Source organism: Manis pentadactyla, chromosome 2 (assembly GCF_030020395.1).
Source record: "Manis pentadactyla isolate mManPen7 chromosome 2, mManPen7.hap1, whole genome shotgun sequence".
NCBI classification, from domain to species: Eukaryota; Metazoa; Chordata; class Mammalia; order Pholidota; family Manidae; genus Manis; species Manis pentadactyla.
Window position 1 is genome coordinate 177,749,088 of NC_080020.1, and position 144,179 is coordinate 177,893,266.

Here is a 144,179-nt window from a genome sequence, read left to right on the forward strand (position 1 = left end):
TTTTTCAAAGATACTGTATTTTGCTTTTCACAAGGTTTACATTTTTATTTAGTGTAATCTGTCGGTCTTTTCCTTTGGGCTCTCTTGGTTTTGGGTATCATGCTTAGAAATGGGTTCTTCATTTCAAAATTATGAAAATGTTTGTTAGCAAAGTACTGTTTGGCCTGGCTAAATGAAAAAGTCAAGGGAAAGGGGAAAGGGAGAGGGGCTAGAGCATTTTCTGTTTCTCATCTAGGACCATCATAAGCCAATTTAACTGGTCCTGGAAGAAGTTTAAAGCTTCACTTTCTCTTTCAAGTTCTTTGAAAACCTCCAATTTCGCAACTGCCTCTCAATGTGTAGTGCCCACGAGCTGGCTGCTTCCTCCTGCTGAACCTGGGGAACTAGGAGGACATTCTTTTGTGCTAATGTCCGTCATGTCCTTAGGCAGTCTTGCTGGATGGTGTTCTTCTTGTCTATCACCGTGTAACAAACTGTCCCCAAACAGCGCCTAGAACAATACCATACACGAAGCTTCCTCACTCACATGTGTGGCATCTGCCAGGGGTTCCTTGAGTCTCTCCCTCTTCTCCCCATGTGTCTCTCCACAGAGCTACCTCAGGTAACTGGACTTCTTATATGGTGGCAGAGGGTTTCCAGAACGTGTATCCCAAGACTGACAGAGAGGCAGAAGCCGTATTGTCTTTGATTATCTGGCCTTGAAAGACACGCCACATCACTTCTGCCGCATTGTACGTGGTAGGAGTCGCTAAGGCCAGCTCATTAGCAACAGGATGGCATTCGGCCTTCATCTTCTGAAGGGAGGCGTATGGACAAATTCTCAGACATCCTTCAAAACCCCCATAAACAGTGTCTAAAACATCTCTAAGTACATCCTCTCTCTTCTGCACACTGCCCATACGGGGTCCGTGGGAAGCACGCGCGCCTTTCTTGCCGGCCTCACCCTGAGAGTGCGAGCTCGCGGCTGCTCAGCAGTGACTTCTGTTCTTGGTTCCTGCACCACAGCAGGCCACCAGCTCATCTCAGGAACTTGGTTGGGCCCCTCCCTCAGGACACAGGAGAAACGCCAAGCTCTGTGAGGGGTACGATGTGAGGCAACTCCTACTACATCGAACTGAAGGGCAGGCATTCCTCCTCCTCCCCTTAATTCCAACAATAAGAGAGAGTCTAAGTCAACGAAGGGACATTCAAAATGAATAGTCACTAAAACCAAGTTCTGAAGAATACTTGTAGACATGGAAAATATTTCCTCAATAGGAAAATATTTGCTCTTTAACTAAATCAAATCATGATAGGTTTTTAAAACTTGGCAACTCAAGATGGCTAAGCAATATGTGTTAGCTAGAGCTATAGGCCTCTTTCAGCTCAGTTGATTATCAAATTTTAAATAATTCTAGTTTGGAATTCATACTGTTTGGACAAAGGAATAACAGAAAAACTAAGTAACTTAACTAAAGTCAATGAATCAATCAGTGGAAGAATTAACCACAAGACCTAATATTGTACTTCTCATACTAAGATTCAACCTCATGCAGCAAGATGGCTTCAGTGAAGTTTTGACCTAAGATTTCCCTCAGTACTTGTTTTCTTCATAAGCAAAAAACAAACAAAAAACTCCAGATCCCAATAGGCTATACTCTTTACTTTCTAAACTGTCATGAATGTATGTAAGCAAAAGCCAGATTGTAACAAATAAATACTGTCAAGCAATATTTTTCAGTAAGTAGGGATCTACATCACATTGAATGCCACTGGCTTGAGGAGTTGCAAAAGGAGAAGAAAAGTGCTTTTGAAACAACCCAGGACATGGTGTTGAAAAGCCACATGTGGAGTTAAGTAAAAGTTGAAGGCAGTGTGGATTCACCCAGCAAGGGAAGTAACCAAGTCTCACAATCCATCACCTTTAGGTTTGTTGTGCTTTGCCATGGCAACTGCTTATCTTCATAGATGTTTTTGGATCCACAGCTGACACTTGAGGAAGTGGCTTTTCTTAACTGGATTGACAAAGGAAGACTAAATGCAATAATTTAGTGACAGGGCAAGAGATTTTCACGTGGAGGACGTTAAAGGGTTTATTGTAACTATAACTGTTCTTCTCATGGTCACACCAGTGACATCAAGAAGGTACTGAGGGGAGAGACTCCTCGGTACTCTGAGCTCTGATATTCACATATGAGATGCAGCTAATCAATCATCCACAGTTAATCTGAGCCTTTAGAGTATTACTAATGCTATTACTAGCACAGTAACTTAGAATCAATGATAGAAAGATCAAACTATTGACCTCTAACCCTTGTGCCCTGCAAATTGGACCACCCTAAAGCCCCATGCCAGATTTCAGACTCTACCCTCCCACTCTGAGCCTGAATAGCCATTCTGTCCACTGGTACAGCCCTAGTCCCTGTCTTCTTAGACCATCAAAGTACCTCACCATTCTCTTTGAACTTTCTGGAGTGATGGCCCCAGGGGACAGGTGAGTGACATAAACAAGCGAGGTGGCCTGGACACTGTGGGGGGCTCAGGCTCCATTTCTTGGAAACAGCAGCTGGCAGTCCCAGGTAATTGTTGCCACAGTAGAGTTTAGCCCATGTGTACCAGAGCTTCCAATTTTTTTTTTCTTTTGAGAGGGCATCTCTCATATTTATTGATCATATGGTTGTTAACAACAATAAAATTCTGTATAGGGGACTCCATGCACAATCATTAATCAACCCCATGCCTAATTCTCAACAGTCTCCAATCTTCTGAAGCATAACGAACAAGTTTTTACATAGTGAACAAGTTCTTACATAGTGAACAAGTTCTTACATGGTGAACAGTACAAGGGCAGTCATCACAGAAGCTTTCGGTTTTGACCATGCATCATGAACTATAAACAATCAGGTCAATTATGATTATTTGTTTGATTTTTATACTTGATTTATATGTGAATCCCACATTTCTCCCTTATTATTATTATTATTATTATTATTTTTAATAAAATGCTGAAGTGGTAGGTAGATGCAAGATAAAGGTAGAAAACAAAGTTTGGTGCTGTAAGAGGGCAAATGTAGATGATCAGGTGTGTGCCTATAGACTAAGTATTAATCCAAGCTAGACAAGGGCAACAAAGCATCCACGGATGCAGACGATTTCTCTCAAAACAGGGGGGGTTGAGGTTCTAAGCCTCACCTCTGTTGATCCCCAATTTCTCTCCTGATGGCCCCCCTGTGACTGTGCCTGTCTTAGGTTGTTCCTCCCTTGAGGAATCTTACCCGTCTCTGGCTAACCAGTCATCTTCTGGGGCCATACAGGGAAATGTAAAGTTGGTAAGTGAGAGAGAAGCAATATTGTTTGAAAAGGTTAGCTTTTTACTTTTTTGCAGATTTATGCCCTGTGGCTTCTATGCTCAGCATTTGTCTTGAGGTATCTTTACCACTTGGAAGAATTATGATACTCAGTAATTTCGATATGAGGCATGAATTCTACTTAGGGGTCAGAGCTTCCAATTTTTAAGACAAACTAGGAATTAAAAAATTTTTTACTTTTTCTGTCTGAATCCAGAACATGGTTATATACTTGGAATTACAAATAATGTTAATTGTGAGCCAGATTTGGCTCACAAGCTACCTCTTTGCCCTCCCTGGCATTGGGGTTATTTGGAACACTCAGAGAACCACCTTCCTCCTGACTAGGGCTAGGCCTTTTCCCACGGAGCCCATAGGTCTGGTAATTGTGTCCAGAACCAGAACCATTCCTCTGGAGGCTCATTCCCTGTTTGACTCTAAGCTGCTCTTGGTAAAGCTGGCTCAGAAGCTGGGTTGGGTGCTTCCTGGTCCCCTCAGGTCTTGGGAGTGGACCTCTGTTCCTTGGTGATGGAGAGTCAGCAGCATCCTTGAAGTCCCCGATAAGCCAATGAAGGCCTGCCCTTGATCCTAGCATTGTTCCCATAGTTCAACATTAGATGGGAACTTTCTTCCACCAAAAAGCAGTCTATTTCAATAGTTATCAGGCTAGTTTATGCATCAGAACCATCCAAAGAATAATTTTTTAAAGGGAGTCTCTGGTTCTGTCCAGGAGAATCAGGTTCAGTCTAAAGGATATGATGTCAGACAGCAATTCCCAAATGTTTCATTCTCAGGACCCCTTTGCATCCTTAAAAATGACTGAAGATCCCAAGAACTTGTGTTTATGTGGGTTATATCTATTGATATTTACTACAGCAGAAATTTACACTAAAAAATTAACATATTTATCAATTCTTGCACATTGATATAATTAACAAAGTTTGTGAATAATAAATATATTTTCCCCCCAAAATTGATGTTATTAAAAAAGTGGCATTGCTTTACAATTTTGCAAATCTCTTCAAAGTCTAGCTTAATAGAAAACACCTAGATTCTTCTGTCTGATTTTGCATTCAATCCATTGCAATATGTTGTTTTGGTTGAAGAGATGAAGAAAATTTCATCTATAAATTTGTAGTTGAAAAAGGGAGACATATTTTAATAGTCTGCCCAGATAACTGTGGATATTCTTTGATATTACACTAAAACTCAGTGAATGTTGGTTTCTTAAATGTTGGCTGTATAGCCTCTGGAAAATTCTATTGTATACTCTGGAGAGAATGATAAAAGCAAGTAATGTTTTAGTATTATTGTGAACATAGTTTTGATCTCTATGGACTTCTCATGTAAATAAAAGAGCCCTTTCCTAGAAATATGTAAGTCTGGATTCTACCTCAGGCTGTGCAATAATTAGATAAGTGACCTTAGGAAAGTTTCCTACCTTCTAAGGCTCATTTTCTCAACTGTGAAGTGGAAGTTTGGAACTGGAGTAGTATTTATCAATGAGGAACTACTGGTGTTTAAGGCAGACTAATTGTTGTGAAGGACTGTCCTTTATGTTGTGGGATATTTTAATATCTCTGGCTCCCCAACTAAATACAAGTTGAGCCAGACCCCAGCTTCAATTCTTGTAACACATCCAGAACCCTTGAAAGAACCCTTTGGAGGGCAATATTGTCTTAAGTTGGGACCAGTTAGATGAAATGAACTTCAAGTTTCCTTTTAATTCTGAAACATATTCTATTAAAAAGTGAGAAAGTGACCTAAAATAATTTAACATATTTTGAACTTCTCCTTTGTTTTGTGTGTGTGTGTCTGCGTGTGTGCTTGCCTGTGCTGAGTGTGCATGTGTACACATGTGTTTAGGTGTTATAGATGTTCTTAAATACATTTGACTTGAACAAATGGTTGTAACTATTTTGGTCTAGTGACACAGAAGGTAACAAAATTAGAAGAGCAGGAGTAGGGGCAGGAAGGGGAAAATAGAGATAGGAAAAAAATCCATGTTCTCTTAGCCACATTTTTACAAACTAAGGACTCTTGAAATCTTTAATAGTAGATAGCCCTTTGCACATTCACTTGGGCAGCTGAGCAGAGGTGTGGGAAGGGAGAGTTGAGCTGTCCCTAGACTACCTACAAAACTTCAGTGAACCTATAGATAGCAAGGCAACCCCCCCTCAGCCGGCTTGGCCTCCTCCCTGCTCCTGAAGGGGCAACAAGGCCTAGCGTCTAACAGACCGAGGGCAGGGGCCCGCTAGCCTTCCTGCCCATTACTTAACCTCTCTGAGAGAGGCATTCCCACATTTGCTGAGAGAGAAGAATAAAAGCACTTATCTTATAGACTTATGTGAGGACTACATGTGTTGATACATACAAAGTATATGTGCCAGTGGATGAGGAAGCAATACATGTCAACCAATAGTAATCCTAAGTGAAGGTAAGAGGCCCACCCCTCCACTGGAAACCCTGGGCCACCTCTGATGTTTTGTTCACCTTTCCCTTTACATTTACTCTGCTCTTTTCCCATAAGGCCAAACCATAAAGCTGACTTAACCATACTCTTACGTGTACCCTTGGGTGGTTATTATAATAGGGGGAAGCCCCTTCTCATAACATGGATGGCTTTAGCAGAGAGCTCTCAATTGCTCTCCTGATGTCCATTCTAAGTGACAGCAAAGAAATTGCCCAAAGCCCTATATAGCTAGCACACCAGAAGTCTGGGGGATTGGCACACACATTTTTAAATGGGACTGATCTTAAACTGTCTCTGTTGGAAATGAAAGCCCCACAGAAACAGACCCAAATGGAATTCCCATGATGTTTAGCTTTGTAGTGACTATGAGAAGAAAATCCCAGATTTAAAAAAGAAACCACCCTTACCAGGGCTTTTCCACAGGAAGCATTTGAACAGGTTTGGAGGTGAATCTTGGAGTGCTGCCTCTTCTAAATATGGCAACTCACAGAAAGGTTGTATCTTCTTATCCTCCTCCACAAAGAAAGAGATTGATTTACATTTGTGCAGTCTATGCAGAGCCTCCCCCTGGGCTCCAGCAAATTTGTACTTACACATCACAAGAGAAATGAGGGTGGGGGGAAGATAAGAAAGCGAAGGAACCTACCTCCTGGGTTAACTGTGGACCTATTTGCAATGTGGCTTCTGGCTGACTCATGGAGTTCTGAGAGAGTTCTGACAGATATGTATATTCCATCGGCATTGCAGAGATAAGGGGAAGGTGACCTCATGGCAAAGCTTCTGTATGTTTGTGTGTCTCTGAATAAACACACTCTAGTTGAGCTTCTTGGTCTGTATTTCTCATTTCTGTTCTTAAGTGGCCCAGACACTTGGCCACTCTTTCCTCAAGATTCTAATGACCAGCTTAAGGACTTGATGAACAAGATGAGTTAGGGTCTCTTCCAACCCTGTACCTGTATAAATTTATAAATTCAAAGTGCTGGAAATGGCTTCAGAATTCATAGTTGAACTCTGTTATTTTTGACGTGGACACTGAAGCCAGATTCTTCCGGGATCAGAAATTGCTTGCATAGAAGGACCGAGGCAAGAGCTCCCAACACCCTTTCTATTATTTACTCCAGGGTTCTTGAAATTGGAGTCTATCTGCTCCCCTGGGGGCCACATGCACAATGTACACAAAAGTGCAGGACACAACTTGGGGCAACTTCCTAGAGCTTCAGTTTTCCCTCAAGGCTGATACTTATGACAGTTTTCCTATCATGTGTATCACATGTCCCCCAGCTCCCAGAATAGTGCCTGACATATTGGGTAATCAATACATATTTGGTGAATGAATGAATAAATGAATGTTAAAAAGAAAATATAATTATGTCATCAGAAATTTTAGCTTGCAATGGCCTTAGAGATGAGACAGTGAAAATATCTGAGAAAACTACAGGGGTGCTAAAACCATGTCTCAAAGAAGCAGCTATGTTGTGACTATATGCCTCATTTGAAAATCTTTTTTATACGTTACCAAAGTTCAGTGTATTTTGAAATCAGATGCATAAGGAAATTGCTTCCTTTGTTCATCTCTACAGGATATAATCCCTCCTCTTTCCACCTGTACAATCTTTTCTTATTATTTTCCCAGGGAAGACTTCCCTGAACCCCTAGACTCGGCTAAATCCTCCAGTTTAAGGATCCACTGGATGCTGCCTTTCTCCTTTGCAACATTCAACACTGTTGATTAATGTCTGCCTCCTCAGCTAGACTGTAGGTTTCGTTTATGAGATATGGCTCACGTTGATCTAATTCATTGCCTAATATCCCTTATGCCCTGACCAGGACCTGGAACATGGTAGATACTCAATAAATAGTGATTAATTGAAACAGAAGTGAATTTCTTGGGCTAATCATTGTAGTGGGGGTGCCTAGCTTATCCTGCTCCAATCCAGAAACAATGGTGCTTGGCCTGCCAGAGTGTCAGCAGCTCAGTTCATACTGGGTACTAGACAGTATTTCCTGATGCCCTGGTTCCAGAAGCTGCAATGGCCTCAGGTCACCAACTCTCCAGGCCCAGCAGCCACTCACGGTGACTCAGGCTACTTGTCCATCTCTTTCCACCAGGGCCACTGGTTCCCAGGGTTGCCCTATATCTTAGCTGAGAGCTAGTGAATGTAGGGAGTTCAGCAAGAAACTCGACTAAAAGGCTTGGTCTGAGGCAGTAGAGGTGCCTGAGGAAGGAAGAGGATGGATTCAAGAGAGATTTTCAGAAAGAAAATTGCCTGAGCTTGGGAAGGGAATAGATATGATGGGAACAGGGGGCAGGGCATGGAGAGCCCCAGATGACTCAGTGTTTCGTAGTTTGGATGATTGCTTAAATGGTGCCACTATTAACTAAGACTGATGGAGGGGAGGAGGCTGTCCAAAGGGAAAAACCAAGGCTCCAGTCTGAGAATACAGAGTGTGAGATGCCCACCCCCGCAGTGGGTGTGCAGACTCCAAGACTGCCTGAAAATCCTTCCAAGTGTCACTGGCCTTCTCTGTCTTCCACTTAGCTAGGGAATGTTCCAGACCCTTAACTCTCTCCATGCTCTGGGCCCCATGTCCTTCCCTTGGATCTCATCTACTGCTTCAGCTTCACCTGGAAAAATTAGGTTGCTTCATCTGCTTCACACAGAACACAGGTGTGCACAGCTAAGAATGAGCGTGAAATGGTTACACATAAGACCCTGGGATGCTCCAGCCAGGGGTGAAGAGACAGGATTAAAAGCAATTAAGATCAAAATGAGACACAATACCTAACATTTACTAAGCACTTACTATGTGCCAGGCAGTGTTTCAAGAATGTCATCTTACCTTATCCTCCTGGCAACATCACGAAGTAGTGGGGAGAAACGGATCCCTTGCTTACTCCTGCCCCTTTGTTAGGAGAACCCCAAGGCAGTGCACACCCATGGCTTGGCTCATCATTGGTCTGAACAAGCCAGGGTGTCCTGCACTGCCCCAACCGTCTTTACAGCAACAGGTGGCCACGTGACCCCATTCTGAGCAGTGGAAAGTTAAGGCAAGTTTTCTGGGGATATTTCTTTTTCCAGATGCAGGACACTGCCTCCAAAGGAGAAAGACATTTGTCCTCTGCTCCTTGACTTTGAATGTGATCAAGTGGCCTGAGCTGAGGTGGCCGTTTTGGAAACATGGGCAACCGTTTTGGAAACATGCGACAAGCCGAAAGGCTGAGGATGCACGTGCTTCTGTTACAGCACTAGTCCTTTTGCTCTGGAAAAGTCTGCTCATCAGGACCGTCTTTTAATAATTTAATCCCATACCTATGAGGGGTGTTGCCTGGGCTGTTTCCCTTGCCAGAATGCCCTTCTTAGTGCTCTTTCTGAAAATCTGTGTATTTTTTAGCAGAGAACCCTATTTAAGTCTTTAAGAGAATTTTAATTTGCTTTCTTGTAGCTGTCTCTCTCTCCTTCTAGAAGGACCCTTATGTGAGGGCAAGGACCTTGTTTCTTGTCTTTTTCACAGAGCTTGGCATTCACTAGGTGCTCCAAAAATATTAGTTAGAATAAATAATAACATGCCTGACATGTGATTATTAAACATAAGTAAAATTCAATCCAGGACTGCTTTACTGCATATTAGCTCTCCAAAGGCTAATTATGTATATATTTTTTGTTGAAGGAAACTTTTATTTCATGCCATTTCATGTGTACATTAATATGACACACATATACACACACCCCGACATGTTTAGATGGAAACCATGCAAAAGGCATTTTTGGTGGGTTGGTGTCCCCGGTAACAAGGATGGCATGCTTCTTTGAGAGAACTGGTTCTGCAGAACTTTGAGCCAAGTAAGCGATCTTTCCTTTTGAAACTATTGGAAGCACCTGTGCGCATTCCATTCTAGGTCTTCGAGCAACAACTGGACCTGCAGGGCCTGCCCTGGAGCCAGTGCTAGGATCTGTGCAATGGTGGCTCCAGCCCGGCACTCTGGTTGCTATAGCTTAGTGTTCCCAACTCAACTTACCTATTCAGGTGGGGATGACGAGTTCTGAAAATATCGTTTGCCAATACTTCTCCAGCAAAGACAAATATTGTCACACAATCTTTTTTTATTCTTATTTTTGGATTGTTTGTCTTGGCATACTGGTCCTTCAGCAGACTGCACAGGTGACTGCAGAAGAAGGTGGGTTGAGGAGGGACACTGAGGGTGCCTGGGCCACAGTCACTTCCCCAAAGTAATTAAGTCTCTACTTAGATTAAGCCCTGGCTCTGGGAGGCCCATGTGCTCCCAGATGACTGTGTAACTCCTTTAAAAAGAGCCATCGACTCTTAAGGGGAGAAATTTGGCTTCCTTTGCCTTCCCATGTCTGGAAACTTCCAGCTCTTTCAGGACTACAGCACACATCGCGTCACTGCACCAAAACACTGCTATTTAGTGAGCCCTACTTCTCTACCCCCTGCTTTTGACACCAGTACCTATTACTTGCCCCTAAGTAATTTCTCTGTCTAGTAACCCAGTTTTTCCTGCAGCTCCTTGTATTTTACCAACACTATTGTCATTGAACACAGTCAGCCTGAATCCAAACCCCGGTGTCACCTATACTAGCTGGACTAGTCACATGGTCTTGCCCAACCTCCTTTATTTATTGTTTACTTATGTATTTATATCCTTTATTTATTGTTATATCTTTTATTTATGGTTTGCTTATATATTTATTATTTAATGAAATAGGAGTCATCACCCTAATAGTACCTACTCCTTAAGACTCTATTATTATTAAATGGAATAATCCATATAAACTTACACAATGTCTGACGTATTGTTAAAACTTAAATTTTGGCAATAGTAATAAAAGTATAAATGGTTAAAATTATAGATAATGATGATAAATTATCAAAAATTTTCATCACCATTCTGATGATCATTAAGAGAACAGGTGTTAGTATAAAGCAAAAAACAGCCTTTGAATCCTCTGTCTACCACTTGCCCTCTTTGGGCTGTTTTCCTCCTATGTAGATATGAGTGATATTCTCCCTTCAAAGATTGCTGGGCTGATTAAGTGAGGTCATTTTAAAAAAATGAATAAATAAAAGCTTAGGGCATGGCTAATAATTAAGTGTTTGATAAGTCATAAGTTGCTCAAAAAGATAGCTCAGTGGCAGAATTCTCTTCCCTGTGTGGAAAAATAGAAACTCAGTGACACATTTTCTCCAAAGAGGCTTTTTGTTCATTTTCCATTACTTTGAAGGTAAAGTGATTAGGTGCAGAATTGTGATCTCAAGTCTCTCAGTCAGTCAGCAAATACTGACTAAACCAGAAGTTTCCAGACCTTCTCAGTTCACGGTGCTCTTAGTTTCTCAGTCAGTGGTTCAGTGGTTCACAGAGTCCCTGGGCCAAAAGAAATATCTAAAACAGCATCTTACATTAAGTAGTGAAGGCCAAATGATTCAGTAAGCATTTATTTATTTATTTAATAATTTAGTAGCTGTTTGAAACAAAAAAACATACATGATAGAAAAATGATACTATTTATTTCATTTTTAAATAATCGTAATCACTAGTGGGATATATGCTCTTGCTAGGTACTGCATAGTTCCTCAAACCCTGGCAGCCGACTGGACACAGCACGCCTGCTTCCTGTTCCACGTTGATTTTTGTGCAACACTTGCATTTTATCACAGCAACAACCAAAGGCCCAACTTGAAAAGATTTGATGTCATTGAAAGGAATGCAGGTGACTTAATGCTGAAGCTGTGAACCATCTGAAGCTTAGTGTGCTCTGGGTCCTGTGGCCATTGAGAATCGCTGTGCTTCCCTTGAAAATGTAAAATATGGTGGTGCCCTTGTGGGTCTGCTGCAGCGCCTGAGTTTGGGAACTACTAGACTAGTCAGTTACCAGGAACTCTCCTGGTCTAATTACTTGGTCTAAAGCAGAAACCAGATGGACACAGTCTGTGTCCCATGAGCCTTTCGGGTTAGTGGATAAGACCAACATCAATTAATCATCTTACCAAAAAGTGCATTATTACAAACCATTCTAAGTGCAATGAAGTATAAACAGCCTGTTGCCAGCTGGGCCTTGTTCTCCTGCCTGAGGTGAGGATCTATCCGCATTTGGTTCTCAGCAGGTGTTTCCTTTGGCAGCTGCAAACCTACAGTTGTGCTCAGCACCATCCTTCCTAAAACAAGGACTTGAATGGAGGAGAAAACTAGTATGTCCAGAATTGGGGATTAAAATGACAATGTCGGGACTCTCTTGTCCCCTCCTGGCGTGAGCCGGGAGCTCTGTCCTTTCACTTTATCTCCAAATAAAAGCTTGTACCTTGCTCTCCTAAAAAAATAAATAAATAAAATTAAATGACAATGTCATTGTTAATGAGATGCATCTGGTGGGGTCAAGGGTGTCCATACCTACCTCAGCATCCTTGTTACCCTGGTTCCCAGGGAAGAGGATCCATGGGGACTCTCCAAGAAAGACCACTTTAATTCAAAGAGCCTTTTTCTACAAATACTAGGTTGGACCAAGATGTATGTCTGGGAGGTTAAGGATGGATGCCTGCTGTCCAGGTTCCTAGGCAGACTGAAGCTTACAACGGAGAAGCCTGCTGTCTGGCCTTCTGGGCCTCCCCCTCACTTCAGGATCCATTGTTTTTCAAACTCACATGTGTAAGGAACTAAAGAGGAGGCAGAAGGCCCCAGGGCTCTCTTGCCAAACTAGCTGTGTAGAGAAGACTCCCAGAAGGTTGCTTAATAAGAGTATGGGCCTCAGCCTCAGCCCTCAGCACCAGGCCCCGTGGCAAGAGCCTCACTGTCTGTTCTTGCCCATCCTCGGGTTGATGGAGAGGCACGAACCTAGAGCTCCCACTAGTGGCAGGAGTGGGCCACAGACACGTCTCACTTTTGTCCCTCCCCTCATTCTCATTGGGTTTAGCAGTGAGGCCTATGGTCTGTAACAAGCATTCAAAAATGCCACCTTCACCTTTCTGGGGACATTTCTCCAACATTGGCAGTTTTCTAGGGACTTACAGGGAACAACGAATGCTTCCAGTCCCTAATGAATGTCTCTTCGTTGTTGATCCCCAAAGCTTCAGCTGCTAGGAGGAAAGTATAAAGTTACCTTATTCTACCACCACCTCTCCCCATCCTGCCACTACCTTCTTTTACTGAGGACTGTTCAGAATCAAGAGATATGAATTTTACACACACACACACACACATGAGCACATGTGTGAAAGTCGGTTATCCCTTTCTCCAGCCGCAGGGAGACAGGTGGGGCTGCAGGGCAGCTTGGAATGAGTGGCTTAGAAAAGCCTACACAGGGGTTAGGAAAAGAACCCTCCTGCCTTCCTTTCCTCAATGATACTTTCCCTACTTCTGCTTTCCTTGGTGTCAGAATGGTGAGACTGGGGCCCAGCAGGAAGGGGCGAGGAGGCTACTCACGCTTTCTGGAATAGGCTGCAGACCTACCTCTAGCCTAGGGAGGAAGGGCCCCCGTGCTGCCACGAGGTCCAGCCCAGCTCAGTGGGGGACTACACTGTAGTTTGGGCCAAAATCTTTATAGTAATAAAGAATGTGCAATTAATTGTTTGGCATATTCCCACAAACCCACCACAAGTGAAAACTGGATAAGTGTAGGTTCAGGCATTCAGGGTTCCTGAGTTGAGCTAAATACTGCCTCATTACACCTAATAAACATATTATTATTAATAATGATTGAATAAATAATCTAATAAAAATTCCACACCATAATTAAAATGCAGGTTTTCTGACCACGCCATCCAACATCATTCTTACAGCTTTCATGGGTCAGTAAGATTTTACAGTTCTGACCCTACTGATTTCCTGTGATAAAAAATTTAAAACAAAACAATAACCCATGGTTTCTATATATGAAGATATTAATAGTTTTACTGATTTGCAGGAGAGATTCTGAAAGATGGGGATCCCTGTGCACTGGAGATCTAAGTGACAATATTGAAAAGGTTACCAAGTGTTACAGGCTAGATTATATCCCTCCCGCAAATTCATATGCTGAATTCCTACTCCCAGTACCTCCGATTGTGACTGTGTTTGGAGATAGGGCCTTCAAAGAGGTAATTAAGGTAAAATGAGGTCATATGGGTGGGCCTTAATCCAGTTGACTGTTGTCCTTATAAAAAGAGGAGATTAGGACACAGACATGCCCAGAGCGACACAGGTAGGAGGCAGCCATCTGAAGCCAAGGAAAGAAGCCTCAGGAGACACCACTGCCGACAGCTCAGCCTCAGACTTGTAGCCTCCAGAACGGTGAAAAAACAAGTTCGTCATGTTGAGCCTCCTATTCTACAGTTATGGCAGCCCCAGAAAGCAAATACACCGAGGCTGGGAGTTTTTCTGACAGTTTTAATGGTGACACAGGAGTCAAAATAATACTGTCGAATAGAGTAGAATGGGAATTCAAATTCAAGTAATTCTCATTCCGGAGACTTTATATATATGGCAAATATCATTAATTGTTCACCACCTTGGGCTGTTTTGAAATAATGGCTTTCAAAACAATGGCTTTTAAAAGCTTAATAAAGAATATTTTGGGGAAAACTGATTTTTTAGAAAGACTGCTTTTTCAATGGTGTGAAGGGGTGAGCAGGGGGCTTCCAGGTGTATTAGGATCATTTCCTCCCTCCGTCCTAGCACAAGAGGCTTCTAGCTGAAGGCCTAAGCCTGGTTCTGCATCACCTCCAGGCATTTGTTCCAGAGCATGGTTGCTGGAAGGCAAGAAGGAGGAGCCAGGTTCCAGGGGCCACCAGAGGATCCTGACCCGGAAGATCCTTGTGCACACATGGGGTCAAGGACTCCATGCTTCCTATAGTGACTTTATGTGGGATAACAGCCCGTTTTCTCAGGCTGCATCAGAAGGCCCAGTTGCCCTGACTGTGGGCATGGACCCTCATCCCCAAGCCACATGTTCTCAGAGCAGCTGGGAAGAATCTGTGCCCTGCTGGGAGAGTACAGCATGCTGGCAGGTCTCACTGGGAGAGCTAGTGCACCGACAGGGAGATGGGGCACAAAGCCTGCTTGCCGGAGAGCTCTTTGTTCTGGGGACATGACGTGCAGAATGCCGTAGCCCTCAGGCAAGTACTCACACCTATAGTCTTTCCCGCATCACCCTATTCAGTTCTCAAGGCCATCTCCTGCAGTTTGGGAGAGTGGGCAGGACAGGTCTCTCACCATGACCTCAGTTCACAGGTGAGAAAAGTAATGCCCCACAAGGTGGCAGTGTAGGTGAGCTCCCAGGGACACCTACGTCGTAGTCAAATGAAAGGAACCACAATGTGTAGAGCGGAGACACCCTTAAGGCAGCTGGGTGCCGGTTCCTGTGGCAGTTGTCCTGGGCCCTGAGGAAGGCAGCTGACTGGTCTCAGGAACGGCAGCTCCCAGGGTAACACGGAGACCAAGGATGCGTGCAGGTGGAGAACGGATGGGCACCGGGCACATGTCTCTAAGCGCACTACTCCAGGTGAAGGGCTTTGAGCTTGTGGTGTCAGCAGGCAGAGGTTTACAAGGCAGGGTGGTGTGACAGTGCTGTTAGAGGTACCATACACCGGGGTGGGTGGCACAGACTAAGTAAGACCTTGGAACAATCCTCCCAAGGTCACCCCGCTGTTTAAAGCTGACCAGTACCACCCACCACCTGGACGAGAGGAAGGCAGTGACCTTAGAATGGGAGTCTGTGCTTCTAACTCTGCAGCCTGTTGGTTCTCTCCATTACTGAATCCTTTTGATATTGATCGACTTCTTTACCTACAAACAGAGCTCACCTGCTGTAAGTAATAACAATTATCATAAAAGTAATAACTTCATTTACTGAAAAGAGCTATCTTAAGAGGGACTTCCTGGAAAATCCCATCTCTGAGTTTATACCTAATTACCCACGGCACGGGTGGCATGCCTGAGCCGCCTCCTTCTCAGTGTGCTGTGCTGCCATTTCAGCCCTACTGAGGCCACCTGTTGGAGAAGGCCTGGCAGCCTAAATGCCCCCCTGGTGTGAGCTGAAAACTGGGCCTTCTGTGGGCAGGTGCTAATCTTAGTGAGCTGACCGTTCCTCTGTATGGAGGAAAAGGGCCCCTTTCCCTGGGCCAGCAGTCCAGGTGCAAGGCTTAGAGGTGCAAGGCTGGGTGGGAGTGGCCACTCGTCCTGTAGCTGCACCGGGCGTCCACAGGCAGGAGGCACCTTCCCCTGGACTTCCAGATGGCGAGCTCCCTCTGCCTTCCGATCCTCTCTGCAGAGTTTTGAACCACTGTCCCACCCCACCCCATCCTGCTCTGGTCTGCAGTCCAGGGGGCCAGGAAGAGGCTCTGCCTTGCCTTGTAGCCCCTGTGACACTTTCTTCCTGCAGGTGCCGACTTCCCTTATGCTGTTGCCTCCCTCTTCACTTCACTATGGTTTCCAGTTGGCCAAGCGTGGCTATTAACACGAAAGCAGACTCATTTGCAGGGACCAATTAGTCAAATGAGCAATTCACCCAATTTCTGGATATTGTCTGCAGTGCTGGCATTGCCCTAAACCTGCCCCAGCTCCATCTCCAACCCCACAAGCTATCAGAAAAATGTTTTCCTCTGGCCATAAGACAGTTAGCAGAGTCACAGTAAAAAGCAAGAGTAAAAGCAGAAGTCAGTTACTTTGCTGTAAGAAGGGGATAGTGCTATTTAGCTCTGGGGGTTGTTGGGATTAGCTCGTTAAACACATAAAGCATTTAGAACTGCCTGGCAATGCTCGGCATCCAATAAATGTTAGAGACTTTACTATTATAATAATTATTATTTTTAAATTCACATATGCATTTAAATTATAGGAATTAAATGATACACTAGATGAAAAATAGAAATAACAGTTTTTATGTTTATAAATGGGAATCCCAGGCAAAGAAGATACAGAGCAATCTGTAGGGCCAACTCAGTAGTCCATACACTTGGGCTCATCATTTACCTGGGGAGGGAAAAGGGGTAGAGATTGAGTCCAGTCATCAATAGCCAATGACTTAATCAACCATGCCTATGAAACGAAGCCTCCATAAAAGCCCAAAAGGACGGAAGGTTCAGAGAGTTTCCAGGTTGATGAATATGTGGAAATGCAGGAAAAGCATGGAAGTTCCACACCCCTTTCCCCATATTTTGCCCTATGCATCTCTTCCATCTGGATGTTCCTGAACTATATCATTTTATAATAAACCAGAAATCTAGTGAGTGAAATGTTTCTCTGAATTCTGTGAGGCTGTTCTAGCAAATTAGTTGAACCCAAGGATGGGGAATAGGGACCCCTGGTCTACTAGTTGTTCAGGCACAGATGACAGCCTGGACTGAGGACTGGCATCTGAAGTGTTTGGTTGGAGTGGGGGCCGACTTGCAGGCTTATAGCCCTTAACCTGTGGGGTCTGATGGTATCTCCAAGCACGTAGTGTCAGAATTGAGTTAATTGCTTGGTGATGGGGGAAAAAAAGTCATGCATTGGATAAAAAATTTTGACACTTTCCTCATCTGTAAATAGAGATGATACTGGCAACTACTTTGTAGTTTTCTGTGAGACTTAATTGAGATATTTCAGGTAAGGCAGAGTGTATCATGCTCAGGGAATAGAAAACACTCAATAAGTGTATTTTTTATGGCCCTAGTCAAATGTAGCTCTTCTAAAACAGTCAACTGCAAGAGAAAGAATCAGTGTTGAAACAGTTTGCTTCTAACTTGGATGCAATTTACTTGTACTACGTAAAAATATCATTGGCAACACAACTACCCAGATGATCTTTGTATAGAGATCAACTATCTCAAGAATGGAGCAGCAGCTGCTGAATGCATATGATTTCCATGTGTTTTATTTCTCCAATAACCCTCAAATTCTTTGGGAGATGGATTCCAATACTCTTAGAAAAGCAAGGAAGACACACAAGAGTGACTGTCAATCACTAAATAAGTAGCATGAATAACATGTCAAATAATTGATGTGCACATAATTGAGTCTAGGACTATGAAATCTTCCATGAGGAATCCTCCATGAAGGTCACAGCTGGGATTCTGAGGGCATGGGTTGTGCATTAATAAATAACCAGCATTTGAAGAACGAGTAAACTCAGCTATCATAGAGCACATAGAGGACAATAGATTACTAACGATGAATACTGTTAGGATGTTGATGATGATGAGGCTGATGAAGGATCTGGAATGATGTCTGGACATGGTAGGCTTAGGAGGACATCAGTCAGCAAAGGAGAGAACAGAGAGCAGAAAAGGGAGTCTGAGAGCCAACTGTGACCTACTGTCAGGTTTGCCTGAGGGCAAGCGGGCTCTCCATCCTGCTACCTGAATTTCCCTTTCCCTTTTCAAGGCCCTGACCCTTCCACTTCTCAGACTGTCTGCCCTGTGCACTCAGTGGCCAGCACCCCCACACTGCACTATTCGTTGGTGACATCCCATGCTCTTCATCTACCCCTCCACGCACAACCCAGCTTACCTGAGCAGCTCTCATTCCCTCATTACACAGCTCTCTGCTAGGAATCAGGTAACTGATATAAAGATGACATTAATGATTAATGGAGGCTTCATGTCTCCCAATAATATCCATTCATGGTTCATAGCCCAAAGGCTCCGTATAGAGATTCCACAATCTGCTCTGCTGTGAATCTGAAAGGGACATGGTTTTAAACAGGGCTGTTCTTGGGACTCTTTATAGACCTCAGGTGCTTACTTCTTTGCCTATGGATAGAGCCAACCCTTAAAGCAAGTTGAGATGTATTGTATGATTATATAATGGCCCTGTTTATTAAGGAAATCTTGAACTCCTTGGATTTGTTCATTATTAAGATACTGTTACATTGAGATTTTTTTTGCCAACATCTTTGGGCTCAGTTTTTCCCATCTAAAAAAAATGTATGTATAACATAAATCATTTTCTCTCTTAGGCATCTCTTATCCTAAATGAATGAGTACATGATAAGCCTGGAATTAGGGAGGACAGAGAGTGTAGTTGTAAGTGATTGGAGCTAGGAGAGCAAGGAGATGTAATATTATGATAGTCATGACTTAAGCAGTTTTACAACCATGCTTAACAATCCAGATTGCATATTAGAATTAACCAGAAAGTCTTTTTAAGGAAAAACAGTTCTTAGGCTCCAACCCCTAAGATTCTGATTTAATTGATCTGGGGTGTGATCTGAGCATTGGAATTTTTCCAAAAGCTTCTTAAGCTGGTTCTATTGTGCAGCCAAGACTGAGAACCATTGTCTTAGAACAGTATCAGTAACATGAGGCCAGTGAAAAATGGCAGCATATCAGGTGGGTCTTAGTGTGACAAATAGATAAGGCCAGACCTATATTCTGGAAGTGAGAGATGTTCAATGGATTTCACATCATGGTCTTGGTCTGGGGGAAAGAACACTTGGACAAGAAGCCAGGAATCATAAAATTCAGTGAAAAGTGGGTTAGAGAAGCCCTCAAAAAATCATCAACTTTAATCCTCCTCTTCATTGCTGTGTGAGCACTGGCAACTCAGCTTATGCCTCTAGACCTCAGTTTCCCTATCCATTAAGTGAGCATAGAGATTAGATAAGCACAAGGGTGTTTCCAATGCTGTGAGTCTATGACTCTTAGGTGGCTGTCAGGCATCACTGGAAAGAGAAGTTGACATGGTACATCTCAGTTGGTATTTTCTGCTCGTTCTGCAGTCTCCCTGGGAAGCCTTCTGAACTGCAAGCCCACCAGCTCCAGCTTCCTGCTACTGGCCAAGTGCAGCCTGGGCTCCTCAAGCAGCAGCTGGATCTCAGCCCTTGGGGATCCCTCCACCAGCCTTCTCCACCAGAGTTAAGGCTTTTGTGCAGTTCTTGTAAAAGCCTGTAAGTGATCTCTCTGCTCCCCCATACACATGGCCTGACCAGTGATGGTATCTGCAGAGGAAGTGGTGGAATATGGAAGTTTACAAGGTGTCAGCCCATGCACGTCCTCCTGTCTTGAGCCCAGGGATCCTAGCCAATGGCTGCTGTGCCATTGTGCTCCTGTCCTCCCCCTCTCAGGAATCCAGGGCTGCCTCAGAGTCTCCTGCTTCATGCTTTTCTAACTGGGCCTCTGAGCAGGCTTAAAGGATTAGTTGAACCAACAATAAAAATATGTATTTGCAGCATGCTCTGTTCTAGAAATGTCGCACTTGATTTTCTAGGTCCCAGACTGACCAAAAGCCAGTGGAAGGGAATTGCTATGGTCTGAGTGCTTATGTCTCCCTCACCTGAACCCCACCCAAGTCATATGTATAAATCCTAACCCCCCAAAACGATGGCCTTTGGAAGTAGGACCTTTTGGGGTGTGTAAGTCGTAAGGGTGGAGTCCTCAATAATGGGATTAGTGACTTACAGAAGAGACCCAGCAGAGATCCCTACCCTTTCTGCCGTGTGAGGATACAATGGGAAGCCCGCAACCCAGAAGAGGGTGCTCCCCAACTGGATCTCAGACTTCCAGCCTCAGAACTGTGAGAAATAAATTTCTGTTGTTTACAAGGCACCCGTCTGTGGTATTTTGTTACAGCAGCCAGAACAGAGAGACAGGAATCATCCCAGCTAATCCCCTAAAAAAAAGTTCTCTCTGAAATGTAAGAGAAAGGGGCCTGATATGACCATGCTTGAGGCCATGAAGGAAATAAAAATTTTGGTCAGAAAGAGAGCCAGAGGCTTTACAGTGCATTCTGCAGACCCTTCTAGGCTCTCAGTATCTGCGCAGGTAGAGCAGGGGTAAGGAGGAGGGGGTGGGTAACTGGGAAAGGCAGATTTAGTAGATCCTGCCCCCTGGAAGTGTTAATGGTGGGAGCTCTCCCTGGGGGGTGCATCTCCCTGAGAAAGGGGCGCCTTTACTAACTCACAAAGGCATTGTATGGAGCATCAACAGCCCTGCATTTTTATTTTGGCTTTATTTGAATACAACTTTCGCATTGATATTGTTTTCATAAATACAGTTTATTGCTTGTTTTAGTCTCAGTCAAATAATAATTTTGAGTTTCCAACCCCTGGAGAGTGTGCATCGTGAACAGGGTGGCAGAATAGGGCTCTGGCTTCTGGCCCCAACAGAATGCCTTCCAGAAATTGGCTTCCCGGCCCAGGTGAGGCCTGGAGCTACTCTGACATCCATCTTACATGAAGCCTGTGGGTCACTGAGGACAGTGGCATCAGACCCAGATCTTCCCTGGCCCTCCTGGATTCACACAGCCTCAGGTCCTGGAAAAACTCATCTTGTTTCCTGTGTTCTCCTCATATGGAAGATGGCACAGGAGCAAGACGTCCAGCTTAAGCAAGCCAGGTTCCCCACTTGATAGTGAAGAGGAACTGACACTCCACCTTCTCAGGCTGGAACGGCTGCTCTGCTATCTCATAGATCTGGTGGAAGGAATAGAATGAGAGGCATCGTCTGATCAGGAAAGGCTTGGTTTTCAAACGCGGCCCTTCCCCTCAGCCAGAGCTCTCACCCCCAGACCCAGCAAGGCCCTATAACATGGACCTCTAAAAAAGCAGACTTCAGGTTCTCCTCTTCAAACAAATGCTCCCTTTAGAATTGCTCATCTGGCTACTTCCACACTCAACTCTGTTTCGGCACCCAAAGAGTCAGTGTGAAGGATCCGTGGGAGAACAGAGGCAGAACTGCAGACACCATCAAAGTAAATCAGGTGTCCGATAAGTGTTTCCATGTTTGTTATTCTGCAATGAAAGAACACGTGAACCATAGGAAATCAAGTATTTAATTATGTTATTTAATAATGTTCCAGATAAGCCCTCTGCCCCATCTCCTGTAAGCAGGCATCTCAGGGAATGTTTTGGTGTTGTCCTTGCTGTCCTCGGCCTGGTCCTTGGGGGCTGTAGGTGGGCAGAGCAGAGCCTGAACGGCAGGACGGAGAAACACTGACCACGTCTGTATCGTTTCACTCTGTGGGTGATACATGATGACCACAGGCTGGGGAGAAATAACCAGAGTGAAGAAAAACAAAGAGAGGAAGAGAAAACAAAGAGAGAAAAAGGCCTAACAGGAAACGCATGTGCTGGGGATGGCTAAACTATCACCACGGTAACCAGATTTCCAATCACACATTTAGCCATGTGGCTTCAAAAGTTCAAGTGAATTTATGGGAGCAGATTAACAGGACAACATGTGTAAAATTAGCACAGGTAATACCTTCTGGGAACCAGGCCAGTGACCTCCCAAACTGAAAGCACTTTGGGGAACTTCTATGTATATGTGTTTTTGTCTTATCATTATTCAATTTCTAGCCTGTGTATGTTTTATGACATACATGATATAACGAGACAGTAGTACCTGTATGAAATTTATAAATACATAAATAAACCTATCTTGGGGGGTGTACGCTCCAATATTTTCTACTGATAGGATACACAGCCAAAAGAGCTCAGAGACCACATAGCCAGAACAATGACGAAACCCATTAAAGACTCCACCATCCCACCTCACCAGGAGCCTCTGCCAGGCCGATTTAATGTAGAAGGAAAAGTCGTTTGTCCACTGGGAATCCCCTCTCCTCTCCCAGCTACTCTCTAGTGCCTCGTGGTTCTTTAAAGGGTGAAATCATTTGCATTTCGGTGAAACAGAAAAAATATCGTTATGACTATTGTTATCTAAACCCCCAAGTGGCCTCTGAGGAAGTCACATCACAGAAGGAAGGCCTTTATTCCCAGGCCAGCCATACACAACTGGGAACTCTCCAAGGAAGGTAGGGACTGAAATCTAGCCCATGTCCTGCTCAGCAAGCTGTGTGCAGGAGAGGGGTGCATCTCCCTGAGGAAGGGTGCCTTTACTAACTCACAAAGGCATTGTATGGAGCACCAACAGCCCTGCATTTTTTTTTGGCTTTATTTTAATATAAGTTTCGCATTGATATTGTTTTCATAAATACAGTTTATTGCTTGTTTTAGTCTCAGTCAAATAATAATTTTGAGTTTCCAACCCCTGGAGAGTGTGCATCGTGGACAGGGTGGCAGAATAGGGCTCTGGTTTCGGTAGGTGCAGCCCCCTGCAACACAGCATGCCATGGGTATGGCCTTGAAAGCTGAGTTCCGCTTTCTGCTCCAGTTTCTCAGAGACACCCTGAGGCCATCTGACTAGGTGAGCTATTCCACAAAGAAAACAAAGAGCTAGTGCCTCAGTCCAGCCTTGGTTGGGACCAGCTTGTCACCTGGGTCCAGAAATGTGACCAGCCTCAAATGTCTCCATTGTGTATCACACAGTCATCCAGCAGGGGAAGGTTCCATTTCACTCAGCCTGAGACCACTGTGGAATAATGCAATCCTTCTGAATATAGCCACAGGGGATCACAGACATCCACACATGTCCCTGCTCACCCTCATCTTCCTGAAAATTCCATTGGTTTATTTACTGGGAAATATGATGTTTCCCCCAAATGTCCTCTCCCACTGAGGGAGTAATTTTGCTTCCCAGTCATCAGGCAGCACCAAGAAAGGGAGCAGTGTTGGGTCTCCACAGGCCGTCTCTGGGGTTCTCCTGGGACCCTCAAGCATCAGCCTTGCGCTCCTTCATGGATCTGACAAATTCCTTGACCTCTTCCTCCAAGGCCCTGTTCCTCTTCTCAACATCCTCACGGGAGCGCTCCACGTTGCGGAGGGTAATTTCCAAGGCTGCAAACTTCTTCTTCTCTTTCTCCAGGTCTTCACTGAGCCTCACCACCTTAGCCCAGACATCATAATTTTCCTTCTCAAGGCTACAAGGAAGGCAAGGACAGAGTGAGAGAACAAGGCATGAGCTCTAGACTCTCCCTCCACCCTTGCTCACGGCCCCCCATCCATTTTCCTTTCCACATCTCAAGACCTGTATCCACCCTGTACCTCACATCTGTGTCCCACCACCGACACGAGCACCTCCCAGTACACCTGAACACCCAGAGCAGGTGGGAGCCCCTCTTTTGTCATGTAGCACTGACTTGTGACATCCCTTTTGTGTCGTTTCTCCCAGGATTTTCATTGTTCCTGGCCCAAATCCTAGTTCCAGGTGCTCCCTGCTAGGCTGTGCTGCCTGAACCCTGAGGCATGAGGGTACATATGCCATTTTGTAAGCCAAGAGAGAGAACTTCAGATCTGCGACGGCAGTGGGTAAATGGGCATTTGCTTCCGGATTTCATTCTGTGAGGTGCTGCCTCCCTGTAGCCCCAATCATTTTGTATGGAGACTTGAGCTCTCATTTGAGTCCATGCCTGGCTTCTATTTTCAAGGGCTTTGGCCCACTCTGTGTGGAGTTGACTACCCCTGCCTGTCTCTTCTTAAAGTCAGACCAGTGTCATTCCTTCTAGCCTGGCCATTACAAATCTAGCTTCCTTCTCCAGGTTCACCACATCCCTCTTGCTTTGGGGGAGATCTCAAATAAGACACTATGTTAGATCTTGGCCACTGATGCCAGTGGAGTCATAAAATCTGAGTGGGCTCAGGGACCTGGATGATTAGGTTCAACTCTCAGCCCCACCAATGATTAGTTGTGCAACCTTTAAAAGTCTCTGCATGCTTCTTGAGCACCCTTTTCTTCCATAAAATGGGGGGTGTTTCCTGTTTCTCAGGATAGCTGTGAGGATTGCACGGGAAGGTGTGCTTAAGCACAAAGCTTAGAACAGGCACAACAGACTTAATTCTGCCCCTTTTAAGGATGGGAGGGCAGGCGGGTTCAGAGGACTTTATTTCATTCAGGAGGAGCGGTGGCCTTCTGGGCAGCTAATTCCTTCCCTTCTCTGTCTATGACGTTCATGCCAAAGTGTGACGGGAGTCTTCTCTGGAGCTGCCTCAGTCGCTGCCAAGGCCTCACACAAGTCTTGTGGTTCTACAAATGATTGATTTCAGGTTCTTAGACAAAAGAGCTCCATTTTGCTTTTAGGTGGAAAACAGAGGTTGGGGGCTCACAAAAGTCTTCCTTTTAGGTACCTGAGTCTTAATGGACTGAAAAGTACCCACAATTTGACATTTCACTACCTCATGATTAGTGTTAATATGGGCTAAGCTGGATGAGGCTTCCTCTCATGAAAAAAATCAGTGGTGTGAAAAAGATTTCAATAGAATAGTTTATGTGCCCAAGAGAGCAAATTGTGTCCAAGCATCTAGGAATGTGCAGGAAATCATGGTAATCGCTGCCTCTCTGGCCTCCCATTTCCATTTGCCTGCTGTGGCCTGAGCTCAGTGGGGAGCCAGTGATCCAGTGAAGCTTCAGTCAGTCAAGCTGTCCAGAAGCTCTGTCTCTCTCAGGCTTTCAGGGGGCTGGCAAGGCCCTGTGTGCTCTGGCCTCCTGCACATCTCTGCCATCTGTCCTATCAGTTACTCCTCTTGTTCCAGCCCACCACCACTCTTCCTGTGCATGAGCACACCAGACCTGCTCCCTTCCCATGGCCTCTGAGTCTTTGTTGCTTGCTGCCTAGCCTGCTCTTCCTCCATATACAGACCTGACTTGTTCCCTCTTCTCCTTCAGGCCTTTCCTTTAATGCTACCTTCTCAGTGAGGCCTTCCTGACCTCCCCATGTAACATTGGAACCCCCTTCTCAAACATGTGCCCCGCCAGCTCCTGCCTGCCTTATTTCTCTCCACAGCATTTTTGACCACCTGGCAGAGCAGGTGCTTTAATTACTTACTTGTCTGTCTGTCTGTCTGTCTGTCTCTACTAGAGGAAAGCTCTATAAGCACAGGAACCTTTGTCTATTTTGTTCCATATTATTCCCCACCAGCTGGGATCGTGCCTGGCACACAGTAGGTGCTCAATAAATATTTTCAGAATGGATGAATGAATTCATCAATATGAAAAAATTTTAAAGTTCCTCTTAATTCATTAAAGCATGTCGATCCTTAACAACTACTCAGAAATAGTTGGTTAAACTACTAGCTATATACTTAACTTTTCAGGAATTTAATCTAAAGCTTAGAGTTTTCACTTATTTAGTCATGTCCTCACTCCCTTTACCCTTTTCCTTATTAGGCCCAGCTGCTACAGATGACTGTATTCTCCAAGCTGAAGGTTTCTAATGTCACTTCTTTGGAAGATGAGAACAATATCTATTGTTTCTAAAATTGGAAGCCGAGTGGCTGCCCAGAGGACCCTGTGTATGTGACTTACTTTTCAATCTGTTCCTCAAACATTTGCTTCTGTGTTTCTATTTCCTTCCTCAGCTCTTGGACCAGCTTCTGCAAAGATTCGAGTTCCTCTTCTCCAGAGTTCTTTTTCCCAGGCCCAGTTTCAGAGTTTGGGCCAGCAGGAGTATCTCTCTTGGAGTCACAGGCATGGGAAGACAGTGAGCTTTCTTCATCCCTGGGAGACCCCGTTGCAGCAGGGACGTTATCGTAGGTGGAAGTCCTCTGGGAATCGGGACTTTGGGGCAAACCCTGAGACATCGTTCTCCTGTGCCCCTCCCCTGCCTTCAGTTCTGAAGAAGATGACCAGAACTCGTTTTTAAAGATCTCCACTTTGCTGCTGTTGGCACCTTGAAAAGCTGATGTTAAGAAGCATTTCCGGTTGGGGAGCGTCTGAGTCCTTTTCCGTGATTGCAGCTTCCAATCTTCTGGCTTTTCCCTAGGGGCTTTACTGTTCTCCACTAGACACCCATCACTCGGCTGCTGTTCAGTGGGGCTGGCTGTGTCCGAGTCGCCGGTCTAGAAAAGAATGGCCACAGTGTTACATTTATTTTTACCATGTGTGTCATGCTCCCAAGATAAGGATTAGAGATTTGAAAGAATGTAGCTCCTTGCTTTAATGAGTAAGGAAGCAATAAGTAACTAAGTAAACCCAGGAAGACCATCTCTTAACTTATCACACTAGTTGATTATCTGCATGGCATTTTTTCAAAAGGATGCTGCATTTAAAGGAACTCAAGCTCTAAAATCAATTGTTTGTGGTAAAAGAGTCCTAAACTAGGACTCTTTTATAACTTCAGAACGGGATGCCTTTCAAACTATGACTCAAAATCCAGAAGCCATAAAATAAAAGTTTGATAAATCCAACCTATGTGAGTTGCCAAGCCCCCGAATTAAAAAGAACAAAAATAAAACAAAGAAATCACCACATACTAAATCCAACATGCAGTGACAAACTAGCAAAAATATTTGCCATGCATATCATGAACAAGTTACTCCCTCCAGGTCATAAAACTTTGCAAGAAAAAGACCAAGAACTAATACAAATGTGGGCAAAGGACAAAATCAGACAGCTCACAGAGGAAAAATGCAACTGACCCTTACATATAAGAAAAGATGTCTAGCCACTCTCATAATAGGAGAAATTCAAATTTAAATTCAAATTACTGAAATATTGGTGCTCACATAGCAGATGAGCAACCTCACCCAAATTTGACAACACTTTGTCAGGTAACAGGCTCTTTTATGCATTGCTGCTGGAAGTACAAAATAGTACAACCTGTACTTAACAATGTTAACCAAAATTACACATTACCGATCTAGTTACCCTGTGACTTGGAATACACTTTTAGGACCTTATCCCAGAAATACATCTGCCTGAGGTCAAGGTTATCCACTGTAGCTTTGTTTGTAGCACAAAGGAATGAAAATGACCTGTTCATCTAAAGGGGCTAGTTAAGAGGTTTATGGTACACTGCCAGGACAGAACACTATACACCCATCAAAAACATAAGATCGTATGAGGTTGCTGTCCATATTTTGACATGAAAGTCTCCAGGACATACTGTTAGGTAGAAAAATGTAAGATACAGAGTAATGTGTGTGTGTGTGTGTGTGTGTGTATACAGTGAGAGAATGTTACATTTTGTAATATTTGCTATAGACTGTTACATTTTGTGTAAAGAAGGAGGCAAAGAGCATTTACATTCACATCTGCTTACATGTGCATACAGGAACATTGGAAGGATATGAAGCAGCTAATGAAGGCAGGATGGAGTGGATGGAGATAGTGGTGGGAGCAGCACTTCTCAATGCATCTTTTTCTATCTTGTTTATTTTTTTAATCATATGGATATTTTATATATTTTTAATTAAGTTAAAAAGAAAAAGAATGAGCCCTTAAATGTCCTCAGGATTAACAGTACTACAGGCATCTTACCATTCCTGGTCAACCAGAAATTTTCAATTCAATTCTTGGTCACAGATAAAGAATCAAGCTGCTCTGTAAAATTCACATTTTTTAAAATTGTCTCTATAAATATGTAAAAATATTTGAGCTTTATAATTATTGCCCTCAAATAGTCTCACTTGCAGAGTCTGCAGAGTTTTTTGACACTGGGAACGTGAGCCCCAACCCTTTAGTACAAATGAGGGGGTTGACATTGCTGGGACAGCTTATCAGGGAATGAGAAATATTACACGAACACATCATAAATTCTGAGAAAAGAATCACGTTTCATGGATTAGCAGGAAAACTCTGGATTTCCACACAGAGTTTTCAACAATTCCCACTAAGACATTTACAGTGCAGTATATAATTTCCCCATTGAACTTTTCTGGACTGTGTTCAAAAGAGTTTCCCTTTTAGAGTGGGTTTCAGTGAGGAGTCCCACTGCTAGTCATTGAGAGATTGGCACACAGGACATGAACCCCCACCTCCAGGATGTCAACATAGACAGGATTTTGAAAGCGGCCACACTTTTGAGCTGTGTGGCCACAGCATATCCCAAACTCCCCAGATTGCCACCTAGAGCAACTCCTACATGGCATGACCTGGACCAAAGGAAGAGTTGGCTGCAAGGAGGAAGGCTCTCTGCTCTTACCGTGTTACTGAAACTGTCTGATCTAGAAATTGCAGGGTCTTCAGTGGCATCCCAGCCCACAGAGCTCCGAGCCACTGGAGGTTTCTTAGGGTCATTACTCTGTGCAGGGGGTGACAGGGGTGCATCCTTGGACTTGGGGAAGAGGACTTCATGGTCTCTGATCATCACGGTCACCACTCTTTGGATTTGAGGAGTCCCTGCAAGAAAGGAGAAAGGGGTTTGTGGTGCTGGACCATGGGATGGGAGGCAGGCAGTCCTCAAGGGCCTCCACCCATGGGCTGACTAAATTGGCTCTAAAACCACAGGACCCAAAAGGACCTCATTTTACTCTTCACAGGACTCTTCTTAATTACATAGGATGGGGGATTATGGTGAAAGGATTGGGATGGAGGAAGGATAAGGGGATGGTGTGAAAGAGGGTTATTCTCAGCCTGCAGTTCTGTGATCAGTCTTTTAGCAGGAAATAGGCGATAGAACAGAGAGAAAGTGAAGACAGCTTTCGTTTCTGATGTGGTCCTCAACATGACATCTGATTTCTTATTGCACAGTAGTGAATGTGTACCAGGCATATTGCCTTCCCAGGTGCATGGCAGACATCAGTTCTCTAAGCCAGGACTTTTATTCATTGACCCAAGATATAGTCTTAGAAGCCTTTTAAATACAGCTTTACAAGTAGCATTTTTGTGATCTGTCTTATACAATCAAATTTATTTGCTCTCTGGCTAAGGTTTATTAATAAAAGACTCAGAAACACTAGCTAACTGTTTTTGTGCTGGCCTATTTTACTGTGTGGCCACTGGATAATTCTATAATTCCTCTGTTCTGCTATGATCTGGAAAACAGACTTAATTCCTACCTTGCTTACTTCACAGGGCTATTTCACAAGGTAGACAAGAAAATCAAGATAAGCAGACAGGATGGCAAGATAATGTTTGTCAAAGTACTCTGCCACTTGGTGGTGATGTGGTCACTTCTGGGCCTGCCTTCACCGCAGGACCAGCCGTACCTCTCATGATCACAGCAGGGTCTTCTACCTTGGACCTGATGAGATTCACACCAATCACAGTAGCCAGATTTTCCACGCTCATCTTGTTAACACTACAGTTCAGCTGGATTTCATGTAGGAACCTGTGGCATCCAGGAAATCCCATAGTAAGAATTAGGAAGTTGCCAGAAGGAAGCACTTCCAGAGTAGACATGAGATCTCAGAGATCAATCCTAACTCCTTCCACCAGGTCTCAGGAACGGGACCAGTCTGCTCTGCCTACCAGAGTTTAGCTTTGCCCTGTAACGATTCAAAATCAGAGAAGAGAAGCTGGGAGGGGCCGCCCAGTGGCTGGTGGTGGCACTGCAGCGAGGCCTGGGGTTGGGAGGGGAGTCTCTCAGGCAGGAGGCGGAATCCAGTTCAGCGTGCTAAAGGGAGAAGAGCAGGACCAGAATGGGTTCTTGACTCTCCCTTGTCCTGGCTTTATAGGCTTGTCTCCAGGCTCTCAGCATCTATCCCACCCAAGTTCCCACAGAGGAAAGCTCTATCATAAGAAGATCCCTGGGACAGGAATCCCTGGGGCCTCCCTGCTCTCATTTTCGGATTCCAGCACCGAGCATTGCAAACACTCAGTAGGTACAAAATTAGCTAACAATGAATTTTTGCTATAATTCCACCCATACAGAGCATAAAGCTCTCGATTCACCATAAAAAACCTTGAAAAGGTCAGCAAAATTTCCAAATACTCTCTAAAAACCATTTAAAAATGGATAGGCTGAAGCAACATAAATTCCAAATACAGAAAAATTATCAAATAAATGGTGGTGTGTCCCAGTGGGGAAATATTATGGAATATTATATTATGGAGTCACTTATAATCCTATTTTATGGTATAAAGAAATGCTCACAATATAACATTAAAGCCCAAAAAAGCAAGATACATCTATATATAGTATCATGTAATTCTGATTCAGAATAACAAATTGATCCCCTATATTTACATGGATGTATGTAAAGATCTATCATACAGAGTAAGACATCCAGAAGGAAACACACCCAAATATTAATACTGATTTTTGCTGGGTAAGGAAATTGTGTGTAATTTTTATTTCTCATTTGCAGTATGTTGTATTTTCCTGGTTCCCAAATCAAGCATGCATCATTTATATAACCTGGAAATAACAACAAATTTTTTTTTTTAAAGACGCATTTCAGTTGTGTCTGGTATGGAAATCCAGGCTCCCACCTCAGGCAGATCTGGGTCAACCCGCATGTTACACGCTGCCATAGAGGTGGCACATAACAAGCCCTCAGGAAGGGAAATGATAAGGGTGGCCTTGAATTAAGGTCTCTGGCCCACTGAGTTATGGCCCAGAGTCAGGAAGATAGGAAATAATTCTAGAACCATGATGAAGATTCTGGGTTCTACTGTGTGCCCCATGGCTCTGGGCAGCGCTGGGACAGGCCTAAGGAGGAAGCATGCTCATTCTGTGTGCTGACCAGATTTTCAAGGGATCCTTTAATTATCTTGTGGACACAGGCAACTACCTGAGTACTATGTGGAAAGACCTTCCAAAGGTCTGGACCAGAGTCGCTGAGTTCCCAGAGACACTTTCTCCTTCTCTAACCAGGGGCTCCTTCTGATGTGCCTGAATACTGTGGGGGTGATCCAGGGGACTCTTACCTGCAGATGTAGCTCAGGAGGCTATAGTTGTCTCGAGGAAGGATGGAGAGCTGCTTCACCAACTCCTGCTGAGCCTGGGAAGAGATTGTTAACACCAGTAAACAAGTCTGCTCACTTGCCCGCAGTGAGACCCTGGAACATAAATGATGTATCTGTGCAGAAACACTTCGGCAGTCACTCCTGTTCCCATAGTTCTCTGTGGTTTTTTAAAAAATGTTTTTATGTTGAAATAACTCTAAATCACAGAAAGTTGCAAAAAAATAGTATGGAGAGGTTGATCATTTTTTGTACAGTGTATTTTTTAATTTGTCTATAATTATGCCCTCCCCCCCGACTCGGAGCTACTCTAAGGCAAGGACTACTTGATAACTCATACTCACAATAATTGTTTGCTTAATGCATGCTTGAGATGTAGCACTCCCATGAGTAAGTGGACCATAACCCAATATCCCCAAGCCATTTTACAAGTATTGAGAGAAGGAGGAAGTGTCTGAGAAGAGTTTCAAACAACGTGGCCTTGCTGAGACCTGCTGGGACATAAGACAGGGTGACCAACCTGGAGAGCAGGTGAGAGGTCAGAATGTTCCAGCTTTGTGATAACCACGAACATCAGAGACAGCCATCCAAGGATTCCATGTGCCAGGCAGAGGACTACAGTCACCAACTGTAACACTGGGATTGTAAAAGTGCACCAGTTCCCATGAGTCATGTAGGCTTTCCTGAAACCTGAGCAGTTCATCCTGGAGAAATGGTTCCCTGTGGCCTGTCAGCCTGCATGCGCTGACTGGTAAGGACGCTCTGCAGCTACAATGCCCACGTCATACAGAAATTCTCTCCTCTTCAGTTTAACCAAGAGAATTCCTCCCAAAGGTTGCTAGAGACTCACCCCTTCCAGCTACTGCCTCTGCTACCTTTGCACCAGTGAGGGAGGCTGTGGCCCCTCTGACCTGTCCAGATGAGCACTGTCACAGATTAGGAACTGCCAGTTATGCTGAGACTGAGAAAAGTTCAGAGAAACAGGTCAAAAGTGAAGAAGTTCAAGGGTGGGGATATTTTGGTCAGACTGCATACATGTACCTCTATTTTCTCGAGGGTTACATTGGGAGATGTCACCAGAAATATTTATCTTGTTAGCCAAATTGTTAGCCATTCCATAAAACCTTACTCCATAAAATTGTACAGCTTTCACAAAGGTGAGTTGATGAAGCTGTATGAATTAAAACTCCCCATATCCTCGGGTGAGGACTTGATAATATGTGTGAATGTTGAAACCGCTTGTTGTTTATGTGAAACCATCATACGATTGTATATCAATGATACTTTAACAACAACAACAAAAACTCTACACACAAAAAAAATCATGCATGATGCACAAAATATCCTATATCATATCATGCAACCTAATTTTGGTGTTGGAAAATAGCTACAATAGGTATAGCATGTTAGCTGCATCATTATCATTCTTTTCTTTTCCTAATGTTGAAATACAGAAGTGCTTTTTTCTTGTGCCAGGATCTACTTAAGTCTCGAGGCTCCTCACTCTCAGTCAGGATGGACATTCCCACCATTGGGCTTTCTTCCAGGGCTAGGGCACAATCTCTCCACTGATTTAAACACACACACACATTTTCTGGGAGCATAGTATGTAATAAATGCTGAAGTAGAGTAGAGAATAAACCTCCTTTTACACTAATGATATTTAAATGCCACTCATTTTTGTCATATCCCTTGGCCTCAAAACAATCCTGAGTATAACAGATGTTATTAAGAAATTTGTCTAAGTTTATGCTGCCTAACACAGCAGCTACATGTATCTTCCAAACCAAGACACTCTAGTGAGATACATGTATCCCCATGTGACTATTTACATTTAAATCAAGTTAAACTAAATTAGGAATTTGGTTCCTCAGTTGCCCTAGCCACATTTCAAGCACCCGAAGGCTATGTGCGATTGGCGGTTACCGTACTGCACAGTACAGGCATGTATCAGCCCCATCATTGTAGACAGTACTATTGGTCTAAGTAAAGAAACTGAGTCTCATAGAAGATGCATAATTTACATAATGACAAAAATCAGTGTTAAATCCAGTTCTTCACTGTAAGTTTTTCTATGCACCATTTGCCAGAGCAAGTTTTTAATATAGTAGTGCTAAAAATGAACCATCCCAAAGTAGGGAAGTGGACCCCTATTATTAGTATCATATGTCAATGCATTCATGGGCCATTTGGTTTTGCAGATCTTGGTTAGAAACCATGAAGATTTTACTATTATTAGTTGGGGGTTTTTTTAGTTTCTTTTGTTGGTTCTTTTGCTTAATTAACATGACACAGGTGTGGGAACTGTTAACTGGAGGGCCTTTCAGGAAACCATATTTATAGGATCAAAATCCCTGCTGGTGAACATTTTAACAAGCATGATGGTGCAGACAGTGGCTGCAGATCCTACGGGTGGCTGTGGCTAAAGGGAACACAGAGAATCTCCTTGCTCTTCCTCTCCTGCACACGCACTCCTTGATGCCGATGCCTGACATTCGCAGGCATCGTGGGGTTGGAACATCCCGGTGCACCACCTGCCCTCCAGGCTGGTCGACCTGTCAGTGTGTTTCAGCAGGTCTCACTAAGGCCACACTTCTCGATAGCCTTGTCTTATTACTTTTAAAGTGACTTGAGGATATTTGATTATAGTCCAGTTCTTTAATGGATCATTATATCCAATGACGGCTGTCAGCATGATTGGCTTCTTTGCTGCTGAGGAAGTTGCAGTTTGATGAACTATCTTACCAAAGATACAGGGCCCCATGTCCACTGCTGCTTGTCCACCAGAATAGTGCTCAGTAACCATCACCTTCTTCCAAACCAAGACACTCTAGTGAGATACAAACCTTTGCCTCATCTGCATTCATGAGCTGCCCACATAGCAGGAACCCCTCATACTGGCTCCAGGGAACCACCGGCTCGGGGAGGTCTCGGAGGTAGAGCTTTAATAGGGAGGCCACCGTGTGCACATCTGTATCTCTGGAAGAAAATTAACGACCCTTTTTGAAAGCAAAACTCCAGAAATCTCCTCACCGCCCCCTTCGTGATCCACTGCTGGGATCCCAGGCTCCAAAGGGGAGATGTGCAGAGTAGAGAATGATAGAGATAATATCCAACCAAAGCATCTTGCTAATTTCCCCTCTGGAATAATAACCCCAACACTTTTTCCTTTATCTCTGCCACCCAACTGCCTCAAAGATAAATTCAAGGTCTACTTTTTCATTAAACCTATTAAACAATTTTAGTCTTCAATGCTTTCTTCTTTCTCCCAGTTTCTCAATAGTACCTCACAGTTTAGCATTCTCTACATAGCTTCTAACATTTCGTGATAATTTTTTTATATCCACCATCCATTGATCTCCTTAATTCCTCAGAGAGCTTAATACAGTTCTGGATTCATTCACATATTCACATTCAATCAATGAGCATTGAGAGAACCTACTAGGTGCAAGAGACTGTCAGGCACTGGGATTCCAGCAGTGAACCCAGAGGCACACAGGACCCCTGGCCTCACTGGGCCACAGAGCCACACAGACCTAAACATGACTGAGTCATTTCAATACTGAATGATTAGTGAGACGACAGGGGAAGTCTGGGACCTGGGACTATATGGAAATATGGAAAAGGACACTCAGTGCAGAGTTGGGAGCCAGAGGAGACTTTGCCCCTAAAGAGTGATGAGGAGGTACAGCAAGGGGCAGGCAGCCTGAAGAGGGCAGAGGAGACCCTGCTGCAGGACCTGAGACCACATTCCCAGAACTACTGCCCGACTCCCTGAAGGACACACAGCTCTTTGCTTCAGCTTCTTGGGTTTGTAGCAGGAGTGGGCAAACCACGACCCAGGAACCAAATCTGACCCACTACCTATATTCCTACAGCCTGTGAGCTCAGAAGGGATCTTTCATTTTTAAGTGGCTGGGAACAAAACTCAAAAGAAGAATATTCCAGAGCCTGTGAAAATATATGAATTTTGAGTCTCAGCATCCATAAGTAAAGTGTTATAGGAACACAACCATGCTTGTTCATTTTTGTATTGTCTTTGATTTCTGCTGTAAGAGCAGAATTGAACAGCTGCAGCTGAGACTAGTCCGCAAAGCTAAATACTTCACATGGGGTCTTTCAAGAAAAGTCTGCAGACCCCTGGTTTATAGAGCTTTTGCATTTATTCTGCAGTGCTGGAAGAGAAAATGAGTCTGAATCTATCATGCCCTTGAAGCTCATTAGTGAAGAAATACTAGAATTCATATCAAGAAAAACTGGTATTGTTAAAAGACAGTCCTGGTAGTATGTTGAAAAGCTGTGATGTGGCAGGAGTTTCAACAATCTCGGTGACTGCTCAGTTTCAGCGATGGGGAATACAGAGTCACCTGGATAGAAATGCCTACTGGAGGAGGAACAGGGGGTGGATTTGGGCAGGAGGAGAAGGGAGGCATGAGGCAGTAGAAACAAGAACACCAGGACTGGACTGTAAAGCTCTGTCTTGACATTTCATGTATTTTTTTGTTTTGTTTTTGACAGCCAGTGTTTGGAGCTATCTTATCAATAGCTTCCCCTTTGCCGCCTGTGAACTCTCCACCTCACAATGAGAATGTGAGCTGGCACAGAGCCCCTTCTATGCTCCTCTGCTGCCCTTGGGAAATCAGGGGTAGGAACCATTCACTTAACATGGGGATTCTGGAAAAACCTCCCCTGCTGAGTCACTGACTAAAAATAACCCTGCGCAAAGTCCTCTTGTCAAAAGATATGAGAGATTCCCATGAAAATGGGAGAACGACTGACACTTCGCAGGAGTGGTTTTCTCCTGAAGTCCTACAGTGGACTCTCCTAATGTCCCTGCATCACTGTCCACCTTGTGGTCTTAGTCAGAACGCAGGGCCTCTGGTTTGATTGGAGCTTCTCTCTCACTCTACATCCAATCAGTCTCCCAAATCTGAATCTCACTACCCAAATGTCGGGTGAATTCCTCTAAACCCCTCCCCTTCACTGCCCTATTGCCAAAGGCTATCTTTTATTCCGGGGACTCTGCGCCAGCCTCCTATCTGGCCGCCTCCCTCAGCTCCATCTGCTGGCGGCATCCCTGACCCACAGTGATGTCCGCGGCCTGGCACAGGCCTGACACTCAAAATACACCCATGGAATGGATGCAGAAAACAAAGAATTCGAAATGAGAAAAACAGTGTAGATGATACTTCAAAAACCAGAATCTTTTGAAAAGAAAGCACGACAATAAAAAACAGAAACTACTAGATAGTTGAAGCAGCAGAAGTTTCTGACATCAGGAAAAAGAAAGGGTTATAATGCTGATGTAGTAGAGATACCTTAAAGTTACAATCACAGAACACAATTAGCTACATAAAGCCCCTTAGAACCCTGAAGACCAGACAGCTTCCCGATTGATTTCCCCGGGGGCGCAGAACGCTGCCGGCTTGTTTATCAGTCTCAGCTTAAATGTCATTTTCCTGGGGACCTCCTAAATTCATGAGGCCATACCAAAAGCCACCTACTCTAAGTGGTGGTCTAGTTTTCATTTGTAGCACTTAACACCATAGAAATTATACAGTTATTTCTGTAAATGTTTGATGTAACGTCGGTGTCCCACTGTACCAAGGCAGACCCGACTGTCATTGGTATAGTCTCAATTGCGTGAGTTTGCTATTTCTCCAACCCAGTGCAACACCCATAAGTGAATATTTTAAATCAAGGACTAAAAGCAAACCAGCAGCCAGGCATCTTCTGAATTCAACATCTGGTCCACCAGAGATTAGGCAAGGCCCCTCGGTGGCTCTGCTGACACTTCCCTTGTAGTGCTGATCTTACAATGTGGCACATCTGTATATCTGTAGTCCACAGAAATACAGGTATCAGAAGGGTACTGGCTTTGTGGCCAGACAGTATCCAGCCCAGGAGAAACTCAGCAAAGAGATTTTTAAATTCATTTGCATATGCTTAATGAAAACCAGATACCCTTGCACTTGAATCTACCAAATAAGAGCTCCTGTGTACCTCTTCACTCCGGTGAGACAGTTTGGGGGATCTCATGGTGGAACCGCATGTATGACCAATATACAAGATCTAGATGGTATCCCCGAGGCTCATGTGGACCCATGAGCTGGCTCTGGGAGGACCCTAAAGGGCCCCAGTTGGCCCTTCCTATTTCTGGGTGTATAAACTCTACCCCTCAGTTCTCGGAGTGGAGATGTCATGACAAGATGTGGTAACTTTCCTCTTTCCAGCTCCAGATAGTCCATGAGAATCAAAAGCTCCGACTCCACCACCCAGGCTGACGTTGTAGGTGCATAAGCTCAAGCCGAGGGCAAGTACTGGGAAAACCCCAGCAGCCACCTGTATTCCTCCTGGCTGACTGTTCACATGGCTTTAGCAAAACCCACCTGTAGCTTTTGATCAACTCCAAGTTAATTAAAAACATAAGAAGAAAACTGACTATAAAGGTGGTGCGCTTAACTGAACAAGTGCCTGATAATGAAGTGCAATTTTGGTGCTTCTGTAAGATCCATAAATGTGATGTCCACAACCTGCTATAGTTTTAGCAACACCTCCGCCCAGTGCTTTCCTATTAAAATAAAGCACAGCAAGGGCAGCAAGGTGGAGATATGGTGGTCCAAAGGAAGGTGGTGGCTGTGAGAATGGAGAGGAACAGATGGAGCTCAGAGAAGCTTCAGAGCAGGAATGGGCAACATTGGTGACTGGAGGGGGAGGTCAGGGTTGGGGAGTAATGAGACTGTCCACACAGGGTGGCACTTAGCTGCTCATGAGTCTCCTAGGATCAACCCTATTCCTGGGGACCTAAATAAGCTCTGGGGGCATTTCAACCTTTGGAAACTGGATAATGTTCAAGCCTGTCTCACCACATGTTGGTTTCCGGGCTGCTGATTTGGAAAGAACAATGGCTCTTTCTTTGCCAGCAAGACAAGAATGCACAGGCAATGGGAGCAAATGTTGCACAACAGGCAGAGAGTGTACAATGTTGGGTGGGTGTTGTACTAGCTGAGCACAGCAGAAAAGAACACCTTGGCTGGGTAGCTGGTGGAGATGGGACCGGAGGGGCTTGGCGGAAAGACTCCAAGATGACACCATGTACTTCTTCTGAAAGGCCTTAGAACTAAGTACAGAATTGCACAGTACTGTGGTCTCCCAAACTAACACCAAGTTCTGGTTCTGGTCACTTCTGGAAAGCTAAGAAGACCATCAGAGCTCTGGGATATAAATATGGTGCATTCTTCGCCACCCCAAGTCAGTTTGCACAGCCAGCTCAGTTCCTCCAGTCCTCATCTGCCTTGAGCTTGGTGCCATTTTTCTTACCTGCTCTGCACTTTCCCATATCCTACATTCTATGTCTCATGACTGCTCAGCAAGGCTCTAATTCAACTTTGATACAACTATGTATCTCCCATAAATGGTCCGCATACTCTCCAAACTGTGCTCTAGGATCCCAAATTCTAAATCATGAGCAAAACAGAAGGCTCCTTCTGCTGCAAGCCAGAGTTTCTTACAGCGTCTGTGCAAGTCCCACAGCTCAATGGTACAGAGAGGTTCCCCCACCCAAGAAAGGCAGCAGGGAGGGTGAGGTGAGGACAGCATACTTGTCAAAGGAGGGCCTCTCCCCAGCATCAAAAGCATCTCTCAGCTGCTTCACGAGGTTGTCCTGCCCAGGTAGTCTGAAGATGCCCTCTTCGTTCCGGCCATGCTGGAGGATGAACTCTGCACACTTCTCCACCAGGATGGGCACCGGGTGGGGGCCAAATTTCTGTTCATAGGCCACGGTCTCATCCAAACGCTGGCCAAACACCACTGGGAAGAGAAAAACAGGACTGCCTATCACTCTGACTGCTTTGGGTGAATGGATAGGTCAAAGTGCTTTGCTTATTCCTTGATTTTCTCTGTTGCCTATGAGCTCAAAGGTTTTAATGCAATGATACTAAACAAAACATAGGAAACAAATTGCCCATACTTCCTGGGGCTATAGATGTGGGGCAGTTTCTGTTAGTCTTTTTCTTTTGACCCACATTCTTACATATTAAAAATAACAACTTGCTTTTACTGAGTACTTGTGTGCTAAAATTGTGCTAAGCACCTCACACACCTGTTCTCATTTAATCTTGACGGCAACCCCATGAGGCGGCAGTACTATTATACCCGCCTTACTGTTAAAACAGGGAGCCTTGAGGCACCAGTGAGCCTTGCTAAGGTCCTCTGCCAGGGCACGGCAGTCAGACTTCAAACCCAGGCAGGCCACTCGCAAGAATGTGCTCTTCACCATAGCAGCAAGTAGGTTGTTTTGAATTCTGCTTGTGTCAGATAGCATTAAAGCATACAGCTGTCTCATAATGTATTAAACCATTGCAGCATTTTTTAGTAATTTGGGTCATTTACTATGCTTTACTATTATTAACATTGCCACAGTGAACATGTTTACTCACCTGGCAGACTTCCCAGAATGTATGTAGTGCAATGCATCATTCCTAATTAATTGCTTAATTAATTAATTAACATTTGGGTGGATGAACAGAGGCTTTTCATTCTTTTTGAACTATTTCCTTAGGGCAATTCCCACATGTAGAATTACTCGTCAAGTGGTTTGAACATTTTACGACTTGATGGTATGCAAATTGCTATCCAAAAAATATTTTTCCAAATTACACGGCCTCCAGCAAAGCGTGTGTGGACCAGCTCCACCCCATCCCTGCCAGCTCTTGGTTCTACAATTTCCCCACCGAGGCAAGGTAACAAGGTTAGTTTTTAAATCAGGATGATCATTGGCTACCCATTCTCCCACCAGGCCCCCATGACCTTTGTGTCCCGGAGGTTCAAAAGACTGCTTGTCTCCAGCTCTGTCCAGCCGGATTTTCTGTCTGTTATAATTAGGGCTCTGCTACACTGACCACTTCAATCCCTAGGACACCAGTTCTTCAAAGTCCTTAGGTTTTCCCCAGGATTCCCTCTCTCACTGGTTGGCCCCCTCTACCAGTCTCTGATCAGTGTGGATTTCGAGGGCTGCGGGAAGCTACTGTGTCCTCTCCACTCCACCCACTGCCCCAGGCCAGGCTGGACTCTTCTCACCCACAGCTGCTGTGGTTTCTTCTCTTCTAATATGTTCAAAGCCCTCCTGCCACTTACCTTTCTAAACCACTGATATACCTGAGCACACTCCCCCTGGTTTTAGTAGTCATCTGCTTCTTCCCCAATTGCCACAGCAGCATTTTTCAAGGTGCCCCTCCAAGACTTCAGGGGTTCCTGTGGCCTCCCTCATCACACTGGGTGCTAGGAGGGGAGGGAGTTGGGTCTGGAAGGAGCTGAGCAGTGGGTCTTTGCACTCCCTGCTCCCAACCAGATCTTCCAGGCTGTTGTCTGTTCTACTTACTGCATTTCAGTGAGACTGTTTAGTTAAATATTTCTGTGGCTACAATTTGAAAGCTGGGCTGGCCCTCTTTAGGCTAGCATGCCCTTCATACCTTTCTAGCCGGACTCCTGGCCATGCCCCCCAAAGCCACCTTCCAGTGATGTCCCAAAGCCAACAGCACCTCCAGTCTTTGTGCCCTTGGACTGTCAGTCTTGCTGCCCAGCCTGTGCATCTCTTCCTTCCCTGTTTGCTAGAATTCTGTCTTTCTGCTCCCTACTCAAATACTGTCACGTCTGCCCAGCCTTTCCTGACCCCAGCCTGAGAGATTCTAGCCCTACTCTGTGTACCCTTATGCCTTCTTGAACAGCCCAATCCCTTCCCATACTGTGATGTGATTATCTGTATGCACCCATCCTTCTGCCTGACTGTAAGCCCCTGGTGCTGGGAATACAGGGAGCCAGGGTTAGCTAGGCACAAGGTAGACAGTCAACGAGTTTTGCTGAATTACTTAATGTATTATTTCATCTTTAAACAAATGTTTTCTATGATTAAGATAATCTTGGCATTTCTTTAGTTTAAACACTAGTTGAGCTCTCCTCAGTAGATGAGCTCAGATTCATTCTAACATTCACTGCCAGCAGCCGGCCATGCATAATGGGCCATTACAGATAAGAGAATGTATAGTTCTTGCAGTCAATTAACTTACTATCGAGTAGGAAAATGAACTGGCTGCATGCAAAGTAATGAGAAACAATTAGAGATTGTCAATAATGATATAGAATTAGGTTCTTATTTCTCTGTGAAAGGAGCTGGACAGATATTTTCACCAAATTGGAAGGAAGTGATTGAAATGATCTCACTCAAAACATAAGACCACGTGGCATTTGTAAAATTCCCTCTGAGGGGTCCAGAGAGGGGCACTTTAAAGGGAGAGGCAGATGTGTCTCAGAGCAGTTGAAACATGGGCTCAGGGGGACCACTGAACCCCGACAGGGAAAGACACCCCAACACAGCATTAGGATGTGCACATGCATATCAGAGCTGTCAAACATGAGCTCAGTTTCTGAGGTCCCGAGGCAGACCCCCAACTTTGCAGATCCAGAATCGAGCTCTGCGTAGCCAGTCCTCTCACTTTTATTCACATCTGGGTCACTCAGCCTTGTCGTGTGTTAGTCCCATGCTTACCCCATGCCCCACATCAGTCATTTCCATGTCACTCTCAACAGGACACTCATTTCCCAGCATTCCCTGTCCTCCATTACTCCACGCTGCCGATTCCCACCACCCTTTCCACACTTCCATCAGGCCACCGAGAGCCAGGAGGGAACAGAGCGTCCCATGTCACGGAAATTTACATTTGCATCTCCGTAGGACCACTCCGCTTGGGCTCACTGCCCATTGCCCCCTTCCCCGTCTCCCTAGGTGGAGGACAGCATGAGCGAAGCCCCTCACCTCCAGCCCCTGCCTCTCCTGTCCTTCCTCCTCTTTCTGTCTGTATGTCTGTCTGCCTCTCCACTCTCAGAGCAAACAAGCCTGCCCTTTCCTCTCAGGGGATGCTTTCTTGAACTTTGGGTTCCTTCCCTTTCCACATCTTCCAGGACTTCACTCCTGTTTTGTATCTTAAATTTTCCTCTTTCAATTGAAAGAGCCCACGTGAGATTTATTAAAGAATAACCTCCTGCCCCAGCTCTCAACCAACTAGTACTTGCCTTTCTTCTCTTCTCTGGTGCATTCATGGAACACACGTGTCTGCTGAGAAAAGGTCCTCTACCCCTTACCACCCTGCCTCAGTTATCATTCACATCTCAGCCTCTCAACTCATCCTGATCTGGTTTCCTTAGCCTGCGTCTGTCCACCCAGTCTGGTCAGTAAAACTTCTAGTGCCCTCCTAACAGTCAAATCTGACCTATGTTCATTCCATACTTCACTGATTTTCACTGAAGACTCTGATGGTGTTAATTCTCCTTCCTTCTCAAGACTTTCCCCCCAACATGATTACAAAACCACCCACTCCGATTTTGCTCCCACCTTCCTGCTGGCTTCTCTGCCCTCTCCTTCACTCTGCTCCTTCCTCCACCTGTTCCTTTCGTGTGTCTGTCCTGGCACTCCAATTTGGGAACGGTCCTCCAATTCCAGACACTGCATATCACTTACAAAGGAACTCATGAATCTACATATCTGGTCCAGATCTCTCTCTCTCATCAATATCTCCACCATTTCTTTCCCTTCTTATCTCTCACCCCTCTACTCCATAGTCCAACCTCCAAAGGCAGTTCTCCCAGCGTCTTCTCCAGTCTCATCCTACTGCCAACATTCCCAAACCACTGCATCTGTTGCCTTCCTCCCGGGCAATAGCTTCAGGCAAGCAGTCAAACACCAGGCACTTTCCTAGGCACTGAGAACACAAGGCCATTAGCACGAGGGACCGGCACTCAACTAACCCAATCAGCAAAAGTGTGAATTACCTGCAACACCCCTTTTCCCCTCTGAAGAGACCAATACATTCTGACACCTTTTAAACCATCTTTCTTCACTATTCTCTCTGCTGCTGTCAAATTATTGTAATGATTTCTTCTGTAACTCTGCTTCTTGCAAATTCTTTCTATTGGAACTCACAAAATCATTCAGCAAATACAGATTGTGGGCCAGACTCTTTAGTAGCTGGAAATGAGAAAGAATGAAAAATGGTCTTTGCTTTTGAAAACTCTGGAGCTGATGCCATTCCCCCTGTCTCCCCAAGTGGAAACCTGATCTTCTTGCAGCCTGAGTTCAAATGCCTTCTCCTCAGAGGGAATTGGTCACCCCCTCCCCCGGGCTCACAGAGCTCCCTGTGTATACCTCTGTCCTTTCACTTCTCATGTAGTTTCACGATGATTTATTTACACATCTCTCTGTGCCACTGGACTGTGGGCTCCTCAAAGCCAGACAGCCTGTCTGGCTCACCATCTATTTTTATTTCCTGGCACAGAGCCTGCACATGATGGTCTGGCCCTCACAGAGCTGCTACCTGCTGTCTCCCATCCCTGCCCCTTCTCTCCTGAATGAACTCTGATTAGCACTTCTCCAAACTTGCTCTTGTCAAGATCAGTGGCCTTTCCATTTTAAAAATCCAGGGGCCAAACTGTCAGTCTTCATCTGACTGTTCTGTACCATATGACAGAAGAAATCACTCCCTCCTTCTGGAGACCCTTTGCAGGGCCTTGGTACTCCCGCCTGGCTCTTCATTTCTCTCGCGGGCCACATCTTCTCAGCCCTCTTGGGTGACCCCTCCTTTTCTGCCTGTCCTCTCAATACTGGATTGTCCCAAGCCTTCCTTTCCTCATCTGCATGTACTTCTTCATAATCTATGACTTTAAATAGTGCCCATATGCTGAAGACTCTGCAACCAGTCAGACATCAGTCTCTAGCCTAGAAATCCTTCAAAGCTAGTCTCTCCAACAGCAACGAAAAACAGCCACCATGTGCTCTAGAGACATCAGGACCAACAGGTCCCTTCCTCCGTGAAAGGAAGAGTGCCCTGGTTTTCCTCAGTTCGTCCGGTCAGGCCTTGTTCATTTCAGATCATGTATAAGGAGTCTGGAATCCACAGTATCCCTGGAAGCCCAGAGACCCAGGCCTGAGTCAGTCCTACCTATCTCTGACCTCTGGGTCCTGGCCACCACCCTCTGATCCTGGGTGGACATGAAGTAGCCTAGATGTGGGCAAACAGATGAACTGAGAAATCCCAAGGACACTAGGGAAGGAGGCAGACAGCAGACAGTGGTGTGGGAGGTGCTCTAAGACCATTCTTGGCCCCAAGGACCCCAAGGGGTGAAACCCAGTCTCCCCTCTGTGCCAGGCCTTGCTGGGGTGCACACACTCCTCCAGGGCACTCATGCCCTACTGCTCTTTCTCCCCCCTGCCCACCAGTCACTCACTCAGAACTGCTCATCACTTTGAACCAGTAGCCATTAACAAAGACAGTTTCATTTTAGGTACAAATGTTAATTAATCAATTAGGATATTTACTATAATAATTATAATAATTAATACATTCAATTAATTAGGCTAATTTTATGATAGAAGTACCCTAGAAGCTTTCATGTATGCCTGCAGTTAGTCTCATAAGAACCCTCCAAAATAGATATTATTGTTCCATTTTACAGATGAGACAACAGAGGCTCAGATTGGGAATTTGGGTCATGGTCATATTTGACCCATGATTCTAAATTCAGTACTTTAATCCTCTTGTTTAAAGCCAGTGTAATAAAATACTCTAGGTGAAGTTTCAGACATCATCAAGTCTCAGGGGGAAGAAGAAAGGGGTGGGGACTGTGTGTCTGCTCACAGGCCATCCTCCATCCTTACTTCTCAAGCCTCTCCCCAGATTTACTAGGAAACCCAGGGACACTGGGTTGGTCTGGGGAAATGAAAATGGAAGATTAGCTGTCACCTCCTCCCTAACCTCACCTCTCCTTATCATCACTAGATTCAGGACGAGAGCCCCTCCCCAGCTGCCTCCGGCCCAGCCCAGGTCACCAGGAGGGCCTGCCCTGCCCCTTTCCTCCCTGCCCCACCCTGGCCCTGTTGGCCCAGCACTGGGGACCTGCTCCCCAGGGGCTCAGCTCCAGGGACCCCATCCCTGCAGGAGGGGAAGGGTGACTGAGCAAGGTGTCTTCTAGTAGAAGATTCGAATCATAAAATAGGGAAGAAATACCTTTCTTTCGGAGCTTGGGGGTTTTCCTCCTGAAATTCCAGCAAAAGAGCAGTGCCAGGGCAGGAAAGCCACAGCCCAGTTCCCACCGTGACATCCTGGGAATATGAGGCATAGCGGGGACCAAGGAATTGCAGCCTCTGCGCAGCCAGCCTCAGGCCTTCTCTCCTTCCCAAGCTGGAAAGGCCATCCTCTCTCCCTTCCAGGTCAGCACATGCTTGTAAACACCGCTCAAGTTCTGACTCCAGCACCAAAGCCGTAGGATCTGTCGGCACCTGCCTCTGGCCCTCCCTTCCTCCTTCCCCCACCACTTCCCCTCCCCACTCACCTTTATACACATGACTCTGAGCTTTTAAAGAGTGAGCATAAAGATGTCAGGGCCCTCAATAAAAATAAGTACCTCCTTTTACTTAGCAGCTTATTGTCAACTGCCATTCAAGGGATACCATGGAGGTGGGTTAAAAAAAATAAAAAATAAATAAATCCCCCACACAAGCCCTTACCAGCATTGCTCCATATATCAAAGCATTTGGCAGGAACACAGGATTTCACTTAGCATTGATGAAGCCAGCCCCCACTTCCCTGAAAATGCTTTCAGAGTTGCATGTGGCTCAGTCAAGCCTTCAGAGAAAACTATCTTGGAGGTGGGTTGTTGCATAAACCGAGATGATTTCGCCCCTCCTATTGAAATGATTTTGCAAATAGTGCAGCAACCCAACCAGACATGCCTAGGAGACTTGAAATGGACTCTTAGCATCACAGGGGGCAGGCAGAAGCAGGGAAGAGTTGCCTGGAGGGGCCCTGAGCAGTGTGATGCTGCCAGTGTCCATCCCTCCCTTCACTCACAGGCCAGAAATTGAGGACTCAGCTTTGATATCGAATTCACCCCCATGTCCCAGCAATGTTACCTCTGAGACACTGTGCAAATCTCTTAATATCTCTCCACCTCCACCTCCACCACCTGGTCCAAGACACCATTGGATGAAGGGTAATATCTTTAACAAGGCTATAGTTTTCACCTTCCTCTCACTCCAGAGCCTGATATCCTTTCTGTCCCAGGACCTTTGCACATGTGATTCCTCTGACTGAGATGTTTTTCCTCTTCTACTTTCTCTGCCTAGTGAACCTCCCACGGCCCTTCAGATTTAAGTTTAATCACCACTAGTTGAGCCTTCCCTGATCTTCTCGGCAAAGATTTTTTCCCCCACATGGTAGCACAGGTTTTTCCTTGTTGGTACTTTTCAGTTGTAACTTTACGGTCTTACTCGGGGTTTTGATTCCTTTGTGTCTTCTACTAGTCTGTGAGTTCCTTGAGAGAGGAGACTTTGTCTTTTATTCTCTTCTCTCTTTCTCTCTCACTTTTGTATCCCCAGTGCTAGCATAGGGTCTGGTGTGGGACATAAGCTCAAGAAATATTGTTAGTAAATGAATAAAAATAAGTATCTGTCTGGTACCAGTCAGGATCTGGGAGGAAGGGGAAATGATGGAATTAATGAAAGTATGTAAAAATCATTCCTCTTAATGTCCAGTTAGCTAGAGAAAGAACTAGCATGTGTAGAATAACAATGAATCACAGAGACAGCACACCCCCATAGGTTAAATGATGCTGTGGATGAAGGGCGCAGAACTCTTAAGAAATGAGGGGAGTAAAAGGAACCCAGGGCATATAACAATTTGATATTTATGTATCCTGTGCCTAGTGCTGGCAGACACACAAAGACACTTAAAACATGGGACCTGCCCCAGGGTCTTAACAATTTGGTTGTGTGGAGCTGAACTATACACAATTCAGTGCTCTGCTTATGTACTCACTAATGGCCTGAGAGCAACCTCAGAGGACAGCCTCCAGGATGAGGAAAGAGCAGGTCCCAGACTGAGCAACAATTTGCAAGGTGGATGCTTGCTCCCTGGGGACTGGACAGAGACCAAGTGTCCATGTGGGGACCCGGGGGAGGCAAAGCCCTCTTCCTGGAAGGGAGAATGATTTAGAGACAACAGGCTGCTGCGAGCCTGAAACAAGTCCCCAGAAGTGGGGATGTGATTGCCTCTCTCCCCTTTCTTCTACTTAAATTGGGAAGACCTGGAACTGCCTTCAAACTTCTGGGGAAAAACTAACCAGCTAGGCCCTTAGAAGGTAGCAGAAAAAAGTGATAAATTGGCTGGCTAGGAAGGAAAGGGCTAGACCACCGTGGTGCTGCTCTCCAAGGTGCAATGCTGTGATTTATAATAAATATTTTTTGGTCTTCCACCCATTTCCTGGTACAGAGCTCCTAAAACTCTTGGCATTTCCTGTGATGATGATGATCAAGGTGCCTTTTGTTATGTTAATGGAGTGACCTGTGAAAACCCTGATAGAGGCTGGTTGCCTGTGGAACCACCTTGTGATTAGAGGGCTGGAATTTCCAGTCCCACCCCTAGACCTCTGGGGAGGAGAAGTGAGAGGCACTGGAGAGTGATTTCAATCACCAATGGCCAAGGATTCAATCAGCCATGGCTATGTAATGAAGCCTCCATAGACACCCAAAAGGACAGGGCCCTGGGAGTTTCTGGGTCGGCGTGCACTGGGAGATGTGGTGAGAGCAGTGTGCCTGGGGAAACCCGGAAGCCCAGTGCCTCTTCCCCAGACCTTGCTGTATGCACCTCCTCCAGCTGGCTTTACCTGATTTATATCCTTTTATAATACACCAGTAATCCAGTAATTCAAACTGATATCCTCAGTTCTGGGAGCCACTTTAGCAAATTAAAAGAGGAGAGCTTTCGGACCTCCAATGTGTAGGGGTCAGTCAGAGGCATAGGTGATAATCAGGACTTGGAATTGGCATCTGAAACGTGTACATGCATGAGAGGGGGCAGTCTTGTAGCACTGAGCCCTTAACCTGTGGAATCTGATCTATCAGAGTTAAATCGCAGGGCACCCAGCTAGTGTCCAAGAATTTCTTGGACATGTGGGGAAATGCTCCTCCCACCCCAACACATACTGGAGTTGGTCCCAGAATCAGACAAGGTGAGAGGAATGTTCAGAGGCAGCTGTGAGGCAGGAGGAGCCACGGGGAGGAAGTCAGGTGTGCCCTGGGAACAATGTGGGCCATCTCTCCCGTCAAGGGAAAAAGGGAGCCAGGAAAAGGACTGGGGCAGGAAGAGGCCTTAGTTCTGCTAAACTGTCACTAGAGTAACTTCTAAAATTTACAGTTGTGTTTCATTACCAGGGGCATATAGATGGATTACAGGGGCCTGCAGTTGACTGCAACTGAACACAAAACTGTTTTGTCTGGACATTTTTCTGGCAAGAGTTTCCATAGTTCTTACCAGATTCTCTAAGGGGTCTACAGATTGTAAGAACTTCCCCAAAGCTCACCATTAACATGCTTGGAGGAAGATTATTCTAGAGGGAACAACCCATTTACTGAATAATTTCCCAGGTAAGCTGACTGTCATTTACCAGAGGAGAGCCTAGGGGAGTAGAATATAGTAACTCAATGGGAAGAAAAGACCATTCCTTTGAACCTACTATGTCAGGCATTGTTCAGATTCTGGGATACAACACTGAACAAAACAGAGAAAGAAATTCCTGCCAAGTAGATTGAAGCTTTCCTTCTAGTAAGGGAAGACCAGCTATGAACAAATGAGTAAAATACATAGCATGTTAGAAGGGGGTAAGTGCTAAGGAGAAAAATAAAGCAGAAGAAAGGGATAGGGAGGGTGGGAGGAGGTGTGAGTATGGGGGGCAGTTCACTGTTAGATGGGATGATCACAGAAAGGCTTATTGAGGTGACATTTGAACAAAGATCTGCAGAAAGCAAGGGACTGAGCCATGCAGCTAACTGGGGAAAGAAGATTCCAGATGAAGGAAACAAGTGCAAGGGCCCTGAGGCAGGAATGTGTGAGGCTGTTTGGGGGGGGTAGAGCAAGGAGGCTGGAGAAGCTGGAGTGACATGAGCATGGGAGGGAGTTTGGGAAAACAAGGTCAGAGAGATAATGGGGGGCCGGAGGGGCAGATTATGCAGTAGAAGCCATTATAAGCTTTTGATTTTTTCCTCTGAGAAAGAAAGGAAGCTATTGGACCTGTCAGGCTTAACAGGCTCACCCTGGCTGCTCTGTTGAAAACAGACTATGAGAAGCAAGGATGAAAATGTGCAGATAACTTTAGAGACCATCACTCTAATTCAAACAAGATAGTGTGGCTCCTCAACCAGGCTGACAGTAGCAAAGGTGGTGAGGACCAGGCAGGTTCTAGAAGGAAAAAGTCATAGAAAGTTTCACGAAGGGCTGGAAAGAGGCATCAGCTACATACCATCGTGATTTCCAGTGTTTGAGGGGGCATGCTCTGCAGGTCTGTTAGACCCAGATTAGAGGCACTTTACAGGCGGGATCATGCTGTGGCAAAAGGGAACCACCTACAGAGCAGAAGCCCTGGCGCTGCCCCTGGACAGCTGGGCCCCTTGAGCTGATCATTTACTTCCTCAGGACTGAAGCTTGCTGACTTACAAACAGGAAGAACAAATGTCTGATTTGTCCTGTGGCTTCAGACTGGACACTGCTGTCTTAAGTGCCTTGTCATCCTGAGATCTATGATTTTGGTTCAATGAGAGGCTTTAGAAACATGTGAAATGCCACATCAGAGCCCAACCCTGTTCTCTGAATAAATACATAGTGCTGCACTCTTATTTCACCTACCTTGGACTTTCCCCTGTCTACAGGATTTAAGCTTGGCTTGCTTCTCAGTTGGTGGCTTTGAGGTGGGGTGAGGGAGAAATCCCCAAGTGGATTACGACAGCGTGCAGCCGTGCAGCATGGGGAGGCTCAGCCAAGAGCCATATAAGGCACAGGTGCTGTTCACAGTGCACTGGCTGCATGAGTCAGAATGGGTGCATAATTAGGCAATGTCCACTACCCTTGACAGTGCAGATGGTCAAAAGCACCAGAGTTGGGGCGGAGGAGGGAGGGAAGCAGGAAATGTCAAGGAGGCTCCCAATCTCATAATCCAGTGCAACATGGAAGGTCTCGGTTAAGAGCATCCATGTTGAATGGCACATAATAGAGTTTTAATAAATAAAACCCTCACCTCAGGTTGATTAACACAGTCAAAAAATTTGCGTTTAGGAACTGGGAAATGGTTAATGAAACCCTGCTACTCTTTTTGTAAGAGGATGCAGCTGCTTAGAATGACTGCGGCAGGCGTTCTGAGCCTGGCTGTCCCCTCCACATCACTTCTTTTCTTGCAAGTCCCACTGGGCAGGTTACAAGCTATACAACTCCCTCCCTGTCCAAGATCCTGTGTCTGCAGGTAGACTCCTGACCCAGCTGAGCGAGATCCTCTTCCTCAGGAGTTTAGAATGGGGCAATAGGGACTGAGCTCAGCCCCTGCTCGTGCTCAAGGGGTAAGTACAGGAAAGCTGGGGCTGGTGCAGGAGCATACAGGGCAGGAGTAAGTATAAGAGGTCTGCTAACCAGAGAAAAATAGACAGGCATGCAGAAGGAAGCAGAGAGAGGAGCTGCATGGCCCCAGAGACACAGATGGGGGAAGCTCAGTGCTGATCCTTCAGTTCTTGGGCCCAGAACCTTGGGTCTTTTTGACTGTTGTACTCTTGGTTCTTCTGAGTGGCTACTGTACCTACCCAGTAAATCCCTTTGTTGCTTAATATCATTGGAGGCAATTTCCATTCCTTATAACCAAACAACCCCTGAAACGTGCCAAGTAAGATTATATAGCAACATGGAGAAATGCTTAAGCCATAAAATGAAAGGCATTAAATTGTATATAGTCTGTGTTTCATTCTGAGACATTACACTCACTTTATATTAATTGTATTCTGAGAAATTATATATTTATTCTGAGAAAAAAGGAATGTCTATATAAACATTGGCTGGAAAGAAAACATAAAAATACCTCTGGTGGTTTTAGGGGTGATTATCTTTCTATATTTTTTCAAGTATCTATAAAATTATTATGGTGCTCATAATTTTTAAAGAAAATATTGCACAAATAAACAGATATATAACATTTGACCTATAAAGGCCCCCTTGGGTGACTTCCAAAACAACAGGTAGTACAGTTGATAAATAATCCTATATTATGCGGTTATCTTGGATTTGGGACAAATAAATGTGTTCCTAAAAAGTTGAAGGAAAATGGTCACTTTTGAGATCTTATCCATATCCGTTCTTTTGCATTTTTATGAAAGAAAAAATACATCTGGATTCACTTATTTGTTAATTTCAGATGTTTCTTCCCATCAGTTTTTCACAGGCAAGGCCTACCCTGGTCTGGAATTTAACCAGTTTCCCAGAGAGCTCAGGCACTTGAGTCGTGTCACCCAGAAAAGTGCTTATCCTGAATTCACCAAGTACCTGCAAAACTCCCAACACAATTCCTGAACCTCTCCCGAGTCTGACAGCAGCTTTACTCTCCTGTGCTGATCAGCCTCATTTAGCTTCCAGCATAGCTCTTGCATTGAACCCTCTCAGGTCCCACAAGCCCCATAACCCCACGGACAGCCGCCGGTGCTGCCGAATGTTAATGCTGCCAGGAGTGAGAGCACACCCGCCCAGAGATGAGGCAGGACTGCCTCAGGGCATCACATGCATTTGCTGATGAGTGCAAAGGGCTTGCAGTCCTTCTAGCTAAACTAGAGTTTGCCACTATCACCCAGGGAGGGAAGTAGAGGCTTGGCAATGAGTATGACCTTGGAGTTGTCCTGTGGTGGTCTCCCCTGAACTCTGTTCAAGGAAGCATCACATCTGGAGCTACTTCCTTCCCATGCTTAAGATGTCAGACGCCTGCCCAGGAAAGTCTGCAGGGGTCCTTACCTCCAGAGGGCACGCCAGCGACTCTCCTAAGGAATTTAACCCACTCCTCCATCTCAGCCTGGGAGCTGGCCATGAGGACATAGGAGTCCTGTCCTGTGCGATTCTGGTCCCATGAGGCTGGAGGAAGAAGGAACACTGATGAAGATTCAGAGTGGTAATGGGCTGGAGGGAGGGCAAGAGAAGGAAAGCCAAACCTGAATTGTTTCTTGGTTCCGTCAACAACCAGTCAAACAACACAAAAGCATTATCTGTTTACCCTCAGTGAAGCTAAATATCTATGCACCCTATTGTTTTTGCTGAAGCCCTAATTCTATTGATAAACCACATACACAATGGTTGGCAATTGGGATGACTTGGGCTGAGATCTGCTCCTGTGGAAGACAAAAGCCTACCAAAAAGGAAGAGAAAGTTCAAGGGGGGGTGAAACAGGATCATCCCGCGCAAGTCTGAAGACTTCAGTGCATGGCAGCAATCCTGGGTACTTTCCTAAGCTACCCCTGAGCTCAGTTGTGGGGATGGGGAAAGGAATGGCAGGCGTAACTCAGGAGGGAGAGACAATAAGCACATAGGTGCCTCCCAGAGATCACGGCTCTCCTGACTGCATAAAGGCATTGCAAGTGGTAGGTTCTCAACGCACAGTTGATGGGCAAATGAAGTTTGTTAGGACTTTGTTTACTGTTTTCACTTTAAGCCCATGATTATAGACAGACATAAGCAGTGTTTCCTGGGATGGTCTTAGCAAGTGGACAAAAGGGTGGGGGAAATGACAAGGAGACCAAGAGAAAGAAAGAGAGAAAATGGTTAAAAGAGAAAAATAGGGAGCAAGAAGGAGAAGAAGAGGGAGAAGGAGCCCATCAAACACAAGTTTTAGGAAGGACAAGAAAATAACAGACATCGCTTTCAATCACAGGATACTGTTAAGTTTCAAAGTGTCTTTGTCAGCATCAACCATTCTTCTCACAATGTCAGGCCATTTCCCTCAAAAAGAGCCTGTTCTAGTGCTCCAATTATGCCCAAACCTGTATTTTATTGCATGGCAACAAAAGACTTCCAAATTCCCTTTGGTTATGGTCTCTTAAATCTACCTTAATTATCAGCGAGCCCAACTTCTTTTATGCTTTGGGATGACCTGATTCTGCATCTGCTTTATCACCTGGTCATTAGCTCTTCTGACAGAAGGGTCAGTCCATGGAAGCCCTGGCCATTCAGGAACATCCTGATAGCTGAGTGTTTCCAGAAGTAAAATGGGAAGTAAAAAGTGCACAGGGAAGGACTTAAGAATCCTGTAGGACTCACAATATCCCTTTGAAATAGAATAGGGCTCTAGTGTCATTTCCATTCTATAGATAATGGAACTGAAGCCCAGAGATGAACAGGGACCTGCCCATTGGTAGTAAGTTACTGCCAAACACAGGGCAAGGCCACTGGTCTTTCTCCCAATAGTTTCCAAATTGCTTCCAATTTGACCTTGGTCAAAATTTATCTGGTGTACTTCCCCACCATGCTAACACATGGTCTACTATGTTATCAAGAACATGCCTTTTCAGTTTATCCTGATTCCTAGGAGCTCCTTTAGTTTCACCATGGCTATCCCATTGAGAAATGTTCAGCTCTCAAAATATTCCTGAATGGCCAGATGACTCAGGTCAGAACTGATGACCCCTTGGCAAGATGGATTCAGAGTCATGTCATCCCAAAGGGTAAAGAAGGTGAGACTCAATGATATTAAGATAGGCTCAAGAAACTAGAACCAAAGGGAATTGTAAAAACTATTGCTGCCCTACAAAAAAATTGTCTGGGCACATTGGGGTGATAGGATTGGCTGTCTTTGAGGATAATTGCCTGATATGCATAAAAGCCCATGAACTGCAACTCTGCCCTCAGGCACATGCTTTCTGAGATTTAAACAGTCTCTTTAACATGTGTCACCCAATGGCTATTTCCATTTTAGAAAGGAACCTCCCTTCTTTTCTTCCCAGTCTAAGGAACTCCTATCCATCCTTCAAAACCTACCTCAAACGTCATCTTCCCTAGGGGCCCTTTGTTAACATGTCCTTCTCCTGCTGCAAATTCAGTGGGGGAGACCCTATTCTAAATCCTTAACATCCTGTCCTTAACTTCTATCATGGCAGTAGGGAAATTATCCTGAATATTGGTCTCCTCATCATTTCAGTTGAGGTAGTTATTTAATATGTCCAAAACTAAAATCCTGATCTTCTACCCAAACCTTGCTACAAGCACGGATCTCAGCAAATCCATCTTTCCCATTGTTTAGGTGAAAATCTTGGAGTCAATCTTGACTTCTCTTTCCCACATCCAATCCACCAGTAAAGGAAGTCCTCTCTACATTCAAAATAAATACGTCCAGAAATCAGTTATTTCTCACCCCCTTCATTGTTACTATTTCTGTCTCGGATAATTGTAATAGTCTCAGTCAGCTCTCTGCTCTGGCCTCCCCTTTTTGTTCTCAACTCAAAAGAGTTTTAGGACATGTCATTTTACTGCTGTATTCCATACCTCCCAATGGATTCCCATTCTTCTAGCACAAAAACTGAACTTAGAATTGCCTACAAGTGTCTGTAAATCTGACCAAATCTCCTGTTCTTCTTCCCCATCATCACTCTACTGTAACCACATTAACCTCCTCCATGTTTCCTGAACATATGGAATAGGCTCAGAGACTTTCTTTTTCTGTTCCCCTGCCTGGAATGCTCTTCTTTCAGCTGTGCCCTTGGCTTACTCCTTCAGCTCCCTCAGATCTTTGCTCACAGTTCACCATCTCAGTGATGCCTACTCTGCCCCCTCTACTTAAAATGACAAGCCAACCTCCATCATCTCCACTTCAACCAGCACTTTCTCCCTCTTTCTTTGCTTTAATTTTTTTCCCTAGCACCTATACACTTTATTCATTTATTCGGCTTGTTGCCAGTCTCCCCCATCAGACTGTAAGCTGCATACAGGATGTTTCATTCTTTGCTGGATTCCCAGTTCCCACAGTAGTGCCCAGCTCCTAGCATGTGCTCAGTAAATTTGTTATAACATCTCAAAAGGCAGTATAAGAATTAAATACAACATATGCAACAGAAGGAATAACCCCCCTATTCTTAATGATTCCCTTTGTAGAGGAGAACAAAGAGTTCCATTAGAGGTAAGTAGAGAAAGGGAAACTTGCCCTAAATTTTCACCTGCCCCAAATAAGAAAAACAGCATAACTAGAATGAAAGTTTTCTCTTGGCCTTTGTGTAACTGACACTGGGGATCACAGGGAGAGGGAGTTGATTAGGAAGGCCGTTTTCTATGCCAGCATTGGCCCTGGGAATAATCTTGCACAAGAGGATGACAAAAAGAGGAACTGAAAATTCTCTAAATCATAACATAAAAGGTCATCTCACTAGGTTGGGTGAAGCCTTGGGAGATGATGGCAACTTTAAGAAAATGGTTCTCTACCTTACTATGCTTTAGAATTGTCTATCTTTATGAGATGTGTGTGTGCATACACACATGTGAATCTGTCTAAGAATTCCCAGTGGCCCAGAATCCTCACTGTCATCACCATTGTCTCACTCCATAGATAAAGAAACAGAGGCAGGGGGAAATTAAATAACTTGGTCACAGTTATATCAATAGCAAGTGGCCAGGTTAGGATTTGGACCTGGGCAGGCTAGCTCCGGACTGGGCACATCTAAGCTCTCTGCTACGCTGCCTTCTCCACCAAGCGTCTTACGCCCACAGCTGTCCTGCGTAAGGAGGGAGTTCAGGGAAGTGGTGCTCAGGGCACTTGTGCCTCCTGCTGTGTCGGCACTCAGCAGCTGCCTGGCTGCACAGGCGACCAGCAGTCCTGGGGTTCCTGGTAGTGCTGGGGCTGGTGAAGGGAGGCAGGCAGAAGCAGCTGCAGTGCGGTAGAGTCACACGAATACAAACTTCCCTCGAGACAAAGTGAGGCAAACACCCTGGCCCCAAATTTGTTCAAAGAGGGTAACTCCAGTTAGGAAGAGGTACCCTCCAGCATGCTGCTAATATGTGCGATAGGCATATCACAGCCCTGGACATGGCTAAGTGCTCTGTAAATTATAGCCATCATTTCTTCTTAGACAATGTTGAACCATGTGAGACTGTTGACCGTTGACCATTTTCGAGCTACCAAAGCGGCAATTTCATGTGGCTCCATTTATATTTTAACTGTCCATCTTAATGTCCTGTTCACCTTCAAAACTGAGCGCCTTTGAGTGAGCAGGGATGATGTATGTCCCAGGTCTGTGTCCCCATGCCTAGCAGAATACCTGGCTCCAAGCAGGCGCTGGTGAAATGCTCACAGAGTTGAACAGAATAAGCACCCACTTAGTTCACCTGCTGGTTAAATGAACTAGTGTAGTTTCATTAACTATATACAGAACTACTGGGCATTCTTACAAGGTTGCTTGGTTGGTTAGTTGACAGACTCACTGAATATAGCCTGCCCTCTGGGAAATGTAAATGCACCTGTGTCCCACCTTTTGTTGCCTACCTGGGATGACTTCAAAGACAAACTTCCCCCCTTCTTCTGGGTTTGTGGCGATCTCCTTGATCGTACTTCCTGGTAGATACATGCAACCCTGAAAGATCAAAAGCCAGCCCTTTAAGATAAGCAGCAATTTTTATCACCTGTGAACTAAAATTAAGTTGAAGGGCAGATAGGATAATGATGGGATGGGGGAGGGGAAGGGCCATGGACACCGTTTAAGTGGCAGCTATCCAACAGTAAACTAGGTGCCCAGAGAGAAAAAGATAAGGCCCTGAGAGGAGAATGAGCTAAGAGGGTGCCATCACTAGTACTTGCCTCTTCCTGCTTTCCAAGCACCCGACTTCCTGGCCAAACTGGACACCTGATCTTTGTGAAGGCAAAGCTGAGCCTGGGGGGACCATACTACCTGCCAGGCTGCCAGAGGGGCACTGAGGACTGAACCATAGGTAGACATTCAAGGGATTGGGGTTCTCAGTAGCTGCAAGAGCCACTGAGCAGCACACTCCAGGGGTCTGCCCCTTTGCTAAGCACTGTGAATACATTATTCATTTAGTCCTTCCAGCAATCGCCAAGAGAGGTATCATTATGCACATTTCCCAGTGAGGAAACTGGGGATCAGAAAAGCTGTGTAATTTGCCCAGGGTCACAGAGTTAGTAAGTGGCAGAACGGCACTTCATCTCAGAAGTGAGCTCAGAACCTGTGATCTTCACTCTCACAGCTGGGGGTGGGTGGGCACCTGTCAGCTGAATGTCCTCGGGAAGCAGGGACGAGGATCTCGGATCCATTTTGGGGAGTGAGGATACAGTAGGATATGTGACCTCCTGTGCATGAATATGTCATCCGAAAAACAAGGGGCTTCCACCATGTGTGTGCTGACACCTTACCATCTACAGTGAACTGTCACTAGGTCTCATTAGCTCTCCACAACGGCTCCATATCAAGAGCATGGCAAGATTTACCACTTCCGCTTCACAGATGAGGAAACCAACACCTGAAAGTCTAGGTGACTGTACAAAGGGACACAGTTCATTTCTACTAGAATTAGTTACTCATAATTTACATCTCCCTGGCTGTCGGAAGTAGCATGTCTGATTCTGAGCTGGTAAACATTTGTGTCCGATTATTTCTAGAACAAAGTGTGGACGAAGAGGATTGGCAACAGAGAAGCTGTAAAGGCAAAAGGCTCAAGGATCCACTTAGGAGCATGAAATGTCTAAGACTGAGTGTGAAAAAGAGGAAGAAGAGGAAGAGGAGGAGAAAGGGGAGGAGAAAAAAATATCTGTCTACAGAAGAGAATTCTGCTTTTTTTTCCTACATTTTTCTAACTTTACTACTTAAAAATAATGTCCATCTACATGGTCCTCACCATCTTTAAATAAAATCAATGGCTTCAGAAAAAACGCCCCTGAAATTATGCCACTGGGCTACTTTGCATGAGCTATGGCGCCAGAGTGAAAGGCCATGGTATTTTTCGGCAGGGGGAGCACTGCTTGGTAGGAAGGGGAAGAAGTGTAATTTCAGAGGTAGCTACCTCTCCTAAGTACCTCTCTAAACTATTATCTGATATCCCAAATCATTTCATCTGAAAATAATAAAAATAAAGTACAAACCATGCAAATATCATCTGCTGAGCAGTTACAGGTCCCCTGCTTTCCGAAAATTCACATTACATCACTTTGCTTTTACAAAAGACCTACATGAGTACTTTTCTCCCTAATCAAAAGCCGAAGAGAATGCTCACTCTTATGGAAAACAGCAAAAAGCAAAAATAGCATTTTCAGCGTTTGTGTTGCAGCGAGCCATTGGAGAGGCAGTGCATGTCCCAGCTGTGAGAGTGGCACCTCCAAGCTCCTTCCCCGGGAACCACACTCAGCAGCTGGGCGTTAGGCTGCCAAAGCTTTGATCTGTGTCTGTGACTATCTGTGCTTTATCTCTATTTATCTTGTGTATCCGTTAGTAAGATGTGTCCTAAGGTATCAGGAAAGCCTAAGAAAGGTTACTTTTGGGGTCTGGGAATGCTGAAAATGTTTTCCACATAAATTAACGATAGTTACTTCTTTGCTTTATGCCATTTTGGCTAATAAGTTTCATAGGAACGCTGTACTTTTGGACAGTGGGAGAAACATGTACAGGTGCCAGGTGCTCAATGCCCTGAATACACTATTACATCTAATCTTCGTAAGAACTCTAGGAGGGATGGACTGTTACTTTCCTCACTGGAGAAATGAGGAAGAAAGGCATAGAGAAGTTACTTAGCAGATCCAGGACCACAAGGCTAGGTACTACAAAAGCTATGATTCAAACCTCCAGCACTGAGATTCCAGAATTAACGATTTTACTTATAAGTCTCACAGGGTTTGACTTACACCAAGGCATAAATGGCAAATTGCAAGTTTTTCTTCATTTTTTGCATGAGAGCCTTGAGCATCACAAGTGAAGAGAGGAGTGCAGGGAGGGGAGGGGAGAGTAGTAAAAGAGACACTGGTGGGAGAGGGTGTGGGAGTAGGGGCAGGCACACTGATGGGGAAGGAGGGATTGTCCCCATAGGAAAGGGCCCAAGGCCACTTTCACCTGCTTCACAAGTTGTTTAGGGTGGACTCTGTACAAAGGCAGAGATGGTGGGGTGGGGGGAGGTTCATGCTGGAGGCTCAGTCTCTGGCACAGGAGCAGGGCAGACAGCTGGGGCGACGGTGTACTGGGACTCACACCAGCTCGTGAGAGGGAACTGTTATATTTTTAGGAACTCTGTGAACCAGCTGTTAAACACAGTCATTCTTAAAAGTTAAATTATATAAACTGACAGTGAAATATTTTATATTAAAAATTTAGGTAATTATATTCAGAATTCATCACTTCCTAAGTATTTACTATGTAAATAATTTACAATTATTTCTGTTTTGTGGTCATTAACATCTATCTGCATGGCAGAACTAATATACGACATTGTGCTTACTGCCCATCCCAGGTCTGCGCTCAGTGATGTTGCCTTGGTGGCTTGAATCAGCCACGCTGGTGGTATTCACACCACAGAACTTGGCAAATGCTGCATCCAAATCCGCCCTCACCACAGACAGCCATCTGTTAGACCTTTACAGGCACACCACTGAGAGACAACCACCCGTGATAACTTCCAGAAGGCGCGGAGATGAGACATGAGACAGTTAAGCTAGGATTGTCTAAAGCCATCATCACTGTAGCAGGGACTTGAAGGCAATTTGCTGAGGTTCTGTTTTAAACAACTTCTCTGACCAGGAACCTTTTGGATTGAGTTACATAAAGGTAGGTCATGGACTTACAAAGCATTATGCTGTTAGAGCTGGACAAACCTTTCTGAGAACCTAGAGAAAAAAATGCCTGGGCTGCCTTCTCTCGAACCCCAGGGTTCCCGGAAAGTATACACAGAAGTGCATCCTGAAGGGTTCCATAATTTATTTAATCATTCTCCTCTGTTGGATGCTAGGTCCAATGTTCCTCATTGTCTTATTTCTTCATATGTCTAGTTTTTGGATAGCTTCTTAAAACCAGAATGACTGGGTGCAAGGTATGATCATTTTTGGCCCTTGGATATCTGGTCAGTGCCTTTCCAGAAAGTTTGCACCAACTTAGACACACATCACCAGTGTACAGTGATTTTTTAAATCTGATTGTTCTAAGATTATTGGAATGTTTCAGATCTTTGGGTTTTTAAGGATAAGATGTATGTGTGTTCTTTTTAAATTTATAATTTATACTTCAGTTGTAGAAAAATTAGAAAGTAAAACAAAAAAGAGGAGAATTTTTAAGTTGTGCATGAATGCAATACTCGGAGGTAACAACTCTTAACACATCTGTGTATTTATTTCCCAGCCTTTTTCCATAAATAGAAATTCATCATTTTTTCCTTCAGCAATGGGATTAGTGCGCATATCATCTTCTGCTGTGAACAGCATTTTTTTGGTTTTGTTTTTCAAAACAGTAATATTAAGGATCTCTTTACACATCAAAAAGTACTAATTTAGGGCATCAACAGGTGAATTATTTTCTATTGCATAGATCTGTGATAACTTATCCCCTACCATCGGGCACTGTTTTCAACATCACTATTATAAACACCACCATGGTGACAAGCTGTACAGATAAATTCAATTATCTACATCCATCTCAAGCCTCCACTTAGGTTGAATTCCTAGAATTAGAAATGTAGGGCCAAAGAGTTTGCATTTTTTTTAAAGGCACATGTTACCCTCCAGAATGGCTGCACGGATTTTCATTTCCACCAGTGGTGTTCTATTCCCTAGTCTTTACCAACACTGAAAGTTTCTAGAAAGTCTTTGCTAATTTGATAAGGGGACAGTAGTGTCTCATTAGCTTACAATTATTACCAAGATTGAACTTTTTTACATGTGCTGACTGGTCATTCGTTTCTTTGGTAAATTGTCTGTTTGTATCATTTGTTCATTTTCTATTGAGGGGTTTAAAATTTTCTTATAGATTAGATAGAATATTTTATTAGAATATTTGCTTACCATATGCATATACACAATTTTTCCTGTTTATTTGCCTTTTTACATTATTATGTTGGTTTCTTAAGGTACATTTCTATTTATGCAATTAAATTAGTCTTTCTCTTGTGCTGTCTTTGTTGCTATGCTTAAGAAACATACCTGCCTTCCAATGATTATGCAGATAACTACATTTCCTTCCAGGATTTTTATGAACTCAATTTTAAATGTAAGTTTTTAATCCATCCAGAGTTATGAATGGTGTGAAACAGTGTGGAAATACACCTTTGCATTTCCCCAAGAATTCAGCTTGTGTCTTGAATTTTCATTTCACTACTAGATATTTGCATTGTCTATGACTCCCACAACACTAAATGATAGCTAATAAAATTATTTTATTTTGAATAGATTTTTTTCTTTATCTTAATGAAATAATTCGGACATATGGAAAGTCTACAAGGATGTCCATTTAATTGTTGTTAAAATAACATAGAGACATCAGCTCAAATTCTCAACTAATTTCCAGTAGGAAATTAAATAAATTGTGGACTGCTCATACAATAGATTATTTTGCCACCATTAAGAATTAAAATGCAGAAGAATATTTAATATTAAGGAACAATGTGCATGACATACTGTTAATTTTTAAATTAAAGAAAAATATACGAAATTTTCATTTAGAATAGATGAGTTTTTTAGTGTGTATATACAGACAAAACTGGGAGAAGAGGGCTTTGGTGGCTATTTCTGGCTGTTGGATTATTTTCTACTCCGTGCTCTTCTCCATCTTCCAAATTTTCTACCTTGCACACATACAGCTTTTGTAATCAAAATGTACATATCCATATAAAGTAAAATGTTCTAAGAAATTATCACTTTATTCCTAAAAAAGTTAAAGAAAACCTCTTTATATCTCAAATGAGTATTGGATTTTATCAAATGCTTTTTACAGCTATTTAGGGGTTTGTAATTTTTCTCATTTGACTTACTGATCTCAGTCTATTGATCTGATGTATTGCATTAATGTATTACCTAAAAAATAACCCATACTTGTCATCCTAGAAGAAGCTTTATCTAATTGTCCCAGGTTCATATAATCCTGAGAAAACTTTGAGTTTCTTCCTCCAGAAGTAAGGGAGGGAAACTAGCACCTTCAGTGACTTCTCTTAACCCTTAGACATCAGTTTATGCTTTTACAAAATGGTTTTTTACGCATGCTTCACGTTGTTTGAGCCTGTGACAAATGCAGGACCGGGTGTGATGGTTTAGCAAAGAAAGAGAGAGGCCCGAGAAAAGGGAATAACAACGAGGTCAGACAGCAGTAGAGCAGGAAAAGAAGACAAGCTTGGACACAACCCCTCCCCCTCTTCCCCCTATGGAAGTAAACCTCACCAGGCTGTCCTGCTGGTGTGCGGAGGCTGTGGCGTTAGTGCCACCCCCTCACTCTCTGCTGATGGGAAGACTTCCTGCATCAGCCAGAATGCCTCAGTCATCACCGTCCCAGCCTGCCCTTGCTTGGCTCTCATAGGATCTGGACTGTTCACAAAGTGAAGGAAGTCTGGTTACCACCCACAGAACACTGGGCAAGAGCCCGGTCTGCGTTGGGCTCTCTGGCCTTCTCCAGCCTCTGCTGTGACAGACGCTCACAGTCCTCAAGTGGAGGCCCTGTAACCAAGGGCTGCCAATGGCACTACAGACCCTCAAGTCTGCCCTCAAAGAGAACTCCCCTCATTCGAAATGATTTGTCTCATTTCTTTATATATCCTGCCATCCACCCCCAATATCCTCACCCTTCCCGGGGCTTTTCCTGGTTCAGAAGGTTCTATAGTCTGTCTGCCTTAATAAGTTCCCTCTGGCCAAGCCTGTCTTTCCACCCGCACAGACGTGAGCTCTGAGTAGGGTGACAAGTCATCCCGGCTGCCTCGAGACACAGAGTTCACACTTGGGTCCCGGGGTGATTGCTAATAGCACCCCGAGCACTCTCATGCCCCACCATGGCCAGGAGGAGTCAATGAGGCAGGAAGAAGAGACACAGGTCCCAGATGTAGGATCCAAGCCCTCTCTGGCCCCAACCACTCCATCAGGAAATCCTGTTTGTTGTCATTTCAAAGCATCTCAGGAATCTGATCATTTTCCTCCAGCCCACAACTCCCACTGAGATGATAAACAAGACAACCTCTCACCTACATTACCCTGGTGCCTCCTCCCTCTGGCCTTGAATCTATTTTTTAACACAGCAGCCAGAGCCTTCATTTTACAACATAAGCCAAAGCATGTCCCTTCTCTGCTGGGAAACTTGCAATGCCTTACGAGGGCCTATAATGAACTTTGCCATCTGTGTCCCAACCCTTGGTCCCCACCCTGCCCTTTCTGACCTCATCTCCACCGAATCTCTCATTCCCTGGCTCTGCTGCCCCCACACTGACCTTGCTATTCCACACATCAGATATGCCCCACTTCAGCGCCTTCGCACTGGCTGTTCCCTCTGCCTGGAGAGCTCTTTACTCAGAGATCTGCCTGGCTAATGGCCTCTCCTCTGAAGTCTTCATTCAAATGTTTCCCTTTTCATGTGGTCATGCTGACCACTCTTTTAAAAATTGTAACACCTCCCCCAAACGTCTGATTCCCCCTTAACCCAGTGAATTTTTTCCTCATAGAACTAGTCATTTTCTGACAAACTGCATACTTTCCTTACATATGATGTTTATTTTCTATGTTTCCCCCCACTTCTGAGCTCCACCTGGCAGGGATTGTTAACTGTTTCACTCCCTGGACTATTTCAAGTACCCAGAACGGTGTCCGGCACATAATAGATGCTCAGTGAATATGGATTGAGCAAATAAATGAAAACCCCAGATCGATTTCCCTGAACCCAAATCCACTCTCTTTGAGCCCTCGTCCTCAGCATTACTATTAGGAGGACCATGTTGCCAGCCTTGACGTACTTAGAGCCGTGTTTAGGGAGCTCCACCGTGCTCATCCTGGGCCTTCCTGGGGGAGGACCACCATGCCATATTTGCAACTAAGTTTATGTGTCTAGAAAATGGTGAAGAGGAGAGAGGGAACTCTCCTCCGGCGATGTGTGTCCAGTCCTGGTAAGGAGGCCCCTGTGAGTTCACGTGTGATCTAGGTGTGCCCCTGCCTCCTGCATGCCTGGGGCGGAGAGCCCTGGCCAAGGGGACAGACGGCCCAGCTGGTACCTGTGGCTTCAGGTCCTCTTCGTCCTTGTAGTAGTAGAGCTGCCGCACCCTCAGCACAAAGTATTTCTGCTGCCAGTTCTTCACAATGGACCTCTGCTTCTTCAGCCAGCCCATCTTGATGGGTCTCTCCAGCGGGTTGGGGGTGGACGATGGGTGAGAGGCCGCCATCTGCTCGCCAGTCATCACGCTCCGTGAGCGAGCTATGGAGAGGAACAGACCGGCAGACTGACTGAGGGACATGAAGCGGTGGGTAAACAGTGTGCACCCTGGCGAGAGAGCAGCCCCAACGGGGCCGAGGAGCGGGGGGCGCCCGGGCAGGTCCGGCTCAGGAGGCCAGAGGTCTGTTAGAGAAAATCCCCCGTGACCCAGAGGGGCAGCCGAGGGCCCCGCTCCCGGCGAGGGCCAGACGCAGACTGGAAACCCGGGCACACGCAAGCTGGCCTGCCGTCGGCCCCCTCATTCTGCAAAGTGAAACACTGGCTGGAGCCTTCTGAAGAGGAAGTGGCCGCAGCATCTGACAAAAGGTGCTTCCTTTTTCCTGCGTGGGCGTCAGTATCCGACAAGAGAGAGGCGAAAATAATGCCCCGCTCTGAGGGTTCAGGGTGAGTCCCACGAGCTGCCGTGGCAGCCAGATGCTGACAGGCGCTCTTCCAGAGGAGCCCCTCTGGCCTCCCTGCCAAGACGGTCCTCCCCCAACGGACCCCGGGGGTCCACGCGGCCAGCCTGCAGGAAGCTAGCACTGGCCGGCCTTCCCTGCCCCGTGTCCCTGAGTGCCCCGTTCCCTGCCCACCGAGGGTGTTCACAGCCCGTTACGGAGACCAAGAATCTCACTGTAACTGCCTCGCTACTACCCTTTCAGTAGGGTTGTCACTCCCATAGCGCTGGCAGCACACAAGCATTTGAAAGGAAAATGAATCCACCAACAGAACCAGAAACAGAATTTGAATCCAGACCCCAGCCCATGGCATCCTAATGCTGACTTTCGTTTTCTCACAAGAGCTCTGCCAGTCCCTGGATCAGGTCCAAGTGTCCCCGTCCTGCCTTCACGGTAACTCCCACCAGTTCAGCTCCCTCCTTTCCTTCCCTCCACAGCCCTGGATGGTCTAGACTGTGATCCGTGCTGCACATCCTCAGAGCCTCTCCTTTCCTTCCCAACCGGTTTGACAGAGCCCTAAAAACACGTTGGCGCTCCTTGCCTTCTCCACCATGCACTGTGCTCCACGCCTGCCAGTCCCGAGTCTACGCAGAAGTCTCCATCCTACGATCCCTATTCAGCTTTCGTCAGCCCCCAGACCACTCACAACACAGCTAACCGGAGCCAAGGCCTCTCTTGCTGTTCCATCTGAACTGGCAGGAGACCAGTTCTTCCTTCCCTGTACGCTCTTTGACCTTGGGTAAATTACACAACTTCTCTGAGCCTCAGTTTCCTTGCTTAAACTAGAATAATAGCCCCTACTCTGTGGAACTGTTCTGGAAGTTAAACAAGCAACATATATAAACCACTTAGTGCAGTCCCTGGTTCAAGGTAAGCAAATGTTACTCATTATCTTTATCAACAGAGGACTTTACTTCCTTATGCAAGGATGGAGGTCATCTCTGAGAGCTTCCTAAACTCCCCTCTTAATTTTAAAATGTCACTCCATCATCAAGCTTTCTCTTTTCCTTCATTCCTGTATTTAATCATTGAATTCACAACTTTTTCCATTGCTTTCTTTCTATCTTCTTCTATGCCTATGGTTTTCAACTTCTATTTACATTTTTTAAATACTTTTAAATACCAGAATTTTATATGGTGTTCCAGACACTTCCTTCTACCGAGTACTTATATCCAGAGTTATCACCCTATTTACATGTGTCATCTTTCAGTCCTATGTTGCTGTCTGAAGAGGACTCTGCCCTAACTGGGTCCCCTGGCCCTCACAGGGGTCTGTGCTCCTGTCACATACTGTTATTCCCAGGTGCCAGCTTGCAGCCACCCTTCACCTCCCACAAGGGACTGACATGGTCATACTATGTCGTACACCAGGGGGCAAGACCTTCTCAATCGACTTTCTGTTGGACAGACATCATCATAAAAGTGCGTATGCTCAGTTGAACTAAAAAGTAATCTGACATTCCGATGCTAAGTTAATGGCATGCTTGCAAAGAGTTTGCTTTATATCAGTGTGTCCTGGCACCCCAGTTAAGAATTTTCTCTTGGATCTTGCTCCTCAGTTAACTGCAATCTTCAAGATCTTCTATCTGTAACTGAAAGAATAACCATTCTATGGCTGATCACTTACACTAAGGCTGTGTAAACGATCTGAAGGAACTAGAGGGTTTGGGCAGGAATACAATGGGGAGGAGGGAATTTGAAGAACTGTATACAGCTCTGTGTCAGGCTAGGTCAGAAACTATCACTTGCAAAGATCCATATCTGTCCTAGAAAGAGGGCAGGTGGTAGGCAGAAAGGAAAAGAATTGTTTCCACGTACAATGTTTGCAGAAAATGTTAGAGTGAGGTATTCTGGCAAATGCAGGGCATTCTCCTCCACCTCAGTTAGCCCAGGCATAGCCCAGCCCGGTGTGACTTTTGTGACCTTCCATTCGAAGCTGCATCAGATTTGGAAGGAAGGGTCCCCTCCTAGCAGGGGCATAGTAAGGAGCCTTCACTTGGCCTCTGGGTGATGTCCCCAAATGGAGCCAGGGCAGGAGCGGAGGGAAGCAAGCGGTGGCCACGGGGTAGTCATGAGGACTCAGGCCTCTCTAGAGACCCACAGAAATTATTAGAGCCACTGTGGGAGAAGCGGAAGGTCTCCAATGGCATTAAGGGAGTGGGGGAAGGGAGCAGGAGTCAAACAGACACTGTAGATTGAAGAAAATTAACTTGGCGCCCAAGAACTAAGTTGCTGGGAGATTGTGGTTAGTTCTGGGAAATTTGTTAAGCTCTGTTGTGGCAAAAAAAAAAAAAAAAAAAGACAAAAACAAACATACAAAGCCAAAGACCTGCCCCTAGAAGCCTCTGTTCATTGCAGAATAGCCTGGCAAAGGCAACAGTAGGTATGGGGATCTTATGTCATCAGATCTGGCCAAGAGGGGCTTTGGTGCCCTTGGGACAAGCAGGCCACCCCCCTGTCTGCCTACATATGATCAAGGCATGAATAAGGAACTCAACCATTTTTTATATTCCAGAAATGATACTATTCACCCACACATCCACCCAGGGTTCTTGAGTTCTCATCCCCAGCGAAGGTGGTATGACAATGGACTCCGGGCCGTGCATTACAAGTGAGCGCATAGCTCAGTATGAACTTCTGCACAACTGGAATGAAGCCCAAACACTGGGGAGATGACATCTGGGGCTCCAATGAGTCAGTGACTAAGCACATGAATTTTCTGTCCTGTCAGAGCCATCTCCCACCTCGGCCCTCCACATTGCTCATCAGCCATGCTATAATCAGATGATTCAAATATCAGGGAAGAAAGGTGGGGGCCTTGAAGTTGACTTGGTTTTGACTAACTTTCCTTGTTAGTTCCTTTGAACAATCTCTCTTCTTTGTGGGTGTGACTTGTTTTCCAATACAGTACAGAAAGAAGTCTGTTACTATTAATGGAGCTGTTTGTCATAATGAAAATAATAACAGTAAAACCTCCCTCAAGAGCCAGTCATTGTACACTGAGTACGTGCTCCCAGCCCTTGGGGAAGGAGGTCTGAGCCGGGCTGTGGGCTGAGAGGGGGCCGCAGGCAGACCAGGGAGGCCAGCTGGAAAGTCAGAAGACAGCTGCTCAGCATTTACAGAACATTCTGGGGAAGTGGGAAATGAGGGCTTCAGTGAAGTCAGAAACCTACCCTGACCCTAGGAGAGAGAGAAAAATAAGCCCCTAGCACTATGCTGTCTAGTACTGTAGCCATTTGGCCATGAGTGGCTATGAACATGAAAATGAGTTAAATTAAATCCAGTTCCTCAGTCATACCAGCCACATTTCAAGTTCTCAGTTAGCCCCATGTGGCTCATGACTACAGTATTGGACAACACAGGTAGAGAACATTTCCATCATCACAGAAATTTCTATTGGTCAGCACTTTCTGGAATCTGAGTGTTATCATTACTAAACATGAGACAAAATGGGCCGCAAGGGTGGGGCAGCATTTAATCAAGTAAAGAAAACAAGCTGCAGGGCCCAGAGAAGTGGCTTCAGGTGGCAGAGTGAGAATGTCAACCGTGGTCTGAGAGGTCACTCATAGGGCACCACTTCATGGACCTGAACAAAGTCGGCCCATGAAAACTTAGACCAGTGATGTGATTGCACTGCATAGGCTGTCCTGCTTTTGGCCCCAAGCTGGAGCAAGAAAAAATTAAAGAAGGAAGTTTAAACAGAGAAGTGAGCTTGGGAAGCATTATCACTTTATTTCCTCATCTCCTCACCTCTAACCCCCCAAATAATCAATCGCAGAATCATTTAGGGCACACTTGTGAGACATTTCTTCTATCTTCTCTTAACTCTGTTTCAGTTTAGATTCTATTTTAGATGGCTCTGCATGTGGGGGTGAGCTGGGTCTAGCTCATTCAAAGCTGGGGGAGGTACTGAGATGAACAGTGCAGTAGTCTGGGAACCATGCTTAAATGTCTTTGAAAAGGGAATCAGATTTACATGGCTTCCCTCCAGAAGCCCTCTCCTGGGCTACAGACGCATCCATCCAGCTGTCTGCACACACACACCTGCAGTGGAGATCTCAGGTTTACCATGATGCTATTCGATCTTACTACCTTCTGCTGCCGCCCACTCACAGACACACCTGAGCCTGCTTTACCTCCACTGTCTCCACAGTGTGCTGCGCCACCTCTTCCCAGACAACCAAACCAGAAAGCTTCCCCGTTCTTACAGTCCTCACAACCCACAACTCTCTTCCTCTCTTATCTAACCTTCCTCTCTACTCCTACTTAGTTTTTTAAGCCCTTCTGTCCTCTCCCTGGATCTCTACTATAGCTCCCTGACCTGTCTCCCTCCTACTAGCCTAGTCCAGTGACATTTTTTATGACTTGGTCCTTCTAAAACACAAGCCTGATCATGTTCCTTACCTGCCTAAAAGCCTCCAACGAACCTCCAACACCTTTGTCCTAAAAGATGAAGGCTACACTCCCTACGTGAGGGTCAGCGTCCTTTGAGGTTTTCCTACTGCCTTTCTTGCTCTTTCTCCATACAAATCCTGCAGGTCATCCATAAGAATATGCTATTCCATCTGCTGGAATATTCTCCCACCCATCCCCACACAACCCCATTCAACCTCTTGGAAAGCTCTGTGAATCCTTCTGGACTTACTTCAGGCCACACCTCCCATGAGACTCCTTCTCAGACCAGCCAGGATCTGTCACTCCCTGGGCTTATTCTATGTCCCTTTACTGAGGGCACATGTCCATCAAAGCATTTCTCACCCTGCCTGGTCCTTCTCCTTCCTCTGTCTTCCCTCCCCACCTGCCAAGGAGCCAGGGGCTCTGCCTTGATGTCTTGGCCTTGCCCATCCTCGTTCCCCAGCACCCGACTGCTGTCCCCAGTGTCCGGCAACGGGAAGACCAGGTGAAGCAGCAGCAATCACAGGCTTCCCCAGCCTCATCCCGGGGTGAGCCATGTGTGGCCTCTGAGTGTCAGCTTCCTCTTCTGTGACACTGTGACAATAACATGTACCCTGTGGGGGTGGCTAGTCTGTAAGGACTAGTAATGACAAGTGGACAGGCCCTGGCCGATGTCTGCTTCTTAAAACCTGGGCATTAAATGGAGGCTATTATTAACATTATTATTATAGCATGGACTCGATTTGATGAGAGAAAAGAAAGGAGAGATGAAAGAGGGAAGGGATGAAAGGAGGGAGAGATGAGGAGAAAGGGAACAGAAAGACTATCTGGACATGGTACAATAGTCCAGGTGCAAGTCCAGAGGCCCAGATTAGGTGGGTGGCAGCAGAAAGAGAAGGACTCAGAGAGGCAGCCGTGAGGCAGCCCACCAGACCTCAGCAGCTGGCCGAACAGGGAGGAGACTTTCGTGAGATTTAGGGGTGGAGTGCCTCAGGTAAGGTAGCCTTCTCCATCCCTTCATTTGTTGCACATTGGCTGGGCACTTGGCATGCACCAGGAGCTGTGCTGGGTTTGGGATATAAGATCAACCAGATACAATCCTGCTTGCAAATAGCACATAGGTCTGGGATACCTGCTCATGAAGCAGGGGAGGAAGTCAGAGAACAGGGTGGGTTTGAACAGGCAGAAGAGTCCAGCTCTGGGCACGATGAGACGTGGGGGTGGACTGGGAGCTTTGAACTTCCCCAGAGTTCTGATTTTGACAGGTAAGGCCCATGGATGAAGAAAGAAGTTAGAGGGGAAATGAAGAAGTGGAAGTGAAAGCCAGGAGATTTGAATGACATGAAAATCTCAGATCTGAGAAGTAACACAGTAGATATTCAGAAACCAAAGAAAAGACCAAGCACAGAGGACACAGGCATGGAGGGAACATTTCTAACTTGAAGCTGTGGAGATGAACTTAGATACAAGACAGAAAGTGTTACTGTTTTCCTTGGGACTTTAAAGAGAGCCTACATTAGTTCTAAGTATGGAAAAACAAAGTGCAGCAAGAAAATCCATTATCCCCATTTGGGGGCAGGAGGCTATCAGGAAGGGGAATGAGAGGAGACAGGCTGTCATCCTACACCCAGTGAAGATCCATGGCCAGCCAGTTCTTGCCCATTTCACCCCCAGGACAGGAGCTCCCTTAGGGAACAGATGGTGCCTTCGGGTGGAGAAACAGGCTTCTCTGTCTCCTGGTGATGGGTGCAGCCACCCACCACAGGAACAGCTTGGTGAGATGAGCACCAGTGGGTTTCAGCCCTGCTTCCAATTCCTGCCAAGACCCTTGCACAGTGCACACTTACAAAACTTTCCATGTTCTGAAAGAGGTCATTTCAAGATATAAAGCACCACTCAAAGGCAACAGGTCCTTTTTAAAGTAGTGTCCAAGGTTCTGATCTCAGCTTTCTCTCTCAGAAAGGTATATTTGACTACAAAGGTGAACTGAAGGTCCCATGGCCTCAGGAATAAATAGTTTTATGCTTTCATTGCCTGTTTGCAGGCTTTAAGGTGCTGGAGCTACAAAGAGGTTCTTGAGGCAAGGACTATGTCTTCTTCATTTTAATGTCCTGAGGACACTGACAGTATCTAGCTCAGAAAAGTTCATTGGAAGGAATGAAGAGAGGTAAGAGGTGTATGTGTGAGGAGAGTATGCATGTGTGTATGTGTGTATTATATACAGAGAAATAAATAATGTTCAATAATATTCAAATTAAAGATTTCTAGACTGGGTTCTCTTTAACAAAGAAACTCATATTTCTTAATTAACTACAATGAACTAATCAGAAAAATTTATTGGGCATTTCTTATATGTAGGGCATGGTGCTAGGTAACGCGTAGGGTTTTAAAAACAGAGGAAACCCACTAAATTCATGAACTTGAGACTTGCAGGGTTTCAGATAGTTACTATGTACTCTGGTACACAAAAATGAATTACACCACCCCCTGCTGCCAGTGGCTCCCTCCGTCTCAGCCTTATTTTTTGATGGGTCTGAAGCCTGTCACATTCTCCTTGTATTAAAAAGGGGGATTAATAATCAATCATCAATCACAAAGCGTTAAGGAGAGATTAGCATCTGGTTGAAGGTTTCTTGCTGGTAAAATCAAAATGAGAAAGGAGAACCACTGGTGAAGAATACAGAATGGAAGCTCTACCATCAGAAAGTAGGTTCCCAAGGTCAGGGACTTTTAAAACTTATTTTTCACCAATCTAACCACACCTCCTAGAAGAGCAGCTGGCCAATTGAAGTTTCCCAATAAATATGTTAAGTGAACAAAATTAATGTTTTAGAATGAAATGTGAGCCACTATCAGGCATTTGTACTTGCAAAAAATATTGGCCAATTTACCTATTTGTATTCATTTGTGCTCACTCAAGCAGAGGGGCCAGTAGAAGATACACTCCCCAATGCAATAATGATCCGTATCAACAGGGCTGCATTGTTTATTTACCATGTGCCAGCCACAATGCAAGCACTTTTTAAGCCTAGTTCCATCGAAGGCTCCTGCTAACTGCATGGTCAGCAACACATTGTCATTGCCACGTTTCAGCTGATGGCATGAAGCTCAGAGAGGTGAGATGATTTGCCCCAGATACACAGCTAGAAATCTGATCTCAAAGCCCAATATGCATACCTACACCACACAACCCACAGAGAGAAGCACCTATCCAGTGGTAAAGAGAGGCATCGAAATTAAGAATTGATGTGCAGTAATTCTCATGTACACCTTTCCTCAGGCCAGGGAACAAAGCCACTATTCCTAACCCATCACGTGGACATCTGCCTCCAGCCCCACCCATTTTGCCTCAATAATATGTGTAAACAACTCTGTGTTGCCTTTTCCACCCTACATATGCTCTGCAAGGCTCAGCAGGCCCTGAAAAATCAGTGGCGAAGAAGTGGTCTTGAACCCTCAAGCCCATCATAAGGGCTCTGCTGACACCACAACAGGGAAATGGACATTTGAGGTCCTGCTGTGTCTTACCAGCTCTCTGCCCTGGTTCATGTGACGACACCTAAGGATTCTGACCAAAGTCCCCAATGTGGCAGAGGTGTGAGAGGGAGGGGTACGGAGCTCAGCCCACACAGCTCGCCTTGGGTGGCCAGCCGGGCTGAGGGAGGGGCTGCGCAGCGTGTGAAACCGGAGGCCTGCACACCCTGCCGACACCCTGCACACACCCGCACACCCACACACATGCAGACCCTCGGCCTATCCAGCTCCAGACTGTGGGAAGATGGCTCTCCTGGAAGCAAACGAGGTCTCTGAACTGCAGAACCTCCAGGCCCACTTCTTTCTCTCTTTTCTCTTTTCCTTCTCCAAGGCAAACTGCCCTCCATTTCAAAACACCCAACACCTAGGGAGGTGGGGAACTGGTAAAAATTTTCCACTTAAAAAGCCTGACATTTAGATTTTAGGATGCATTTATCCTGTGATTATTCTCCTGAATTTTATTTTTAACTCTAAGTTTCATTTTTAACTTTAGCTTGAAAGATTTGTGCCCACACAAAAGGCAACAGGATGTAACACTGAGGACAGCAAAGGGGCGCGCTCTGCCCCCCTGAGATTAAATCAGGAGCACCTTTCCAGGACACCCCTCTGTGAGATACATTTACATAACCTAATTCAAAGAAGTATCTAAAGGTATTCCCTGAATGCTTGCTTTCATACCCAGGAATTGGGCAGGTTTAATCTTCCCACGTTCTGTAGCTTGTAGAAATGTCCTTGTTTGACAAGTGAGCATTTCAACATACAAGCAACTTCTGCCTGGGAAAGGTACTTAGCACTATGTCTCTTGCAGGAAGAGGTTAAAATGTGGTCTCAGTGGCAATACGAGAGAGACAGAGAGAAGGGGGTGGAGACTAGAGGTAGGGAGGAAGAGAGAGAATTGGCTATTTCTTCATAAGCTTACTAGTCTCCTATACTCTGGCAAATTCTCTCAGTGTACGGTGGCTCTCCAGGCTCCTCCCCGTCTGGTGTCCACGGTTTGGAGCTAGTGTGTTTCTTAGGAATTCAGAGTGCAGCTGCCTGTTGTGGGTATGTGTCCCCATCAGTTGCAACACTTCACTGGCTGTCTCTGCCTATCTTTGCATAACAGGAAGCCAAGAGCCATAACAAGAAGCTTGCAGAATTGTGAGCACTTCCTACTGAACACCGCCCGGGGCTGCCTCTTCCTCAGCACAAGGTGAAGTGGAGATTTGGCAATGGGGCGGCAAATGTACCCTGGGTGGACAACGTGGCTGTTTAACTGTGTATGGACGCTGATTGCCTTCCCAGACATCAATGTAAGGAAGGACTCTGCATCACGTAGGACCACGGGACAGTGAGTGCAGGCAGGCCTGCTCAGCGATCCACGGAATGCTTCGACAAGAGGGGCATCAGCAGAAGTGCTGACCTTCTATTGTCAAAGCTAGTCTTTTGTTCTAGGAAGAGGTTTTGCTTAGTCACTAGCATTCATAATTAACTAGTACATTAGAATGCCTGAAGCATTTGTATGTGGCAAGCCCATATGAACTCTGGGGCAATGCTCACTGTGCTGATGATCAAGCACTGAGGCTACAAGCCGTTTCCCATCCTACAGCTGTCACTCCAGTCTCTTCCTAGAGCCCTCACTACTGTTCAAGAGTAGTAACTTTTAACCTTAGAATTCTACTAATGGTATGATCGATGAACAATTTTTGCAGTGGGGATGGGCCTGGCATACAAGGCATAATATACTTCCCTTATTCTACAACCTGATGAAAAGATTTCATTAAAAACCTGAGGCAATTAGATTATGGACAGAGGACAGGGATAGATGATTAATTAATAAATTATTAATTATTTTGTTAGGTGTGTGGTTAGGAGATAAAGTGTCCATATTTTTAAAGATACATACTGAAGCATGAGGAATAAAATTACATAGTTAGTGTCTGGGATTTGCTTTAATCTCAGTTAGTATCTCAGTAAAGAAAAAAGGATAGATAAAGCAAAAAAGAAGCCAAAAAGTCTTGATAACTGTTGAATAAACATGGGGGCTTATTATACTTATTCTCCAAGTTGGTGTTTGAAATGTGTATATAATAGAAAACATCTTCTTTAAGACTCTGTTAGGCTAAATTTTTTTCCATACTTCAGCTATCGCCCTGAACTTCAACTTGCTCATTTTCCCAGGCCTGCATTTCCAGACCTGTTAGTTATTCCTCTGAGCACACAGAATGATGCTACACAGATGTTACACCACACACGTACACATCCCTCCCGCACAGATCTGCCCCTCCATTTCCCCTGCACTCTCACTTTATCAGTTAATGAAGGGGAATAACTGAGGGACTCCTGATGGTTCCAGTTATGGACAATATTTCCGGTGAAGTCAGCTGTACTCAGACTGCTAATGGTGGTGATAGTGTGTGTGTGTGTGTGTGTGTGTGTGTGTGTGTGTGTGTGTGTGTGCACGCGCATGCCTGTGTGTTAGTGGTGGTGGTGGTGGTGTGTGTACATGTGTATTTGGGTGTATACCATCACCACCACCACTAACACACAGGCGTGCACACACACACAAATTTCTCAATGTAGGAGAAGGAGGAATGGACAGCCCACCTTGATCATAGCTGTTTCAAGGAAGGCAAAGAGGCTCCATCTAGTTTGACAATTCCTTCTGGCTAGGAGCGATGTCTGAGACATCTGAGGCTTAGTACAGGCTCAGTGGAAAGAATGGGATGACTGACTATCAGTATTTGCAATGACAAAAGTTGGAGAAAGTGACTGTCCACAGGCTACTACGGCAGCATGGTGGATCACCAACCCTTGGTGATGGCTGCCTTAGCCCTCTGGTAAAGAGGCAAGCTCCTTAGTGTAGTGGAAAGTGTATCTGATTGAGCATCAAGAGACCCTGAGCATCAAGAGACCCAGGTTCAAGTTCTAACTCAGACCCAAACCAGGTGAGAATTCTCTTGCCCTTTCTGGGCCTTCATTTCCTCATTTGTAAAACAAAAGGACGGAAATAAACCAGCTTGAATGCTTTTCCAACTCTAAGTCTTTCTGATTGACATGTGAAACATCTTTCAGCCATCTACTTTGTTCTAATCCTATTTTAAGTGCAACGTGTCTAACTTAATTTGCTGATTTGGGCAGGATTCAGTTTTACACCAAGAAAACGGACCTCTAGCAATGAATTTATTTAATCAGTTATGAGAAATGGACTTGGCAAAAGACATAATCTGGATGATTTTAACCCAACACAGATGGTTTGGCATGCCCATGGTTGGAGTGTTTGGGAATTTCATATTAGGCTGAAAAAAATTCGCTGAGAAGTCCAGTAGTCATACAGGGCAGGAGGTACAAAGACAAAAGCCACTGTAACTATGACTCAAGACCTGACAGCTCAACAGGATGTGAGATTGAACTGTTCTGGGGTAATAGCTTAGCTCCCACGTATTATGGACCCATCATCTCCTGAATATATCTTTCCAGCTGTAAACCAGACTGTATCTATCAAGAACTGCAAACATAGCCATTGCCTTTCAACCAAAGAAGACTTCTAGTAGTTTAGTTAAGGAGACAATAATGCATGCATATTAAATTTATTTAGAAGGATATTCACTGCAGTTCTATTGTTTAAAAAATGTAAACAAGTAAATGTCCAAGGACATGGAATCAGTTGAATGAAATACGGTGTGCCCATAAAGGAAACTATGTAGCCTTAGAGATGATGCTTTATTGTATTATAGTGACATGTAAGTATTGAATTTATGCAGTTCATTTAAAAACCACTTATTCCAAAACAGTATATTCAGGGTGACTCCATTCTGTTAAAAAGAATATGTGCACACATGTATATGCATATTTTGCAGCATAAGAAAATCATAAAAATATATATGATATAACACATAAAACATAATGGCAAAATTCACACCAGACTAGTGTAGGGTTAGAGGTTTTTTTCTTGAGAGGTGGGATTATGGATAATACTTATGTCCTCTATTTGCTGTCATTTTTTATTAAAAAACAGAAGTTATTGGTAAAAGCACTATGTCAGCTTTCTCTTCAAGGACCTGCCAGTTGAATCTCCCAATCTAAAAATTTTAAATACTTAACATAAGTAAGTCAAGAAAGAGAAATCACTGAGGGGAATCTGTCCCAATGTTAGGAAGAATTTACATTACCTAAACCAAAGTAAATTCCAAAATTTTGAAACAGAGTATTGCAAGAACTAGCCATGTCATTTTGGCCAAATCACTCTCCCTTATCTGATGGGATTATCTGCCAGCAGGATACAAAACATAACCGTCCTTGATGAAACAAAAAAATAGGTACAGAGTTGTTTTTTATTAGTATTGTCATTAACAAGAATAACTTCTACAGGAATAATTTCTACATACATAAAAGGAGCTGGTTGTACAAATTGCCCACTAGGATCCTTCCCAGTGCCAAAATTCTTCTAGTGTCTGTACGCTAGCATTTTCTGCTAATCCCATAATGTTTGCAGAGAATACAATTCAAGGAAGGGGCAGCAGAAATGAGGCAATCCATTCCTAGGAAAGGAAAGAAAAGAGAAAGCACTCAGGGACAGAGGGGGATCAGTACAGCTTGCAGCTGTCAGCCAAGACATCGCAGAAACCACAGAACCTGAGCAAGTTCTTTGGGGCTCAGGAGAGAAGATAGGAGGCAGGGATGTGGAGGAGGAAGCATGAAGAGGGCGCCCTGAGGGAGCCTGGGAAGGAAGGAGAACCGTGTGGGATTCCAGGCAGTCTGACCGCATGGGGTAGCAGCCTCATTTCCAAATTTCCATTGAAATGACCAAAGACGTACTTTAGTAATAAAGAGGGGAAATAGGAAATGAAAGTAAAAATGAAGAAGGCTGTTACCTGCATGCAATTTGCAGGGAGAAGAATTTCTGTAAGATGTAGATAGGCAGGGCCGACTTGAGAGAAGAGCTGACCAGTCCACAACTCAGTGTGTGTGGAGGAACTTCTGCCCAGGGGCGGGAGAGGTCCCACAGAGTGCGCACGGGCAGCGCTGGAGCGGGGACAGATGGAGCCCCCGAGAGCCACTTCTGGGACACAGGCCAGGCTGGGGCACGTTATCCCAGCTCACCTCAGGTGCTAAAAATCTAGCCAGACCAAAAGTGATGGCCCTGTCTTGCTGGCTCCTAAATGGGGTCACTGTACCAGTGAGAGGAGGGCACACTTTTCCAACTAACCTGGGACTACCGACAAGGAGGAAAAGAAGAGAAAGACAGAAACAAACTCCATGAATAGAAGGGGAGCTACTTGCCCTAAATGATGCTTCTTAAAAAGTTACATGTAAGCTTACCTTACACCCAGCAATTCCACTTCTAAGAATCTACTCATGAGAAGTGAGAACATGTGTCCATAAAATTTCTTGTATGCAAAATGTTCCCAGCAGCATTATTCATGATGGTCAAGCTGGAAATGATCCAGAGTCTATCAACTGGTAGATGAGCAAACACAACGCGGTACAGCCATACAAAGCAGCGCTACTCAAAAACAGAAAGGAATGAAGTGTTGATCCATAATGGACCTCAGAAACATTAGGCTGAGTGAAGGAAGCTGAACGCAAAACATGGCATAGTATGATTCCATATATAAGAAATGCCCAGAGATGGTAATGCTCTAGAGACAGAAATCAGATCAATGCTTGCCTGGGGCTGAGGGGGAAGCAAGAATTGACTGCAAATGGGTAGGAGGTGGGAGAGGAAAGTGTTCTAAAACTGGATTGTGATGATCGCTGTACAACACTAGAAGATTACTGAAAATCACTGAACTGTACACTCACAGTGGAAGAATGTTATGGCATATAAATTATACCTCAATAAGGCTATAAAAAGAAAGATTAGGAGCTATATATATTTAGTTGCCACACACACAAAAGAAACCCCCAATGGAAACACTGAAGAGCAAAACAGTCTTTGCATATAGAAATCAAGAATAATTCCTGATTCATTTTATAGACTGCTTAAAAAAGGCCACAAGCTCCACAAAGTTATGATTTGCCCATTTTATCACTCATGTATTCCTAATGTCTAGAATACACCAGGAATGCAAGGATGCTTCAGTATTATGAAATCTATTAAATGGTTTATTATGTCAATAAGTAAAAGAACTAAAGAGCCATGTTTTCAAAAGATGGTGAGCTTACATTTGATGATATTCATATTGACTTATGTTAAAAAAACAGTCATCAAGAATAGAAGAATATGTTCTTAGGTGGTAAAGAATGTCTGTCTCAAACCAATAGGAGGGAACAGAGGGAATACAGTGTGTTTCTGAAAATACAATTGGTGAAAATGAGAAGAATCATAAGGTCTTAGGAACCAGGCCAAATGCCTGGTGTTTTAGCTGTATAAGGAAAAATGAGAAAGTACAGACAAGACATTTTAAAGAAACAAAGTGGCACAGAAAATTTCTGACACTTCTACTGTATCATATCACTGAGGGCTGTGGAATGTGTGAAAATTTTGATTGCTGGTATTTGCAATGCTACTAAGAATTTCTTAGGGTTTGATGGTAGAAATCCTTCTAAAATTCATGAAACATAATCAAAAAGAGACAAAGATCAATGTCAGTATCTTGCTTAGAGCTCCTGACTTGTGGGAAGCTACTGAGATTGCACTTTTTCATAACATTATGTCATATACCAGTATTTCTAACCATTTCAGGCTCTGCTTCACGATACTCGAGCGGGGCTTTGCGGAATGCAGCATTTCCCCTGTGATTCTGCCCCTGACAGCCTGCAGTTCTGTTTCCTCTTCAAGGCTGTCAAACCTTATCAGCTGCGTGAAAAAAAAAATGCTGTAGGGGGTTTCCCTTTTATTGCCCAAGGTCCTCACAAAAATGTTAGGATTTATTCTGCATGGAACCATGGTGCTTCTGTCCGACCTGGGCTCCGCTGGTGGTCAGACCCAGGCCTTTGCCCTACTATGGCTCGCTGCAGTTGGCCGCTCCTTCCGGTTCTCACAGCTCTATGCCAAGTCTTTTGTTGCCCATAAAAGACCTTGAAGAACATCATTCTTCCTTCTTTCTTCTTTATCCATTGTTTGCTTTTAGCCAATGGTCTTGGGAGGACAAACTCAGCAATGAAGTTCTGGGTGCAGAAGTTGAAGAAGCACAGATGTACAAACAGGAAGTGGAAGAAGGGGACCCACAGATGGGGGGCCTGGTAACTGACGCCGTGACAGGGAGGATTCGCTCCCAACTCTGAGTCCTTCTGGCACATCTTATAGCACAAGAGACTTTTCAAGGTGAAACATGACTTGTCACATTTGGGTTGGGTTTGTTTTCAGGGAGTAATTTCTCTAAACTCAATATGTGCCCTTAAAGGCGATTCATCAAAAATAAAATAACCAATGTATCTTATAATAGACTGGCATGGAGCACTTTAAAAAAGAAATAGTAAATGTTTTAATATGGAATAAAAAAAACTGGAAGAAGAGATTTACTTCATGTGCTCAAGAATGAATCATATTTTTTTCTCCTTCAACTCTTCACCTCCACCCTTCCCCTCTCTCCCTCTTTCCTGGCATTCCCTTTTGTATCAGCTGTGAAGTGGCTGACTTCAAATCGGGTACAAGTGGGAGGGAGGTGTATCCAGATATAAGAAAAACCCATGAAAACATACATTCCAAAATACAAATAGATAAACATAGCTCATTAATTGACCTGAAAATTAAATTCCACTGATACATAGCATGAATTTTGTTATATCAGGGGTGCATTGTTATACCAGGATATATTTGGGGGCATGTGTTTGCAGAATGCCATTTCTACTGACACAATTTTGAGAAAGAGGATCCAGAAAAACATCCTGGAGTGGTCAGCCATAAAACAGCACAGACCATTCCAATCTTCCAGCACTTTCCCCCGCCTGATAAAAAATACTTTGGAAAATGTGACTTTTGTGATCTTTGGGAGGAGGCCTGGAAAGGGAGGGCTGAGGGTTCAGAGTGACACAGGAAATCTGTGTTTGTAATGCTCAAGTGTGCGGGTGTGTTCATGTGGGCAGTGCTGGAGAGGAAAAATGAAAGAAAATGTTTGCAAACAGTTGCAGGCAGGAGCTGGATGAGAGAGGCACAGAATCTATAACATTTATGAAACATTGATATCCACAGAATATCCTGTGTTGGGATTATTAAAACAGCTGTTGACAGAAGAAGCACAATATATAAAAGAAAAATTTGACATTGGACTTCATCAGAATTAAAACCTTTGTTCTATGAATGGCACTAAGAGAATGAAAAGCAAGCCACGAACTGGTAGAAAATATTTGCAAATCACATATCTGACAAAGGAATTGTATCCAGAATATATAAAGAATTCTCAAAACTCAACAATAAGAAAACAAACAAACCAACTTTTTTAAAACAGCTCAACATTTAAACAGACACTTCACCAAGTGAAAAGACATTAAGCATCGTTAGTCATTAGGAAGCCATAAAGTAAAATCATGTGACATACCACTGCAAACATATTAGAACAGCCAAAATAAAATTCAAAAAACAAACTAGCAGTTTCAAGGACTACTAAGGATGAGAAGCAACTGGAATTTTCATATATGGCTGATGGGAACACAAAATGGTACAGCTACTTTGGAGAACAATTTGGCAGGTTCTTACTACTAAGTTAGAAATGTGTACCCTGTGATACAGCAGTCCCACTACATGACATGTACCCAAAAGAAACAAACCATTATGTTCACACCAAAACCTGTAAGCACATATTGATAGCAGCTTATTCAGAATCTCCAAAAATTAGAGGCAAGCCTAACATCTTTCAACCAACAAATGGACACATGTACACACTGGAATATTACTTGGGAATAAAAAGGACAAAACTATTGTTTTGTTTATAAGCAGCAACATGGATGAATCTCAGATGCATTCTGCCAAGTGAAAAAAATCAAACTCCAAAGGTTACATATTGCATGATTCCATTTACATGACATTTTTGGAAAAGCCAAACTATCATGATGGAGAGTTGATGAACAGTTGCCCAGGGTTATAGGTGATGAAGAGGAGTGAACCAAAAAGAGACAGTAGCAGGAAATTCTTTACAATGATAGAACTATTCTATATCTTGATTGTAGTGGTTTTCACATGACTCTAGGCATTTGCAAAGACTCATGTAACTGCAGACCAAAATGAATAAATTCTACCAGATGCCAATTTCAAAATGATTTTTTTTTTACCTACTCACATTTGTTGCACATTTGTTACACAGAATTCTCTGATGTTTTCACCTCCTCCTGACCTTCAGAAGTTTCCATAGCTACTGTAAGTTCTAAATGGAAAAAAAAAGTGACATCTACCATCCCACGGTAACCTTGGGTGAGGTGAGTGGCCTCAAAAAACATGGGAATGTGGGGCAGACTGATCTATCAAGCTAAATATCCCCAGGTTGTAAGGGAGCAGGATCTCAGAGTCAGCAGAGGTACTCCTTCGTTTAGCTTTTCGCTTTCACAGGGGCTAGGGAAGGGCCTGGCATGACATCCCCAGGAGCAAGCCCACTCCCCTTAACAAAGTCCAACCGTGATCCTCTCCAGGATTATTCATTTTGGTGCCCAAACAGATAAGGGAATAAGCCAGGGTATTTCCTTCCATAAACACAACCTCCTAATTCCAGTGGTGCTGGGCTTTAGCATAAGGGATGGCACAAGGGCAGGCATTGTAGGGATAGACACCCCACAAAGGAGTATTCCTGTGGAAAGTAGTAGAAAGCCCACTGGGCAGTGTTCAGGAGACCTCATACCCAGTCTTGGCTCTGCCGCTAACTCCCTGGGTTCATATGGGCAGTTCACGTAATCACTCGGTGTTTTCCCATAGTCTTGGTCAACAAATGTTTTGGCTACAAGAAACAAATTCTGAATCAAGGTTTAAGAAAGGTAGATAAATAGATGGGCAGACAGCTGATAGATCAGTGATTCTCAACTGGGGATGATGTTACCCCCAGGGGATATTTGGCAAAGTCTAGATAGTTTTGGTTGTCACAGCTGGGAGGGCTGTACTCCATCCAGTGGATGGAGTCCAGACGGAGAGGCTGCTAAGTACTGGACAGTGGATGGGCCAGCCCCCCCACCACAGAATAGCTCCGAGGGCAACAGTGCTGAGTTAAGGAACTTGGATAAACACACACACACACACACACACACACACACACACACACACACACACACACACAAATATAATGTGTGTGTAATTTTCTAAAGATACCATATTATTTTTTAAAATCTAAGGAAATTTTGAGAGAAAAAAAAATCACAGCTCAAGATGAGTGAAATCAAGGTGGATTTTGTAAGTTTGAGCTCTTAACCGAGTTCCAGGGCTTTCCTCTTAGTGCCATGTGATTTGCAGGGCTCAGTTCCAAATGCCCATTCTCTGTGAACATCAGACAGAGAAGACAAGATCGCTGCTGCTTGAGCCTGCAGGTCACCCTGCTCCCCGTTCTCCCTCCTCACCCAGCTCTGCCTCAGGGAGCAGGTTACAAGGGCCAAGCCCGTGGTCACTCACGGAGAATGGGTTGGAAACCCTCCGAGAGGGGACCTGGGAAAACAGCCTCAAAGAGGCCCATGACTCTCATCTGTAAAGTGACAATAAGGCCACCTGTCCTCTAGAAGCCTACCCTGAAATAGTGCCTCTGGTCCTCGGGTGGCTTGAAAAAGAAATGGCAGTTCTCTCCTTGGAGTGCAATGCATAAACTTTTCCCCCCTTTTTTCTGTCCTATCTGGAAGAACAGCTTGCAGTCTTTACACTGCTACAGAACAAATGGAACCATGACTTATGCCCCACAGTTCGCATATCTGATTTCATGAACTTTCCCAAGTTTTACTTATCTGTGGCGGTCCCAAGTTTTCCCTCCTTACAAGCCAAGTCAGGCTGTGGAGGGTAATATTGCTCCCTACCCTTTAGGATGTAAGAACGAGGTGGGAGGCGGAAAGTACAGTAGATCCCAACCCCAACACAGTAAGTGCGGTCCAAAATTCAACCATCTGCCCCACACGGTCACGGTATTTTGAAGCTAATGAAATGGCCGCCACGAACGCGCTCAGCTCGCCAGCTGCAGCTACCCGGATCCGGCGGCGCCGGCATCCGCCGCAGCCCGGCCTGGGTGTGCTGCCATCTGGTGGTCACGGTCGGCTCCAGCTTACACTCCGCCTGGGATGCAGTCCTGCTACCAAACCTGCCGCTCCGCACCGAGCGGCAGTGCGGGGAGTTCCCAGGACGGTCAGGCTCCTGTGGGCCCGGCCAGGAAGAGGCTGTGGACCAGGAACCCACGTGACATTCCCCAGTCGGGCTTACGTTTCCTCCACCTCTCTACACACAACACCCAGGAGACACCTTTGGGAGGAGGTGCGGGGCAGGGAATGGGAGCCATTTGCCCATCACATCGTATCTAAATATCACAAGGTTCCTGGTGGAGAGGTTTTTCTGTGCTTAGAGACACAAAGCAGTGGTTTTAACCCTTGTAAGATTACAGAGCCCTTTGAGAACCTGCATGTACATGTGTAATTTTTCACACAATTTTGGGTGAGTTGTGAGCTTATTGAAGCCATTCCAGGACCCAAAGGCAAGGACACTGGCTATAGGCCTGATAAAGATATAGGTATATATGTGTAACCATACACCACTCTGAAGCTGTTTGGGCCGGAAAGGAAAAGTGTCATGGGTAGGCATGAGAGAAAGAAGAGGAAATCCATGCTAACTGGAGAATAAGAAGCCCCGTACTGTCCTCTAGAAGGTGCCAAATGCCCGGGTGGCTCTTTAGCCGTATTTATTCATGCTGTGTATCTCCCACGTTCTCTCTACCATCTTAGCACTGGGTCTCTGTTTTACACAGCTGATTTTTTTTCCTGGCCCTTCCCATTCCCCTCTGGTTTCTGCCCAGAGTCACTCAAGCAATGAGATGTGAGTTGGAGTGAGAAGACTGGTTGGGATTAGGCAAGCCTGCCAAACTCACCAGTAGAGTGGGAGCAAGTCTTGCTCCCCCTCTGGACTCTGAATGATGACAAGCATTCCTTAATACCTTTGGGGTGGATGAGATGCTGTGTACAGGTGCAAGTCACAAAAAGAGAAGTGGCCTACAATTTTTGGAGTCTGCAGTGTTATTCCAAATATAAGCCCTTCTAGGATACTCCACAGGCAATTCATGCTTTGAACAGGTGAACTAAGTGTCAGCTGATCCCGTGTCCTGGCAACAGGCCCAGCGGCAGATCCCAAACTTTGCTGCATATCTAGTCACATGGGAGCTTACAAAAAAACCCAAATACCCAGATCACACCACTGCCACTTAAATTGGTATCTCTGAGAAAGAATCTTGGCAGAATTAAAAAAAAAAACTCCCTAGCCAATTCCAGTGAGTGGCCAAGTTTGACAACCAGTGATTTAGAGGAGGGATATGGAAGGTTCTGCTCAAGAGCCTGATGCCACCGCTGCATGATTCCCTGAGCCTGGGGTGACTGCTCTGATCAATGAAACTGTCAACACACGCAGGCACTGGGGAGCTGGCAGAGAATAAGTTAAAGACTGTGAGAACTGGAGGCTGGGCAATGGTTAGGAGGCTTGCAGGGGTATCTGGGCCTGAAACAGAGAGAAGAGAGAAGATTTGTGATACAGGGAGCAGACAGAATGAATGGGACTGATGGTGTACTGTCTGGGGAAAAAGAGGTCCTGAGGTCAAATATGGGCTCAGAGATGACCCACTCCCTGGGATATAAGGTGGAAGAATGTCAGGGTCAGCTATATAATGTGCAGGGCCCAGAGCAAAATGAAAATGTGCGGCCCCTTGTTTAAAAATGATTGACTTTCAAGGTGGCAACAGCAGAGCATTAAATGAAACTCATGACCCTTCCCATTCCTTCACTTTCCAAGGGGATCTTGGCCATTTGATAGAGGAGGGAGGAGTGGACAACAGAGGGCATGCATGGTGAGAAACAACTAGAATGGAAGGCCACTGGCCTGACAGCTGTCTCTGAAGGACCCCAGAAGTGCTAGCTGGGGTCATTGTGGGTGATTTTCCTGTGGGTTGGTGAGCTTCCTGGAGAAAGTCTGAGTGACAGGAGTGTGTCCTTGAGGGACTAACTGGCTGCTGGGCACCAGAGACTTAGGAGACGTATTTGGTGGAACAATGTATGGAATGGGCCGTTGCAGTCGAGAAGGTGACAGAGTGGTGTGCAGACTTTGCAATGGTGACATAAGTCAGTTTATCCATCAGAGCTCAGTGCAGGAAGTAGGAACTGCCTTATAAGGATTTAGGTGCTTACAAATGTTTGGAATGGTTGAAGGAGCAGGCGCTAAGCCCCTAGCCAAACAGACCTGATTCCCTCAGGGAGTCACCACCTCTGGGGAAGTTCACAAGTAGGGTCCCTCCACTGCACCCCCCGCCCGAGACGCTGGAGAGGGGACCCTGTGGCTTTGCGGCTGGCAGCCTCATGAGCCCCAGTCTTGCTTGTCAGCAGGAACAGCCAGCAAGGAGCCGCAGGAAGATCTCCACATTTTACTGCCACCTTCAGATAACCATCCAAGCGAATCTCATTGGCAAAATGTGACCTATTTCTAGAACCCTAGCAACAAGGGTGTCCCAGAAATCTTGGTTTTGGCTTTCTAACCTCTCCAAAGGGAGAATGAAGTTTCAGTGAAATAGTCCAGAGTAGAGATCACAGGCTGCTCAGTCACCAGGAATTGCCTAAGAGCATAATTATCTTTTGAATATGTGGTTGACAAGCTTAGTTTGGCTGCTGGGTAGTGGCTGGTCAAAATCAATTTACGCAGCTTTGAAGAGAATTCTCCCAAACTGCAAAAAAATATATAGCAGCTCCTCTCTTCTGCCCACTTCACATTTCCCACTTTCCCTCCCCATTCCCCCTGCCTTCCCTGCGTGCCTCTCTCCTATCTCCTTCTTTCTTCCTCTCCTCTTGTTTGCTTGTCCTCATCCCTCATCTAACCTACTAACTGACCATTAGCAACACCCACGTATAACGTTAATATTTGTATTCCCTGAGTAAAGCTGCTCTGTTCCTAAGCTAGGAGCTCCTTAGATGCTAGAGAGGAGAACTGACGTTCAGTTAAAGAGGAGGTGGAGGGGAGCAGGGCTGGTGGACATGGGTCTCCCAGTCCCCTGAGTCAAGAGGACTTTGATTACAGGAACAAGAAGAATCCCTTGTGACCTGTTCAGCAGTCTGAGCCCTGTGACTTGGGTCCTGATCTCTTGAGAACAGCGAAATACTCAGTCACCCACATGCTCTTCCAAATTAGCTTCAGAAACCAAAAGCCCCACTTCCTTCTCGATAAGGAAGTCTGAATTCTCTCTCTGGATCAAACCATTGCTCACCACTAATAAGGGTAGCAAGAAACATGCGTTGGTCGTTTTTTGACTTCCTTCCTCTCACTGGGGTGGGGGAGAGTTAGCTCCTGCTATTCCACAGGAATCTCCCTGGTCACCTACTGAATGCCAGGTGCTGTTTTTGGCAGTGGCGATCTAAAAGTGAAGGAAACAGACACAGTCCTGTCTTCAAGGAGCTTCAAGGAGACCACAGACATGCAAACAAATGGGTATCATTCCAGGCACAAAAAGGATGAATAAAATAAGATAATGGGATAAAGAAAGCCTGGAGTAGAGGGGGCTGTATTAGTTACCGTGGAAGAGATAATATTATCTGAACCAAAACTGAATGGAGAGGAGGAAAGGCCATGGTAAGATCTGGGAAGGGCCTTTCAGAGAGAGAGGGCCTTGAGGTAACCTTGGGCAGTGAGCAGCCAGAAGGTGGGTGTGGCTGGGGTGGTGCGAGAGGAGCAGAAGTGGCTGGGAGAGTGGGACAGGGGTCAGATCCTATAGGCAGGGATCATTGTCTGAATTTCATTCTATGTGTAATGCAGGCTCTGAAAAAGATAAAACATAACTTGATTTCTTCTTGAAAAAGACATTGAGTCTGGCAGTGGTGCAGAGAATATGTGGTACAGGGCAAGCAGGGAGGTAGGAAGACCTGTTAGCAAATGATTGCAGTACACAGGCAAGAAGTGATGTTCATAGTATCAGAGATAATGGAAATCATCAGACGGGAGACATTAATTGGTAATGAATCCAAAAGCTACTCTGGTGGATTAGATGCAGGGTGGGAGAGGAAAAAGGCAAATGGAAGATGACTGGGTTTTCACCCTGAGCAACATGATAAGTGATGGAGCCTTTTATTAAGGTCAGGTAAGCGAGGTGGGAAGGGGTGGGAAGAGAGAGAATTCCAAAGTCTATGTTGGACGTGCTGGGAGAAGCCATGAGACATCCAGGTGGAGACAGCATCATAGAACCAGCAAGAGCTTGTGGCTAATGGACGAAGGTGCAGATGGAATTTAAAGCCATGGGAAGGGATGAGACCCCAGTGAGTGGGGATAGATAAAGAGAAGAGGACAAGGGAAGTGAGCCAGGAACAAGAGCTTGGTTTAATGCTCAGCTGTCATCATCTTGACATTCTTAATCATTTGGAACAAGAGGCTCCATATTTTCACTTTGCTCCAGGCCCCACAAATGATGCAGCTGGTTCTTCTTGGGACACTGTAAAGTTTAGAGGTCTGGTGGGGAAGGAGACTCCAGCAAAGAGTCAGAAACAGTGGCTAATGAGGCAAAGAGAAGCCAGGGAGAATGGCATCAGGGAAACCTTACAATTATCTCAAGGACAGAATGGTTGACCATCAAACGCCATGAAGCAGTGCAATGAGAAGAGAAGACGATTCACCCTTGGCTTGCCAAGGTGCCTTTGGTGAGAACCTTCTTGGTGGAGCGGCATGCACAAGTGCTTAACCAGGCTGACGGCAGGTGACCAGTGAGAAGCAGCCAGGCCCACTGCTGATATTTGATAGCATGTGGCAAGAATATGAGTGGATGCCCCCATCCTGCAGCCACACCCCTTCTCTTCCCACCACAGCTCTCTTTCAAACAACGGGGGACCTCACACACAGGCAGGGGGACACGTCAACCCAGACATTCAGTCTCTGTTCGGGGCCACTCTGCCATCCATTCTCAGAACCACCACCTCAGGGACCCAGGAAAACAGGCCCTGGAGACAGCTCTGGCCCTCTGTGTAGGGAATTTCACAGTTCTATGTGGTCTAGAAGGCAAACAGGGCACAGTCTGCAGGTGGGCCAGATCCCTCGCCCTACGAGGAGGAAGATAGCTGGAGCCAAGACAGGAGCAGGAGCCTTTAAGATCTGGGCATCCAAACTGAGGCCCCTTTCCCAGGTGTGAGGGCAGTACTGGAGGTGAACATGTAGGTAGATGTAGCATTTGGTGGTAGGAAAATGAGCTGTTTCTCATTCAGCTGCACATATTTTTCTTTGTGAAATATGAAAGTGAGATTGTTGGTGGGAGGAGGTTTAACGGCCTTGAGGAGAGAAAAAAAGGTTCTGGGAAAAGAAAAGTGAATTTACAAGGTGGGCATAGGAAGTTAATCCAGGCAGCCAACTGGCCTGATTTTCCCCAGCCACATGCAGCTGCCCAGGTACAGGCACCAAGAAAGTGGATTGTTGGGCTTAAACAGGGCTAGGGATTTATCCAGGGGTGATGACACTGGCAGAGATAGGCAGAGGATTTAAGAGTGTCTGTTCAGCAGTTCTTTAACACCAGAATCAGCAATCTATGATGAAGCAGTTGTAATGGATGACTGAGAGTGAAACAGCGGCATGAGAAATGGAATGGCAGCCCCTGAGGTCAGAGACTTGCTGGAGGGGGTGAGCTGGGCACGTAGGATGTGGTGGTCACAGCACAGGAAGCCTGAACGTGAGATTTTCAGAGATAGTACAATTATAGGGATGACATGGTTTGCTTATGAGTATGAGCAGCTGAGCCGGTTGGAGGAAGTATTATTGGAGGTGATGCCATCAAACGAGAGATACTACCAATAATAAGCACAGTTTATTGCCAGGCACTATACTAAGTACACACATTATATGATTCTTACAACTCTAGAAGTAGGCAGAGCTACTGCTCCTGTTTTCCAGATGAGAAAACTGAGGCACAAAGAAATTAAAGCTACCTCCCCAAAGTCAAAGTGGTGATAAAAGACTGAGCTGGAAATCAAACCCAGGCTTATCTCACTTAAAGGGCTGTGTTCTTAAAGACACACACACACACTCAGGTCTGGCTTCTTAGTTGAGTTGGTTTGTATTTCTTTTTTTCTTTCAAGAACATTTGTTATCTGGAACATCACCTTTTATTTATAAAGACATAAAAGTGACTAAATCACTTTCATTATATGCTGTGCATTTCAGGCCACAGAAGGAGAAGATACGGGGCTATCTTAGTGCTGACCAGAGACTGGTTAAATTCAGGGCCTTCTGGACAGCAACCATGCAAACAGACCGTTTTTCAGCAGAACTACAACTCTGTGGTCTGCGGGCGCCCTCTACTGGCCATTTTCCAGAAAAGCAACCTGGAGGTGGAAACGATCTGTGCTTTTTTTGGAAGGAGAGTATAGACTTGAATTAAAAAGTAAAAACTTGCCTCTTGTAGATTTTAGGGTCTGTGGCTTAAGTGGGGCAGAGATACTTTATTACAGAACAAACCCTGTGTCAGCTTTTTAAATGTCACCACTACAGTTACTTCACATATGAACTTTTGATTCTTTTAGGGAAAGAACCCTGCTTCCTCTGTCTCTACAATGAGACTATGAGTACTTGAGATCAAAATCTTAATCTTTTTTATCTTCTTACATCCTGAGCCTAGTGAAAGGCCCTGCACATAGCAGGTGTCTGATAAATATGTGTTACTAGAATAGAAGGAAAATGAGCAAAGTAGTGCAATTTCACAGGAGGGATTAATCCCACTTGAACAATTCAGGAAGGTTTCCAGGAGGAGATGGATAGTGGCCACGGTGATGGGGACGGAGGGATAGGGTTGAAAAAAAATCCAGAAAATAGAATGGCAAATCTAGGGACCAGATACAGATTCCACAAGGGCAGAGATTTGCATGTGATTTTGGAAAGACACACTCTACCGTATGACTGACAGGTGTGGCTCTCAATCCTTCCAGAGGAAGTATCAGCAAGAAGAGAATACTTTATAAAAACAGATGGGAGAAGCTAGCATGACAGATTTGGGTAGACTGGAGAAAGAATGTGGAAGAATTTCTGACAGTGGGTACTAAAAGAAAAAAAAAAGAACAATAATTCAAGGTTTAAAGAAGTTTTCCTATAATTTCATTTTTGCCCTAGACTGTGTGACCTCACCCCAAGTTCAAGTCAGTAGATATCCAGAGTACCTACCACAATGATGGCATTATTTTCTCAAAATACTTTGTTTTTAGACATACAGTGCTGGGACCAGGGTGAGTGCTGGTTTTCCCACTGAGAGTCTCATAACTCAGGTCCCCTGAGCCATAGGCAAATAGGAATGGCTGGTTGCCCTAGCTGAGCAGGAGAACTCAGAATGGCTCCGAGGGAGATCAGTGGCAAATGGAGAGATGGCCAGGCGGTCTCAGGACAGAGCACAAAGGACCTTGGCTGAGAATGGATTGGCACTGACGGCTAGACTGGGTACCTGCTGTCTTCAGAACTCTGGCTCCTGTGCGTGGTGAGGTGCCTCACCCACCAGGAAAATGGGTTGTTGGGGTCTCACTGAAGGAACGCACAGAATAAAATGCAGAAGGATAGTTAGAGGACAAGAATATGCTCACAAGAACCCTTAGGTAGAATTGAGGCCAAGGAAGATTGGAGTCTCTTTTCGAAGGTCCTGTGGCTTCCTCACAATCATATCTAAAAGTAATGATCTGAAAATTAACAGCAGGCCACGTGCAGGTTCTTACAGTAACTGAAAACACTAGCCTACTGTTGTAACCCACATGTAAGTGATCACAAACATGAAACACTGACCCCAGTGAGGCCAAACAGCTTCACCTGCACCTCAGTGGCCAGAGGTGCATGTCAGCAGCTCCAAGGAGGCGGCTCCTCAGTGGTGAGGGATGGCCTTCGAGGCGGGCACAACCCAGAGGCACTCTGTGCCTAAGCCTGGTGAGGGAGGCTTGAGGAACTCCCCCCACCCCCACAGCAGGGACACAGTGACCTTCCTACGGCAGACACCTACCTGAACCTTACCAGGAGCACCTTGTTCTCCTCACCAGAGTCACAGTGTAAGCTCTGCACTGGTTCGGGAAGGAGACAAATGAACAAAGAAAGAGAAGCAAGAAGGACGAGGACAAGGGAAGAAAACTGAGCCAGCTAAGTAAATACCATTGATAAAATTCGTAAGCATCAAGGAGGGACTGCACATTCAAAGCCTGGATTAAAAAGAGCAGGAACAGCACAAGTCCCGTCAGCTGCAAACGAGCATGGCGGGGCAGGAAAGGGGACCAGCAGACATTGTAAAGACTGCTCATCTACAGAGAAGAAAGAACTAAACTGGACTGAGACAAACTCCTAGCACCTGGCTGGGGTGTCACCGACGACTAGGTTAGAAGGCGCTGGAGTGGTGCCAACACTGTAGGGATGTGTATGGCAAAGATGGTGGGGACAGCTGACGTTTAGGAAGCTCATGCCAATGTTGCTATTACGCTAAGGGGCTTGCAAGGCTCGCCTTCTTTAACCCTCACCACAACCATGTGGATTAGCACCCTGATTGTGCCCATTTTACAGATGAAGATCGAAGTCATATGGCTAGCAATCAGTGATGGTGGGATTCAAATGTAGGCAGCCTGACTCCAAAGCTAGCCTTCTAACCACCGTATCACACAGAGAGCTGCCTCATTCTATTTGTAAACTTTATGAAATAATTTTAAAATGGGAAGTAATACTGTACATCAGCCTCAAAATCTTTACATTGCAGCACTTCCTCTTTCACTTTGAAACTCCCAAGCCAACAAGGAAGCATACAAATGGTTCAGAAGCTGCAGGCCAGGGCTCCAGCAGTGCAGTGTCTCGCCAGCCCTCTCTTACCAGAAAATAGGTCTTACCAGAAAATAGGAAGTAAGTAGACAAAGCATTTCTGAGCACTGAACTTCAATGGATTTTCTTACAGAGTCACCTAGGCATTACTGCCATTGTCTAGTCCTTGTTCTCATGTTTACAACATAATCAGGAGCAAATTTCATGAAACCATTATTTGCAATAATGATAAAAACTGAGGGTGTAACATTCAAGCAGAACTCAATGAGCCCACTCTGCAAGGGCGCCAGCATAATGCAGTCCAAAGACAGCCTCTAGTTTGATCTGAAGTTGGAAATGAGATTATCTGAAAGGAAAGGAAACATGTTCGCTGAACACCTGACATGCATTATGTGCATGAAGTATTTCCTTCCTGTCAACATATATATTATCAATCCTACAGGCAACTTGCTTTGGGATTCACTACAAATTAGCAGAAAGCCCAGAACCATGCCTTCTCTTTGGTACCACACCCCCTGCTGCCCTCTTACACTCCTATCAGGACTCAGTGGACAATCTGTCCCTTAGCCAGTTTTTACAGGCAATTTGAGTTTATTCTTTTCATGGAGGACCTGGAACACTGGTATCATATATTACTGATTAAGGACAAATTTCTTTGTTCAAAAACCAAGTGATTGGTTGGTAGGGTTGATTTATATCATGCAAGCTCACCTTAAAGGAAGCCCACAGTCTCTGGAGTGATCAGCCTCTCTGTTTAAGTGGTGTAAGAAATTATTATTATTGTGATTTCAGACTTAGGGACTCCCAGAGGACAAGATATCTACCTATGACTAAAGCATGGGTAGGAATTGGTGGTAGAAAGGGAGCCCTGAGTTAAGGAGGGCTCCAGGCAGATGAGAGAGAGCAGGAAATGGAAAAGATCAGACGTGGCTGAGATCTGGAGTGCGGGTGTGTGTGTGTTTGGGGAAGCAGGTGTGACAGGAAACATTAGGCAGGTGAGGAGGGCCAGATGATGTGGACTTCCAGCTCAATCCCTTCATAAAGAGGAGCTACACAAAATTGCAGATTTCTTCTCCAAAGAAACAGAAACTATGCACAAGAAAACCAGTACCAGAAAGATGTCAAGTCTGAGACTCAACTGAAGAACATGTTTGCCTGTGCCTTAAAGAAAATGGGTTGGCAGTGATGGGGAGAGGGGGTGAGGCCAGAATTCTTACTCGTAGGCACCCTCCTCTGGCTGCACGGCTGTTCTTACCACAGGACTTGCCTTTTTTTTTTTTAATGTCTTGTAGTTGTTCCCATGTCTTGCCCCACTAGCCTGTAAGCCCCGCAGGAGCAAGCCTGTTTTTATATTTGGCTCCAGACCTATGGGACCTATTGTAAAGTGATTTTTGGTTTTTTAGAAAGCGTTCAAAGAGGAGAAATGGTGATGACTAAAAGCATAAAACAAGAAATGTAAATTATTTTCTCTCTCTGTCACTTCCCTAGCTCAGTTCCCACTGGGAGCTCCACAGAATTTCCATAGCATCCCCTGGATGAAACGCCTCTGGTGGGCCTGTGGCTCACCATGCTTGGCCGCGGGGGGACTCTGACTCTCCACAGCTGCTGTCCGGGCAATGCAGCCCACTGGGGCTGCATTGCAGCTATTCACACACGCCCTTCTCTTGCATCCAGTTAGCCAACCGTGGTGCTGCCTCATGAGAGCTTATGTTTCTTTTCTATCAAGTGGTCTGGTGTGTGAAGGGACCATCATCACCAACTTATTCTTCCCAGTCAGTCCAGGGATCTTTCCAGCACCCCCATGTGAGCATTCCTGACTCAAAGAACCAGGCTCCAGGTCTGAAGGGGTGGGGCAGTCTCCATAGGGCGCTCCTGTCCCACTGCAGATGCTTCGTAAACTGTGAGCCAGAGAGGCAGTAACTCCTTGGCTAGAAGGTATTCATGGCTGTGCATACATGCCAGGAGCCTGGGGCACCTTCCTCTACAGGCGTCTTCAGAGATGCGTGCACTGAGCTCACCTCTGCCAATCCAAGTGCACTGTGGCTCCCAGTTGGACACAACATACAGAATCTAAGTGAGGCCTGCCTAGTGACTACAGGGAGGACTGCCCCTGAGTGAGCGGGAAACACTCAAGTCACCACTCATTTGTCTTCACTCTGCTGCTGTTTTAGGTGTGGAAAGAATTTAACTTATGCCTAAAGGTAAGTCAGGGACACATATGGACATTTTTCACTTGAACAAAGACTTAAAGACAGGTCTGGAGCCTGAGAGGAGCTCCCGTCTTGTGTCAGTGCTCACTGTCTGAGGAGGGCCCTGTCTCATCCGGACTCCGCCTGTGCGTGTGGAGCCCTTTATCCACCAGGGGCTGGGAGCCCCCCAGGGAGTGAGGGCAAAGGCTTCAGCCACAACAGATAGGCTACATTTGCTCCAGAACTCAGGGTGGTCTGGATTAGCACACTGTAAGTTGGACAATGAAGTGTAAAGAATGTGTTCATGAGAGCCGAACACCGAACAAACACAGAGCAGCTCAGCATGGCCTGCACAGTCTTGGGGTTCCCAACTTGGGGAACCAGCACTTCTGTGTTCAGAAAAAATGAGGAAAATGCTCATGCAGGCTGCCCTGGTGACTATGAGACCACCTAGGTCTTCCAAGAAAAATACGTATTCTGGCTCTAGAGGTCCAGAAGTCCACAGATGACCAACCTCTGCAGTCAGACGAGGGCTTTGCAGCTGGCTGCTGATCGCCAGCAAGCAGGTATTGCCTTTATGACCTTACGCCCACATGCCTGGCCAAGCACTTTGAAATTTGTTTTAGTTTCAGTATTTTTTAATAGTATATTTAATATGCATTCACTATAGAAAGCCTGGAAAATACTTATAAAATAATAATACATATGTATGTGGGTTTATCTCACACATAAATCCTTCACCCATAGTTACTACTATTAACAAATTGTGTGTACATCCTTCCAGATTTCTGAGGGTTTATTTATATGTTCGGTTCTTTCTTCATTTACATACAATAATAAAGTAAACTCTCATGAACCTACCACTTAGATTAGGTTTCCCCAAGGCATTTCTCTTCCTTTCCCCTTCGGAAATAACCACCACCCTGAATTTTATATTAGTCAACTCCTTGCTTTTCTTTATAGTTTTGCCATATACATATAGTTTTTAACTTTAATATAAATGAATACAGTTCTACTCTCTCTGACTTCCCTTTTCTGCACAATATTTAGTTTTTGCTAATCAGTCCCACTTAACTATACTTTTTGCTCTTGTGCAGCATTCCATTTTACAAAGATACTATGGTTTATTTTCCCATCTATTATTGATGGGCAACCGAGTTGTTTCCTGTCTCTGGTTATTACAAGCAATACTATGAAACTTCTGTACATATGTCCCGGTTCTCAGGCACCATCACTTCTCCAGCGGACAGTCTCATGAGTGAAATGGCTGTTTCATAGAATTTGTGCACTATCAGTTTCAGTAAGCATTCCCAAATTGTTTTCCAAAATGGTTGTATCCTCAGCGTTTGTGAGTTCCTATTGCTCCATATCCTTGACAGCACTTGATATTGTCAGACTTTTTCATTTTAGGCAATTTGGTCAGTGAAAACAAGTATACATTTGTGTTTTTACTTTACATTTCCTGGTTATCATGATTAAGCACATTTCCACAGGTTTATTGGCAGTATTATTCCTGATCTATAAAATGCCTACTCATGTTCATTTTTTAGTAACTTTTTATTAATTCATAGGACTTTTGTGTATTCAGTTCTATCTCTGTGTATTTATGTATCAATCTATGCATCTATCTAAAACTAGGCTTTCAAATCTCACTTAACAAGAATAAAAGCCTATCTTGTCTAAAGTTTTATGGTGTTATAAATTGGTCTAGTTACAAAGGTCTTGAGTAACAATTGTTCGCATTCCTTTTACTCTGATTTTCTAAAGTACAAAACTAGACCCCATACCAGACAAATAATGATTTATCAAATGGAAAAATAATTAGTGGGGAAAAAACCCTCCAGTATCGTCATTATTCACTGTATTATTTGGGAAACTAGAATAATGAATTTTTGTTTCTGAATAATTTTTCTTCAACATTAAATTTCAAAGGGAATAAAAAGGGAAAAGAAAGCAACCACTCCTCCATAGCTGCTTTCATTATGTATCTCAGAGTCATATGCTCTCTAGGGCCTGTTCTCCCCTATTTTGGCTTGGGGGAACTGAGAAACAGTAAGATGTGCTTGACAGTGGATACATGCAGGTAGTCCTGAAATTCACTGAGCAGTTTCCTAACTAAGAACTCCCAAACCACAGGGCAAAAGGGGGCTTTCCCTGGGTGGGCAATGCCCTCTCAGTGCAGCACCATGCGGAAGGCACTGGATGTGCCAGGCTCCCTGACAGTGTGCAGGAAAGGGTGCTGTAGCCTAGCACACTCAACTCCAGGGCTTGCGATTCAGGTAGACAAATATGTGAAAGGGTAAAAGATTTGAGTAGCAGTGAATGAACACAGTGGGAGGCTGTCAAGATTTTAATTGATGGACTGAAATTAAAGATGTTAAAGGACCTTGGCTTTACCTTAAGTCAAGTCTGTTTGCTCTGCATTGCCCTTTCCTCCAACCCTGGTCCCTACCACGGTCACTAGATCAGATGCAGGGTGGCCTGGCCACATTCTTAGGGGAACATGGAAGCACAGCTGGCCAAAAAAAAAGCTGAGGCCCCTTCCTGGACCACATAATAGGTCAGTGTCTTACTATTTCCCTAAACAAGTGCTGAACCTGGTATCCGCTCATGCTCCTGCCCATTCCCCTGAAATATTGTCAAACTAAAGCCTCCTGAAAAGTGACGTAGAAAGTGAATCATGGAGTAATACTTGGGTTCTAGCCCCAATTGACCTTATAAACACACCATTTTGGTGATCATTCACTCCAGTGCTTCTTTACTATGGAAGATGTCTCTCCCCAAATATCAGGCAAATCTGGAGGTATTTTTGATTGTAACAGCTGGTATGGGGGGGTGTTACCATCATCTAGTGGGTAGAGGCCAAGGATACTGCTAACATCCTATAATACACAGGACAGCCCCCATCACTAAGAATTACCCCCTCCAAAATATCCATAGTGTCCAGTCCAGGTTGAGACACCCTGATCTACTCCTCAACAGCTCAGGCTGGTAAAGCCCAGGTCACTGGCTTCCCTGACATGACTCCCAGTTCCACACGTCTTCCTAACAGAGGTGAGCTTCCTCGACATATTGTTAAGCCAGTTCCTATGGGCACATCTGAACACAAGATGCTGGAGAGAGGTCCAGAGGTCCTATGGCTGAGTCAGTGACTCTCTCCCCTCAGACGACTCAGCCTATGACCTGAATTATCATCAGTGAGAATGTTCTGGCTGCAGTCCAGTCTCTCAGGGTGACAAACTTGTCAATGGCATGGATATTGATGCAGGCTCTTCTATATTTCATTATGCAATTAGTTTTTTCATTGAATAATACCAAATAATATAATTTGCTTGTAGTCAATCAGTCATTTGGTCAACAAGTATTTATTATATGCCCCCTAGGATCAGGCACCATGCTCTGAGCTGGAAGAATGGTAACTCTGAATCTAGTGACTTAGACCACAGACCCTACAACAGGGCTTCTTCACTAGGTGGAGGGGTGGGTACTTGTTAAAGTGCACATGCTTAGGTCTCTCTCCAGAAATTCAGATTCCATGAGTTCAGAGAGGGCCCAGGAATCTGCATTTTTAGCAAGCTCTAGCAGTGACTCTGACACAGGTTATCCATGGGACCATGATTTAAGAAACATTGGTAGAAATCATGAAATCTGCCCAACTTAATCCCAGGTCTGAGAATATGCAGACTTGAGCTCTACTGTGGTAATTTTTTATATCCCTAAAAAAAGCATTTAACCTTTTCATCAATTAATTATCTCACATTTTTTCTTTTTAAACAAGAGAGTGAGAACTGCTCAAACACAGATGGTGAGAGGGTAGGACAACCCTATGTAAACAGAAGCAGGACACTTTCAAAGGAACTGAGCCATGGAAGTTTTACTTCTAAAATCAAATTTTTATGACATAGAACGACTTAGCTAAATACATTAGTAATAGCCAGTTAGGAAAACCAGTAGCTAGGAGCAAACTCTCTTGCATCTGTAAAAGGTATGTACACTACCTATTTTCGGAACCAACCTCAGCATGCAAAGATTCTTAGCTTGCTAGTCCTCCTTGCTTACCAAGATAAACGACTTCTTATTGTTCTCAATCTTCTTTCACATCATTTCTCAGACCTACATCATTAATACTCTGTTATGTGAATTTGCAGTGGACCACATATTTTAGTAGCATATTAACCACTAATTTAGAAGCCCAAGTCTAAACCTTGTTCTAAGCAAAACTTCTCCAAGCCACTAGAAACACTTTAATACTTACCTGTGTCTAATATCAAGGAAGTTATCTCACTATACAGGTATACAAATAAAACATATGGAACCACTTCAGCCAAATTGTTCTATCCTAAATTACTGTGATCAACTTCATAGAAGAAAGCCATATAAAGAAACTCATGATAATAATTACAAACGGATTAAAATCAATGTATCACCATCATCATTAATGAGAAGAGGATGGATTAAAGGCCAGAAGAGCTCAGAAAACATGCCAGCATCCCTTAAAATAATTAATCAAAAACGTGTCTCGCTTTTTCAACTCCCTTAGATAATAATTCCCTTCCGTTCTGTCCCTTTAACTAAAAGTGTCTTTATTATACCTTCAAATGCCTCTGTGCTCCTGCCTCGTCCTCATCGTCTACTTTTTGCCCCAGTTAACCAACCCTACCTCAGATCCCTAAGTCCACAGAGTGCCCAGAGGCCCAAGGGGCTCACAAAACTCACAGATCAAGCACTTCAAAAGACTCTACTCTCCGTGCCCTTGTCAAAAAACATTCAAAATACGGATGAGTATCCAACAAATAGGAGGGAAATTATCCTTCCATGATAAATGAGAAAAACTCACAATTTTGTGTGTAATCTGTAGCATTAGCCCGTCCAAAGTACCCCAGACCCCATACACCAGGAGAGCTCCATTCCACTGTCATCTCCGCACACAAGAGAACTGCTTCCCAGTGTTTGAAAACTTGGAGCCAATATATCAACTTGAATGCAAAATTTCCCCCAAGCCCAGATTTGCTAAGAGCTCCATTTTTAAGTAGACTCTGTTCCCTGCAGACCAACATGCAAATGGTGGGTGCTCAAGTGTAAGAACCACAAAGGCAGCAAAAAAAAAACAAACCACGGACTGTACCTATTTTCCCAGCCTCCCCTTTCAGGCTGAAGTCCCAGTTTCTTGGCAACTTCAGGGACATCCTGCCTCTGGTTCAGGTGAGTAGCTGCTGAAGCGGGGCAGTCGGTCCCAGGTCGCTCCGTTCTTGCCTTTTCGATCTTCCGCTCTAGTTGGTGTGCGCGTGTTTTCCCCTCTATGATTTCTTCACAAGCAATCTGGGGTTTGAGGTTGGTCTGCCGGCGTGTCTCCTTTCTCTCAGAAGAAAGGGCCATCCATCTGTTACTCGGGGCGCGCACCCCACCCTGCCGAACCCCCGGCCCCAGTTCCACCGGGGCTGAGACCTTGTGAAGTGTCGCCCCGCTTTTCTTGCTTTCAGTTTTACCAGAAATATCCCAGTTAACACTTCGCCTGTGTCATGAGAAGCAAAGCTCCTGCTCGAGAGAATCTCAGGCCTCACTGAGGCGAGGTCGTGATAAACAACGGCTGCCTCTGGGCTTTTTTTTTTTTTTCAAACTGCCAGCTTCCTTGCATTTGAGGAAGTGGGTGGCTGTTGAGGGTAGATGATGCATTATGAGCACTCTTTCTCGAGAAAATGGTTTTTGGAAATGCTTTTATAAGTGGAACGAGTACTCTCATGTTATAGAGTGATAGCTTTGATTAAAAGAAAAAGAAAATTCCAAGACGCCCCCCATATACCTGGAAGCCCTCCTCCCCACTGAGCAGGATGGAGCATCCAAAAATAGGAAGACAAACAGCATTCCTCCCCCCGCCCCAAGTTGCCTTCTTTTAAATTCTTTCTGCTCTGAGAACCACATTGTACATTGTCCACCTGCTCAAGATAAAGGTTCCAAATGATCTCAGCATGTTTTGGGGAGGGTCTGATGTGTCTAGCTACTCATCTTAACTGGGTAGTCCCACCCGCGCATTGTTATCATGGTTCTTTGGCACGGTGCACAGGGTGTGGGTTTGGGAAGAAGACCAACATGGCCCAAAACTCAATTCTTCCACTTCCTAGCTCCGCAAGTTTTAACAAGCAAGTGCACCTCTCTGGGCCACAATTTCCTCAGCCGTAAAACAGGGCTTGATAATAGCCATGACTGTACAGAGTTGTGAAGGTATTTAGAACAGAGCTTGACACACAGTGGTTGCACCACAAACATTAGTTCAACTTGTATTCCATTTAGTTCAGTTTTGTAACAGACTTGAATGAGTTTAACTGGGTCAGGCTAACCTAGTGATTAACTTTTTGGGCTCAGAGCCAGACTGCCTGCGTTCAAATTCTGACTCTTCCACTTTCTTGCTATGGTGACTTTGGGCAAGTTTCTTGACTACTCTGTGCTTTAAGTTCTTCATCTGTAAATGAGGCAAAAATAGGGCCTAGTGCATAGGTCTGTCTGGAAACTTTATTAGACAGGAGGTAAACATGCTCACAAGAGTCACTGCCGGCCAGCACGCAAGCGACACAGTGTTGGTCCATTCATTCTTCAACTCTCCAGGGTGACTGTCTTCTTTGTTTCCTGCATGCTCACTCTCTGCTGACAACCTGGCTCCCTATTTCACTGAGAAAGCTGATGCAACTGGAAGAGAACGCTGGAAAGCTCCCACCACCATTCCTGCCCCCTCCATATTGGAAGTGCACACACTCCACCTTTCTCCCCTTACAAGGGATGAGCCAGGCCACCACTCCTCCATCTTCACTGCATCATCACTCTCTCCTCTCCTGGGTCAGCTCCATCAGCCTTCAAACTTATTATTCTATTACCCTGTTGTTTAAAAAAATCTCTCCTGATGCTACTTTCTCTTCCAGCTACAGCTGCATTGCTCTCCCTTCATTTCTGAGCAAAGCTTTGGTAACAATTGTCAATGTTTATAAATACCTGTCCTGTTATTCTCTCCTAAAGTCCTTCTGCTGATGTTTTTGACCCCATGATTCTGTGGAATATATTTTTATCAAGGACAGTGGTGACATCCCTGTCGCAAAACCCATCAGCCAGTCCTGCATGTTATCTCCCTGACCTCTTAGGAGTTTGGAGGCACATTTGGTCACTTTCTCCAACTCTGGGCCCCCTCTCCACTTGGTTCCCAGAACCCCTCACTGGCCTGGTTGCCTGCCTCCCTGGCTGCTCCCTCTGTTTCCTTGCTGACTCTTTTTTATCTCCCTGAACCTCTAAATATTTGAGGAAACCAAGGCCCACTCCGTGGACTTCTGTACCATCCATAGCCTGGGGAAGTTCATCTGTCTCAAGGCTTTAAGTGTCATGTATCTGCTGACCACCCCACTGCAGATTTCCCCCCAGACCACCTCCTGAACCCCAGATCATATACACCTCTGCTTAGATATCTAATAGCCATCTCAAATAAAACATGTCCAAAACTTATATTCAGGGGATCAGGCAGAAGGAGCAGGGGTGATCCGAGGCAGATTCTTCTCATAGAAGGACAAGAATCCAAGAGGGAAGAAACATATCTGTACATTCAAAGCCTCTGCTCACATTCCAGTGGCCAACACAACGTGGCCAAGACCCAGGTCAGTGGGGCAGGACGTACACACAGGCCTGGCGGCCAGGGCAAGGGAGAAAACAATGAATATTTGCTGATCAAGACTCTGATCCATCACACCATCCCAGTTTATCCAATTGTCCTGCAAGCTCCCCAGAGACGCTGGATTCCTCTGAACCTGACCCAGCCAGGTGGACACCTTAGAGTCCCCACTTCGGCTTCCTGCCTGTCATGCGACCCAAACACCACTGGTCTTTTTCTCTCCTGAATCGGGGCGGGAACAACACCCCTATAGCTATCCTGAGCCTGACCCAACCCGGCAACATCACCACAGCGAACCTGACACTGTCCAGAGTTTCAGTCCTGAGACCTTTAACTCAGAAACTGAAAATATTTTGAAGATGGCATTTATACAAAGAACTTCCTTTACTCTTTAGAGTAGGTTCCTGTAAGTCTTGGAAAAGCTCGTGACTGATGGGGAAGTTGGTTATTAATACTTGGAAAGACAATCCGATGAAAGGCACCCCTGGGGACACCCAGCTCAGTAGCCTTCCCTCCAAAGGGCCAGCTCTGGGGCAGCCCACTGCCTGCGTGAGGCCAGGATGCAGTGGTTTGCAGCAGAGCTGTGGTCCCTCCTGGCCTTCAAGACATGAAGGACTAGCGGTCTTGTCCAGTCCCAAAGTCTGAGTCAGCACCTACAACAGCAAAAGTAAAAGCAAAAATTCATTCATCTATTTGCTTAGTGAATGCCAACCACTTAGTGAGGATGAACTTAATTTTTGCTGGACACTGGAGGAATGTTCATGCACAGCGGGCCTTGTTTCTGCTCCCTTTCAACTTCCTGTCTGTTGAGAGGGAGCAGTGAAGTAGAAGAGCACAGCATGAGAAGGGTTGGGTTGAGAAAAGTCTCAGGAGCCCTGGGAGTTTCTATTGGAGGGGCCTAATTAGGATTTGGGGAGGGAAGGAAGGTTTCCTTAAGGAAGTGTCTTCCAAATTAAGGCTTAACCAATGAGTTAGGGAGGCAAGAGTGTTGAAAAGGTTTCCAGACAAAACAAACAGCATGCAAGAGGCACAAAGGTAAGGAAGAACTCATCAGGTTGCTCCTGAAAGGGATGAAAAGCGTGGGGTGGAGGAGAGACGAAGCTGGAGAGATAGATAGGGCTGGCCTGGGGCTGGTCAGCACTGGGAAGAAGTCTTGGAGAAGCAGCCATTGAGCTTTTCCTGGGGCCAGGAGGAGGGGTCTGTGGCAGATACTCAGATAAGAGGGAGGGGGGCGAGAGGTCAGCAGCAGTGTGCAGGGAAAGAAGGGAAATGGAGGCAAGAGCCATTGGTAGGACTGCAAGCCCCGGGGGACTTCTATGGGAGAAAAAAGAGACACCCAAATCCTGGCTCCAGGCCCCAGAGGGACAGAGGCTCCATCGCGGAGATGGGATGTGCAGAAGAGAAGCTTGGGTTCCAAATGAGGGGCGGGCAGTCAAGGTCCCACAGGGAGAAGAGGGTGAGATCATTTTGGAGAATGTTACATTTAGAAATCTGTGGAGCCCTCGAGCGCAGATGTCCAACAGGTATGTGAGCTTAGAGCTTGGCGGACAGATGCGTTTATTCGTCTACTCATTCATTCCATAAACATTTATCCAGGACTGTGCTGGATGCTGAGTACACAAGGATGATTAAGATCTTGGCCTAATCCTCAAATGACTCAATGAAACAGAGAAGTGTAAACATAACGATCATGCTGCTGGAAGTATAAAAATAGTGCACGCACAGGGTAGGGGTGAGAACTGGAAATGGTGAGCTTGGCTTGGGTGGCGAGGAAGGGCTTTCCAGGAAAGGTGACCCATGAGAGGGCAGTCGGGCAGAAAGCAAGGTGGGAAAGAACGAGGGGAGTGTCCAGGCAGATGAAACAGCAGCAAGCCCAAAAACAGGAACCAGGGAAGTGCCAGGAATAGCTCCAGGGAGAGGCTGGAGAGGGCTGCAAGCACTGGCTGGGCCCAGGCCAATTCACTGACTGACAGATTGACTCCACCCTCAGGTGACAGTCATGGAGAACTTCCTAAACTTTCCTTTTATTGTTATTTTTACCATTACAGATGCCTGTGCATGATATTAATGGAAATTTTACATAAGCATAAAGAAAATGAAAATCACTGTTGCCATTTAATGTTATGAGAATTTTTCCCATTTCCAGTCTCCATCTCTCACTCTACTTATATGTATATGTAGTGTATGTATATTAACATTTTAAATTTAAAAATTAGTGTGTATACTGTTTTAAAAACTATCTTCCCTTGACCAAAAAGAATTCTCTACTATTAAGCATTATTTCAAAACTTCATTATTAATAGCCTCATGGTTAATAATCCTGTGGTGGAGCAAAATGTATTCAGCAAACACCTGTGTCGTTAAGCATTTGAAATGTGTACAGATTTTCATAATATTCTTGTTGCTAAATATCTGGGTTAAACTATTCTCCCCACTTCTTGTCAGGTGAATTTTTAGAGGTGCTAATGCTAAGAAAGTGGGCAAGGAAATGGTCGGACTTTATATGTATTTCCAAACTGTCCTCTGGTAGGTTCTACTACTTGGGTATGTTCCCATCAGCGATATATGAGGGGCCTCACTAACAGCTGACGTTGTCATTTAAAAAAAAAATCATTGGCAGTTATTCAAGCAAACAACTTTATTAAATAGTTAACCCAGACTATTTTTTAATGTGCTTTTTGGCCATTTGTAGCAGTCAGATATGTCTAGGTATCTATATGTCTGAGTGATTTTACAAGGAATCAGCAAATGGGGATTTTCTTAAATATTTGTGACCTTCATCCCATTTGCTCTGGGGCTCTCTCCAGAGACTCCTAGTTACCTACGTACAGGTCAGCTCTTCACTCTGATGCCTCCTTGTCTTTCTTTAGGCACCTTTGCCCCTGTCCTCTGCATTTGGAGACAACTTCTCATGTTTGGTCCTTCATCTCACTGTTTTTTTTTTTTAATAGCTCTATTGAGACATAATTTACATATCATACAGTTCATCCATCTAAAGTTCATCTACAATTCAACCATCCAAAATTCAATGATTTTCAGCCTATTCACAGAGTTGTGCCACCATCGCCACAATCAATTTTCGAACATTTTCATCATCCCCAAAAGAAACTCCATCCCCATTAGCAACCCCTTCCAATACTCCCAGCCCCAGGCAACCACCAATCTACTTTCTGTCTCTCTATAGTTGCCTATTTTGGACATTTCACAGAAATGGAATCATGCAATATGTGTTCTTTTGTGACTGCCTTTCACTTAATATAATGTCTTTACGGTTCACCTTTGCTAGAGCATGTACCAGAATCTTCTTTGTATGGCCAGAGGATATCCCATTGTGTGGACATAGCACATTCTGTTTATCTATTTTGATCTATTCATTAGTTAATGGACATTTGGATTGTTTCTGCTGTTGGCTATTATGAATAATGCTGTTACACACAATCCTGTATAAGTTTTTGTGTAAACATATGCTTTTGTTTCTCTTGGGTACATACCTAGAAGTGGATTTTCTAGGTCATACATATGCTGACTCACGTTTAAATATTTGAGGAACTGCCAGAATGTTTTCCAAAGTGGCTGCACTGTTTTACATTCCCACCAGCCATATGTAAAGGTTCCATTTTTTTCTACATTCTCCCCAGAACTTGTTATCACCTGTCTTTTTAACTTCAGCCTTGCCTGTGGGTATGAAATGGCATCTCATTGTGGTTTTGATTTGCATTTCCCTGCTGGCTAACAATGTTAAGCATCATCCTGTGTGCTTATGGCTGGTTTGGTTTTCCAAAGCATACATTCTGCTTCTTGCATCCAAAGATGCATCACAGAGAGCTCGCATTTCTAAAGGCCGTGTTCAGCTGAAACTTCAGCCTCCAGTTTTGACTTAAATCCTACTATTTTGTTTTGGTTCCTTGAAATCCTTCATGAGGGGAAACTGATGCTCAGGGTGCTGAATGTAATTCCAAATTTCTGGCAGGCTTTACTCCTTGTACTTCTGCTCCACTGAAATGCCGTCTTCCCCAACCCCCTGCCTGATTCTCTAGAATTTTTAAGCAGTGTTACGCATGAAAAAGCAGTCACACTTTACAGTAGTGATTAGATCTGCTGGAAAGAATCACTTGCCCTAAGAAGTCTCCCTCTCTTGTCCTATTACATGCTCCCGGTGCGGCTATCACCCTCACCCTCACCCTTACCCTCACTACTATTGTAGCTGTTGTTTTCTGCAGGGATTTATAGCAATACCTGGGGAGGGGGTGGAAGGATAATAGACCAGCTGCCTCACTGATTGTGGATGAGCATCAGAGAAATGGATAGGGGAGAAAGGGAGTTCAATGTTCTGCATTCTCCACAGTTTGGGTTTCTGGGTGAGGAACAGACTCTAGGAGAGTCACAGCAGGACTGCCTTCCTTTGTCAGGGGGCCTCTGCTCACAAGACAAAGCCGCAGAGGTTTTTCTGAACCTGGGTCCATGTGCAGAAGGACGGAGCCCTGCAGATAAGTACATTTCTCTTATGAGGAACAAATTGCTCCATCGCTAACGCTAACTGCCCCCTGCCACCTTCTGCACCTTCTTAGGAACATCTTGTGTTTAGGGTAGCATGTTTGGTACAATTGATGAGCCAATATTGACACATTATTATTAACTGAAGTCCTGGTTTACATCGTGTTGTACATTATACCAGTTGGACAAATATGTAATGGCACTCATCCGTCATGGTTTTGTGCAGAGTGGTTGTACTGCCCTGAAGGTCCCCTGTGTAGAGCACCCACTTTTTGGACCCCCTCATGTTTGTTTACACAGTGTCTTTTTCTCTACTAGAATGAAGTGCAGTGATTTTAAGAAGACTCACAAAGGAATCTGGGTTTCTGGCTTCTTGAAACAGCCAGTGACACAGCCACATGTACCTGCATGTCCCTAGGGCCAGAATCAGCAGGAGCTGAGCAGAGGTGGACCCTCTTCACACAGATCAAGTGAGCCCCAACCCCGAGAGGCAGTCCAAGTGCCATTGGTAGTCACACTTGTCCTGTTGTTTTCTTATAGTGGACTTAAGAAGAAAAATGCAATAGTTTATACATATGTCTTCTTCAAAAGTGGGAAGAAAAAAAGGTAGTCCGAGAAGGTCAAGAAAGTTGGGAGAGAACACATTTCTTTGTGGATGTGAGCCAGACAGTTAGTTCACTTGCTTATATTCCCACCTGGCTCCTGCAGGCACTGGAATATGGGCTCCACGCTGGGGATGCACACGACTAGCGACTGCATACCTAGCTACTACTCCTGAAGTGCATGGGGTTGATGGCTGTGTCATGTAGAAATGACTTCTTCCCCAGCATGTGCATCCTGGAGGGAGGCATTTGCAGACACCAAAAGAAATGGATTTTAATAATCTGTATCTTTAAGAAAGCTGAATTCAGAAGATACAAGTTCAGGGTATTATTCTCTTTCCTTTGGCTTTATGGGGAAAACAGGAAGAAGAGAAAAAGAAAAAGAAAACCTGGTAGAGGAAGAGACTTCTATCTTCTGAACAATGTATTTGTGCTCGAGGGACCAAGTATGGGCATCTTGGCTCAGAGCCTTGCCCCTCAGGGGCCTGAGCAGTGATGTAGACATGCCCACCTCATTACTGATCTTATCTCTGCCAAGATCCCGGTGTTGGTTCTGAGGTCTGGTCACAGTTTGACAGTCTATTAAACTTCACTTTTTCCCATAGCATCTCTACCTCCACTCACCCCCGTCCCCCACCAAAAAAAGAGTCTATTAGAGTTCTAAAGGCCAGGACAGGCATTGTTGTTGCTTGGAGGAAGGCTGTGCTGTGGATCATGGTGGTAGGGAGAGATACACCTATTTAACTGGGAAGTTTGTTACCAAGGGATTATAAGCAGAGCCTGAATTTTTAAATGATAGTACACAGAACAGATCAGAACAAAATGTCCCCCACATAACACTTCCTTTGGGCCGCTTTATGGGTTACATTATATTAGGTTGAATCACAAGAAGTTGCTGATATTTAATCACTTGTGACCTGCAAAAAAAACAGTTTCATACGGTTCAGTATAAGAGACCCTCTCCACTCCCTGTCACTCATTCACTCAACAAATATCAAATGAATTGTTCACTTACTATGTACCAGGCACTGTCCTAGGTTCTGGGAATACAGTCAAAAGCAAGACAGACAAAGAGTCCTGCTTTTGTGAGAAGGGACAAACATAAACTCAATAAATCAGTGAAGTATAGTAAGTTAGATGGTGGTGGGCACCATGGAGGAAAGTAAAGTGCAGTGGGAAATAGGAGGCAGCCTGGTGCCAGAAGGGCACTGCAGCTTTCCACAGTCTGACGGGGAGGCCTCACTAAGCAGGTGACATGTGAGCAAAGACCTAAAGGAAGTGAGGAATGAGCCAGGTAAATATCTGTGGATGAACCTTCCAGAAGAAGGAAAAGTGAGGGCAAGAGCCCACCAGATGCGGAAGGAAGCCTAGCACAACCGAGAGGCGCAGGGAGGAGGCTGTGTGCCTGGAGTAGAAGGAAGAAGGTGGGGATGTGGAGGACAGGTCAATGGGGTGTGTGCAAGGGGCTTTCTAGGACCTGGCTGGGACTTTGGCTCTTACTTCAAGTGGGGTTTTAAGCTGAGGACTGCCTTGACTTGATTTGCACTTTTAAAAGATCACTGAGGCATCCAGGTAAAGGGCTGGAGAAGATGAGACGAGAGGCAGCTCAAGCTGGCAGGCAGGAAGCAAAAAGGGGCAAACAGGTGGAAGGGCAGAGGCAGGGACTTTGGTGGCAGACTGCCCCAGGGCAGGTGAGAAAGGATGGCGGATATAGACCAGACAGCACACTGCACAAGGTTGTACGTCCACACACCACACAGGCACCGGCCTTGAAGGAAGGGGGACTGGGGTAGCTGGCATCCAGCCAGGGGCCTGTCTGCCCATTAAGTGTGGGGGATAGGTGGGTGATCTTCTATATTTTCCAAAAGCAACGCCATATGGACGAGCACAGGCTCTGATGGTAGCCAGAGAGATGGTGAGAAGGGCTGAGATTCTAATACATCCGGGATCATCAGTCCCGTCGGCTCTACTAACAGATGAGGGGTTTGGGAGAAAGAAGCATCAAAGGGAACTACAAGGATAGTGGTCTGAGGAAATGCAACGTGGAGTTCCCATCTGGTGATATGGGAAAGATGGGAAGGAGCTGGCTGGGGAGAAGAGGTGGACGTCAGCTCATGAGCTGAAGATGCCCAGGGAACACCCAGGTGGAGGTGGTCCAGTGGACAGGTGGAGAAGAGTCTGGTGTTTAGGGCTGAGGTCCATTGGGTAGGTATTTTAGATGATGTAAAAAGATACTTCCTTGATCCTATACTTTTTCTGGCCGCCAAAAGTGGCTCAGAAAGAACATCAGTAAGTTCAGTCAGTAACAGCCTGAGGGCCCCATTCTCTCAGCATCCTGCAGAGATTGCACCCTGTGGGGCTTACCCGAGCTGGGCGGCTGCCTGCTGTGCATTTTTATGAGGCCAGAATGACAGAATTTTTTCCCAGGAGAAAGAAACATGATAGGTTCAGGTGTTAAGTGGTCCTAATCATAGGCCTGGTCTTGGGGATTTGGCAGAAATGTCAGTGATCTAACACTGGCAAATTGGGGGGCCCAGTGCCAGGGGAAGTTGAGTCTAGGAGGGACTTAGCCTTCCCCACTGGAAGAAGGGAAGATGTCCTTCCTGGCTCTGCAGAGAGCTCCTCAGTCCCACTCAGCTCACAGTTCTGCTGTCTGACCCCAGTGCTCAACAGGGGCACAGCTCTTTGTATCTGCATTAAGAAGAGGGGTATTATTTATTCCACCCCACCCACTTTCCAGTGTTTAGACATGTCCATGCTCAACCAACAGGGGTCTTTTGTTCCTTCCAGAGTGGGCCAGATTAGTCATTGCTTTGAAGCAATAAGTTCTGTGGGGATCAGAAAGCCTCCATTATGCCACCACAGGTGACCCCCAGGGACTAGGACGTGTGTTAGTAACATCATGCAAAGCGTGTCTGTATGTTCAGTTTGTGTGCATCCCAGACTGACTGGTCCTGCTCAGTGGCGGTGCCTGTCACCTCCCTCCCCCTAACACTCAAGCCCTGTTAAAAGTGCCTTGCAGTGAACACTAACCCCCAGGCCAGGAGGCTGGAACACCGTGCAGGACAACCTAGACAAGTAGGCAGGTGAGTGAGTGGGTGGGGGGAGGGGGATAGCTTCTCCCAGCTCCCACTCGTGCCTCCAATCTCAAGGTCGGGAGTCCCCATGGAAGAGAAGTCTGGTCCTCATGATTGTCCCCTCAGAGACCCCCTCTGTATCTGCATTTTCCATGCACTCAGCCCACACCAGACCCCAAAGCTGGATTGAAATGGCCGAGATGCCAAGATTCAGTGCCCTTTTCTGAACCCAGTAGGGAGAGGGGGCTTGCTCGCTGATCCCTAGAGGGAGCCCATGGCAAGAAGGGAGTCCTGCTGCCCTTTCTGCTTGACCATGTTCCGGATGTCACCTCCTTCTAATAACCGCCTTAGGTTTGTATCTGCCCCTTCTTACTCTGTCCACTAAACTACCACAAGGAGGTTCCCAATGAATGAAGCTCATTCCTACAATTTTCCAAAGCCCTCCCCACCCACCCCAGGATTTGGGATAGCCCATTGTCTTTCTCTTTTACAGCTGATCCTGGAGTAGGAACAGGCCTGAGCAGGCTGCCCAAGAGGCCCGGTGTGGGTAAGTCCACCAGGAAGCCCCTCTCTCTGCATGACCTTTCCTCACCTTAGATCCACTGAGTCTTTTCAGCTTTAACCAGCAGCCACAGGGCAGGTACTAGGTGGCTGCCTGGAGGCTTTCAGCTCAGATTTGTCTTTCTGGCCTTGAGCCCAAGTGCACTGCCCTTGCCCAAGTCAAATGCTGGGATAGACAGCATTCAAGTGCTTTTGACCAGCTCTCCCAAGACCCTGCTGAGCTTGGCTCTCCCTGTCAGGTTTCAGTATTTTCCCCATGACTTTAGTTAGAAACTCCTCCATTTCTCCTCTAACAAAATGCTGTTAGCCATTGTGCTTTCGGTCAGGGGTCTCATGGCAGATTTGGCCCACCCATTTTCCCTTCTGAGCTTACTCTCCCCTTTCTCTCTTAACACGTTCCTGGGTGGAATTCTGGGATTTGCAGCCACCCTGCCTGAGACTTTACCGTACATGCTGGCAGGGCGGGCTGAGCCTGGGGGCCTGTGGTCTTAGCAGGGGTGTTCAGCTTCACATCTGCGACCTCTGGCGGGTACTGTACCCCACACTCGTACATAAGCCTCACTCTGAGTCCAGTTCAAGACTAGGACTGTGACTGCCCTCTTCAGACCAGACAGCCTAAGCAGCACGTTCTGTGATGAAAGGTCCTACATTAACCCACTGCCTGTCATTGGACCTTATTCAAGTGCACAGAGGTTTCATCTAGAGATTCTTGTGAGGTGGGCCTTAGGGAGCCCAGTTCTCTTTCCCCAGAAGGTCCCAGAGTGTTAAGTATAGAGTAGCTGCTCCATCCGGGAAGTGACTTCGGCTCCATTCTTCCCCTCGTTCTTCATGCTCCTGAGGAGGGGCCGAAGGATGGATGCAGCAGCCCATGGCTCCTGTGCCCTGTACAGGTAGCCCCCCATTCAGGGCTCCTGAGGGACCCTCCTTCTCAGGCTTTCTTGGCCCGTAGCCAGCAAAATGCCACCAGGCCAGTAACTCTCCTTAGGACCTGCCCTCTCAGGGGCTGTGCTGGCCCAGACATTGTGAGACATCCTGGTAACTGCTTTCCCCTGGCCTGCTTGGGGCGGGGAGGATATATTCCACCCTGGGCCACCCCATCGACCCTTCTGCATGCCTACTTGGGCAGCAGTCATTCCACACGGGCACATTCTGCCAGGGAAAGTGCTGGCGCCATCACTTGTGGGACCATGGGTGGGGGGTCAACAGGCACTCATGTTCTCCCTCCTTCTGGCTATGAGTGTGGGTTGTCCTCCACAGGAGGTGCTTCTGGAAAAAGTATTTGGAATGACAAACCCTGAGCAGCTTTGGGGTGCAGAGCCATTAGAGTATTTATACCCATGGCAGACCACAAAGGCCCTGCCAGGCCCCAGCACAGTGACAAAACAGCTACCAGAGACCCGGAAGGCCAGCAAGGACTCTATTGGACGCAGAGATGTGCTGCTTGTCAGCTAAGTGAGCAGGGCTCAATCCTCTGAGGGTCTAGCCTGGCCCACAGCTAGCAACTAACTTTATAGGCTCCCTGCTTCCGAATAAGGGGCTTAACTTTCTTGAACACATTCTCAGGGCACAAAGTTGTCTGCCTCTCCAGAGTGGATGGCCACAGACTGTTAGATTATTAATGAACTCCTCTGTCATGTATGGGCATCTCTGACTGCAGGAACTCTATTTATGATTACTGCCTCCCAGCATAAGCCCAGCAGCGTGGAATTTGCCAGCTATTCTACACTCCTTACCAAGCATAGCCGATGCATCTAAATGAGCACTGGAATGGCAGCTCAAGAACAAAACACAGCCACTGTGGCACTTGCCCCATGTAAGAAGAGAGACTAAGGAGGTGGTGGTGCCCCTCTGCTGGAATGGAGGCCCATGTACATCCAGTTGAACTCAGGCCAAGCTCCTCTCTCCCCACTTTGGAGAGTAGGAAGCACTGCGCCGGGTGACCACCTGCCAGAGGGTGTCTGCATGAAGTGGCATTTGCTGCATTTGCCGAGTCCTGCACACAGTGCTTTCAGAGCTGTGCTTGAACGCTCACGTGCCACCAAGGGATGTGGAAGCTTCAGGGGCTCCAGGAGCCTGAGCTGAGGAAAGAGCATTAGAAGGAGCAGGGATCAAAGCCAGACTCCCTGGGTTTGAACCCTACTTCCTTAGCTGTCTGCCTGAGTGACTGTGGACATGCTGATTAACCTCTGTAAGCTTCACTTTTCTCATATGCAAAACGAAAGCGATTATATCTAGTTCATAAAGCTGATGAGAACATCAGATAGCACATCAAAGACACTCAAGACAGTGCCACACCTGTAGCAAATTCTTAATAAACATTAGAGAAGGAAATAATTTCCACTGGTGAAATTATGTACCTTCAAGAGCCCTTAAAGCAGTTTCAAATTACTTAATAAGAAAGTAAACTGATAGCTAGAGCAAGTTCAAATGTGCTTTATCTGCACCAACTTGGGGAACAGAAGGGACCTGCCTTTCCTTGTTTAAAGGGCCTATCAGGTTGCAAAGCCAAAGGCGGCTTGCTGGGGGGTTGGGGCGGGGGTGCAGAATGGGATGGGGGAAGGGGCCATCTATCCACAAAGCAGTGCAGTGCTGAGATGTGAGGAAGGTGACTGATGCAGGACCACAAACCAGTATGGTTTAAGGAGCCACTCTTGCCTGCCCAGCAGCCCAGCACGTGTGCAAACAATGACACACCCAGTTTTATCAGTGTGGACATACTGGGGGAAAGGAAGTGGTGCTGTGGGTAGAGGGAGGTAGGAAATGAGAGTTCTAGTCCTGGCTCCCAGAGAAGGTCGTGGGATCCAGGTGGGCAAGGAAGGGGAACTTGTCATCTTCTGTCTACCTGGGGATTTGCTGGGAGGAAATCTTATCCGGCAGTCCAAGAACTAGAGGTTTAAGCCAAACTTGGACTGCTCCGCCAGCTGACTTCCACTCTACCAAGATCACAAGATGCTCAGCAGAGCCCTGCCAGCACAGGAAGTGACAAAACCATCAGATTTCACCTGTGATGTGAAAGCAGAGTTCATGTTGAGTAATTACCCATAGAACAGCCAGACCCTGCTGGGGAGGGGGAGCCTTAGTGCAAGGGGTAACTTCACTTTAAACTCAGTCCACACAGTGGCAAAGAGAACACTTTGACTTCCATACCCATCGCAAATCCATTTTCCCCTTAACGTTTGTCATCACAACCTTGTATGTAAGTAGGACATATATTCACCCTGTTTACAGGTAAGAAAAATGAGTCAATGGCTGGAGAGGTAATTTGCTTAAGAGTCAGGCCAGAAGTCTATATTGTGTCCATGAGTTATTACAAACCTTAATGGTCAGAAAATATACACTATAATCCTTTAAAATAAAGAACTCAAAATAAAGCAGGGAATTAATTTCTGATTGCTAGTTCTGATTATAAAAAGAGGAAATGAGTTTTGGCCAATTTCATAAAAGGAGTTGCTATGCTTTATCTGTTATTCAAATAAAAGCTTTGTTTATGAAATTGTAAGTAGCCAGTACAATTTAAACTTGTACCTGCTTTCATTTGAAACACAATTATTTGCAACACTGACGTTGAGTGGGTTTTGAATTTAAAGTTGTCACCAAGAGGTTTCATGTGCAGTCCCAGACATATACATAGGGCAGGAAAAAAGAATGAGGATGTTAATCCACAATAAGGCTTTGGAGCTGAGTGGTGCCTTATGTGTTTCTGCATTTAATCAAATCTGTAAGCATGGCTGGATTTCTATTAAAAATTTATTTCAGTTTTGAAAGGTAATTTGGTCAAAAAAAGGGATCTATTAAGGATCACCTTCAAATATTCCAAAACACCTGGCAGGGGCCAGGGAGGTATATCAGAAAATAGTCTACACATTTTAAAGTCGTGTAGCTTTTGCCCACCTCGCTGAAGGACATGTGAATCTGGGAAGTGGGGAAATGCTAATGGCAGAGTGTGGGCCTTATGCTCTAAGAACTTGTCCTTTTGAACGATTCCAGTAACAAAGTGATTATGGCCACATAATTGAAGGGAATTTGATCTCTGCCCATAACAAAACTTCCAGAGCAAGTATGGAAGCTATTTTCACTTAAAAACAGAAAAAAACCTCTTTGAAATATTTCCATGTCTGCCATCTCTGTTCTGACCCAGCTTCGTTCCTCTGCCCCACCAAAAGGTTGAGCCAGTTTATCAAAAACGTTCATCACAGTGGCATCTCTCAAGCCACCTCCTGCCGAGGGAGAGCATATCTGACTCCTGTGATGTGAAATAGAAGGCCCTTCCCTGTCTGGGTGTGTGATTTCTAGAAATGGGCTTTGGTAGGCAGCTGAGAGTGCACAGGAAGTTATAAGGCTTTTCACCAAAACCAAACCATCACTTTGGTCTCTGCATAACTGAATGCTTCCTTCTCTGAATACGCATGAGCTTTAGATGAGTTGACATAACAGCTAAATGGACAACCCTGGGCTGTCCAGTGTCACTTGGACTGAGTTTGGGAATAAGTCAGGTGATTATGTTGGTGACCTGAGCCAGGTTCCAAGAGGTGCTCAGTAGACCGGGACTCATGTGGGTCTGGGTGCCAATCCCTCCCTGTTTCACTGTGATTTTTGAACCCCAGGCTTCTCATCTACAAGGACAGGGTGATCGTCTCACCATGGACTATTCTTGTGAGGAGTATGCTTCATATATTTTAAGTGCCTGGGACATAGGCATTGTTAAATAGTCATGATAATAATGCTAAATTTCCTTAAAGCAGTTTCTGACAACAAGGTTGTAGAAGGCTAAATAACTGCCCCTCAGAGATGTTCACATCCTAATCCCCAGGACAAGGGACTTTGCAGTTGAGATTAAGCCAAGGATCTTGAGATGGGGACACCATCCTGCATTATCCAGGTGGACCCAGTGCAATCACAAGGGGCCCTTTAAGGAGACAGGGATACTGCTGTGAGTATGGAAGCAGAGTTCAGAATGATATGAGAGGGACCTGCCCTTAACCAACTTCCCACCTTGATTCAGTCCTTTGTAAAATTCCTTGACAGGTGCCTAGGGCCTGCTAAGTGCTCTGAACTGGTAGTATTATTCACTTCCACTCCCACCAAGTGAATTGCATCTATTAAGTCAGTTGGATCTGTTCCCAAGTAAATGCATTCTGAAGTAATACAAGCTGTACTTACTATTCTAATTTATGATGAAGTTGATTACTTAAACCAATGAAATACAAGTACAAAGAGAAAAACAGAACTCTTTCTGTGAAAATTAAGTGAATGGTTTTGGAAAGGTAGAATAAATACATATCATTATAAAATACATCAGATCACATGTGGGTAAGTGGAGGGGCAAAATCATAAAACTCTACACTTTAGAACAACCTTAATTTTTTGCAGTTGTTACCTCCCACCCTGTCAAGCCTCAGCTCCACGAACCTTTCAGAGGCTGTGATTAATCTTTTGCAGAGGGAGAATCTGAAGCTCAAAAAGAAAGGAGCACATTGACTCAGTTCTAGAGCCAGTAAAAGCATCAGCATCCTGACCCAGGGCCAAATCACGATGCCTCTGCCATGCCTGCTTAGATACAGCATAGAACTGAGCAACATTAAGGAATACACATGAAACAAATACTTCTAAACAAATAGAATGTCACATTCTGACATTTAAAGAGAGAGAGAATTGCACATATTGTTCCACTTGGACCAAGGAACAAAGTAAAACATCAGGTGTGACAAAACCACATCAGGTTGAAGGAAGTTAAGGTCAGAAAACTCTGTCAGAGTACAGATGCCTACAGATGCCTAAGTGCTACCTCAAGATTACATTATGCGTTTGAGGGTTTGAATAGAACTGTACATACATTCTCAATCCATTTGTGCTGGACAATTGAAACCTAATTTTCATAAAGTTAGGAAGGTGAAAGGATGCATATTGCCCATCTTCTGAGTTACTTTCTGGGAGGAAGGATGCCGGCCCAAGCTCCTGGGGAGGGTAGAAGCAATCTAAAGCTGGCCCTCTCCACTGCCACACTGACTCACAGCAGTAACCCTGTCTTTTTTTATCTACATTTTGGGAGAAGCCACAGCATGTAAGAGTTAAGAATAATTTCCATAGCATCAAGTATATCCCAGAAGGGGCACATGGATGTTCCAGGGGAGACCTCACGGAACAGCTCTGCCCCTTCTCTATGTATTTCATCTTTCTGTCTTCTTCTGAAATGGGTCACAGGGGATAATGAGTGCCTCGTCTCAAGAGCAAAGAAACAAATTGGGCCTTCTGATTTCAGTTGGCAAACTAAGCATATTCCTTTTTCTCTCTGCCCTCCTCAAATCTCATCTAAATGACAGTAAAGAAGAACAAGGAAGAGTGGAGTGCATAGGAGGGCATCATCAGGCCAAGGATTTTCATGCATCTCTGGAAGCCAGAAAATGGGCAGAATTACACTGAGGGATGAACACTGGCAGAAGGAACATCAGCTCAGAACATGCCCGAGAGAAGACTGCAACACAACAGAGGCCCTGGGCTCAAGGAATGCAGGTGTGAAGATGACTGAACAAATGCCCATGGAACAAACAGGCAGTGGGGTGGGTGGTTCATTCTGGCACTCTGGGATACCATTAGGTGTGTGGAGTGTCTCCACCTGTCAGCTCTCCCCATGTCCACAGATGCCAGCAGCAGTTCCATCCTCTCACAGAGACCTGACCACATCTGGTGGAAGCTCTGAGGATGGCTCCCGTTGTCCCATCATCTCGTTTAAGAGCAAGAACTCTTCTTCCAGAAACCCACCAAACAAGCCTCCCATCCCATCTCATTAGCCAGAACAGGGTCACATGTCCATCATAAGCCAATCACAGGCAAGAGGGACAAGTGGGATTTCTGTGGATCACTCAAACTTGAGTGTGCGTCAGGCCCTCCTGAAGAGCTTTTTAGAGTACTGTTTGCTGGGTGCCACCCCAAAGGCTCCGATTCAGTAGGTCTTGGGGTGGGGCTGGAGAATCTGCACTCCTACCCAGTTCCCAGGGGTACTGATATGCTGGTTTAAAGAATCACTGGATTTGAGGAGGCAGCCAATAAGTGAAAGAGCCCAGTCTCTGTTAGCATTTTAGGTGCTTCTAACCGGACTCCTGTCCATGTTTCAAGTTAAAGCTTCTAGTGTACATGGCCCGCCCTCATGCTCAGAGCTTAGTCATTCCTTTCATTAGAGGAAGTTATGATTGTAACCACCAGAACCTAAAGTAGAAGTGGTCAAAAGTGGCTACCTCTGGGGAGCAAGTGGGAGAGGAAGGGGAGGAAAAGGGGAAGAAGTAATGAGATGTCTATAATGATTATGTGCCCACCTGAACTGATTGGAGTTTCCATCTATTTTAATGCTTTAATAAGACTGCTTTTGTAATGCACATTTTTTCTACTAAAGAACATTCTCAGTTTTTTTTTTCCTTTTTCCACCAGCCATTTCTGTGTACATTTCAAGATCAAAGTTGTGAATGGAGCTTAATGTAACTGGAAGTAACTCTTCATTTACAAATATCAGTATTTGATTAAAATCATCATAATGGAGCTGACAAAATATTAACCTATAGCTTGCCCCAAAGATTGTCTTAGGGAGAGCACTCTTCCCCTTTGGAAAAATAATTTGAAAAGAACCTAGGGAAAAAGCTCAGGCCACCACCACCTGCACGGACCTCTGTGAAGGCTGATACCAAGGCTCAAGAGAAAAGGGGTGATATGCTCTGCAAATAAAGGGCCATTGGACCTACATGGGAAATTCACTGCAGATCAGAGAGGAGAAGGGGGCAGAAATGGATGCCACTGAGAGGGAGGGGTGCATTTTGAACTGTAAGCTCTCATCCGACATCCTTCACGACTTCCCCAGGACCCTCTGCAGTTAAGAGTCTTAAACATGCTTGTGTGAGTGATTTTTTTGTGGTGAAAGCTAAAGCAGCTATATTTCACATTTGACACAGGACAGCCAAACAAGCCAGGAGAAAGCGGATGGCCAAGGAAGAAGAACAAACTCGGAGAACTTCATAAGGTCGGTCTGGCCTCAGGAGATGTAGCAGAAACCTTGGTTTTCGCTTTCCACAGTCCCAGTGATTAGAGAGTTGATGGTAATTTCACCCACATCTCAAGAGGTGGGTCACCCCCAGCTGACACCCAGTCCTTGAAGAACTAGAAAAAGCCACCAGGTTCATGTCAGGGAGCAAATGTTTCAAGTCTGTGAAGCAGCCAGATGACTGAGGCCTCGGGTATCCTGAGAAGGAGCTGTCACTCACCTGCTACAGAGACATCCTCCTGGGAGGATGGTTGACCAGTGTTCAAAGCCACCTGGGTTTGGAGCTAGAGAGCAAAAGCTGAGAGTGTCCTTCAGGTGGGACAACTCAGAGAGCTTCTAGGCTGGCGTTCATCTATGCAGAATCCAGAAAAACCAAGTCAGACCAGTCACAGGGGCATCTCTAAGTAAATGGGTAAGTAAGTGAATAAATAAAAGCCTTATAGCCATTTTTAGCCTGATTCACTCTATAATCATTATTGCAATCACCATCTGAAAAATAGGGAGTCTCATTCAAATAATACTTATGTTCCATTTGGTTCCGGCCATCATTCCCCACTAATACACAGGAAATCATTCTGCCATTAGTACAAAATTGTTGGTATTATCCCATTTGCTCAAGAACTTAATGGATTCTATTCATTAATGCATGTTTCTGACAATTGAAGTTTGTATCCTTTCTTTCTTAAGCATTTCCATTTCTCTTCACAACCACAAGGCTCAGTTGAATAATTTTTCCTCCCTTTCTATGGCTAATTCTGCTTTTCATTTATAAATTACCTGCTTGACTCATTTGCAAATTTAGCATAAAAACAATCTTGTGCTCTCTGACCTGAGTAATTAACTGTTTCCTTTACAAATCAAATGGGCTTGTCATCCACCTCTTCAATAAGGCATCTCTCAAAATAAAACAACCTTGTTACCCAAAGGAAGGTCGTTCTTTAACTTATTAGGAAAAAAATTCAAAGAGAAATGTATTGGACATTTTGTCCTGTAATCCAAAGTCCAGTTTGATTCTGCTCTCTTTGCCTCCACCCTAAGAGAATCCCGAGGCAGCCCAGAGGTCCACAGTGGCACACAGTGTGTTACACTTGTTTTATGGCTGTGGGACAAGGACCACATGGCCAGTTCAGGGAGGCAAAGTGAGACTGAGATACAAGGCACACTCACTAGACAAATGCCAGGGTATTAGCACCTTGCTTTAATCTGCTCCAAATTATAACCTAGTGTAGAAGAGTTGTCTGTTTTTCTACATCTGTAGCCATGGGAATATTTGGCAAAAGGTAAAGTCCTGTTTATCGGCTCCCTCTGCTGGCCTTTCAGAAAACCGTTTGTCCCCTTACTACCAGATCCTGTGCTTTCTATGCACAAAGGGCCATCTTCCGCCACAGTGAGCTGATGGGGAAGTCAGGTCCGTGTCTGCTGAGAAAATCTTCTCAAAGGACCGAGTGCTCCAAAAGATGAAAATGGAAGAGGGGACTTCCCAATGGCGGGTCCAAAGTAAAACGCAGATTCTCCAGCCCAGCCCTCAAAGAAGTAAGCCTAAAATGGGGCCCAGGCACATTTATTCTGAAAAAGAATCCCAGGTGATTCTAGTTAAGAATGCAATTCCTAGTTAGAACCCTGGGCCTAAAAGTTCTGTCTTATGTTTAATTCTGGTTCCTACAGTTAAAATTTATATCTGTTTTGCAAGTTCCAGGCCTCTGGCTAATGGTAACTATAGCAACAAGAAACTCCAAACCAAGTTAAAGTATTGGCTGATTGTCTTGCCTGAAAGTTTCAGCCCTGGGCAAGTTCACTCTGGATTCAGTGACACTGAGGAATGACAATGGAATATTCTGGGGGTAAAAGGGTTTATACCTGCCTTTACTCTCATGGCAGTAGGTCAAGCACTAGAATCAAGTCTGCATCCGGCAGTCTGCAGGTCTGTAATCCCCCATCTCTGCCTCTCTCCAGAGCACTGGGCGGAGCTCTTTTTATAGTGACTCAGTCAGTAACAGTTCATTGACTGCTGTTGTGAAAGGAGTAGCCCAGCAGTAGGTCAATCACATCATCAAAGTACTTTAGAGTCAGGTGAAGATCCTGGCCAGGGGTGTTGGCAAGTGGCAGGATGAGGGGGAATAGCTAATTATTAACCTGACCAAATATGTGTGGTTATTTAAATGACCCCTATAGCCTTGCTTCCTCGGGCTAAAAGCCCCAATTCCATTATCTTTACTTCACAGTTCATATGCTTCTGAAAATTTCTCAGGAACCAAAGATAACAATTCAGAGAGACATTCTGCACCGTTTACACCCAAGTTCCTGAACACTCAAGGCATAGCCTTCCATCAACCAGATTAGTTGCACTTGGTGTGACAGATCCCTTAGACACAGAATCTGAAAGAGTAATAGTAACAAAATTAAATAGCTGTCAAAGTCTACTTTTGATGGATACATGTAAATAAGAGTACAGATGAAAATGTCAGGGGGATTTTTGTACCTATTCACAGCAACAAGATATTGTTGCATTGATTTTCATCAATTTTCTCCATTGCATTTTTGCTATTTTCTTAACTTCTCTTATTTTTATTATTTCCTGTTATTGCTGCATTTACTCTTCTTTTTTAGTTTCTTAAAATGGAGACAAATTATCTATTTAAGACCTTTTGTCCTTTGTCTAGAAGCCTTTAATGCTCTAAGTTCCCTTCTAAGCACTGTTTTTACTGTTGCATTTTGATTTTCATTCACTTCAAAATGTTTTCTAATTTCAGTGGTGATTTCTTCTTTTACCCATGGGTTATTTAAGGTGTACTGTTAAACTGCCAATAATTTGAGGATGTTTCAGATGTGTTTTTATTTTTTATTTCTAGTTTAAGTCCAATTTGTTCAGAGAGTATACTTAACATAATTTGAATTCCTTTAAATTTATGGTGACTATTCCCTATCTTCTTTTTCTCAGGCTGTGTGTGTGTGTGTGTGTATGTGTGTGTGTGTGTGTAAAGGGATGAATTGACCTGTCAATAGTTTAGCTTGGTTTGGATTTTCTTGTTGCTATGCTACCTTTAGTGAGAAGCCTGGAGTTTCAGGTGTTTTTCCTCAATGTTCCTGTTCTGCCATTTTCAGCCAGCCCTGCCCCAAAGGGGTCTCTCTCCCTACTTTTGCTCACTGATAGAATGAGCTTGTCTGTCACTCAGTTCAAGGCACATGGTGGAAGTGAGGAAGTTTCTCTGTTCTGTTTCAGCCTTAGTTTCAGGTAGTCTTTGTCTCCTGAACCTCTGAGTATGGCTTCCTCCAAGTTTCTGCCCTCCCCTAGTGTCAGATGACCTTGTGTTTTACTCAGAGCAGGGTCTTGTGCACAGGTGGGTTTCCTGTCATTCCACCTGAATCACCTAACTTGTCCTTGTGTCAGGAGGGGGGTCTTGAGCAAGTCAGTTTCTCACCCTCCCCCTTTGTATCAGAGTATAATGCTAGCCTAGTTCTGAGCAGGTTTTCTATCCCACCCCCAGGAGCAGACTTTTAATTCATGTTCTGTAAGGTGGGGGACAGGTTTTTTTACCCCTCCCCAGAAGAAGCAGCAAACTTTGGCCTGGGCTGGATGGCAGGGAAAGGGGAGAGAGGAAGGTGTGAGCATGACAGAGAAGAGGGGCTGCCCTCCCGGCAGTGGCTGGCTTGTCCCTCATGTCGAAGGAGGTCAGGGCTTTTGGTTCTTATGGCAGAAGTGGCCAGGTTTCTTGTCTGTCTGCCAGTAGCAGCTGATCCCTACCTTGCATTCATACAGGCCCCAGAACATGGGTAAGCTGCTCCGTGTACTCCTGCTTCACCCTCAAACCTTGACGGGCCCTGCATGCCTCTACACCAAAAGGAGCTTTCTCACCAGGGTTGAATAAAGCAGTGCTCTGCCTTCTTTCCTCAGCTCTCATATTGTCAATAAATGTCCTTTCCATGCTCTAGTTAGTGTCACATTTTCCACCTTTCTGTGCTTTTTATTGGTGATTTCACTGTTTACAATGCCTCCCAAATGTAGTACTGAAGTTCTGTCTAGTGTTCCTAAGCATCAGCAGAGGATGTGCCCTCTGGAGAAAATATGTTAAGCTTTGTTTAGGCATGAGTTAAAGTGTTCTTGGCTGTTAGTTCAATGTTAGCGAAATCTACAATATATATTCAACCAGGTATTGCTAAACAGAAACACACATAAAACAAGGTTATGTATTGATTGGGTGACAAAACTGTTGTGGCCAGAGGCTCATAGAAACCTAATCCTAAATTTCCCTTGGGAGCAATGGTTCAGTATTTGCTAACTCAGTGTTTGCAATGATTTTATGGAACATAACTATTATGAATAATAAGTACTAACTGTATATGGGCATGTCTGTGTATATATGGATGTTTTATGTATATCTTACACACACACACACACACACACACACACACACACACACACACACACCAGTGCATCTATTGGTGTATTCCTGAACTATCTCTGCGAGCATCCCCAAGAAACTAGAAACAATGGTGATCTCTGGGAGGGGAACGGGGTGCTGGGGAAAGCACTGGGAGGGAGATTTTCACTTTACCTCCTTTCATATCTTTTATATTTTGAACCAAGTCAATGTGCTACTTATCCAAAGATAATACACAATTAAAACAAATGATATACCTAGAGTAGTCAAGTTCACTGGGGCAGACTGTGCAGTGGTGTTTGCCAAGGGCTGTGGTGAGGAGGGAATAGGGAGTTATGTATAATGGCCATTGATTTTCAGTTTGGGTTAATGAAAAAGTTCTGGAGATGGATGGCAGTAATGGTTTCATGACAATGTAGGTGAAGGTTAATGCTACTGAATTATAAACTCAAAGATGGTTAAAATGGGAAACTTGATGTTATGCATATTTTTCCCCAATAAAAAAGGGGGTCTTTCTCAGGTCTCCTGCCTGGCCCACTCTTTCTCCTGAGTCCCCAGCGGAGGCTCGTGGAAAAGGCTAGTGAGTGACTGCCTGCTCTCCTGGAGCCTGTTACTCCCTGGATCTAAATTGTGATGCTATCCCATCCAGCCTTTAAGAATCCCTTACAATTTCAGCTGTTTTCTTCTTATCTGTCTTCATGACTTCTACCTCTTCTGTCCATGCTCTCCAAAAGCTAAAACAACATGTGTATCTTAAAGCTTCTTGTGTTATTATCCTTTGGAATTCATATCACCTGCTTTTCTTGCAATGTTAACTCTCTGATGGGCTCAAAAAGCCTATAAATTATCTGGCTTTTTCTCATTGTTAGTGTGGGAGTGGCATTCTCTTCTAACTTTCTACATTCTAAGCAGAAGCAGAACTCCCACCTTGATGTTTTACTGTTATTAGAGCCCAAATTCCTTGAACAAATTTGATCAAGGTGACCTGCTACCTCAAAATGAAATTTGGTAACCCACATTCCAAAATTTTCCAGTTCTAGTCATATCTCTAGTATCTATATTTCACACTTTAGCTTTAAGGAATTATAATATTAATTTCAGTCAGGTTATATACAGAAACCAAACACTCTGGGTCAAACCTGCGCACACAGTTTACTCCAGCCCTAATATGTCTGGTCACCCCCACAGGGCATGTACGTACTGAAATCTCACTCCCATGGTGTTTGCAGGGTTCAGTAGGCCTGCACCATGCTCTGCCCATCACGGCCTCTCTTCAGATCTCCTCTGGGCACAGCACTTCATCAGCCTGTGGCCACCGTTACTTCACCAAGCAGATCCTGCCCCTGCTGAAAAGCAGCTCTGCCCGAGATGACCACCACTGCCATTCCTCTTAGCTACCCGAGGGTGAACAGTGAGCTGGGGAGCAGCCCAAGCTGTGCAGTGCTTCAGAGGGGAGTGAGACAGAATGGCTCCCTCCCTTTTGTGTTGGGTACTGTATGATGATCCCAGAGCTGGATTGCTTAAGCCTGATGTATTATAGAATTTCCGGTACTTCCTTCAGTCTTTTCTCCCCCTACACCAAGGCTACATACATGTGGGCATCTAGGCTAAGAGCATTTAAGTAACAATTTTATCCTCCAGATGCCTGTCACCTCTAAGAAGTACATCTTTCCACTGGTGCAAACTCTTCATGTTTGGCTCCTTCCTTCAGGATACCACCTCCAGCAGCAGGCTTCTTTTAGACCACCACCCCCCGTTTCGCCAGAAATCCCCGCTTAGGTCTGAACCCCAGCACTATGGGCAGCTTAAATTGCACAGACACACACCAATCAGAAGATTCCTTAGCCCCCAAAGCAAGCGGCTATCTGTCAAATCTGCTCACCAATTAAGCAAATATGTCTGAATTCTTCATAGCAAGCTGTGCCTCCAGTTGCAATTTCCATATTGAATATATGTTTTTCATTAGTTAAGGTGCTTTTCCCCAAAGGAATCTAGAAAAATGCAAAGGAGCCTCAAATTATCATAATACAATTGGAATTGTTGCATTTTAATCCTACTAATGGACATTTATAGGTTTTTATTCTAGGGAGTGGTGAGATGGTGAGGGAATATGTGTCCAATATCAAGAACAGAAAAGGTCAAATAATCTAACCAATAAATCATTTCTTGGAAGTGATTTAGTGAAACTAAAGAGAACATAAAGACATTTTTACAAGAAAAATATTTCATTTTTATGTATCTAAGGTTAAAAATGGAGAATAAAGACACAACAAAGACACATACACATTATTAACTTCAGAACGTGTACATTGTAATAGATGAAAAAATTTCAAATTCCCACACTTTTTTTTTGATCATCAAAAATTAGAGAATGTATATTATTTTATGTCACTGAGATTTAGGGACAGAATTTGAGACCCTTTAAAATTTTTTTCATTGTATTCACAATTTGTATAGCAATACAGGAAAGTTAATACTTGTCATGTAATATGTACCCCTTTCTCCCATATTTGTTGCAAATTTAAATTGGCCCAGGTGCAGATATACGCTCCCCGTCTCTACCTCTTTCCCTCTGAAACCTATCCTACTGGGCTTTTCTAGCCCTAACCACATTCTTAGATTTATTGCTTTTTCTTTCATTTCCAGTATAAATTCTCTAGCTACCTCCTATTCGCAAATAAACTAGATCTTCATACAACAATAACCAAGGTGGTGGGGGGAGGTGGGTAAACGGAGGAGAAGGAGGATAGGAGGAGCATGGTCAAAGGAAAAGTACCAGGTTAATAATGTTAGAATTTCCAGAATTTTCCTTTTGGGTAAGGGAAGTGTTAGTGAGAGGGTCAGAGGCTATGAGTGTTTATGCATTATTTGATGTTGTCTGTATTGTACAAGAAAAATAGGATCTCTTGGAAAGGATCAAGATTGACTTTTTTGTTTTTTGGTAAGGAGGAAACACCTCTCCACTACATTTATATTTGGGTAAGGGGTTTTATTGGCAAAATAATAAATAAAAAACAGAAGTTCGGAGTGGGGTTTCTGAGGCTGGCACTAACAGATATTCTTCCTGGAGCTATTCCACCAGTGTTCTTGCCTATATTTTTATGTCTTTGATCCACCTGAATGTTGGTGTATTGAGAGAGGTAAGAGTTGGGGTTTATTTTTTGCACTTAGGTATTCAGTTGTTCCATACCATTTCTGCCAGAAGAGGCCCCAGTGATGAAAGCCTTAACCTAGAGCATGCGAATCTTGGAAGTATGAGGACTCATGTGAAGTCCCAGAGACCTTGACTGGCCTGAGTCTCCATACCAATAACTCAGAAAAGATCTTGCGTCTTCTGTCATTTGCACTTTGCCAGTCAAATTTGGTAGTATGTTTACGCACCTGTCCAGAACTGTCATCTCCACCTGGCCAAAAAGTTTCCAGCTGCCTGTGAGAAACAAGGGTGAGACCCTCCTGCACTGGCTATGGGCAGAGAGGCCGGCTCATTAATCTCTCCAGCTGGTTAAAGCTCACTGCGGGCTCACTGGCCAGGTGCAGAGAGAACATCCCCTTCAGCAGTGTACTTTCTGGAAAGCTTTGTTCTCAGCTGAGCACAGGACTTCCCCAAACTCAGGGACAGTGCAGAACTGGCTTCTCTCCCCAGATGCTCTGTCCGTGGGGGTCTCAGTAGAGTGGACAAATGTTTTTCTTGCATAGCAGAAACCAGGCCAGGTCAGGTATGTTGGGAACAACATAGGCCCCTGCTGAACACCTAATGAGTTCCATCTGAGGGCGAGGAGTGTGTCTTACTTACCTGTGGCTTGTCACCACCATGTATTAGAATGCACCACCAAAAAGCCATTTTCATTTTAAAACACTAATGTCAATTCCAGACAGGCTCTACTCCTATAACACTCCAACAGATGGACAAATACCTGTCTGAAATTAACATGCAATATTCAGATATTAAAACAAAAATACTGTATGAACTAAAACATTAACTCATTAGATCACTTAACAGTCTAGCACCAAAAGACATACTGTATTGTGCATCATAATAATATTACAGCAATACTAGGAGCTAACAAGCACTGAGTATACACTTACTGCTTGTCAGGCACATGTTATGTTGTTCCATTTAATCCATGACCTGCTCCTGCCAGACACCCCTTCCTCTGCCCCCACCCTTTGAGGATGGGTTCAGGTCCCCGGGGAATGGGCACAGTAGCCCACTGGCTTTGTTCCAGTCCAGTTAGAAATACACTTCTCCATTATGACAGTTAATGCAAATGAGCACAATTTAAATGAAGCCCTGATAATTTGGGAAGGCAAGGCAAGAAGATTTCAGAAGGAGGCTTGCTGAGAGAGACAGGAGAGCCATGAGTGATAATGGCCATCTCATTTCCTGCCAGAATCTTCTCATTACAGAACACTACTTCTCTGTTTTACTGCTTTATCAATCAGCAAAATGAGAGCCTCATGACAATAAGGCCCATAGCTCAGAGATGATGATTAAATGCAATATTCAAAATCAGCTTCAACAGAACTAAGCTCTCACTAAGAGGAGGGTTAAGAGAGCTGCCTAACCTCTCTGGTTTCTGTTCCTCTTCTGTGAAATGAGTTGCTGAACTTCATTTTCTCTAGATGACCTAGTATCCAGCCCCTGTTCCCACCCTTCTGACCCAAACTGTGCAAAAGACTGTGATTAGTGGCAGGTGGAAGGAAGATGCACAGTTTGGCTTCTTAGAAACAGGGCTTCCAGAAAGTGTCATGATAAGCCTGCTCTCCTCAATCTGTTTCTGCCCCAAGATTTTGAACATATTCTGTTTTCTTCTGGAAGACCTATGGTTCTTGCTTATATTTTTATGTCTTTGATCCACCTGAATGTTGGTGTATTGAGCGAGGTAAGAGTTGGGGTTTATTTTTTGCACTTAGGTATTCAGTTGTTCCACACCATTTGCTGGGGGGAAAAAAAGTCCTTTCCCACATTGAATAGTCTTGAACCCAAACCTGACAAATATATTAAAATAAAAGGAAATTACAGACCCAATATTTTTGACTAAGGCCAAAATCAATTGACCATATTATGTGTGAATCTGTTTCCTTACCTACTGTTTTGTTCCCTTGATCAATCTGTCTATTTTTATGTCAACATCACACCATCTTGATTACTATGGCTTCATAGTAGATTTTGAAATCACGTGGTATATTCCTCTATCTTTGTTCTTCTTTTTCAACATTTCTACATCCTTTGCATTTCATATAAATTTTGGAACTAGCTGTCAATCTCCATATAAAAGATCCTGCCAGAATTTTAATTGGGATTTCATCAAATCTATAGAGAAGTTTGGGAAGAATATATATCTTACTAGAACTGAGTCTTCCAATCCGGTATCATTGGAAGGATGATGGGGTAGTCTTTAATTTCTTTCAAAAGAGTTTATAGTTTCAAGTATAACTTCACTGTTATATGTATTATATATATTAATATGTACAAATTGAAATTCTTATATTTTCTTATATTCAACTTTCTTACAATTTATTAAGGAATTTTCATCTAAATTAATGGGCATATAAGTGAAGTAAGACAGAGAAGACAAATGCCATATGAAAACAGACAAAAATTTGAGAAAATTTGACAAGTTTAAAGTTTTTCCTTGGAAGGATTAATAAAATTGATATGCCCTTGGCAAGACCAATCGAGAAAAAAAGGGGAAAAACACAAATTACCAGTGTCAGAATTGAAATTGGTAGAACCTGAAATAGGTCAGGATTGAAATAAGAAATATTGAAAGAGAAAATAAGGGAGGACAACATAAAAATTGGGGGTCTGTAATTTCCTTTTCTTATAATATCTTTGTCAGGTTTGGGTTCAATTTTAGGCCAGCCTTATAAAACTGTATGGGACGTGCTTGCTCCTCTGTTTCCTAAGCTTGTGTAAGTTGGTACTATTTCTACCTTCAGTGTTTGATAGAATTCACCACTACAGCCATCTGGGCCCAGAGATTTGTAACAGCTGCTGCCACTGTTCCTATTATTTGGGAGATGGGGAGGAGTTTTGACTGCAAATCTGATTTTTAAAATAGACACGAAGTTAAGATTTTCTATTTCCTTTGCATGAGCTTTGCTGAGTTGTCTTTCTGGATATTTACCCACTTTTTCCAAATTTCAAATTTTAGTACCGTAACAGTTTTTATGGTATGTATATACCACCTCTTCTTCAGCCATTCATCTGTACGTGGATGCTTAGGTTGCTTCCATATCTTCACTATTGTAAATAATGCTGCAATAAACATATGGGTACATATGCCTTTTCAAATCAGCACTTTTGTTTTCTTTGGGTAAATACCCAGAAAGAGAATCACTAGGTCATACGGTATTTCTATTTTTAATATTTTGGGGAGCCTCCATACGGTTTTCCATAGTGGCTATACCACCTTACTTTCCCACCAATGGTACACACAAGTTCCTTTTCTCCACATCCTCACCAACATTTGTTATTTCTTGTATTTTTGATATTAACCATTCTAATAGGTGTGAAGTATGATGACTTGTTGTGGTTTTGATTTTCATTTCCTTGATGATTCATGATGTGGAGCATCTTTTCAAGTGTCTGTTGGCCATCTGTATGTGTTCTTTAGAAAAATGTCTGTTCAGGTCCTCTGCCCATTTTTTAATTGGTTTATTTGGTTTTTTGGGTGTAGAGTTGTAGGAGTTCTTTATATATTTTGAATATTAACCCCTTATCAGATATATCATTTGCAAATATATTCTCCCATTCAGTAGGTTACCTTTTCATTTTGCTGATGGTGTCTTTTGTTATGCAGAAGTTTTTCAATTTGATGTAGTCTCACTTGTTTATTTTTGTTTTTGTTTCCCTTGCCTGGGGAGAACTTCAGAAAGTAACAATAATGCCCTCAGAGCTATGAGAAGAAATGTCATCTAAGAAACAGAAAAGAATGCTATAAAAATGTCCAATTGTAGTGTCGGATGATTTCAGCTCCCAGCAGGTTTCCTTTGGATTCTGGGAGACTGAAAAACAACAACAGAGCATTGGGAAAAGGGTTCATACTGGCTTTATTCTTGCAGTGGCTGGTCAAGCACTAAGGTTACATTCACTGTGTCCACATGCAGCATGTCTTTAATCCACAACCCACCATCCATGCAGAGCACTGGGCAGAGCTCTTTATATAGCAATGCAGACAATAATGGGTCATTGCCAACATGTGTGTGAGCATGGGCCTGTGCAGTAGGCCAAGTACCTAGATAGCATTGCATATGTGCAGTTGGCAAGTAGATCTGGGTCAGGTAAACATCCTGGCCATGGGAACTTCCATTCTCCCTACACTCCATCCCTCCAGGATTCTCACCTCCCAATCTACATGCCCTCAATTTTCTGCAATGGCCCCTGTGTGAGAAATCTGGAACATTGTAACCAGATTCTGCAATAGCAATAGAGGAACAACAACATACTAGGATAAAGATAACAACAAAAAGTATCATGATGATAGTCATCCTTAAGCTTGAGGAGATCCATTGCCACCAAGGGGTCATTCCAGCTGTATTCAAACCAGTTCCACTCAGTTGAGGTCATGACCCATGGGAGGCCAGTAGCAGAACTGGAAGGAAGCTCCATGTACATCCAGCAAGCAGACATGTTGGCAGTTTTGCAGGGGTGGAGCCCAATCCACAAAGACATTAGAGGTGATTAACCTTAAGGACAATAAGACACATGTTTTAATGACACCAACATGAGCAAATCTTGTCCATCATTAAGAGAACCAAAAAAGTCTTCTAGGCAATTTAAAATAATGAAACTTGAGTGAAAACTCAGTAGAATGGAACTCTCCCAGAAAGTAGAACAATCATAGCTTTGTAGTTGACCTTCTGGGTTCCAAACTTGGCCCATGCCCCAGACTACTCTCAATACAATGGGCAGAGTGTTTAATTTTAAACCCAAATTTAGAGCCACTTAATTCCTTGTTTAAAATTCTCCAACAAGCTCTCCTCACATTTAGGATAAAGTTCACACACTTATTATGGCCTGTGCGATCCTGCAAGACTGGTATATGGCATTCTCACCAATGTCAACACCTTACACATTCCTGCCATGCAGCCTCTTGCCATTCCTCATCTCACCAAGTTTACTCCCACATTAGAGCCTTTCCACTGACTGTTTCCTCTGCTTGTAAAACTCTGTTCTCCCAAATCTTTGCAAAACTAGTTTCTTCGTCCAAGTACCCAAGAAGCTAAGCTGTCCCTGACCCCCCAAAATAAACCACCTCCAATTCCTTTCTGCTTCATTCATGAATTGTCACTTGCTGGTCTTTTTTTCCAGCTCTATTTTTTTCATAACTATCAGAAATTATATCATGTGTTTATGTACTTTCTCTTATTTGTTTGATTGATCTAGATTATAAGCTCCATGAAGGCTGGAATTTTGTCTTGTTCATGGCTGAATCCCCAGCACCTACATGGAACTGGCACATAATAAGCATTAAATAGATATCTGTTAAATCAGTAATGAATAAATAATGTTAACTGGTAAAAACAATGGTATCAACTACAATGGCTATTTTTAAACAATCTCTGGATTTTGAGGCTGCAAAATAATAAAGTAAAAATCTGTACAAAGCAAAGGAAATTGGTTTCATTTTTGCTATGCCCATAAACAGTGGCAGGGGGTAGGTGCAAACATATCATCTGGGCTGAACAATGTGCTCTGACATTTCTTCTCTGAGCCCCAGAGATCTTTTTCCTTTTGGAAGAGCCTCAGGCACAGAAGGGGAGCAACATAGCACTTCTATTAGCTAAGTATGTAAACAAGCTAGAGGCTGCCTCTGCTTATTATCTGCCTGTCTAAAATGATTCCACAGGGACACACCAAGGGAGAAGCATTCTTCCTTCCAAATGAGCCAAGGAACGTGATTCTTGAAGGACAGCTCAGAGAGAATTCCTTTGGAGGAGGAAGAGACCAGCAGTGCTGCTGTGCCTTTTCACAGCTGGGCAGGTGTCTCTCAGCTCTGAGCCAGGAGGATGAGGAGGAAGATGGATTTTCTCAAACCATGAAAGAAGCTTTTTTGAGAAAAGCATTTATACTATCTCCATTGTAATAAGGTGTATAGAGAGGACAATGAAAAGAAATCCAGTGGTAATCCAAACATCTCATCCTGCCACAAATAGTAATCTTGCTCCCTAAAACTGTCATGACCCCAGGGAGGGACTTGGCAGGTGTCTTTGGCATAACAATGCAGGGTTGGCAGCCAGAGCCTGCAGTCTAATCACAGACAGAATCCGGAGTTGGGGGCCCGGAATTGAGAAGGCAGTAAGACCTGAGCTGGAGTTTCCACAGCTGATTCTAGAAGCAGGTCTGAGTTAGGGTAGGGGTGGAAATGTGGGACACAGAAGCAACAAGTCTTAAGGGTGGACCCAAGGGCAATCCTAAGGAGAGTTTGGTGTCATCTCATAGTTCTAGAGATCAAATGTCCAGACATCATTTTCCCTGGGCTAGAGTCAAGGTGTTGGCCAAGCTGGTTCCCTCTAGAGGCTTGAGGGCAGAACCCATTTCCCTGACTGTTTCAGCTTCTAAGGCCTTGGCCTGTGACCCCCTTCTCCATCTCCAAAGCACATCACTCCAATTTTGACTCCCATGATCATATCACCTTCTCTCCCTCTGTTTATAGGGACATTGTCCCATTTATTAGGACACTGTAATTACATTTAGGTCCTAGCTGAGAAATCTAGGATCATCTCCCCATCTCAGATCTTTGATTGAATCACATGTGAAAAGTCCCTTTTTCTGTATAAGGCAGCATTCATAGGTTCCCGGAATTAAGACCTGGTTATCTTTGAGACCATTATTCAGCCTATCATAGTATAGAAAGTAAAGTATATAAAATATATGTTCTATAATTAAAAGTATTTGAAGAGACCTGAATGTAAGCCATGAAACCATGAAACTCTTAGAAAAAAACATTGGCAAAAATCTCTTGGACATAAACATGAGCGACTTCTTCATGAACATATCTTCCCAGGCAATGGAAACAAAAGCAAAAACGAACAAATGGGACTATATCACGCTGAAAAGCTTCTGTCCAGCAAAGGACACCATCAATAGAACAAAAAGGCATCCTACAGTATGGGAGAATATATTCATAAATGACAGATCCGATAAAGGGTTGACATCCAAAATATATAAAGAGCTCATGCACCTCAACAAACAAAAAGCAAATAATCCAATCAAAGAAATGGTCAGAAGAACTGAACAGACAGTCCTCCAAAGAAGAAATTCAGATGGCCAACAGACACATGAAAAGATGCCCCACATCACTAGTCATCAGAGAAATGCAAATTAAAACCACAATGAGATATCACCTCACACCAGTAAGGATCACCACCATCCAAAAGACAAACAACAACAAATGTTGGTGAGGATGTGGAGAAAGGGGAACCCTCCTACACTGCTGGTGGGAATGTAAATTAGTTCAACCATTGTGGAAAGCAGTATGGAGGTTCCTCAAAAAGCTCAAAATAGACATACCATTTGACCCAGGAATTCCACTCCTAGGAATTTACCCTAAGAATGTAGCAGCCCAGTTTGAAAAAGACATGTGCACCCCTATGTTTATCACAGCACTATTTACAATAGTCAAGAAATGGAAGCAACCTAAGTGTCCATCAGTAGATGAATGGATAAAGAAAATGTGGTACATATACACAATGGAATATTATTCAGCCATAAGAAGAAAACAAATCCTACCATTTGCAACAATATGGATGGAGCTAGAGGGTATTATGCTCAGTGAAATAAGCCAGGTGGAGAAAAACAAGTATCAAATGATTTCACTCATATGTGGAGTATAAGAAAAAAGAAAAAACTAAAGGAGCAAAAACAGCAGCAGACTCACAGAACCCAAGAATGGACTAACAGTTACCAAGGAGAAAGGGACCAGGGAGGATGGGTGGGAAGGGAGGGATAAGGGGAGGTGGGGGAAGAGGGGGCATTATGATTAGCATGTATAATGTGGGGCACGGGGAAGGTTGTACAGCATGGAGAGGACAGGTAGTGACTCTACAGCATCTTACTACGCTGATGAACAGTGACTGCAATGGGATATATGGGGGGAACTTGGTGATGGGGGGAGTCTAGTAAACATAATGTTCCTCCTAAATTGTAGATTAATGATTCAAAAAAAAAAAGCATATGAAGTATGCATAATATCCACCATTGTTCATTGTCCATGGAGAAGTCACCATTCCCTGGCTGCCTTTGTTTCATTCTGAGATTACTTTGGTTTTCATAATAGAATTTGATGTATCTCTGTGTCCTTGCAGTTAGCATCCTCTTCCTGCACAACAGGCACATCCCAAATGTGGATTACAAACAAACCCACAATAAACAGATGTTTATTTTTAGTAAATGTGTGTGTATATTTCTGCCCAAGTATTTACTCACTGAAGATCACATTAGCACAAGCACGCATTAGAGTCAACTGCTCCTTACCTCCTGCTGAATCAAAGGAGTTATGTTTCCTGGACACGAGGTGGGCTACTGGTGCCTCACCCATTAAAGACTGAAAACACTCAGACTTTCAGAGACATTAGTAAACACCCATGAGTGGCTGAGAGCTGAGGGGACTCAACCAAGGAAACTGCATGTACCCTGGTCCTAGACTGAAGGAGGCAGCGATTTTCCTCTGTCTCCTATGTTGAGGCAGACAAGTCCTACACCAAGCCCACCATCTGGAGCCCCTGTGGAGAAGCACAGCCCACAAACTCTAGCAACAGATCATGCAGGCTGTGGGAGTGAGATGCCCAGCTAGAGTGATGAGCAAAAGCCAAGAAGAAATTTGACACCTGGACCTTCTTGTGGGCTCCTCAGTAATACATAGAAAGAGGTTCATGCGTCAGGACTTCCTCCTAAGTCATGAACAGATGGCAGTAATGCCGTCACACTGAGAAAAAGTCATGTCACTGTATTCTGACTGTTGGCGGATGGGTGTTCTTACCTGGTTTGGTAATATGTTGCCATGGTGACACTGATTATTCCTAAGGACATTTTTTCTGAAGTCTTGACCTCCCCTTAAGAGTCAAAAGTTCTTTTAAATGTCTGGAGGTCCACCTAGAATGAGATGGTTTTCCTGCCTCCTAACTGGTCTGTCTCCTTCCAGTCCTTCTGGCCACTAATCCAATATGTTAATCTTCTTATAGCACGCTTTTGCACAAACCTGATGGACTTCTGGAGAAATGTGGCAAAGGAGACATGGGATCATAAAAATCTAATGAAATAAGCAACAGTGAGATATATATAGAGAGATCATGTAGATCTTGGGCAGAACCAGCTCTAATACTGATAGCATCATCCACGGTGAGTAAAATGAAAAGAAGCAATGGGAAAACTATGCACAGTTATGCAAAGATGAAAGGGGGGGAGGAAGGAAGGAAGGGTGGAAAGAAAGAAGGAAGGAAAGAAATGAAAGGAGGGGAGGAAAAGGAAGAAGAATAGAGTCTGCAGAAGAAAATGAATATTTTACTCTGGAAGAAATAAATACCAATAGAAACAAAAGGAAATAAATACAACAAATGCCAGAAATCTTAAATACATAAAGAAAATATGGAAACTGAACCAAGAAACACATTTACACCGAACATAATGAAATAAAAAATATATTTCACAGTCAAATATATTCTATACGACCAACCAAGAGTAAAGCTCTGCTTGCAGGAAATTCACTCCCTTAATCACTTATGAGGCACAAGAAAGACTACAAATAAAAGCAGTGTATATTCAACTCAAGAAGATATGAAAAAGCCAACAAAATTAAAACAAGGAGAGCAGAAACAAAACAACATATGCGCAGGAAGCAAGAACCTAATCTCACAACCCAAGACAATAAATATTTGTCAGATAATTGTGTGAAAGAATTCTGTATTTCCAGGTTATAAAGAGAGAGCTTCTCAGCTTCTCAGATGAATCTTTTCCATACAGATGAAGATTGGGGTCACTGAGAAGGCACGGGGCAGAGAGTCGGTGAACCACAAGGTCCACTCGCGTGTATTTATGAGAGGAGTGCCCAAGGAAGATCTATTGATTTAATTCCACTGAAGTATATGTGCCTCCTCCTGCCATCTCCATGCCCTCTGGTGCCCACTTCGGACCAGTACAGAGGCCATGAATGTGGATGGGAAAAAATTCATTGTTATTCTCACTAACCTGTAACTAAACTTCAGCATTTCCTGCCATTATGACTTAGGCAAAGAAAAACACTCTGGTATCAGCAGTCCCTGACACCGTCCTTAAGAGAAATCACAGATATTTTTATATCATTTTGCAGTTTGGGAAGAGATCTCAAAACTTCATGCACATTCATCACTATTTCAAAATGATGGTAGTTACTAGCCCTGATGCTATATCTTGTTATTTGATGCTAAGGCATTAAATCAAGATTTAATATAAAGAAATTTATATAAATGTAAGGATTTATATAATTATACCATACATTTTAAAGTTATTTTGATAACTGCATTTCAATATAATTAATATCTTTGACATTCCTATAAACTTTAATAAATTTGAAAACATTATTTTGAGAAGGGGATATAAACTTAACTAGATGCCATAGCACCCGTGACACTCAAAGGCTAAGGACCTCTGCATTAGGGTCAGCTGTTGAGTGTGAATAAAGCTTCTCAGAGAAGGAAAAATAAAGGTAGGCATTGTGCTAGTCTCGGTTTTTTGAGAAAAATCTAGTTAACTTAGGAAATGATCTCTTAATGACTGGACTTAAGGGCAGAGGCGTTTATTTGCTTTACTCATAAAAGCACAAGGAAGACTTAGGAAAAGCATTTAAGGGTTGCAACACAATGTGATCAAAAGCATGACTCTGCAGATGAACTTCTTGGGTTCACATCTAAGAGCACCACTGGCTCCTCATGTGACCTTGAGCAGCCTCTCCGATTCGAGACTCAATTTCCTCATCTATGACTCATCAATGACGTGAGAGTGATACTGGGCCCTGCCTTGGAGGGCTGACGTGAGGTCCGAGCAGACAGCTCTCTAGTGTGCTCAGTCAGCCCCTGACACCTGGCACATGCTCCTGCTGTGTTACCCTCAGCCAAATGTGTTCTCCACAGCTTCCTGCTCTGCATCTTTTATCTTTTTCCTAATTAGTAGATGCCCCCCCATCCCCTACCCCACCTCCCCTCCTCCTGTCCTTCAGACCTGCTCCATAAGCCTAGTTTCTGTCTCTGCTCTACCCGTCTCCTCCTATCAAAACCCACCCTCAGGTAAGGCTTTTACCTATGCCTCTGTGTGCTTTTCAGTTTTTTTATCTTTTCCAGGGAAGACAATCCCTTCGCTGTGTAAGAAGTCTTTTCCCCAGGACAAATCAATTTCAGTTTCCAGGAGCAGATAAATGCTTCTCTTCCCATATGGAGTGCTCAGCCTCTTCTCTACACCCACTTGTCCGGTTCTAGTCCCCCTCATCCAAAAACCTCTCCCGCCGCTCTTGCCCTCACTGGTAGTCCTCTGATGCCACTGAACACTGAGCACTGAGCCTGCCCCCAGTCCGGACACAGCCAAGCATGGCTTCCTTATCTCTTCTCATCGGCTTTCCCAGGGCAGGGCCGCTGTTCTCATGAACAGGAACCTTGTATCCTTCTTTTTAGATTCTTAGGGACCCCCAGCTAGGCAAGTTAAAGAAAGAGTAAATGTGTTTTAGCAGTTCTTCCCTAAAACCTCCTGGTCTCCATTTTTGTGCTGTGAGTTCCCGGGGATACAATGATCTAAACTGACTGGCAAAAGAATCAGGAATGTGTCGGCTGAACAACTTAAGGCTTAAGGGTCTCCAGAGAAGGCCAGACGGGTTGAATAGTCACCTCCCCTTCCAAAGGTCCCTGCCTTTCCGAGATCGTTGGTCCCGCCCCCATGAACACTGTGGTGGCAGAGCCCTGGCCTGAGCTTTGGGAGCCTGGGGCTCTAACACGGGGCTCTAACACTGGGCTCTCATGGTGACCAGCTGTGTGACCTTGAATATCTCTTTCCCACTCTGGGTTTCAGGTTTATCAACCACAAAATAAATTATTTGAATTTGATATTCTCACATATACTGTAGAAAGGAGAACTGGACTCATTCTTTTGGGGGGACATTCCAAAATGTACCAGAGTTTTCAAGAAACAAGACACATATTTACAGTCTTCTGACCATCTCACAAATTCTTCAGCAGTCTTTTCCGCAATGGGCATGGAACTTGTTTCACGCTTGAGAGTTTGCTGTGGTGACCGCCACATTGCCATTCTCTAGTGTCTTTGATTTAAGAAACTATTTGTAAATGCATACTCATTAGGTGAAATCTCCAGAAGCTTTCTTGTAAATCTGCCCTTCTCCTGTACTTTAATTTAAGGAAGTGGTTTGATTTTGCAAATTCACATCTTTATCCTTCTGCATAAGACAATGTGCATCTCTCTTTGAATCTCGGAAGTACATAGAAAACAGAAAAGCCACATAAGCACAAGCGTCACCCTGTTGGGCTCGCTGCCAGTGTTTGGAGAAGCCATTGGATAGGCAGGTACTGCTCAGTTCAGTGAAACAGCTACTGATCTGAACGTGGTGTGGAATCATAGCGCTTGTCCTGTTCACTTTGCATGTGCAGACAGTAAGCCTATTCAATGAGTTAGCCTTAGCTTAAATAACAGGCATAAACGGGTCCTCAGATTTCAAGTCTGGCACTCAGATGCTAAAATGTATTAATGATTTTGTTAGGGGGCGTTGTTTATTTTCCTTGGTTCTTGTCCCCACTGCAACAAAGAACTGAAGGGCAGAGACACAGTAGTGAAACAGAGTAAAAGTTTTATTTAAAGTTACGCACTTAAAGAGAGAAAAAGTGCAGGCAATCTCAGGAAGGAGAGGTGCCCTGAAAGGTTCAAGTTTTATTTAAAGACAGAATGTGCGGGCATCCTCAGAGAGAGGCGCGCCCTGAAAGGTTGAGAGAAAGTTTTAAGGCAAAAAGGTGCACACTTGTAGAAAGGGAGTGTGGGGTACCTTGGAGAAGAGGTGCACTGAAAAACTGGGAGTTCCCCCTTTTAAGGATTTTTCAGGAATGTGACAACGGACTGGGTGGTGTATACTTATTAAATGGTCCCAAGATGTTTTTCTTTGATGAGAGACATTAGGTTGCTTCTGTTATCAGTCCTCCAGGTAATTCTGCAAAATTAACTTAACACAAGGAAATTACTGATCTGGTTCTTCCCCAGAATAGCAGCTTCCTTCTGGGAACATATCAATCAAGACCACCTGCCCTGCCCCCAAAGTGGGCTGAGTTATTGTCTGTTTGCTAAAGAATATGTTAAGAATCTTATTCCTAACTTCCTGTGTTTTAAAATACACTCTTAGCTTTAAGATGGAATCTTTCCTGTTTTAACTGTGTTGTTGATAGCTGGGCTTGTTTGCTAAATAAATCATGATGATGTTTGTCTCCTGCCCGGGTTGCACATTACTTGATTAGGGGCTGGAGGAGGAAAAAACAGCATATAGGTTAATTTAAAGAATAAGCTGGGCCTTTTAGCAGGCTAAAGTAAACCTTACAATGGCATGATCTAATTGACACAAAGAAAACATGGGCTGTGCTCAGATACTTTCTTTTATCTGGGTAATATTTGGACATTCCAAGCCAAGTTGCTCCTGGCCTTTTGAGCTTTAACTGATTAACTCATTAACTCTATGAATCTTTTCTGGCTCTCTAGTTTTAACTGGTTAACTCTTTGAGTCCCTTTACTGGGCTTTACTGGCCTTATTCTCTGTCCATCCCACTCATTTCTATTCTTTTGCCTATCAGTTTTACCAGAGCAGACTTATAGGAAGAAGATATAAATCAGTTAAATCTCTTCAGGACGGAGAAGAGAAGTTAGGCAACAAGAGCCTGTGTTAGCACTGCTCTCACAACTCATATGAGGATGAAATCAACATCAGGGCTCAAAGGATCACCACATCATAACTTAAAAAGAATGGGGGGGCGGTGGAGGAAATAACAGGAACACTATGGTTGATGATTATTTATGCCCATTTTTTAATTTTACTTCATAACAACACTTTTGTTCACTATAAAATCACAAGCAGACATAATACCTAGAAATATTACACACAGTTAAATGAGTAAAAAATTGATACATTGTTAAGCTAACAAGCAGAAAGAGGTTTGATTGTCACATATAAAAAGTTCCTATTTAATACAGTCAACGCTTGTTTAGCATTCATTCCTAATGGAAAAGATGAACATAAAGACAAGTTATACAATTTCATTATTTTTTAGTCCAAAGCTGACTTTCCTGATTTTAGAATGTAATATGTGTTTTTATATAAAATAAGAATTGCTTCCAAGCCATGTTGGCTTAGGCTGATACTTTAATTAGTTTTATTCTCTGAAAGTATTCTGGTTAAACTGTAGTGTAAGTCTGCTGGATGATGAATGGGAAGAAATAAATCACTTTTTGAAATGTATCTTCCAGGGAAATAAAGTAACTATAAAAAACAAACAAACAAACAAAAACCTTTGCTGCCCAAATAAAGTGTTGACTATATCTGGAGGGGCAAACACAATACTGGTGTCACTTAAATAGCCTTATTAACGTGCTGCTTTAGAATTATTTAAGAAGAATAAATTCACTCTATAGCTAATACCCACTCATGAGACTAAAATAAGATTAAGGAATAAATACCACATTGCCCAGATTAATGCTGGCTGGGAACAGACATAAGATGATTAATACTTTCGTGATCACAAAGACGCTCTGATTCTGAAGTTTCTAAAACCCTGAGCTCATCTTCTGACTAGAGACTGAGCTACCATTTGCTTTTACACTGCTACCACCAAATTTCACTGCCTTGTTGCACCAACATGGCATTAGGAACATAATGCATAAAGCACTGCTAAGAGGGGCAAAGGAACAATTCATACAGAGAATAACAAAAGAGAGAGATGGTGAGGTTTCTAGATACATAAGCCAAGTTAACAAGTTGTTCCTTGTCCAGGCACACTGCACACTGCTCTTAGTCCCTTCTTTTGATCATTTGTAGGGTTGAATTTTCCTACATATGACCTCACTGGCTCTTTGCAACCACCTCATTGATAGCTTTCACAGGCATTATCTTTACCCAGGGTCACACAGGGGACAGAGCCAAGGCTGGATCAGGTCAGAAGTCTCTAAAAATTCTAACTTCTAAAATTCAAAACATCAAAGGAGGTGGATTAGAAAGTAGGAAGCGTAGAGTTACTGAATCTCATTGTTGGGCCCCCCCACCTCCCATTTGTATGTCCCTTTCTTTTCTGGGTGCCCAGGACTCTACCACCAACCTTCATTGCTCACCACTGGATCACATGACTTCGTTCACACTGAGGAGTAGAAGTGTGGTGCATCCATTTTAAAAGAGGTAAATCTTAATCCAAAGGAATAATGAACATGATGGGATTCAGGGGCCCGTGACAAAGACATCTCACCCTCAAATCATACCAGTGAGGATAAGAGCTGGTCAGAATGGAAAAATGGCTGATGGTCACACCCATAAGGTATTGTGTCTACTTTTAAAAGTTCTATGCATCACAAGCACAGAGACAGGAAAAGGAAGAGGACTTAAGGGGAAGCCTAACTGGTCGAAGGCAAATAAAGAGGTAGAAGCAGCATCACCCTTAGACCCAGAGAACCTGAACTCTGCTCTGAACCTCATGTGCTTCTAGGTGCCTTCCAACTGCTCCCTCCCCATGGGGTGAGAAGTCCATGGAGCCAAGGTACCCATCCTGAGCCCAGGCTTTCCCCCTTTTGACTTGCTCCAGGTACCCAGAACCCTGTATTTCCCTGTCCAGTGGCTTCCAGAGTCTCTAGAGGTGGCTTGTGGCTTCTTCCCTAGGTTCATCCTCTTGATGACAAGACTCACCATGTGTGGTCCCAGTCCTACACCTGAGGGGAGGCTATGGGGCAATGTGGGGGAAGATGGTTTGGACAGAATGGGCCACGCATACTGGGATGTCCACGTGCATGCATATAAGGTTCCTTGCAGTGAGAGTCAGGTCCAAGGATGAGAAGGGTTGAAGAAAGAACTGGGAGCCTGTTTTCTATTCTTGCTCCAACCCCACAAATGTTAGGCATGAACTAAAGCCCAGTAATAATCCTAGCAATGGGCTATGTCAGTGTCTGATGAGTAGCTGAGATGGTCCACAGAGACCCTCACCCTACAAACATACATACCATAGTCTCAGATGCCTACTTGGGTTCCCTTCAGGAAACCCCCTTATTCCAGGCTGTTCATGCCCCAACATGTTTCTTGATTTAATCCCTATTTCTTTTTGCCAATTAAGTATTGTTAATATATGTAAGTTTCACCAGTGTCTACTCTTTGCACAAATTAAGATGTTCAGTGAATGTCAGCCACTGGTGATGATGTCTAGTCACATCAGTTTTAAAACTTCCAGGCTCCTTCAGCACAGTGTTCACACGGTTGTCCATTTACTCTGCCTTCTGCAGCAAACCAAGAGTTCTTGATTGATAGTTTGGTCTAAGTACGCTGCTCAGTGTCCAAAGGTCCTGTCTGTGTTTAAACTTTGAAAGGTCCGTTGGGTTATTTTAGTCTTACGCAGTCCACCTCTTCAGTGGCTGGGACCTCTGTGGTTTTGAGATCTAAGTCTGCTCTGGACTTCCTCGCTTTGTAAGAAGACTTCCAGTGGAGCAGCATGATCTTCTTGAAATACTTCATGGTGTTGTTCTTGACGGTCACGAAGCACATGGTGTTGATCATGCTGTTGCTCATGGCAATGCACTCGACTACGTAGAAGGCTGTGAGGTAGTGCTTCTCCTTCACAAACACTGTGGGGAAGAAGTCGCGCACGATGGTGAAGCCATAGAAGGGCGCCCAGCACAGTACGTAGGCCGTGAGGACGCACATGAGCACCAGGACCGTCTTCCGTCGGCAGCGCAGCCGCTTCCTGATCTGTTCTGTCTGGAAACCAGGGACGGCCTTGAACCAGAGTTCCCGGGAGATCCTGGCATAGCACAGGGTCATGATGACCACGGGGCACAGGAACTCGATGCCGAAGATGAACAGGAAGTAGGACCTGTAGTAGATCTGCTGGTCCACAGGCCAGATTTGGCCACAGAAGATCTTCTCCTGACTCTTGACAATGACGAGAACGGTTTCCTTTGTGAAGTAGGCTGATGGGATGGCGATGAGGATGGACACAACCCACACCAAGGCAATCAAGCCGGTGGCTGTTTGACACTTCATCCGGGGTCTCAGCGGGTGGATAATGGCCAGATATCTGGGACAAGAACACAAAGGGGGTTACCGCTATGATGACGAAGTGCTGGATGAACACACTATTTTTGCAACATTATGAGATGAAACCGAATGGTATGTGTGGAGGAAAAAATGCAGTGGTATATGGGCTTTCCAGAAAAGCAGACTTGCATGCAAACCCCAGTTCTACCCGGTACTAGCTATTGCAGCCTCAGGTAAATTTTGTTTA

The 144,179-nt window shown here is 44.5% G+C and overlaps 2 protein-coding genes and 1 long non-coding RNA gene across 5 annotated transcripts in view; 1 reads left to right on the forward strand and 2 right to left on the reverse strand.

Annotated features, from left to right (window-relative positions):
* Positions 1 to 21,549: 21,549 nt before the first annotated feature.
* On the reverse strand, positions 21,550 to 100,461 carry ARHGAP25 (Rho GTPase activating protein 25). Of its 3 annotated transcripts, none has more exons than XM_036908232.2 (11): positions 100,031 to 100,461; positions 64,272 to 64,471; positions 56,593 to 56,680; positions 52,089 to 52,205; positions 38,832 to 39,039; positions 34,077 to 34,209; positions 31,195 to 31,268; positions 29,532 to 29,653; positions 28,526 to 28,722; positions 25,909 to 26,441; positions 21,551 to 23,527 (listed from the first exon to the last, which is right to left on the reverse strand). In XM_036908232.2, the coding sequence occupies exons 1-11, from the start codon at positions 100,089 to 100,091 to the stop codon at positions 23,320 to 23,322; spliced, it is 1,941 nt and encodes a 646-aa protein (XP_036764127.2). In that variant the 5' UTR covers positions 100,092 to 100,461; the 3' UTR covers positions 21,551 to 23,319. The 3 variants fall into 3 exon arrangements, with proteins under 3 accessions (XP_036764129.2, XP_036764127.2, XP_036764126.2); XM_036908231.2 differs by lacking the exon at positions 100,031 to 100,461 and adding an exon at positions 99,743 to 99,983; XM_036908234.2 differs by lacking the exons at positions 52,089 to 52,205; positions 56,593 to 56,680; positions 64,272 to 64,471; positions 100,031 to 100,461 and adding an exon at positions 45,285 to 45,511 and having other exon boundaries at positions 21,550 to 23,527.
* LOC118923940 (uncharacterized) lies at positions 70,021 to 80,727 on the forward strand. Its single transcript, XR_005029390.2, has 3 exons — positions 70,021 to 73,123; positions 73,961 to 74,047; positions 79,911 to 80,727. It is a non-coding gene; the product is annotated as an uncharacterized LOC118923940 (long non-coding RNA).
* A 40,579-nt stretch (positions 100,462 to 141,040) lies between the features above and the next one.
* The window catches only part of PROKR1 (prokineticin receptor 1), a 12,932-nt gene continuing 9,793 nt past the window's right edge, over positions 141,041 to 144,179 (reverse strand). Inside the window, exon 3 of the mRNA XM_036908230.2 lies at positions 141,041 to 143,972. Within this exon, the coding sequence (XP_036764125.2) occupies positions 143,276 to 143,972 (697 nt within the window). The 3' untranslated portion in view covers positions 141,041 to 143,275. The remainder of the gene's footprint in view (positions 143,973 to 144,179) is intronic.

Excerpts from the sequence above, each read along its gene's own strand:
- ARHGAP25 (XM_036908231.2), bottom strand. The coding sequence starts at position 99,962 with ATGTTGGTCTGCAGGGAACAGAGTCTACTTAAAAATGGAGCTCTTAGC. Across the intron at positions 39,040-52,088 it reads CGCTGGCGTGCCCTCTGGAG|TGGTGTTTGGCCAGCGTTTG; the intron begins GTAAGGACCCCT and ends TTCTCTTCCCAG. Across the intron at positions 31,269-34,076 it reads TGAATGCAGATGAGGCAAAG|GCTCAGCAGGAGTTGGTGAA; the intron begins GTTTGTATCTCA and ends ATCTCTTCCCAG.